The following is a 106,965-nucleotide window of genomic DNA, read 5'->3' as shown; positions in this document are numbered from 1 at the left end:
TTGGCCAAAAAATTTTTACTACCGGTTCTGTGGGCGTGGCTTGGTGGGCGTGATGTGGCTTGGTGGGCATGGCAGGGAAAGGATACTGCAAAATCCCCATTCCCTCTCCACTCCTGGGGGAAGGATACTGCAAAACCTCCATTCCCACCCCACTCCAAGGGAAGGATACTGCAAAACCTCCATTCCCACCCCACTCTGGGGCCAGCCACAGGTGGTATTTCCCGCTGCTACCGGTTCTCCAGAACCTGTCCGAACCTGCTGGATTTCACCCCTGATCTAAACTAAAGTAAAATCCCAGAGGAGGGAAAAACATCCAAGCTTGGCACATTGAGTTAGCGGATCCCGTTGAATTCGTTCAGCAAGCCCTGATCATCGCTGCTTATTCCAAAAACCTTGTTTGTTTGTTTGTTTATTTAAAATAAATTAAATTAAATTAAATAATAAAATAAAATAAAATAAAATAAAATATAATATAAAATAAAATAAAATATAAAATAAAATAAATAAAATAAAATAAAATAAAATAAAATAAAATAAAATAAAATAAAATAAAATAAAATAAAAGCACGCCTTTTCAGGGTTTATCCTTCCAAGCAGGGCTGCCTCCGGGGTGCTTGCAAGCAACGGGCTCGCCTCGAGCATCCACGGCACGCGCCGCCCCCCCCTCCCCTCGGGGGATGCCTGGCTGCCTCCCGACGCTGTCGTCACCCAGGGGGCGGGGCCGGAGTGGGGGCGTCACGCGGCGACCTTCCCCGCGCATGCGCCAGGAGGAGAGCGGGGCGACGTTGAGAAGGTGTGGGGGGGGGAAGGGGTGGCGGGCGGTTGCCGAGGTAAAAGGCAAAACTCGGGACCATCGGGAAGCGGCCTTCGCGGTTGGTGGTTGGCGGGGGGGGGGTCGTCGAGGGCGCTTTCCGCGTCCGGGTCGTCTTCGCTGGGTGGGGGTGGGGCTCCCCACGGCCTGACGGGACCGACCACCGCCTTCACGGGTCGGTGTGGAGCCAGAACCGTGTCGGGGGAAGGGAACGTGTGAAAGGGGGAGGGGGAGGGAGAGGGGGGAGTGGCGACTTTCGGGCAAAGTGGGGGGGAGGGGCACTAACTGGACCTCTCTTACTCCCCCTCTCTTAGTTCATCAACCTCCTAGGCCCAACCTCTGGGAAAAGAGGGCTCCTGAGCTGGTGCAGAGTGCGCCTCCCTTGCTTCCCACCTCCCCAGTTTTGCAGAGACTTTCGGAGGTGGTGGGGGGGAGGATGTCGGCTTCGCTCCCCGCCACAAAATCCAAGCGATCCAAACTGCATCCAAAGACCCGTCTTGGTGGGGATTGGGGGGGGAAGGTGGTGGGACTGCCACTCCCATCCTCCCCATCCATCCAGCGAGTGGGGATTGTGGTGTGTGTGGCCCCGTTAGTCCGAGAAGGCTTATCAATGAATTCCATGTAGCTGAGTGGAGGTTTTGCCACAAAATCTCCTTTGTTGTCTTTATTTTTAAAATCATGTCGCTCATCTCTCTCCTCCCGGTCCCCTCCCGCCACTGAATAATAACAGTAACAAGAGTTGGAAGGGACCTTAGAGGTCATCTAGTCGCAACCCCCTTACACAGGAGATCTACTTTAGATACCTCTGAAGGGCAGAGCTTCTAAATTGGAGAATCACGATTTAGCATCCTTTTTTAAAAGAAAAAAAAAACCTAGGTAGTCCTGGGGAAAATATTTTACTTTCGGTTTTTATTGGTTAAATGTAAGAAGCTGATTTTTCTCCTTGTGAGTGACTTAGTTTGCAGGATGGTGAAGCAAAACTTATTCCCTGATTGACGCCATACCGAATGCATCCTGCTTCTTGACATTAAAAATCCTTATGTAGATATTTTATAACTGCTACCTCAAGCTTTTCAACCATGTTACATTAGGTAGATTAGGTTTGAAAAGGTGTTTAGGGGTTGGTGCTCTAATAATAGGTTTGTCCTTAAAATGGTTTTTGGTTCTCTGATTCATTTTGTTGTTTCAAAGTAGCGTATGAGACCAGAAAGAGGATCGTTTGATGAGGATGTCTAGAGTGATATTTGTTAAAAAGTAGAAAATTGATATTAAGGTATTAGCTTTCTTAAGGACAAAATTGTTCATCTCTTTTTTGGACAGTTCTTAGGTTTCCTATAGAGAGCAAGCTGCTGACTCCACAGTAAATTACTTGGAAGAGTTCAGTGTTTTCTTTTTCCAAGTAACTGTATTATGATGACAAAGTTTTTTCTCTTTCTGGTGATTGAACCAGCTTTTTGCTTTTGTTTGCAGAGCATTTAGACCTGAGAGAATTGGCTTTTTTTCTGGAAAATACCTTCACTGAAAAAGTCTGAATGTCCCCAGACAGTGATGCTTGAAACTTCAATAGGGACAGTTATTCAAGAATTGGTTCTAGTATTGTATCCTAACTTTAGTCTGCTCATTCAGGGGCTCTGGAGTAGGGGTGTGTTAAGGCCTCGCATCTCCAAAGTGCTGCACTGGTGCATACATTCAATGTGGTAGCTTAGATTTTCAAAGTGTATCAGCTTTTTTCTTGGTTTCATTTGCAAATTTGTAATAAGTAGATGTGTGCATGTTAGATTTTTTGTTGTTGTTAGTTGCAAAGTCGTGTCCAACCCATCGTGACCCCATGGACAACATTCCTCCAGGCATTCCTGTCCTCTACCGTCCTCTGGAGTCCATTTAAGCTCATGCATGTTAAGATTATATTATGGTTATATGTTTGTTTTAAATTGTAAATGCCTCACAATGTGTTTTTATGACTATAGCCAGCTAACAACAAATAGGTTGATTCAGTATTGTAAACAGGGGAAGTGTGTTATGTGAACACATCTAGTGGATATTCTTGAGTGAATGGGAGGAAAGAAACATAAACTTTGCTATTTTCTACTATATCCTTTGTCAGTCCACTCCCCAACTGATGCCCCCAAGAATTTTTGGATGTTAATTTCAGCCAAGCAAGTATGCAAGGCATCTGACATAAGATAACTAATCTATCTGGAGGTTATTTGTTATTGATTTTTCCAGTCTTTCCAAGTCTGGAGTGTAATATAAAATGAAGTACAGTGAATGCCATAATTCCATATGGTGGTTAGAATTGATCCTCAGAGTTCCACCCCCAGTTACATGATTGAAATGTGTGTGTTTGGCAACTGGCTCCCATTGAAGACCAGGTGCAGCACCCCACAATCACATCATAATTTGTGAACTTTCCTACTAGCTTCCCCAGAAAGTCACTGTGGAAACCAGCAGGGAAGTTCACAAATTGCTAGTGCAAGTTTCCCTCATCTGCACATCCTACCCTAACCACTCAGCACTTGCACTAGCCAATGCACCCTCCTTAAGCCTTGCCAGGTTTACCCCACCACTCATGCGTCCTCCATGCTTCCCATGTATCCTTCCTGAAGCTCGCTGTGCTTCCCTTGCTAGCCTGGGATTCTTTCCCTTATATGAAATAAAAGTAGAGGTTTTTTTTTAATACAATTAAATTCTATAATCTGAATTCTACCACTAATTATGGTCTGTAGGAGGAGAACAACAGACGTACAGCATAATGCCACCTCCACCCAATCAAAGCGTTTGGGCCTATTTACAGTGGTGGAACTTACTTCATTAAGTGTCTTCCTTTTTTTTTCTTAGCAATGCATTTGTTAATAATGCATTTTGCCCATTTCTGCTCCAGATAATGTGGTTTGCATTAAGCATCATAAATTTCATGTGGGTTTTGAAAAATATTTTTTCCCTTTATTTTTAAGGATGCTGATACAGTATTGTTGGATCAGTATTGATTTCTGTAAAAAGTGATATTGTTCATTCCGTGCTTGGCCTTATATTATCAGGGCAAGCTGGGCAAAACAAATGCCTTATTTTTTCCCCCAACTAAATCAGCTGCTGAGTTATTTTGAGCATTAGCTTTTAATTTCTGGTGTGTATTGTTACTGCTCATCTCTCTTTGATTTTCCTCTTCCTCCAAGCTGGGCAAAACCGACACCAAAGAGCTCCACCTTCAGCATATCTACATTCTGTATGACATGTGAACTGAGGATGGATAAACACTATAACTCTATATATGTCTCTGTCTAAATGACTTGTCAAGAAACTTTTGCTATTGAGAGTAGTTATTCTGGGGTGCTGACGGTGATACCAGGAATGGCACATGTCAAACGCTTGACCCTAATTTTGTATAGATTGGAGAGTTAACTCTCTCTACTGGACATATCAGATAATAACTTTTTTTGGTAAAGTTTGCCATGATTAACTTCTTCTTGTGCCATATCTGTCATCGGACGTTGGCGATCATGTTGGCAATCCTATTTTTGTCAACAGCTGTATGAAAAAATGCTGCTGAGTTTTGTCCAAATCAGACCCTTAGATTTTGAAGCCATGATGTTCTTCTTCTGCCTGGACCTCGTTTGCCTTCAATCTTTCCATAGAGGATTAAATTGAAGGATGCCATATTTTTCTGGGTGTTGTATCACATGTCCAAAATATTCTAACTTTGGCTTTTTAATGGCTTTGATGATTTCCCTCGGCTTTCCCAGGCGGTTTATCACCACCTCATTTGTGATTTTGTTAACCCAGGTTATACGTAACAGTCATCTGTAAATCCACATTTCCTTTGTCTTATTTTGCTTTGGTGGTTGTTTTTTTCATTCTTATGAGCCAAATCAGGGACTGACTGTGTTTTCAAAGCCAGACTAAGTAGTGTACATGACTAGTGAAACTTGGTCAATCTAAAAGCCCATGTCACAAATTTGGGGGTTATCTGTCTTACCTGGTTGGTTTTAGGAACCAGATAATTACATCATAAAATCGGGGCTAAGGAGGGAAATGAAAGTATAACTTGTTTTTATAGAACAGAGTCAACGCTTATGCATTTTAGTTCCTGCAGACAACATTTGTTCATTTTCATATTCTGTAAATAATGTGGTTTATGTTATTATTCAACAGAACAATCATTATTGGAATAATCCCTGATCTGTTCTGTGATACCTTTGGTGAATGGGATGTCACTCCACAGATCTTCCATTATGAGGAAAAGCTGAGCTCCTTCAGATTATTCGGTGAGTTCCATATTTAGGAAGGCAGGGCGGGGGGGAAGGTGATTTATTGCTGTCATTAACTAGCATAACAGAGTGCCTGGATATGTGTTATATTTTTAGAAGCCCCCAATACCTTGTGGGGTGGGGAGGGAAACCTTTAATTTTTGGGGACAAAAAAATGGCCTAGTTGAAGAATGGATTTGTAATTGTCCTCATCCTTGGAAGAAATCCATTAGCCTGTCTGGGGGTTTCTGGGAGTTGAAGTCCACCCAACTTTTTTTTTTTTTTAATTTGATTTATATGCCGCCCTTCTCCGGAGACTCAGGGCGGCTTACAATGCGCTAAGCAATAGCCTTCATCCTTTTTTGTATATTTATACAAAGTCATCTTATTGCCCCCACAACTGGGTCCTCAATTTACCTACCTTAGAAAGGATGGAAGGCTGAGTCAACCTTGAGCCTTGGCGAGATTCGAACCTGCAGTAATTGCAGGCATCTGGTCTTAATAACCAGCTTAATAACAGGGTGCCTTAGACCACTGTACTACCAAGGCTCTTAGCAACTTCCAATTGCTAAGATTAAGAAATGCTGATCTAGACCTAAACAACTGAGAGGTGCTCACCAGGATTGGTGGTTTTTGTCAACATGATGAAAGCATTATATTGCAAGCATAGTGCTTTCACAGAGACAGGCAATGTCACACCACAGAAGGGACAGAATGTAAAGGCATTATGTCATTTGTTCACTGGGTCCCCATCTCTGATAAAGGCCTCTGGGTTGAAACAATGAAGTTGCATCAGATTTTGCCCTGTTGCTATTCTTTTGAGAATGCCGATAGTTGTGTTACTAGTTGCATTTCATCCCATGCTTAGTGGTTGGATTTCAGTGAGAAGAAAATGAAATCTTCAGAACCGGAGAAATAATTTCAGACATGGCCACATGGACCTAAGCTGCACCTTTATAGCAAGGTTGTTCAGATGCCTTGTGTTCATAATTTGAAATAATCTATGTTTTGCAAACTTTTAATTTTTATTTATTTATTTAATTGTATTAGTTTGTCAAACATGTACAAGATAGCAGGTATGAATATGAACATGGTCATGAACATAGGAAATGAGTACAAATAAATGGGGACAGTAGGACAGGGATGGTAGGTACGCTGGTGAGCTTATGCACGCTCCCTTTACGGACCTCTTAGGAATGGGGTGAGGTCCACAATAGACAGTTTAAGGTTGAAGCTGTGAGGGTTTGAGGATGTAACAATGGAGTTGGGTAGAGCATTCCAGGCATTGACCACTCTGTTGCTGGGGTCGTATTTTCTGCAATCGAGTTTGGAGCAGTTTACCTTGAGTTTGTATCAATTGTTTGCCCATGTATTATTGAGGTTGAAGCTGAAGAAGTTGTTGACAGGTAAGACATTGTAGCAGACAATTTTGTGTACTATACTTAGATCAGATCGCAGGCGACGCAGTTCCAGATTGTCCACGCCCAAAATTTCAAGCCTGGTGGCATAAGGGATTCTATTGTGAGTAGAGGAGTGGAGTAGTCTTCTCGTGAAATACCTCTGGACCCGCTCAATCGTGTTAATGTCTGATATACAATGTGGATTCCAGGCAGACGAGTTGAATTCAAGAATTGGTCTGGCAAAGGTTTTGTATGCCCTAGTTAGTAATACAATGTTACCGGAGAAGAAGCTTTGCAAAATTAGGTTAACAACTCTTAATGCCTTTTTGGCAATGCTGTTACAGTGAGCTCTGGGGCTTAGATCGTTTGAGATGAGTACTCCTAGGTCCTTGACAGAATGAGGGTTGTCTACGAGGTCGTTTCCGCCCAACTTATATTTGGTGTTCTGATTTTTATTGCCAATGTGTAGGACAGAGCATTTGTTAGTTGAGATTTGGAGTTGCCAAATGCGCGACCATTCTGACACATGGTCAAGGTCACTTTGTAGGGCAGCAGCATTGTCAGTGGTGTTAAATAATTTTACGTCATCAGCAAAGATGCAGCTGCTTTTAATATGATCGCATAGGTGGTTGATGTAAAGCAGAAAAAGTATGGGTCATAGAATGCTGCCTTGGGGGACACCACTTTTAATTGGTGCCAGATTTGATAGGGCCCTCCCTATTTTGACTACTTGTTGCCTCTTTGACAGGAACACAACTATCCATTTGTGCAGGGATCCGGAAATGCCGTAAGAACTTAGTTTTAACAGTAGTAGTTTGTCGTGCACCACTGAATCAAAGGCTTTGCAGAAGTCTATGTAAATTGCGTCTATTGCTTTACCATGGTCAAGATGTGTGGTCCAAATGTTTCTGCAGTGTAGGAGTTGCAGATTACAGGACAAATTTTTCCTGAAACCAAACTGCTTGTTAGAAAACAGGTTGTTTGTCTCTAAGTGGAGGGTGATGTTTGGTTTATAATTGATTCCATGATTTTACAGGTGACACAACAAAATGAGATTGGTCTGTAATTTTCTACTAGACCAGGGTCTCCCTTTTTAAAGATAGGTATGACTGTGGCTAATGACCTTAGGCCGGGCAAGGAGCTGGTTCTGAAAGATACTGTGCATAGAGGCTCAGCTATGGCTGTGGCAAGCTTTTTTAAGAAGTAGGCACATAATCCATCGGGGCCAAGAGTTAGAGATGGCTTTAGGTTACGTAGTGCCATTTCAACGTTATCTACTGTAAAATCAGTATGTAGTAAATCGTTACAATTAGTTATGGCACGATTAGGAAATGTGGGGCAGCAGCCATTGCTGTTGACAAAGACTGAACTGAAGAACGTATTGAAGAGGTTGGCCTAACAGCTTCATTGTTACATTCTTCCCCGTTAGACCCTTTTAAGGGTGGGATAGTTTTCAAGTTTGGCATTTATGAAATTATAGAAGGCTCGGGTGGATTTTGAGTGTAACAGCTCTTCCTCCTGTTTGATGATTGGTCTGATTTGATGGTAATTGGTACATTCTGCCTTTATCGGGTGGCATAAGGCTTTATAGCGGTTTTTAAAGTTAGCTACATAGCCAGTTTTGTTTTCTCGCCAAAGAGATTTTTTTTCTTGGATTGTAGCTTTCTTATTGTTATGGATAATTTGGTTTTTTTGGCCTTAGGGATTATTATTGGTACGTATAGGTTAATGACTCTATTGACTTTGATCAAAAAAGTGTTATAATAATCTTCTGCAGTATTACAACCTGTGAACAGAAGGTGCCAATCGAGATGTGAGGTTGGCAGCTATGAGATCATAGTTGGCTTTTTTAAAGTTATAATTTGGAGTCCCATCATTATGGCCCTCTTTGCAAGGACATAAATTGAGGCAAAAATCAATCATGCTGTGGTCACTGTTGGAAAAAGGTTCTTTAACTTGTCGGCCATAAATTGAGTTTAGACTATTGCAGAAGATGAGATCTAAGCAGTTGTTGAGCCTAGTGTTGTTTGTTACCAACTGTTCCAGCTTCAGAGTTGTAACAGCATTGTACAGGGTTGCATGTATAGGTTCAGATGTACATTTGTTTAGGGTCCAATTAATAAGAGGCAAATTGAGATCACCAAGAAAGATAAAGATAATTCTCTCATGAGGGACATTTTCCAGATGATACCAAAGAAATGCATGCTGAAACTTTAAGATGAAGATCCAGGGTCTGCAACCTTAAACACTCAAAGAGCCATTTGGACCCGTTTCCCACAGAAAAGAAAACACCGGGAGCAACAAAACCCTTCCCGTGCCTGACTATTTCTTGAGTGGCCACAAAACTAGCATATGTAGTTGAATTAAACATTCTGTTTTCTTCTGAAACTTTTCTTTTCTTGGATTTATCTATGGTTGGCCTACCGGGGGTTGAAAAGTTCAATAAATTGTGTGCTGGCGGTTGTCGCACATTGGCAGTTGTGACACATATTTTGAGTGACAGGGAGCTGCAGCAGAGGAGTGAAAGAGCCACATGCAGCTCCAGAGCCGTAGGTTGCTGACCCCTGACTTAGATTGTAGCATTTTTTTATCACAAAGTAAAGAAATATTAATTGTAATGATGAGGGAATATTCTCTTTCACTTCAATCAGTATGTAATAATGACAGCATGTTTTCTCCAGTCAAAGATGACAGGTAAAAGTGGCAAAAGGCCTGGAGAAACTTCTAATCCAAACCCTACATTTTTGTCTTTTATTTCAGCAATAAAATAGCTTCCCTTCTACCAGGCTTAGCCATTGTCAACCAAAGGACTTGTCTTACTTCTTGAATAGTTGTGTAATTGAATAGTGAAGCAAATTATCAAGGGAATTTGTGTAATTGAGAGGTTACTTAAGTGTCTATGAGGAATATCTTTTTTAGAGTACAAGAAACTGTCATTTCTGTTTGGCAGACTATCAGCTGTTCCAACAGCATCATTAAAGGCCTCTCAAGGCTTTGCTTACCTTCTATAAATTACATGAAACAACTGTGAAATCTGCATTCATCTGTGTTTGTAACAAGTCAATTTTCTTCAGGGATGAAATACTGTGCAGCTTATATATAAATCCTGGGGCTTCAGTTTATTCCTGTGACTTACCTATACTTCTTGTATGGACAGACATGGAAGCTGAATCAGTAAGTACCTGATTTTTTTTATTTTGACAGTATTGCTTATTTTATTTATACTGTTGGAAATGTATAAAACCACCCACTTCTATGACAACTGTGAGTGGTAAAAAGTAAAAACAAATACAATAACATTAAAATGAAAAGAACATCCAAACACTATAAAACAAGCAACCCTTACAAGACAAATTAGCCTGTTCTTCCAGGTTTATTGCTTTAGAGAATGTCGTCCCCTAGTGGGTGAAATTGAATCTCCAAATTGTTATTTTGAAAATTAAAGATACATGGAACCTCATTTTGATGTTCAGTGCATGATTGGCATGATGAAGCTGAGGCTTGAAGCTTCAAGCTTGCCATAGTTTTCAGGGACTAGGCAAAAATATATAGCTACAAGTAAAAGAGAGCCAAAAGTTGTACAATCTGGCATTTAGTCTGAATAGATTATACTGCGTCCCCCATTGTCAAGGCAGCCAGTTCCCTTCTTTATAACTTGATTTGATTTGATTGATTGATTGATTGCATGCCGTCAGGTCAGTATAGACTCATAGTGACTACCTCAGTACATTTTCTCCAGGACAATCTGCCCCTATACTGACCCTTTAGGTCAGGGGTGTCAAACTGGCGGCCCATGGACCAGATGCGTCACATGCAGGCCACGCCCACCCCAGTTCCGCGAATGGGGGAAAACTTCACGAAACGTCACATAATGACAACGAGATACAGCGAGTTTGACACCTGTGTTTTAGGTCTTCCGGTGGCGAGTCCATCACTATGGCAATTGAATTCATCGATTTTGCTGTTGGTCCTTCTCTTTTCTTCCATCTTTCCCAGCATCATAAACTTCTCCAGAGAGCCAGGTCTTCACATTATGCCTCCAAAGTATAATCTCACTTGGACATTTGTGTCTCAAGTGAGAACTCTTGAGATCATTTTATTTGATGATCTGTTTGCTCTGTGCACCTGTTTAATCATAGTGCCATCAATATGCCAGAGCTGGAGAGTTTTGAGCAACATTCACAGGTGAAAGTCTTCTTAGGAAGCTCTCTTGAAGCCTCTCCACCCACCCAAATTTTATTTTGAGTACATCTACCTCCTGTTATCTGGGCTAACTGCTCCCATGCCTTGAATGTTTTAGATTCTGCTCCAAATTGTTCTTTATTCCAGGAATTCTCACTTCTTTAAGGCAATTGGGTAACTGCAGCTAATTTGGGAAAAACAAATTAGATTGCATTTAGGTGCTATCTGTCAATCTGGTATCTGATTACGCTGGCCAAAGTGGGAGCCAGTTTGGAACTGAGACAACATGCTCTGCTCACCAGTCTTCAAATGATTGGACTTCTCCCCTCTTCCCCTTTATGATCAGGGCAAGCCCAAAGGTCCTTGATCCCAGACAGCTGCCTAATGGCTTGAGCCTTTTCTCAACCTGTTGAGATTTAATACCTTGCCTTCAGTGTTGCTAGACAGGAGACCAGGCATCCCAAGTCAAAACCAGAGTGACCTTGAGGTAGCCACCTGTGTTGTTGTCCTGTCCTTTTCACACAGGCTGGCATTCAAGACCTAATCAGCCCGCTGCTGCTAAATTGTTCTTGCAGGTCAGTCAAGGAAATGTGTTGTTTCTTCCAGCTGAAATCTCCGGAAACATAACTAAATTCTGTGCTGTTGCCATTGCCATTTGGAGAAAAAATGTTCAGCCCCCTACCCCCACCCCAAGTTCCATCCAGTTCAGTTTGTTTATTGCTTTGACCATGGATGATGGGAAAAAAACTTCCCCAATACACAGGCCCTCCTCCCACACTGAGACTTTTGGCCCATTTCGCTTTTATCTCTGTCTCTATATCTTTCAGTGTTTTATGTTTTATAGTATACATACATATGCTCATTTGGGAAGTTTATTTCTTTTTATTATGCTGGTTTATGACCATAATAAATGTTAATTATCATTGTCCTCAAGTGAGACTTCCAAAGCACGATTGTCCCATTATAATCATTATGTCGGGGTTCCATGGAATACATCCCATTCAATAAGAACTCTGAAGCAGGCAGATTCCTCAAAGAACATTTTATTGGGACATATCAAATTGGCATATTCCTGATGAAAAACCGGCTCTAGGTGCCAGCTTTACACTCAATTAAAAGTAAAACTTTGTCACTCCCCCCCCCCCGGTTTACTGCGTGCGCACATGCGTGGTGCGTGCCAGATGTGCACTATGCACGCATGCACACTGCAGGCACTACCGTGCAGCACTGAAAAAGCAGGCTTAAGGTAAGTAGAACAGCGGGGGGAAGGGGGATAGCTGTGCCGCACGATTTAGATTCGCTACAACGCGGCACAGCTGACCGTCAGAAATACCGGTTTGAGCAAACCGGTAGCATTTTTTTTACTACCGAACCGATAGCATTTCACCCCTGGATTGTACCCTTGTACAGGATCCCCAATGGCAGACCCAGGCTCAGCATTGAAAAAGGTTGCCAATCTGCCTGTCAGCTTTGGAAGCCGTATTAGGCCGGAAGCTTCCATGCTGCCACCTTCTCATGTGTGGGGAAGTAGGAGGCGGGATTTAGTAGAGGGGTTGTCTGTAGACATAATAGCATTCTTCCTGTCGGTCAAGGTCAGGCCGATGCTGCATCTGGGGAAGGAGTGGTGGGAGTGCTGTCTCAAGATGGGACGGATGGTGATTGGAGCCTGTGATCGTCTGAGGAGTGAGGGGATGGTTTGGGGGGTTTTGATTTACTGAGGGAAAACCCGGACCTCTCAGATTCGGGTTTTCCCAGATGTGCCAGTTTACCTATCCTAGTAAATAGAACTTTGAAAAATGCTTGCTTCAGAGTTTTTACTTGGAGTTGGGGTTTTTTTCTGGAACGCTGACACTGCCAGTTGCAGAAACTATTAATCTTTCTAGAATAGAGGCAGAGTTCACTTGCCATATTAATAATTTTTCACATATTATGACATAGTATCATATGGTATTATTTGTTTTGACAATACTTGTGTTTTTCTCCCTTATCTTGGCAATTTATATCCTAGCAAAGCATTAGGATAGAGAAATATCACTTGTTCCTTTTGCAATTCAAGGTCAGTTTATAGAATTGTGGGGAGGCCTTCCAATTCCCACATTGTCTTTATTCCACCATTAAATTATTCTGTTTGCTGTATATAATCTACATACTAAAATTTCTGAAAATGAAATTTGATGTCCCACTTTTAAAGAAAAGCTCTGCAGCCTTTAGTGACTAATAAACTGCCTGCAGAATAACTTTTTAAAATGACCAGAAACAAAACGATTGGTAGCTAAGCCGCCCCCCCCCGCCCCCCATACACTGGCTGTATTTATAAAGTTGTTTTCAAATTCCTTAGTACAGAATAAAGAAAAATTCCCTTTAAACAGGACTATCCCAGACCAGCAATTAAAGTTAATACTACGGATCAAAATACGTTCTATGATGTTTCTTGATGATAGTAATTAAATTGTATTAAGGCCGCTGTCTTTAAAACATTTTAATTTTGAATTGTTTCCTTCGTATTTTTCTGATTCAAATAATTCACTTTGTGTTTGTAAAACTAGCTGAACTAAAAAGCAGGTGACCAAGTCATCACCTGGTTTGCTGTGTTAAACCTTCACTTGATTTGATAAATGACAATTGAACTAATCAGAATTCTGGTGGCTTGCTGGTGACCTGCAGACAAAAAGAGTCTTCACAGCGTTGTTGTGACTAGGATAGATTACAATGGCAAGCCAGATTTAGGATGCAAATTTTGCCCATTGACCAGTAGTATCCCAGCACATTAACATACAAGCAACAGGAAAGATGCTGCGAGATGTTTGAGCAAATGAGCAGTGAAATGAGTCACTCAAGTTCCACTGAGGGATTTATCTAAAGTTTTGGTTACTTCTCCCATTGTTCTGTGAGTAAAGTTAACTGCAAGTGCCCAGTATATTTAATCTCTTGCATGAAACTGGGAAGACAGGTTTTATTTTTTACAACTACCCTTTATCTACTGATCGAATAATTTCATTTAATATTGTATTGGTCCTCAGACAATACCAATTTGGCAGAACAAACCCCATGGTTCATCTCGCAGTTTTGTGAGAAGAATTGGAACAAGCCTTCCTTTAAAACCATGTCCCAGAGCTTCCTTCCAGGTAAAGTTGTGTATTTGTGATTGTGTATCAATCATCCAAGTCATGGTTGTTCCAAAGGTGTTTTTCTTTTTTCTTTCAAAAAGGCTCCTGGACTTTCTTGGTGTTTTCTTTGAAAACGTTTTGCTTCTCATCCAAAAAATGTTTTCAAGGAAAACACCAAGAAAGTCTAGTTGCCTTTTTTTTTTTTTTTTGGGGGGGGGGGGGGGGCGGAATCCTTTGGGATAGTTAAAACAAATGTTTTTAATTGATAAAAGGCTGTTTAATATTTACTAATATATTTGCAACTTTTTTGGGAAGTCCTAACCAGGGTGGATTTGATTTAAATCACAATTTAAATCATGATTTAAATCACTAGTAAAAAGGCTTGATTTAAATCAACTCGATTTAAATCATAATTTTTAAAGAGCAGCTGTCATCTCTCCTACTTCTTTGACCCACTGTTGACTCACCGATAGTCCCAGTGTTGCAGAATATACAGCCTCATGCTACATAACTAAGCTCCATTTCATGCTAAATAAACTAAATTATTTATGTATCTTAAATAGAAAACTATCTTACGATAGATTTTTACCCCAAAAGTTTTTTATTAAAATAAATTCAATAAAAAGCAAAAAAATCCGATTTAAATCAAAAAAATCTGATTTTTTTGATTTTTTAAAAAAAATCATTGATTTTTATCCACCCTGGTCCTAACGCTGTTTATCATATAGCTTTCAGGTTCTATAGAAAGCCTTTAGAAGAAATGTGGCTACCTGCTAAAAAACACTTTGACTATAGAACAATGTTTGATATTTGATGTAACCATATTTGCACAAGGTAATTCACAACCTAGTCTTACATGCATTCTGGAGAACGTGGTCCCTGATTAATACAAGTAGGATTGTAATACTCTTAATACTGTAATAATAGGATACTGTCTTCAGTATCAAGTGTATTAAGTAATAATAAACATCAGATAGGAAATCTTAAAGGGTTACCTTGATCATAGAATGTAAATTATACAAAAACCAGAAGGCAACCCACCCATCCCAGCATAATGATCATTAGTAATCATAACCAAGGCTTTAATATTGTTGTATATTTTCTAGGTGAAAACCTGCTATCCGTCACACCTTAGATAGCATCAATTGACCTTCCAAATTAAAGGCCGTTTTTAAACCTGGAATCTTCTAAAATTTCCCTACTCTCATATTTCATGAGATCACAGGATTGAGAAAGCAGAGATTGTGTGAGATTTAACCATCTGAATAGAGGTCATGTGATCATTTCATGGGAGTAGGGAACAGTGCCTTAAAAGGTTGCCAGCCTGTGCTTGTGAGGACATGTATATTTGTAGAACATCCCTTGTTATCATTCTGTTGTGGTTCCAGGATTCATTTATGTACACAATACTTGCCTAAGAGTTGCTTCTCCATCTGGAATGAAGCTTTCAGAAAAATAATTGTCTGAACCTCTTTCTCATCATTTGCATTGCTGTAGGCTTCAGTGGCAATGGGTCACCATGGGGTGGCTTTTCTAGCTTCTTGCAAAGCACACATACTGGGAAGTTTTTATGTGCAATGCACAAACACCTCATGCGTAGATTGAATGCTTTGGGCTCAAGTCTACGGATTCCATGATCGTTTCCAATCTCAAAAGAACTGAGCGCATCTTTTCAGCATGTTTTTGCAAAGCAGCTGCTTTCTCTAAATGACCTTCATTTACTCGCCCTCCTACAGAAATTGCCCACTTGTGATTTTCTCTAAGAGCAAAGTCGCTGTAGCATCCTGCTGACAGAAACAGTTGAAACAGGAGAGCTAGTGTGTTCTCTGGGGAAATTTGGGAGTTTGGTAAAAGAACAAGGAATTTATTATATTCGCAAAGACAAATAAAGCCAACAAAGCAAGCCACCCACTTCCCCGCTCCTCAAGAGTCAGTCAAAATATGGGCATTCTCAATCAACATTCGCCAAGATTTGTGATTACCTAGAAAAAGCAGGCAATGAGTGACAGTTGAGCTGCTTCAACCTCTATCACCTTATTACCTGGGTGTGCCTTCTACAGATGTTTTCAGCTACAACTGCTATAAGGTAGCCAGCATGGCCAGTGTCGGGGATTACAAGATCCCCTTGCTCAGGGGTCCCCAACCCCTGGTCCGTGGACTGGCACTGGGTTGCAGCATACTGGTCCGAACAAACAAATGAAGCCCCATCCATGGGATGCAGGCAGCATGTAAAACCATAACCCCTCCGGTCCATGGAAAAACCTCTCAGCACAGAACTGGTCCCTGATGCCCAAAACTTTGGGGGCCGCTGCCCTAGCCTACAATAGCTACGAAAGGCATGACCATCTGGAATCCAGAACGAGAGTGCTTGATAGAGGGATGAGGATATGCTTGTTTCAGATTACGCTGCTTTTCTAGATTCACCAGATGTTGGTTTTCAGTACCCTTCTTTAATTGGGCAGATGTAATTTCTAGAATTCTAATCCAACCTGGACCCCAAGGTGAAGCAGGAATTATTCATTAAACAATGCTTAAAATGTGGTGCTGAGTTTAGCTAATGAGGTTGGTGTCTTCTCTCTTCTAGCCACTACCAGACATTTCTGATTTCTATTTCAATGACATCCCCCCTGTTCCCACTCTGGCAGATGTTGCCTGGATTGCCTCCGATGATGAAGAAACCTATGCCAGAGTCAGGTAGGTAGGGTTCCTTCTCCTTTTTCAACTCTCTTGACTTCTAAAGTAGAACATCCCCAGCGCAGGAATCGTACCCCAGAGAATTAAGATGGGGTCGGTTTAGGTTTCTTCCTAATGTCGTCAACTTGTTCTAGACTTAAATTGTGTTTTTATCGTCGTTGGATAGCTTAATTAGTCAAGCGAGGATCAGAGATGACTGTGTCCTTTCATACAATTCATCAGGACTGTCCAGGGATCCACATTTTGAGGTTAAGTGTTGGTTCTGAGTGACTGGCTGGCTGCATATGAATGAACCGTTGGGAAAATCTTCAGCAAATGTATGTTTTTCCAGAATCACCCAACAGCTGCAGAAGCCAGGAAAAGACATTGCTTTAAGGCAGGGGTCTCCAACCTTGGCAACTTTAAGACTTGTGGACTTGAGGAACTCTGAGAGTTGAAGTCCACAAGTCTTAAAGTTGCCAAGGTTGGAGACCCTTGCTTTAAGGCCATGATGGCGAACCTATGACACGTGTGCCACAGGCGGCATGCGGGGCCATATTAGTGGGCACATGAGCATTGCCCTAGCTCAGCTCGGGCATGCATGCGTGCGCCGGCCAGCTGATGTTCGGGCCTTCCGGACCCACTGGAAGTCAGGAAACAGGTCGTTTCTGGCCTCCAGAGGGCCTTGGGGTGGGGAGGCCCATTTATCGCTCTCCCCAGGCTCCACGAAAGCCTCTGGAGCCTGGGATGGGCGAAAAACAGGCCTACCGGGCCATTGTGTGCCAAAAGTGGGGGAGCGTGTGGGGTCACGCGCGTGTGCGGGGTGCATTGAATTATGGGTGTGAACACGCGCACACATGATACCCCCCCATACTCCCCACGCTTTTGGCATGCGATGGCAAAAAAATTAGCCATCACTGCTTTAAGGCATTCCCAGCAGGTGCTTTGGGTGCCTCTCAAAGCAGCGATGGCAAACATTTAGGGCTTGGCATATCAAATGCCCCCAAGGCCCAGCGCTCCGTGAGATCTGCCACATACCACCTACCTTCAGGCAGTGTCCTCTTTCTGTTGAGAGGCCTTCGTTCTCAAAGCAGCTTTGGAGAAAGCTCTTCGGTAGCCCCCGCAGCCTCTCAAAACTGTGCAAAAGCATGGCCTGTACTCACGCCACTTCCAGAGTCCAGTGGCTATACAAGAGCACACCTTCTTTTCATGTAGTTTCTGCAGCTTCATACAAGAACAGGGTGTGCTTTCAAGAATAGTTGTTGGGAGTTATTTAATGTTGTTGTGTCACCCGTCTCATGGTGTGTCACCTTTGATAAGTGTGTCATAGGTTTGTCATCACTGATTTAGAGTCTCTGTGAAGCAAAGGCCCTTTGCATTGCACAGCCCTTCAATTCAGGATAGCTGTTCCTTGTTGATCAGGGTCAGTTTCACTGAAATGTTGGGTTTTTGACTTCCAGGACAGACACACGTCCATTCAAGCACAGATGGAAACCCACGCCATTCTTTGTTATTCAGCGGAATGCTTCGGTCCCAAATCTGAGGAAGCAAGAAGAAAAATTGTTGGCGCTGAGGAAACCATGTTTACCTGCCTTGAGTCGAACCACAGAACTCCAGGAAGAATTGAGTCACCTGCGGAGTCAGATCGCTAAAATTGTTTCTGGAGATTCAGGTAAATGCCCAGCATCTCATTATTGGAAGCATCATACTAAGAAATAAAACCGAGCCAAAATATCAACACTTTACATATAGTCCTTGATTTACAACCATTCACTTGGTGACTTTGAAGTTGCAACAAAAAGGGGCTTGTGTCCAGTCCAGTGGTGAAATGTAAAATTTGTTACTACCAGTTCTGTGGGAGTGGCTTGGTGGGGGGTAATGTGACTGGGTGGGCATGGCCAACTTTTTTTTTTTTTTAACTTTTAAAAGCATTTTTTCTACAACCTCTTCGGCCGAAAAATGCTTTTAAAAGGCTCTGACAATCCTAGCTGAGTTGCCCAATCGTCAGAGGCTTTTGTTTTCTTTTAAAAGCATTTTGCTTTTAAATCAGGCAACTCAGCTGGGATCGTCAGAGCCTTTTAAAAGCAATTTTTTTACAACCTCTTCGGCCAAAGAGGTTGTAGAAAAAATGCTTTCAAAAGTAAAAAAAAAAAAAAACCTCTGATGATCGCGTGACTCAGCGGGGGGGCAGGGATTTTTGCTACCAGTTCTCCGAAACACCCGCCGCCATCGCTACCAGATCGGGTGATCCGGTCCAAACCGTGAGCATTTCACCCCTGGTCCTTGCACTTATGAGCATTGCAGCATCAGCCAGGGTGACGTTATCAAACTTCAGGCCATTGGCAACCTGCATGTTATTTATAACACATGCAACATCCCAGAATCAAGTGTTTAGCATCTGCGATGTTTCTGTGTTCAACAAGAAACATCTTTTGCCTCTACATCCTCTTGTAACTTAAGAGCCAATTTATTGCCTGCCACTAATTTAGAGGTTGAACTCCGTGGGATCAACCGTTCATAATTTACAAACTATCATGGTGTATTTAAAAGTTTACGCTCTTTGACAGTCTCTCTCCTCTTTGGAGAGTCTGTGGTCTGGGCCTGGAATAATTATAGCAGCCTTGTTATTTAAACACTTATCTGATGGCTGCTGGTGATGAGAGGCCCCATGCAGGCACGTGAGTGGGTTGGCAGAGCTGAAATGATGCCGTGTTCCTCTCTAGCTAGTCTGTTTAGTGTCTATGTCAACTTAGCTGCCTCTGAGGCCAACATCCATACCAAAACTGTTAAACCCTGTTAACTAATCGTGTTACCACCCTCTTAAAGTGGAATTTAACTTGTTTATCTACAGCAGAAAAGATGGAAGAATGGGAAACTAGTATGTTTAATGCAGCTGTAATGCAGTTACTACAAATAGCCTCTCATGGTTGAAGCAAGAGTCTGTGGAACCTTCTGAAAAGAACACAGAGAATGTTGCTCCTACTCCTTTGATGCCCGTTTGAGAATTTGCTCCTGTAGCCCGTGTGGCCTCCAAAATGTTGCCCTTCTAGGCTGAAAGGCAGATTTTTCTGCTTTCTTTTTTTTTTTCATTCTTGTTTTAGAGGCTATTAAAACAACCTATGAGAAGAAGCATGCAAAGCAGGCAGTCTTAGTTCTTCCTGGAAAAAAAAAAATTCTTTGGGTGGTGTTTTGTATGTCTGCCTATCTGGCACTGATAACTGGATTCTTCTGCTGACTCTATGAGAGTGGAACTGTAGATTCTGGATTATTGTTTCTCAGCCTCAACAACTTCAAGACCTATGAACTTCAACTCCCTGAATTCCATATCTGACTTTCTAAACCACTTAGAGAGGACTGTGAAGCAGTATATACGTCTAAGTGCTATTGTTATTTCTCTCCTCCTTTCCTTGGCCTTGTGTCAGCTTTGGAAGCCATATTAGCCCCGGAAACTTCCACGCTGCCACCTTCTCCTGTGTGGGAAAGTAGGAGGGGGGATTCAGTAGAGGGAATGTATTTAGACAAAACAGCATTCTTCCTTTCGGTCAAGGTTAGGACAATCCTGCATCTGGAGGAGGAGTGGTTGGAGTGATGTCTCGAGATGGGACGGATGGTGATTTGGAGCATGTGATGGACTGATGGATGCAGGGGATGGTTTTGGAGGTTTTGATTTACTGAGGGAAAACCCAGAACTCTCAGATTCGGGTTTTCCCAGATGTGCCAATATACCTATTCTAATAAATGGAACTTTGAGAAAATGCTTGCCTTGGAATTTTTCATTGTAGAGTTGGGGTTTTCTGGAACGTTGACACCTTGGTGACGCAGTAGTTAAAATGCAGTATTGCAGGCTGATTCTGCTCACTGCCAGCCGTTCAATTCTCACCAGCTCAAGGTTGACTCAGCCTTCCATCCTTCCGAGATCGGTAAAATGAGGACCCAGATTGTTGGGGGCAATAGGCTAGAGAGGGCTGTAAAGCAGTATATAAGTCTTAAGTGCTATTGCTTTTGCAAGGAGAAAACCCTTGATATGGCAGCCAGTTCATGTCTCCTTATATTATTCTTTTTTTCCCCCCCAGCTTCCTCTTCATTAACGCCAGAGTTATTATCTCCAGGAAGTTCAAATGTGTCTTCTCCCTTGCCCTGCTTTGGACCCTCATTCCAGTCTACAACTTCCTTTGTCATTAGTGACATCACAGAAGAGGAGGCTGACTTAGAAAGTCCCGAACTTCCATCTGTTTCCATGCTTTGTTCTGCAACTTCTGAATTTTGCAAAGGCGACGCGAAGGATTCGGACGACGATGACACGGTGTCTCTCTCAAAGGCCAGTAGTTTTGCGGATATGATGGGCATTCTGAAAGACATTCATAGAATGAAACAGAACAAAGACTCGTAAGTCCTTTTCTCTGAATTTGTACCTAAGATTAAGCCAAACAGTGAATTGCATGTGAATCACTGTGTTTTAATTTCTAAAACAGTAGCTAATCCAGATCATAGTACGGCTGCATTCACACAACACCTGAACCTGGCGCTCAGATTAATCCACAAATGCATCACATAGTAAGTTAACCAAATGGCGTTGCACCAGTAGAGTTAAAATTAGACCAGCGTAGTAAAGGTAGTTCTCAATTTACAACCACAGTTGAGCCCAAAATTAATATTGATAATGAGAAATTTGTTAAGTGAGTTTTGCCGCATTTTACAACTTTTTTTTTTTTTTGCCATATCTGTTAAGTGAATCGCTGCAATTAGTATCATGGTTGTTAAGTGAATCTGGCTTCCCCATTGACTTTGCTTGTCAGAAGGTCGCAAAAGGGGATCACATGACCCCAGGACACTGCAACCGTCATAAATATGAGTCAGCTGCTAAGCATCCGAATGTTGATCATGTGACCATGGGGATGCCATAAAGATCGTGTGAAAAATGGTCATAAGTCACTTTTTTTCAGTGCTGTTGTGATTTTGAAGGGACACTAAACGACCTCCTAAGTATCTCCCAAGGACTAATCAATAAATAAATTCATTCATTCATTCACTAAACGACCTGTTGTAAATTGAGGACTACCTGTACCATACAGTTTCACTTTGGCTTGGCATACTGCTAAGTAGGCACCAACATAGTAACTGGCTGTTAATTTTTCCCTTCCACACAACCTTGATTGTTATGATACCCTTCTATGTGATCCAAGTGAAGAGCAAATTGTTAAAGGGCCAGGTTGATGAATACAGACCACTTAATGAAGGAGTGTAGATGTGTCTCCTGTTGAGGAAGGAGAGGGGGATCTACCAGATTAAAAGGACTGTTTGGTTGACTAACATAGCTCTTGGGTTTAGAGCAGTGGTGAAATTCAATTTTTTTTACTACCGGTTCTGTGGGTGTGGCTTGGTGGGTGTGGCAGAGGAAGGATACTGCAAAATCTCCATTCCCTCCTCACTTCAGGGAAGGATATTGCAAAACCTCCATTCCCACCCCACTCCAGGGGAAGGATACTGCAAAATCCCCATTCCCTCCCCACTCCTGGGGGAAAGATCTTGCAAAATCTCCATTCTCACCCCACTCTGGGGCCAGCCAGAGGTGGTATTTGCCGGTTCTCCGAACTATTCAAAATTTCTGCTACCGGTTCTCCAAAACCTGCTGGATTTCACCCCGGTTTAGAGTGGGTTTCCTTAATCTCAATTTCTAATCCTTCAAAATGGCCCAGGAAGTAACTTGGTACAGATAGTCCTTGATTTACAATGGGTCAGGTAGCATCATTTGAAGTTCTGCTACGTCCCCCCCAAAGTTACTTACAACCTGGTTCCAAAATTCTGATGCACCACCCACACACATATCTGCCCCCGCCCCCCAAGGCCACATGGGCAACTGGCTTACATTTACAGCTGTTTGCAGCATCCCATGATCATGTCACCAGATTTTACAACATTTTTGCTGAAAACCGGCTCCATTATCATTGTACGTCAAGGACTACCTGTAATGTGTGGAGCAGAACAAAACCGAAGGAAGTGTGGAGTTCTCTAAAGGATGCTTTTCCATAATATCAGAGCTTAACATCAATTGTATTTTAAATCCTCCTGGCACCTTTTAATATGCTCATCCATTGGGATTCTTGCTCTTACCTCAAGTTAATTAAACCAGTAAACAGAATTACCTCATTATCAGGGGAAAACTGCATGAAAACTAGAGCTGGAACAGATGTGAGAAACACATTATAAATAAGTGAGCTCACATTTAAATATGTTTAATTCCAAACCCCTGTGCCAGTCTCTTAATAATAAAATTGATTTCCTGGGAGTTAAAGTCCACGGGTCTTAAAATAACCTGAACAACATGGTTGCTTATTGCATAGAGTTTTCATCGTATTGTTTTGAATTTTAGGGCAATGCATCTTTTGTGGTCATTGACCATAAATATTCCGTATGAGCTGCAGTGGCACAGTGGTTAGAGTGCAGTACTGCAGGCTACTTCTGCCTGCCTGCCTGCCGGCTGCCTGCCATCTGGCAGTTCAAATCTCACCAGGCTCAAGGTTGACTCAGCCTTCCATCCTTCCGAGGTGGGTAAAATGAGGAACCAGATTGTTGGGGGCAATAGTCTGACTCTGTAAACCGCTTAGAGCAGTGGTCACCAACTGGTGGTCCGTGAACCACTGGTGGCCGCGAGAAAACTTTGGTGGTCTGCAGAAAAATTATTTGCATTTTTAATATTGCACTAAATCAGGGGTCCTCATTGCATGTATTCTGGGCCGGATACATGCAATGAACATTTGTGTTGTTGCAGAGAGCCTCCTTCGTCGGGGTCTTTTTGTGAGAGTCGGAGGGGGGCAGAAATTCCAACTTGGGGTCTGCTTCAGCCTCCTGGTGCAGGGCTTTGGGCAAAGGCTGGAGGGAAGTGCCGCTGGTGGCAAAGAGCCGGAGGGCCTTGTTCCAGTGGGACTGTATCATGGCCTGGAACTGGCTGACCATCTCAGCCCACTGAACCTCCAGGCGCCGGTACCTGGCAGGTCTTCCCTCTACTTGGAAAGCCTATGCTCGTAGTCCTCAGTGAGGTGCTTCTGCTGAGCCTCCTTCTCGGTCAGATCCAATTTGAACTGAGCTGTTTTGCCAACTCTTTCTCGTGGTGGCTGCTTGGCTCCAACAACTGCTTCTTGTTGGGGATGTGAGTTGGCTGCGCCCACCCAGTGACATGACCACCTTGCCACACCCACCCAGCTGGTCATTAGACAGATCATGTTAGTGGTCCACGGGATTTAAAATTACGAACTTAGTGGTCCCTGAGGTCCGAAAGGTTGGTGAGAGGGCTATAAAAGCACTGTGAAATGGTATATAAGTACTATTGCTATATTGGAAAGACTTGGCTAACCAGTCTACACCATTAGCACCCTAAGATGTCTTGCTCTGAGCACCACCACTCCCCAGGAGCCCCTTCCCACTCTCAAGTTCCACTCCATGGTGGGCCTGATTGTTGGGAGCAAAAGAGGCAGGGCTTCACCTGGGATGATATGGGAAGAAGAGAAGTCTCTGCTAGGCAATGAAAGAAAGACTGTTGCAGGCAAGGAAGTCAAGAAGGGAAAGCTAATGAGAACAAGCCAAAGGAAATAAAAAAATCTAAGCCAGTGATGTCAGCCTTGGCAACTTTAAGACCTGTGGACTTCCAGAATTCCCCAAGCAGCCATGGGGAATTCTGGGATTTGAAGTCCGCAGGTCTTAAAATTGCCAAGACTGACAACACTGATCTAAGCCCTTTATAATAAAATGTTTGTAGATCATATCATCTTAGCTATGATCTTGGAAAAAAAATAAACCACTTGGGTAATAAAATTGATGAAAAGGGCTGCCAGCTTATTTTAGAATGTTGGTAAATATTTTAGAGCATTGGTAAATAATTCAGGAACAGTTGCAGCTTATGAAAATCTTCCCATACTCTTACGTAATATCCTTCATCTGGTATCTTCCTTTTAGGAACAGAAGTTTACTGAAAGAAGAGGATCCTGCAATTCTTATAGCAGAAGTTTTAAGAAGGAAATTTGCTTTGAAAGATGAAGATGTAAATATGAAAAAGAACTGACAGTTACGTTCATTTCTTATGTTAGTATGCTTCTTAAGATTTTTCTCTACAGTGGCTGCCTTCCTTGAACATTAAATATCCTTTAGGGGTTAGGCTTCCTGTGTGCTTTTGTGCAAAAGGAACACACTAAGTGAGAGAAACTGACATTTTGCTGGTTTTTTCCACACAGCCAAACGATAGAACTTTTTTTTAAAAGGTAAAACTTTTCCACATTGACGCAGTCAATACAGAGTCTTTTAAAGTTGGAATTGCCAGACAGTGATGCTTTTCATTTAAAAAAGGAATTCATGTTATATTCTTGCTGCAGATCTGAAGCCTGTGAATGCTTAAACTGTTGAGTCCCACAATTTTGTTTTGTAAAGGTAGATTTCTGAAAAGTTCCTATTTTCTGCAGCCTCTCTCCACAACCAGCATTCAAAACAACTGATGTATAGTTGACTAAAGAGGGAATCAACTGTCTAATCTAAGCATTGAATTTAAAATCTGGTTGTTGATGAGATACACTAAAGCTGTGCAGCACTACAGATTTGAAAGTAGACTTGGAGTCCACCTACGGAGTTGCTGGCACATGTGAGAAGCACACACCTGTGTGTACTCCAAAGTATCTTTACCCCTTTGAATTCAGGCTGCTACCCAGTCTTGTAACTCAGCTCTGTAAAGCTAAAATTCCTCTTTTTCATTTGTTGAGACAGAAAACAAACAACCTGCAGTGCCTCTACTCTTTGCTTTAAGCTCAGGGGCCAGCAGGTTAAATTATCACACAAATGGAAGAATAGCACACGGTCAAGTTTCTAGTGGGAGGGCTGCAAAACAGGGTGGATTTGATTTAAATCGAGTTGATTTAAATCACAATTTAAATCATGATTTAAATCACTAGTAAAAAGGCTTGATTTAAATCATAATTTTTAAAGAGCAACTGTCATCTCTGCTACTCCTTTGACCCACTGTTGACTCACCGATAGTCCCAGTGTTGCAGAATATACAGCCTCATGCTGAATAAACTAAATTATTTATATATCTTAAATAGAAAACTATCTTACGATAGATTTTTACCCCAAGTTTTTTATTAAAATAAATTCGATAAAAATAAAAAAAATCCGATTTAAATTTAAAAAATCTGATTTTTTTGATTTTTTTAAAAAAAATCATTGATTTTTATCCACCCTGCTGCAAAATAACCCGTGAATTTGATAAGATACTTTAGCACTGGTGGGGATGGCTGGCGCAATCCAAGAATGGCTTGGTCTGTTTGTGCTGGCATTGGAGAATAAAACCCTACTATGAAGACCAGCTTTGCAAAGTTTTGGTCCATGCAGAGCACTTTTTTCCCCCTCATAGGGTTTTGGGACAGCTGCTTTAACGATGTTTGCAGTTTATCTTCATGTGCATCTACAAACATCTCTAGCGAAGCATCTGTGACCCAAGAACCCTCAAAGCAGCTCCTCAGTGCCCCCCCCCCCAAGAATTTGCAAAATAACTCCTTGGGCTCCTTGGTGTAGCATCAGGCCATGGCATTTTTAAAGCCATTGGAAGGTTTTTTTTTCTAGGGCTTGTCTGCATGTTTAAAAATATGACCAACTAATAACTTTTCAGAACCTCCTGGCAATTTGTAGAAGGGCAAAAGTGTGGAAAAGTTTTTGCAGTATATTTTAACAGCCTTTTGAGCACTGGCTGGTCCTTTTGTCAGCAGCGATTGTAGCATGATAGTTTGTGATGCTGCCACTGTTATCTAGGGGAACCACGATGGTTTAAATCACTAACTTCAACCCTCAGGGAATTTATAACACTCTTTTCCCATGGCGCACAAGTAAGTTTCCACTTTTTACCCCTTTTTTTGTCACTGTTAATATGAATATTCTATTGGGTTATTTAAAGATACTGTAAAGCCAGATGTAGACAACCTGATGCTTTCCAGTCAGTTTGGGCTACAATTCCCAAAAGCACTTGCCATTAGCCTGAGGTTCAGGCTGATTGGCATTTAAATCCAAAGCCTCTGAAGAGCATCAGGTTCTCATTGCGGCAGAACCAACTGCGAGTCCTGTTCATACTCATTGATTGGGGTTCTTTGTAAATATACAAACTGGTCAGGGGTGGGTTCTACTTACCTTTACTACCGGTTTGCAATGGGATCGCGCGTGTTCGCTTCGCTTGTGCACGGGCCTTGCTTGCGCAGATCACTTCAGATGATGTCAGGGTCAGTGGGCGGAGCCTCCCATCGGTTTTACTACCGGTTCTATAGAACCGGTCCGAACCGGGGGCACCCACCACTGAAACTGGTGTTCTAGTCTTAAAGATAGCCTAAAGGGACACGAGAGAAGTAAACCTATGTTGGCAGGCTGGATCTTGCTGAAGCTGCATTGGGGTCAGGTTCACTAGCTATGCAGCTTGGCAGATCTGCTATTTTTTTAAAAAAAAACAAAAGACACCACCACTCGCCCTCCATTTTGAAGCAGCAAGGACTGGTCAGCAATACCCACTTTTAAGTGGTGCTGTGGCTGATGGGTCTAGCTTGAACCCATCTTAGCCGACCTTTAAGCTACCTGAACAAAAGCTAGTCGAATCTCATCTTGTGGAACAATTCTAGAGCAGCCTGACCGTCTTTCTAGAACACCAGGATTCAGATTGCATTCCTCGGTTTCTTTTATTAGCTCACACGCCGAAGAAAGCATGTTGAACAAAACAGGTTAGGTATGCGACACACAGCCACAGGCAAAATACAAAGGGCCCCTTTAAGCCAAGTTTGTTTTGTAAGGAGGCACCCGAGCCCGGTTATCTCACAGAGCAATTATGATTTTAGTGTTTAATGACTTTATTGCCTTCCGAATCCTCTGTGAATAGCAAGTCGTAACATGACTTTTCACTACGTTCTGTCAGAGGAGAAAGGCGCCTGCCCAGAGACCCAGGGGGGCTTCTGTCTCCAGCCCAACCATCCCTAAAGCAGCTCTTATTATTGAAGGCGCTTCTTACGGGGGTCCTTTTGCTCCACCAGAGCTCCTTTGGCAAGGACGGCTTGCTTCCTTCTCCTCCAAAGCAGTGCAAAATTACTCTGCAGCCCTCGGAGTCCTGTGTGAAGAGCCGCTGAGTTGGAGCTAGGGAGCTGTTCTCATAGCTAGATTCATAACAGAATCCAGTTCGGTTGAAATCCAAATGTGCTGCTTCTGATAGGTTTTCTTCCAGTTCAGGATCCATATTTTCAGAGTCCGAGTCGTCCACAAAAGTTGCGCCCACCCAAGAGGAAGGGAGTCCGCGCCGTTTCCCTGCATCCGCTCTTTGGTTCGGAATTATTTTAAAACTCGGGCTTCTCTGAGAAAACAAAGCGGGGCTCTCTTCTCTTCGCCAGCCATCGTTTTTCTCTTTCAGAGGGGACACCGGAGCCACCTGCTGCTGAAGCCCCCCCTTTTCTTCCAGATGCCGAATGAGATCTGTAGTTAGAAAAGCCTCCCCCCCTTCTGTTACGGGGTCTTCCTCCTGAGCAACAGGGGGGGTGCCGGTGTGGCTCTGGGCCCGAGCGGGGAGAGTATTGCAAAGGAAAGGACCCAAGACCTTCGTTGCCTTGGCAGGTTGTCTTTGGCAGTCTGGCAGGCTTGATGGTTGAAGGACAGAAGCCCAGGCCCTGGTCCTCTTCCCTCTAAGCAATTCAGAGTCTTTTAGATTGACAACGTTGTTTGATGCGGAGGTCATGAACTGCTGGTTTGGATCTGTGGGTTTTTCCCCTGCCAAAAACAATGGAATCCGAATCAGCCAGAGGTCAAATACACAGCCTTTATATAGCCTAGCAGTCTAGGGAAATAGCAGGTGCACCTCTCTTACTTCAAGAGCCAGATACATGAGGGGGGGGGGGGGGAATGCTATCAATCCAAAATCCTATTCTGGATCCTATGCTCCGTCTCTCAAGAGTCTACCTGACTCTAAGAGACCGGATGTTCTCCTTGCAAGACAGATGGAGGAGACCCTGTCTCCCCGTTTGATTTACTATAGTCCTCAGAAGCTTTGCCAGGACAGGGACTTAGGCAGAACCAAAACTTGTCTAGGAGGGAAGATCGTTTAATTCAGGAAAAAAGTGTGCCTTAGCCTCTGTGTTTAAAAGAAAAAGATTGGGGGATGCGTTTGTTGTTGCAAAAAAAACCTGACTGGCTAACCAGCGAAACAAATAATACAAATACCGACCAGGCTCTTGTTGTAACTAGTGCTACGCCTGAATGATCAACATGAAGAGCCTTGATAGCACAGTGGTCTAAGCACCCTGTTATTAACACAGCTGCCTGCAATTACTGCTGGTTCGAATCTCTCCAAGGCTCAAGGTTGACTCAGCCTTCCATCCTTTCTAAGGTAGGTAAATTGAGGACCCAGTTTGTGGGGGCAATAAGTTGACTTTGTATAAATATACAAAAGGATGAAGGCTATTGCTTAGCGCATTGTAAGCCGCCCTGAGTCTCCGGAGAAGGGCGGCATATAAATCAAATTAAAAAAAAAACAACATGTCTTTCTTACTAGGCCTCAATTATTCCCTCTCTTGCTCTTCTGTGGAATTGAAAGAAGCAACCAACCAACCAAGAACTGTTATCTAAAGAAAAGACTTCGGGAAAACAAAATACCTTCAAATGTTGCTGCTTTCCTCAATTACCTTTTCCCCAGTTTTTGAAGTTGTGAAGAATAAGTAGTGGAACAGGAGTCGTTACACAATCCTCCATACCTTTTAGTAGTATTAACGCAGCGGAGAGGCAAAAGTTTTTTGGATGACATTGTATGTTTTGTATGTCTTTGCAGTGAAGAGTGCGATGGAATAGCAAATAATAAATCCTATTATATAGAGCTCGGCATGTGCGTGTTATTTGAACTTACTACTTACTTGCTATCTAGCCTTGAAAAGGTGCAATGACTGTAGCTGCTAAAATATCGGATGAACAAGCTGACCACTAGATGGCACTAAAAAGTTTACATTTGTTTATCTTTTTGCTGCCATCTAGTGGTGGGGCTTTTTGCAATCCTGAGGTGGTAGTTGAAGAGCTTCCATTTTCACAATGGTTATTATCCAAGAAAGTTCATAAGCCTCTCTCCACTTTTCAAAAGCAGACCGCAGCATTTCTCTAATAACGGGGAGATGGAGGAGTGGAGGTGGTGTTTGAGTGAGTGGCTGAAATATAGCTTCTGACTTTGTTTAGGGCCACAGGAAACCATTACATGATAGTAAATGGATAATGGTTGAAATTTTCAGGAGTTAATGATGAGAATATAATTTCCTGCCAGGACAAAGACTCTGGTGGCAGGCAAACCCTTTCAATTGCCACCTTTAAACTCCAAAACATTTCCACATCCCACTGGAAATGTGGCCAATAGCTTCCGAGTGTCAGCAAAGCTACAGCCTGCATCCCCGTCTACCTGCTATTTGGATAACAGACCAAGAACCAGTTCATCCTCCACAACTGGCAACTCTCCTAAATTAAGGTACTGCAGAGGCATTTCTGGCAGGGTTGATGACAGTTCGCCAACTTCCTGCAGCCAACTCGCCACGGGACAAGAGTTACATTAATATCAAAAGAAATTGAATAGGATCATTAAAGAAAGGACAGAATGAAAGGTGAATGACCAAAAAGAAATTAAAGTATTTATTTTAAATAATTGAATTGTTAAATTGTCCGTGTCGAGATGACTGTAGAGTTGGCTAGGGCAGGTGGTCCCATTCAGCTTCTGTCAAGGGAGAGGCCCCAAAGAATAAGCCGCCACCCCCACCCACCCACCCCGGCATTAATGGGGAGATTAAACCTGGGTGGGTGGGAGTACTACATTTCCCAGAGACCTATCACTCCCATTTCTGCCTCATTTTAGCAGGAATCCAGAAGTTGCCTGCTGCATTTGTGACATTGTTGGAGCAGCATGTAAAGAAATGGAATTTCTACCAGCTTAGATAGCATGTACTAAATCCGATTTAGTACAAATTATAACGGAGAGTTTACATTGTGCTAAGCCACTGTTCCTTAGTGGCCTTATGCCAGAATTTGACAGACTAGATGATGGCTTAGCACACCCTGTAACTCAACACTGCAGAGAGAGGATGGCCATGTTCTCCAGTTCCCTTTGGGATGATTGGTGTGTAGCCTTCATTACATTCATACACAAGCATAAACTTGGATGAGAAATATTTATTTCAGTTAAGCCTAAAGTATTTTTGACTCATTCTTTCAAAGCCTAACTCTGAACAATTTCATACGTGTAAGGTCTCGTCTCTTCCCCCAGCAACAAAATAAAGCACATGGTGGATTTCTTTACTGGCGGATTACAGAGGGAGAAATCTTGTGTTTTGAGATCCCTCATTTTACCCAACATAGTTACAAACCTACACGCTGCACTTACACAACATGGTACGCTTGATTTGTCTATTGTGGCTTAGAAAAGGACTGGAGCCATTTGGTCTGTAGATGTTACAGTGCAGTGTGCATAACGAATCAAATTGGTTATTATTTCTGTGAAGACAATTCTCTTCCCGTGTCATGAATAGCTTACAATTGTTCCCACTTTGGGGGGGGGGGGGGGAATCAGACTGTACCTGCTTTCTGAGCAGTGAAGAAAGTAGAAATGGTGGTTTGTTTAGTGCATGGATGAGGCGGTCCAATTATTGCAGCAGGACGGGAGTCCTGGCCCAGGAGAGTTAAGGCTGACTTAGTGGCAACATTCTAGATGGAACAAAACACAGAATTAAGAGCAACTGTCCTCATGCATTACTATTAGCATATTGCATACACTAGTTAATCCCAAACCCTACAGTAGTGGCCAAAATTATGGAAACCTTTTGGGAAAAGTGTATTTTTGAGGTTTGATGGCTAATAACACTATTTCTTTTTTGGAGTTTCAAGATAATCCTATTCCACTGCTGGAATGGCCTGGGAATAGCCCAGACTTTAACCCAATTGAAAATCTATGGAGCCGACTCAAGAAACTGGTTAGTCAGAAGCGACCCAGCAATAAAACCCAGTTAATAGAAACAATTATTCAATCTTGGTTTCACATTATAACAACTGCAGAACTAAAAGACTTGGTTCACTCCATGGGAAGACCTCGTAAGGCCATAATTCATGCTAAAGGTTACCCAACTAAGTATTAACTGACATGGTGATAATTTTTGTATATCTTGTTTTTTAAACGTGTTTCACTTTTCTTCTTTATCCTGTAACTGCTATTCTAATAGCAAATCATAAAAGTTATTGCATTATATCCTTATATTTCCACTGATATATAATTTTATGGTACTACTCCAAAAAAAGTGGTGTTATTAGCTAGTTTTAATAAATACACTTTTCCCAAAAGGTTTCAACAATTTTGGCCACTACTTTAAATGAATAATGATATAAAACCAATTTGAACAGTATCTGCAAGCAGAAACTGCAACAAATAATCATAGCGCACGGGTGTCAAACTTGCCATGTCACATGACATATCGCAATGCCGTGTGACGTGACATACCCTTCATTGAGCCGGGGTGGGCGTGGCCTGCACATGCCACATCTAGTTTGACACCCGTCATAGTGTGATTTCCTCTATTGACAGAAAACCTTCCTGGCAATCATAGCTTCTTTTTGAAAAATGCCATCACACTATGACTAACTTGGGTTTGCACAGCATGTTAAACCAAAGGAACCTTCCTCCCACCATGGTTTTGCAATGTGTGACCAGTAATTAAAATAACCTGATGTTTTTTCAACTGCAGGTAATCCTCGGGTTACGATCGTCATGGAGCCTGCCTACCACGGTGGTGGTCATGACGGTCGTAAACCAAGTCAGTCACGTGACTGATCTAATTTTACCCCCTTGTTTTGCAGCATTTGTTAAACAAATCACCACGGTTGTTAAGGAAACCAGTGGTTTGCTATAAGCATGGTTTTGCTGAAAAGAATTGCCAGATTTCAGCAAAACTGCGATAATATGTAGTCACATGACCATGGAATGCTGCCAAGAGCCATAAGTGCAGCCTGGCCAATGAACATTTGAAGTGCAGTCATGTGACCACAGCCCCCTCCCTCTCTCCCTCCCCCCAACCATCATAACTTCAAATGTGGGTCATAAGTATCCCCCAGGTAGGTCCATCATAATTTCAAATGGTTGCTAAGCAACCAATCTCAAATCAAGGGACTACCTGTATGGCATCATAATACTGGTACTTAATATTATTGTTATATGTGACTTTAAGATATTTTTCCAGAGATTCTAAAAGGTCATTCTCTGCAAAATCAAACTAAGGTAAGATTAATAATATGTCTGCTCTAGAGCTGCTTATGGACTTCCTAGGTGTTTGCCAACCTGTTCATCTCCTCAGACTTCCTGTTCGATACAGTATTCCTGAGTTGATACTGGCTAAGCTCTTACGTCCTAAATCATGATTAGCTTAAATAACCATCATTGACAAAATCACAATGGTCTGGTTTCCTATTCAATGTATGGTAAATATAAATCACAATATGCAAACCCCAATCAGGAAAGTTCATCCAATACATTTAACCCCAAAATAAGCAAGCCATGATGGCTTAGCTTGCTGTAGGAACCAGGCCACAAAGGGCTCCACTATCTGAAAGCCTGGAAGGATGATAAATTTCAGATTACCTGCACAATGAAATAATGTGTGTTCTTTTTGCTGTTCAGCTTTAACAATGCATGAAATAAACTATCTTAGTACATTAGAGCCAGTTTGGCCTAGTTTGGTAGTTAAAACACCAGGCTAAAAACCAGGAGGCTGTGAGTTCTAGTTCCTCCTTAGGCATAAAAGCCAGCTGGGTGATTTGGAGCCAATCATCAAAAAATCAAGAACCTTCTACTCCTGCCTTAGAAATGAAAGCAGGCTTGTTGCCTTTGGCCTCAGTCCAACACACCTCACAGAGTTATTGTAGGGAAAATTGTAGGAGCCTGAGTGGCGCAGCAGACTAATGCTACTGTTAAAGGTAGTATTTAGCTTCCAGTTGTCTGCAATTACTGCGAGTTCAATTCTCACCAGGCTCAAGGTTGACTCAGCCTTCCATCCTTTCTAAGGTAGATAAAATGACGACCCGGTTTCGTGGGGGCAATAAGCTGACTTTGTATAAAATATACAAACGTATGAAGGCTATTGCTTAATGCATTGTAAGCCGCCCTGAGTCTCCGGAGAAGGGCGGCATATAAATAAATAAATAAATAAAAAACAGGAAGAGGGAGAAGTATTGTATATATTCACCACCTGGAATTATTTATAAAAAAATAATAAAGGTGGAATATCAATAAATTACCATCACTTTGCGTCTTTTGAGTGCTGAAGGATCCAGCCAGACGTCACAAGAGTCCTGCTGCTTTCCGACAGCGCTTCTGCCTTTCCCCTTCATTTTCTGCCTTCGGATTACATGAAACATCCTTCAGCATGAAAACAAAGAGAAGATGCAAATCAGGGAACTCCTCAAAATGCATCCTTAAAAGTATCGAAGCTTGGAAGGATGTTTGTGAAACAAAAACCAGAGTGCAAAATCGAAGAACCCCAACTGACTGACATTTGTAATGCTGAAATGTACTAACCAAGAATACTAACCAATTTGTAATTGCAACTTCCTCGTAGGCTTTGAGTGAGACTCCAAGTTAAGGTTACCTTTGCACAACTTTGTTACCAAATCACTTTGCCAACAAATTAACTCACTCCCTTGCACATACTGTAAACCCAACCATAAAGTAATCGAGACTGACTGGATTTGCACACACACACAAAATTAAATATCATAAAACTAAAGGTTTGCTCAACCTTGACAACTTTAAGGTGTGTGGACTTCAATTCCCAGAATTTCCCAACCAGCCATACTGTGATTGTAAAATTGTAATTCTTAATTCTTCTTAAAATAGGATAGAAAGGCTCATGGAAAGAAACTCCAGGCATTCAAACAACTAAAACCTCCCTTATGCTCAGCTCCATTCCAAACAACAATACTGACAATAGTTTTCCTGGCAGCAATATAGCATGTTCTACCTTCCTCATTTTTCAACTCCCATAAATATTCCACAGCCCCGGAATCTCCTGGTGGTCTCCCACCCAAACATCAACCAGGCCCAACACTGCTCAGCTTTGGACTGACTTTGCCCAAAGCAAGCCTGCTCGCACCTGTTTATTATATACTGCTCAAAAAAATAAAGGGAACACAAGCAGAAGACATGCGAGATCTGAATGAATGAAACAGCCTTATTAAATACTTTGTTCGTTACATACAGTAGTTTTGTGTTCCCTTTAGTTGTTTGAGCAGTGTATAAACTACTGTATGTAACGAACAAAGTATTTAATAAGGCTGTTTCATTCATTCAGATCTCGCATGTCTTCTGCTTGTGTTCCCTTTATTTTTTTGAGCAGTGTACATATACCCCACATCAGGAAAGGAGAGGCAGGCTGCATCCCGGTTTTACGAGGAGTCTCCACAACACAAGTCCCAAACTACTAGGTACTAGGTGGCTCAGGGGCTTAAGACACTGAGAGGTTGTCGATCAGAAAGGTCGGCAGTTCGGCGGTTCGAATCCCTAGTCCAGGTCTCCTGCGTGAGCAGGGGGTTGGACTAGATGACCTCCAAGGTCCCTTCCAACTCACTGCTACTGCTCCCAGGAATTTCCCTCCTAATGTGCTATGAACGCGCCTCCCCTTCCAAAGGGACCTACGGGGTTGGATCGGGAACCCGCCGTCGCGTTCTCAGCCCCACCTGGTCCGAAGTGCACCTCCACGCCTACTCCTAGGAGTAGTCCCTTACAACCCTTATTAAGGTAGTAGTGCTCTGCATGAAACGAAGGGCTTGCGGGCTTAGCTGCCTCTTACCAGCCTCCTCTTCCTCCAGGCAGGGTGGAACAGGCTCCGGCTCTCCAGCTGCAGGAACTCTTCCAAGAGGCTTCCGGACTCCAGTTTCGTATTTCCCGCCACTCTGGCCCCGCCCACCCCGGTTAGGAACCGCCCAATGGCAGAAGCAAGCGCCAGTTCACCACGCCCCCCTCCCCGTCGTGCCTTTTGGGGGGCGGAGCCCGGCCTGGAGAAAGAACCAGTTCCCGCTTGCGCCTGCGCAGCTTCCAAAGCTTGCAAAAGGGGCAGTTGCGCTGTTGTTGTGTGTCAGCAACGGATGGATCCTGCGCAGGAGACCGGAGGTTTGGCACCTGGCTGCCTTGCAGCTCCGTTGCAGCTGTCGCGGCGTCCGATGCAAAACAACAACAATCCCGCAGAGCCGTCCGCCCTGCATGAAATCAGACCAAATCATCCCCGAAAGCATTTACACGTGTACGGCGGGTCGTCAGTCTGGGAATGTTCGGAGAACCGGCAAATACCACCGCTGGCTGGCCCCCGAGTGGGGAGGGAATGGGGATTTTGCAATATCCTTTCCCCAGGAGTGGGGAGGGAATGGGGATTTTGCAATATCCTTTCCCCAGGAGTGGGGAGGGAATGGGGATTTTGCAGTATCCTTTCCCCAGGAGTGGGGAGGGAATGGGGATTTTGCAGTATCCTTCCCTCTGGAGTGGGGAGGGAATGGGGATTTTGCAATATTCTTCCCCCAGGAATGGGGATTTTGCAATATCCTTCCCCCAGGAGTGGGGAGGGAATGGGGATTTTGCAGTATCCTTTCCCCAGGAGTGGGAGGGAATGGGGATTTTGCAGTATCCTTTCCCCAGGAGTGGGGAGGGAATGGGGATTTTGCAATATCCTTCCCCCAGGAGTGGGGAGGGAATGGGGATTTTGCAATATCTTTCCCTCTGGAGTAGGGAGGGAATGGGGATTTTGCAATATCCTTCCCCCAGGAGTGGGGAGGGAATGGGGATTTTGCAGTATCCTTTCCCCAGGAGTGGGGAGGGAATGGGGATTTTGCAGTATCCTTTCCCCAGGAGTGGGGAGGGAATGGGGATTTTGCAATATCCTTCCCCCAGGAGTGGGGAGGGAATGGGGATTTTGCAATATCTTTCCCTCTGGAGTAGGGAGGGAATGGGGATTTTGCAATATCCTTCCCTTGGAGTGGGGAGGGAATGGAGAATTTGCAGTATCCTTCCCCTGCCACACCCACTAAGCCATGCCCTCCAAGCCGCGCCCACAGAACCGGTAGTAAAAAAAATTGGATTTCCCCACTGGTTGGCTCCCCCAGTCCCTGTTCTTCACACGGGGTGGCTGGGTTCACACGAGATGCTGAGCTGCAGGTGTAGCGGCTGTCCAAGAGGGTAACTCAGGACCTAGTTCTGACGACAGGGTGTTTTGAGCTGCGGTTCAGATTCGAGGAAATGTCTGAAGAGATTCTCAGTCATCCAGGTTAGGGTTGTTGTCCCAAAGGAGCTTTTTTCAGGAGGCAACTGGACTTCCTTGTTTTTTTTTCTTCTGAAGACGTTTCGCTTCTCATCCCAAGAAGCTTCTTCAGCTCTGATAGGATAGTGGGGAATGGAAGGATTAATATTCCTTGCAGACAGCTGGTCATTGGCCTCCTTTTACTCCAAGTGGCCTCAGTGACTCTCTAAGAGGATGCCAAGAGAGGCAGAGAATAGATGGGGGCGGGGCCAGTCAGAGGTGGTATTGCTGGTTTTCCGAACTACTCAAAATTTCTGCTACTGGTTCTTCAGAACTGGTCAAAACCTGCTGAAACCCACCTCTGGTATGCACCAAGACAAATTCCTTGTGCGTCCAATCACACTTGGCCAATAAAGAATTCTATCTATCTCTTTTTCCTATCTACCGATCTATCTACCTACTTACCTACCTACCTACCTATCTATCATCTATCTATCTCTTCTACCTACCTACCTATCTCTTCTACCTACCGACCTATCTATTTCTTCTACCTACCTACCTACCTACCTACCTACCTATCTATCTATCTATCTATCTATCTCTTCTACCTACCAACCTATCTATCTATCTCTTCTACCTACCTACCTACCTATCTATCTCTTCTACCTATCTATCTATCTATCTATCTATCTATCTATCTATCTATCTCTTCTACCTACCTACCTATCTATCTCTTCTACCTACCTACCTATCTACCTATCTATCTATCTATCTATCTATCTATCTCTTCTACCTACCGACCTACCTACCTATCTATCTATCTATCTATCTCTTCTACCCACCTACCTACCTACCTACCTACCTATCTATCTATCTATCTCTTCTACCTACCGACCTACCTATCTATCTATCTATCTCTTCTACCTACCGACCTATCTATCTCTTCTACCTACCTACCTACCTACCTACCTACCTATCTATCTCTTCTACCTACCTACCTACCTATCTATCTATCTATCTATCTATCTATCTATCTATCTATCTATCTATCTATCTATCTATCTCTTCTACCTACCTACCTACCTATCTATCTCTTCTACCTACCTACCTATCTATCTATCTCTTCTACCTACCAACCTACCTACCTACCTACCTATCTATGTATCTCTTCTACCTACCTACCTACCTATCTCTTCTACCTACCTACCTACCTACCTACCTATCTATCTATCTATCTATCTATCTATCTATCTATCTATCTATCTCTTCTACCTACCTACCTACCTATCTATCTCTTCTACCTACCTATCTATCTATCTATCTATCTCTTCTACCTACCGACCTATCTATCTCTTCTACCTACCTACCTACCTACCTACCTATCTCTTCTACCTACCGACCTGTCTGTCTGTCTGTCTGTCTGTCTGTCTGTCTATCTATCTATCTATCTATCTATCTATCTATCTATCTATCTATCTATCTATCTATCTATCTATCTATCTCTTCTACCTACCTACCTACCTACCGATCTATCTATCTATCTATCTATCTATCTATCTATCTATCTATTTATCTATCTATCTATCTATCTATCTATCTTTGCTTGGGGGTGGATGAAATAAACAGGACTTACTTTTCTTTATCATCCCTAAGATTTATGCAAAAAAAAAAAACCCGACCCCGAATGAATATTGGTCTTCCTTTCATCCTTCAGCCCCTGTCCCCCTCCCCTTCTTGTGCCTTCCATTTTTTTTTCTGAGCAGACGGGCAAATTTCCAGGAAAGGCTGGGTTGCAGCCAAGGTCTGTAAAGAATACTACTATCTAATATGAGGACTGCAATAATTTTGACGATTACACAATGGCAGCGAACAGAGATTTCAAGCTGAGTGAAGCTGTCCAGGGCATCACCCAGATAGAACAGTGTTCCTCAACCTTGGCGACTTGAAGCTGTGTTGAACTTCAACTCCCAGAATTCCCTAGCCACGTGGCTGGGGAATTCTGGGAGTTGAAGTCCAACACAGCTTCAAGTCGCCAAGGTTGAGGAACACTGAGATATAGTGAGCTATCTAAGGGTAGCCCTGTGACCTTGTAAGGCTCAGAAGGACAGTATTCTGGTAAATAAAGCTGAGTCTGGAGTTGGCTTTGAAGTAGATCAGATTCAGTACAGGTCATTGAAATTTGGATTTTAAGAGATAAAGGGGGAGCAGGGAGCCTGGCTGCCATTGAAGGGAATCTGGAAGGACACGTTCAGTCCATGGGGGCCCACTGCTCTGTAAGAAAAAAGGGGAAGATCAAAGCAAAGCAGAACATCCAAGACTCCCTTCCCACCCTTTGACCAGCTGTGGGCGTAGGAGGCATCTGCTCCCTTTCTTCTATGCAAGGGAAGAATGCGTTGAATTTCTGGGGTGTGTCTGTGTGTTTTTGCATTTTCTTCCCACAAACTAAACAACCGTTTGTCCCAAGGGTGCTTTTTTTCAAGAGGCAACTGGACTTTCTGGTTTTTCTTTGAAGACATTTAGCTTCTCATCCAAGAAGCTTCTTTATCTCTCTGAAGAAGAGCTGAGGAAGCTTCTTGGATGAGAAGCGAAATGCCTTCAAAGCAAAATCAGACAGTCCAGTTGCCTTTTGAAAAAAGCACCTTTGGGACAACCATGACTTGGATGACTGAGAATCTCCATAAACATTTAAACAAAGATGTCTCTCTCTCTCTTCCATTCTCTCTCTCTCTCTCTCTCTCTCTCTCTGTGTGTGTGTGTGTGTGTGTGTGTATGTGTCTCTGTCTCTGTTTCTATCTCTCTGTATCTCTCGGTGTCTGTCTCTCTCTCTCTGCCTCTCTCTGTCTCTGTCTCTCTCTCTCTGTCTCGGTGTCTGTCTCTCTCTGTCTCTCTCTCTCTCTCTCTGTCTCTCTTCTCTGTGTCTGTCTCTGTGTTTGTGTGTGTGTGTGTGTGTATGTGTGTGTATGTGTCTCTGTCTCTGTTTCTCTCTATCTCTCTGTATCTCTCGGTGTCTGTCTCTCTCTCTGCCTGTCTCTGTCTCTGTCTCGGTGTCTGTCTCTCTCTGTCTCTCTCTCTCTCTGTCTGTCTCTCTCTGTGTCTGTCTCTCTCTCTCTCTGTGTCTGTCTCTCTCTCTCTCTCTCTCTGTGTATGTGTCTCTGTCTCTGTTTCTCTCTATCTCTCTGTATCTCTCGGTGTCTGTCTCTCTCTCTGCCTGTCTCTGTCTCTCTCTCTCTGTCTCGGTGTCTGTCTCTCTCTGTGTCTGTCTCTCTCTCTGCCTCTGTCTCTCTCTCTCTCTGTCTCTCTCTCTCTCTGTCTGTCTCTCTCTCTCTGTGTGTCTGTCTCTCTCTCTCTGTGTGTGTCTGCCTGTCTGTGTCTGTCTGTCTGTCTCTCTCTCTCTGTGTGTGTGTGTGTGTGTGTGTGTGTGTGTGTGTGAGAAGGTCCAATCAGGAAGGGTGCCAGATGTCTGTGCAGGAGAAGATGAACATAGTCAAGATGAATGCAAGATGCATGCAGAAAGGGCGGGTCTTCAATTGCCTGGGTGTGGCCACCATCTTGACATTTTGGACTCCTTTCAACCACACCTGATGTCTGCATATTTTTGACACCTCAGGTTCCTGTTTTTGTTTTCCTGCCTTGTTGTTTCTGAGTGTCAATTCGTGTCCTGGGAAGCCCGAAAAAGATGGGTCCATTAGGTATGCACGGAGTGACCTAAAATGTTGCTGCCTCACCCTTTGGTGGATTTTTTTTCCTGTATTTTTCCTCTCTGCATCCCCACCCAGAGTTGAGAACAATTAATCAAAGGAACATCTGACCTCCCAGAGTTGTTGCTCCATCGCTGGAAGTTTTTAAGAAATGATTTGTCCAGGATAGAATAACAACTCCTGCCTTAGGCAAGGGGTTGGACTAGAAGACCTTCAAAGCCCCTTCTGGCCCTATGATTCTAAACTTAAGTCTTTCTTTTCCTTTTCAGAAGGAATTATTTTGGAGGATTATTCTACCGACTGGCAGAGTTTCATCATCTTTACATAATTTCTTGAGTTCAAAAGAATTAAGACTCTTACCATTACTGTAGAGATCATTTGGGGGGGGAAACATTTTTAGATATCCCAGAATTTATGCTTACCGCAAACCTAAAATTTGGCTTTAAATCTTTCTTTTCCTTTTTTCCTGCCAGCTCCAAAGAATCAAAGGATCGATCTTTACAAGATCTCCTTTGTACGCTGTAAAATTTTGCAAAGATCAGGAATATTTTCTACTTTCTTGCCGCTTACAACTTTTTCAGGAAGAAAATTTCTTTCCTTGTTGTTTTCTTCTTCTTCTTCGCTTCGCCAAAGTTGCCGAGTGAATCTGAGTGATCTAATTCTGTTGGTATTTCACTAAAGTTTAACTACTGTATACAGTTGTTTGCTACAGAGGACACGCCGTGACCTTTTATTAATGCAGATAATTTGGCTTTGAATCCTCTGCTTGTATTCACTCCCAGGCCAAGATAAACAGAGGTGGCTCAGGGACAGAAGCTTTGCTAAGGGGGCAGCAGGGCAAAATAGACCCCAAAAAGAAAGTTGTTGCTGTGCTGATTGAGTTACATGTATTATAGGCTTCCCAGACTTCAATTATGGCCAAAAAAGAATCTTATTTCCAGTGGGGAGAAAGTACAGGTAGTCCTCGACTTATGACCACAACCGAAACCTAAATTTATGTTGCTAAGTGAGAAATTTGTTCAGTGAGCTGTGCCCCATCTTATGATTTTCTTTCTTACCACTTTTGTTAAGTGAATCACTGCAGTTGTTAAATTAGTAACACCGTTGTTAAATGAATCTGGCTTTCCCATTGCCTTTGCTCGGCAGAAAGTCGCAAAAGGTAGCCTTTTTTACTACGGGTTTCAGTAGCCTACTGAACCGGTAGCCTTTTTTACTACGGGTTTCAGTAGCCTACTGAACCGGTAGCCTTTTTTACTACGGGTTTCAGTAGCCTACTGAACCGGTAGCCTTTTTTACTACCGGTTCGCCTGAACCAGTAGTTTTTATCACTACCAGTTTGCCTGAACCGGAGTGAACCAATAGCATTTCACCCCTGCGTTGCAGTGTCCCCAAGGTCATGTGATCCTCCCCTTTTGCGACCTTCTGATGGGGAAGCCACTTAACAACCCTGTTACTAATTTAACGACCGCAACGATTCACTTAACCATGCTGTGGCAAGACAAGTCATAAAATGGGGGGGGCGCAAAACTCAGTTAACTAATTACTCACTTAGCAACGTAAATGTTGGGCTCAGTTGTGGTCGTAAGCCGAGGACTACCTATATGTGTGAACTAGCTATTGGGAATAAACGATCTGTCCAAGCTCTCCCCTTTCAGGTGGAAGACAGGAGAAGCTCACAGTAATTTATGTGCCCATGATCCCAAAATGCCAGAGGTAAGAGATCACAATAAACCTTCGGTGGCCCAGCATGTGACGCAAACTTTTCTGAACAATGGTGTCGTGTATCCTCCCTGAACAATCCTATTTCTGAAGAAGATGCGAGACCACAAAAAAAAAAAAAAAAAAACACTTCCCCTTATTAACAGAATAAGCCTAACGTGTGAGAAGAGGATCAGACAGGAAAAGAGGACAAAGAAGGGGAGGAGAACTATTTGGCTGTCATTTGATTAGGAACGATTCTGATTTTGCATTTTCCAACCGATCAAACCAATACAAATGCAGCTATTGTTCTCCACTGGTGTTTTTTTCCAGACAATAAAATGTGATCCGTCGACAAAAAAAAAAAAAAAGCAAGCTTGAGAAAAGTCTGTGTGAAAAATTCATAATAGTACAAGTACATTGTTTATGTCTGTCAAATTTAGAGACGGCTCATCTCACAGAGCGAAATGCTGACTTTAACGTATGGAATTGCATTGAATGAGGAGGAGAATGGTTTACGCAGGGGTGGGCTTTAAAAATTTTAGCAAGGGGTTCTCTGCCCGGTTGCTGGGTGGGTGTGGCCATGGTGGGCATGGCCTAGTCGGCCTCCTGTACCATGGTGTGTGTGTGGGGGGTGTTTTTGCCCTCCCCGGGCTCCGGAGGCTTTCCTTGAGCCTCCGGGAGGGCAAAAATGGCCTCCCCAGGCTCCAGAGGCCCTCCTGAACTTCCAGTAGGTCTGTTTTTCGCCCTCCCGGAGCCTCCACGCGCGCCCTGCACTTACCTGTATCCAAAACAGGCTGCATGGGGTCTCCAGGGAGGGGAAGGAAGGGGTGGGCCAGGCCAGCCAGGAGTGGGATTTGGTGGTTCTCCGAAGTGCCCAGAATCTTTGCTAGAGATTCTCACAAACCCCTGTGAACCCCCAACAGCCCACCCCTGGTTTTACCCAGACCGTATGTTAAAGAACGACAATCCATAAGGTCTCTGTCTCGAGACATTGCAGCAAAATAATATATTTTAGTGCAAAGCTACTGGGGAGAGCACAGTTTTTCCAAACAGGTCCAGAGAAATCTGTACAAATGCTCTTGTTTTTTTAATCATCCAGATTGTGGGAAGTTTGCTCCCTCCTTCCATTAATTGTAGTGGCTTGATGCCAAAGTAACCCTCTTCCCTCCTGTTTGTTTTCATTTTAACGGGGAGGCATTTTCAAAAGCTCTGCTGGTGTGGTAGAAGGAAAACGTTCACATCTCATCTTGGTCCTTGGAAAATGTCCGGTTTTTAAATCCTATTATGTGCTCCAGAAGAGGGGTCTCCAAACCTTGGCAACTTTATGACTTGTGGACTTCAACTCCCAGAATTCCTCAGCCAGCGCATGCGGAATTCTGGGAGTTGAAGTCCACAAGTCGTAAAGTTGCCAAGGTTGGAGACCCCTGCTCCAGAACTCTTTGAATTCCCGTTGCTCTTTAATAAGCCAGAACCTCTCTCCTTCCTTCCTTCCTTCCTTCCTTCCTTCCTTCCTTCCTTCCTTCCTTCCTTCCTTCCTTCCTTTCTCTTTCTTCTTTCTTTCTTTCTTTCTTTCTTTCTTTCTTTCTTTCTTTCTTTCTTTCTTTCTTTCTTTCTTTCTTTCTTTCTTTCTTTCTTTCTTTCTTCCCTGAAAAAAGCAGCCATGCAATTTGTATAACTGTCAGGTTTTTTTCCCCTAGTAGAGTTGTTGTGAAACCAGCTTGTTTTGATTTGGTTATGGCTCAATATAACCAGCCAGAAAATGAGTCACTTCAGAAACGAGGGGAAGCTTGGTGAATGATGACAACCAGCATCGGGGAATCTAATGTTTACACAGAAACTTCAGAGCTACTTGCAGCTTTCTAAAACAGCTTGTAAACCAGGCCTTCTGTCAAAGGGATGTCAAATTTTAGTGGAAAGCTTCCTCCGCCCTCAGGAAGAATGTAGTCTGACCTGATTTTTTTTATATTTTTTAAATTTTATGTATTTAAATAATTCATAAGACTGCATTAGCAATTTGGGATTTTCTGCCACATACATCAATAAACATGACAAAAAACTAATTTAAAAAGAAGATATATAACCAATACAGGTAGTCCTTGATTTACAACCATTTAGTTTAGCGACTGGTCCTCATGCGTATGACTGTGGCATCATCCCCACACTTGTGTGATCAAAATTGGGGCGCTTGGCAACTGGCATGTGTCTACCACGCTTGCAGCATCCCTGGGTCGTGTGATGGCCATTTGCAACCTTCCCGAGTCCCTGAATTGTGATCGTGAGGATGCTGTGAAGGTCATAAATAGGAGGACTAGTTGTATATCAGTTTATCGGTGCCATTGTAACTTCAGATGGTCGCTAAATGAAAGGTTATAAGTCTAAGAATACTTGATTGTTTTTGCAGCAATAGATTGGGGGTGGGGCCAAATAAAAGGTAAGAATAACACAGGGAGGGGGGGGCAGAACCGGTTCGGTGACGTCATATCATAACCGCTACCACCTCGGGAGAACCGGGCCGAACCGGGAGGAACCCACCACTGACACACACCCTCTTCTTTGTGGCAGCCCCTCAAATATTGGAAGGCTGCTATCATGTCACCTCCTAGTCCTTCTCTTCATTAGAGTAAACATGTCTAAGTCTAAGGCAGGGGTGTCAAACTTGATTTCATTGAGGGCCTCATCAGGGTTGTGTTTGACCTTGGGGGGCCAGGGGTGGGCATGGCCGGGGGCATGGGCAGCTCAGTGTCACTCATCAAGGATCCATTTTTGGCTGCAACAGCCTCTTGCAGCCTCTGCCAACAAAAAAAAAAAAAAAAGAGCTCCAGGAGGCTGTATGCGGCTGGCCCAGGCTCTGTTTTCGCTGGCAGAGGGCTGCAGGAGGCCGTCGTGGCTGAAAACGGAGCCCGGGAGGGCTGTGTGTGTCCCTACCAAGCTCTGTTTTTGCTGGCAGAACCACCGCAGGCCAGTTCTTCACTGTTTTCAGGGCAAGACCGCAGGCCAGATCTAAGCACCCCGCAGGCCAGATCCAGCCCCTGGGCATTGAGTTTGACACCCCTGGTCTAAGGTCTAAACACAATTTACCCGTCTTGAAGTCAACGCCTAAACAGCCCTCCATCCTGGTGATCTGAGAATCTAGGATAAAAATGTTCTAGTGGCATCTATTAATTTTTAGAGAACTCTTTAACTAATTTCCCTTGAAGTTTGTATATCCATGGATACGATCGTTTTATTTATCTTTCAATCACTGCCAAATAAAACCGTGGCAGAGGCTAATCAAAAACTGTAAAGCAAACAAACTTATCAGAGGAGCCCTGAGCATTTTTCTGGGTAGAGGCAGGTAAAAGGTAAAGGTTCCTCTTGTACATATGTGCTAGTCGTTCCCGACTCTAAGGGGCAGTGCTCATCTCCATTTCAAAGCCGAAGAGCCAGCGCTGTCCGAAGACTTCTCCGTGGTCATGTGACTGCCATGACTAAACGCCAAAGGCGCATGGAAAGCTGTTACCTTCCCACCAAAGGTGGTCCCTATTTTTCTACTTGCATTTTTTACGTACTTTTGAACTGCTAGGTTGGTAGAAACTGGGACAAGTAACGGGAGCTCACCCCATTACGCGGCACTAGGGATTCGAACCGCTGACCTGCCGACCTTTCGATCGACAAGCTCAGCGTCTTAGCCACTGAGCCACTGCGTCCCATTTAGGCAGGTAAGAGCTCCCAATTATTTTCTCACTGCAGTGGGTGAGTTTGCAAGATAACGCTGAGTGAAGACTTTTGTAGTCCAATAAAACTGTCGAGAGAATACCTCCTCGGCTTCTCAAGCAGGGGTTTCGTTCAGCAAGTTCAGCAAGGAAAACAAAGCGTGTTCTTTTTATTAGGAACACCAGCTACAGTTGCACAACGAAAAACGCGTTTTATCATTTGCTGGAAGCTGCTTTAGAAACATTAAAGGAAGCATCTTAGGGCGTGGCCGGCATGTCAAAAGCCATTGCAGAATCAAAAAAAGTGTTTGCATGCTGAGTCACAAGATGGTTTTGCAGGGTACTGAAGAGGGACACGAGAGGGAAGAGATCCGTACGGCAGTTCTCCTCCAGCGGAGACGGCCATAGAGTGAAGTCAGATATTCATTCCTGTTTATCTGATGCAGCCAAAAGGCAGAAATGTTCTTCTCCGTTGTATAACAATGAGGCATCTTTCCTTCATTGTTGTTCTGAAATCTACCAGCTGGAGTCAAAAACAAGAGAACTTCAGGAAGGATATGTGGCAGAGGTGGGTTTCAGCGGGTTCTGACCAGTTCTGGAGAAACGATAGCGGAGGTTTTGAGTAGTTCGGAGAACCGGTAGTAAAAATTCTGACTGCCACCCCGCCCCCCAACCTATTCTCTGCCTCCCAAGTCCCAGCTGATTGGGAGGAAATGAGGATTTTGCAGTAACCTTCCCCTGGAGTGGGGACGGAATGGAGATTTTACAGTATCCTTCCCCTGCCATGCCCACCAAGCCATGCCCACCAAGTCACACCCACAAAACCAGTAGTAAAAATTTTTGAAACCCACCACTGGTATGTGGGTAGCAACATTCTCCTACCCTACATTTAATAACAATAACAACAGTAACAGAGTTGGAAGGGGCCTTGGAGGTCATCTGAGTCCAGTGGGAGAAGGGCGGTATAAAAATCTAATAAAATAAATAAATAAATCTAGTCCAACCCCCTGCTCACGCAGGAGACCTGTACTAGGGATTTGATCCGCTGAACTGCCGACCTTTCTGATCAACAAGCTCAGTGTCTTAGCCACTGAGCCACCTAGCCAGGCTAAATGAAGGAGGTCTGCAGCTCCAGATCTCCCCACACACACCCCCAAATAAACCCCATCCCTTTTTAATCCATCCACTGCAACCCTGAGATCATTGACTAGACACTAGAGAAAGAGCCAGCACTGAAAAGAGAATTTTTGCAGGCAACTTTGCCAAATGGCCCTACAGATGAGAACATTCTGTTTTGTTAATTAGGGGACCTCAGATAAGTGGAGGTTCGTAACCTTATTCACGGCAGAGTACAAAGCTTATAGTTGTGCCTACTTATCTAGCAGAAAATGTGTGTAAATATTCTAAGTGGGTCATCAAGATCAAGAGCTAGAAGAGAGGCCACTCCCTCGGGGCTTTGCCAGGGAAGCTGGAAAACAGTCTGGATTACATCGGGCCCTTCAGCCTTGATCTCGGTCCTTCACCAAATATCTCTGGGGCTGCTCAGTTGAAGAGGCTGGCAAGGACAGCGGACCTAAGCTGATGACCTCTGGCTCCAGGCAGACAGTGGCTGCTGATAAAGCTCATGAGGACCTTTAAAAAGCATCAAAGCAGGCAGCCCTTTTGTGCCTCTAGATTTCCAAGACCTGGGGGCCAGTGGTGAAATCCAAATTTCTTTACTAAAAAATGTGAAATACCTCTGGACTCGCTCAATTGTATTAATGTCCGATATGCAATGTGGGTTTCAGACAGATGAGTGTATTCGAGAATTGGTCTAGCAAAAGTTTTGTATGCTCTAGTTAGTAGTACAATATTACAAGAGAAGAAGCTACGCAAGATTAGGTTAACGACTATGCCTTTTTGGCAATGTTGCTACAGTGGGCTCTGGCACTTAGATCATTAGAGATGAGCACTCCATTCTTATGGGGGAAATAGGAGGAGGGAAGAGTATTGTATATGTTTGTGGCCTTGAGTTACTTGCAAAGTAATAAAGGCAGGATAACATAAAAAATAAATGCAAAAATCTCCACAATTTGAGTATCAATTGCTGCAAACTCCTGCATGTTCAACCTTGCATCATTTGCAAGGAAAACGGATTATTTTCTCATTCAGGGCAAGTCCTAACTTCCCACTTGGATGAAACTAAGTACGAAGGGCCACCACTGAAGAAGGCAGATTCCTTCTCTGTGAGCAATAGACGTATTTTTGCATGAATAAGATTTCCTAGTTCCAGACTCGTCCTTGTCAAAAGGACGAGTTAAACCGCAGAGTTGGGAGAAATTGTCCCTAGCCTTTCTGGGAATTTAATGTTTTGTTATTTCCCTGGCTATTATTATTATTATTATTATTCTTTTAAAAGAAAAACGGAAGCCATACATTGCCTGCCTCTTTGTAGTGCATTTGGTTATTTGCTTTTGCGTGTGGAATGATTTGAAGCTTGTTTTTCTCTCTCTTTCCACATTTGGCATTCTGGAAAACTGAAAGAACATAGAGGAGGACCAGACGGGCGAAACCAGCGTCTTTTAAGATCTTAATCTAGCTGCTTCTCTTAAGGAAGACTAGACAGTGTTTTTGTTTATGTAAACACACATGTCATGCAACGTTGTGTGTGTCGACATTTAGAGTGAGCTACAAAGGACACTCGGCAATGTGGTCACATTGCAGCAATAATTTCCTGAATCTGTCAGCCACAGTGTCGTTTTTGAAATCAGACAATGAAGCAACTTTATCTCCAGAACAGAAAGTTTTGCCCCTGAACAGTTATGTTACCTAGATTTTGCCTGTCTTCATACACAATCCCCAGAATTCTGTAGAGTTAACAAACATGTCCCAATTTCTTTTGGCAAATATCAAAAGAACTTGTGTGCTGCATTTTTCTTACATTAGATTTTCTTTTCTTTTTTTAAATCAGAGAAACTTGGTTCTCTAGAACAGATGTCGCTTCACTACAACTCCCATTATCCCAAAGTAGCTTATTGTGAGTCAGGTTTTAGCCTAGTGAGAGTTCGAAGACCACAACTTGAAAACGGTTGTAGTTGGAACTGCAGGGCGTAGCAGCTCAGATAGACAGCTCTTGTTCATGACTTGCAATGCCTTCTTTTGCTATTACCACCCTCTTTTTTTCTCTGCTCACATTCTGCTGAAGTTGGAGCAAAATAGTTAGGAGGAAGATGTTGAAATCCAACCCCAGTAAGCCCTGAGTGGACTCTTCAGATGTTCACTGTTCACATCCTCTCTAAGAGATGACAAATACCAGTGCTTAGATCTTTCATTTCCTTCCCCTTTCTCCTTTCCTTCCCTCCTTTCTCTCTCTCTCTCTATTTTCCCTTTTCCTTTCCCTCTCCTCTCCTCCTTCTCCTCCCTTCTTCTTCCTCCACTCCACTCCACTCTACTCCATTCCTATCCTTTTGGTCTCTTTTAACTGCATCCCTCCCCACCCCTCCCCTCCCCTGTAGGAAGAGCCAATCCTTTTATGTAGCCAAAATGTTTAACCCCCCAGCTGCCCCCTTATTAAAATAATCCAGCAAAGACTGAAAAAAAACCCCATTCCTCAAATTCTGTCTGTAGCAGTATGGGATATGGGCTTGCAAGTTTGCATAGGAGCCTCCCTCACTGCAACATTTGGCTCCAGACCAGGATCCCCTCCCCTCCCCACTGATGAAGGTGTTGTGGTGTTGTAAGGGATAAATGAAGCAGAAGGTTAGAATATCTGGCTTATAAAATGTTTTTTTTTAATAGAAATAAGTGGTGGCATCAAAGCCCATTAACATGTACAAAATGTACAAGAGACAAGAAAACAAAAAAAAATCAACAGACACATGTATCCAGAAACTCCTTTCTACAAAAATTCTGCAGTGTGATTGAAAAATCATCTTTCAGCATCCAGGAGAATCGGTAGAAAGATTTCAGCCCAAATGTACATATCCATAAATATCATCCAGTTCAGGGGTCTCCAACCTTGTCAACTTTTAAGACTTGTGGATTTCAACTCCCAGAATTCTGGAAGTTGAAGTCCACAAGTCTTAAAGTTGCCATGGTTGGAGACCCCTGATTTCCAGTCCAAAGCGTTTGAGCTAGGAAGCTTTGTAATTCTGATAGGGAGGGGAGGTTGGACAAAAGGAGATTTATAGCCTGGGACAAACTAAATTGACAGCAAAAGCTTCTGGTTTTTCCCTCCTCCCTGCCATACGCTCTTCCATTCCCCCCCCCAAACCTGAATTCATACAGATTGAAACTCGTGCTTTTTCACGATGGTGTCACCAGATCTTTGGACTCGGGGGAAGAGAAGACAGCATAAAGCCCCTTTTTATTGATGTTGAATGCACCAAGCAAAACTTCAACTGGCTTAATGTATCTCCAACAGAGCTGGCTCATTTTTTGGAAGACAGATAAAGGTAAAATACAGAGGAGCGGGTGGAATCTCATAGGTGGATCGGGTATTTGATGGAGAGGTATGACCTAGATATTTTGATTCTTCCCTTTAGGATTTGTAAAATTGGGATTTTTTAAAATCTTATTTTAAGTTTACTTTTGGTCATAGATTATGGGGTGGGGGAGATACACCCCCCCCCCAATTCTGGAAATCTGCACTCTCAATTTTGGACACAAGGCAGGCAGGAAATAAAGGTACGGCCACCTGTGGCTTAAATCAGGGGTCTCCAACCTTGGCAACTTTAAGCCTGGTGGACTTCAACTCCCAGAATTCCCCAGCCAGTTTTGCTGGCTGAGGAATTCTGGGAATTGAAGTCCTCCAGGCTTAAAGTTGCCAAGGTTGGAGACCCCTGGTCTAAATATCGAACCATACTAGCCTTTTGCAAAGGTCGAACCACATCAAATTGCTCCGCTTAGAAACCCCAGGATGAGTCCTGATGTTGCAAAAGTTGTCCGCACCGTGTCTCAGCTGCATATGTCGCTCGGCTAGTATTCCCCAGAGGTGTTGGGACTTCGGCGTCAAATCATTCCCACGAGTTTGGGGAATGCTAATGTAACTAATCGGTGTTTGGATCTCGACCAAGCAAAAAAACAGGGTGAAAGTGAGTTGGGGCAAAGCTAAATCCCACTGCATTCAGGGGAAGCCGGTCATGCGCTCCCATGCTTGTTTACACAGAAGTAGTAGGCCCCAGGGAATTTAGCACGGCTGAGTCCCTATCAGTATGTGTAGGACTGCAGCTGAAATAAACAGACCATCCAGAACCAACCTCGTTATGAAGAGTCCCCAAGTTATTTCTCAACGGACTCCCTTTAGGGATTTTAATTTCGACCCTCCTGCTAAAAATAAGACATGTGTTTGGTAAATGGAAGATGCAACCTCATTCCGCTTAAGATGCGAAGATAGTGACACTCGTGTTAAAACTTATTTGCTTACTTGCCAGTAAGCATGGATTGGGATTTGGAATAGTTCAAAAGATGAGGAAGAACATAGATGGTGTTCTTTGGTATAGGATCCCGGAACAAAAGCCACAAACATAGACGGGGTTTTAAAAGAGGGTTGAAGATATAGAAGAGAAAGGCCCAATAAAACGATGCTTTCACAGAGTGCAATCTGGTTGGGAATTGTAGAGTTGGACGGGATCTCAAAGACCTTCAAATGCAGGGACTGCGGCGTGGTAATATCATAAATGTTTGCCATGGGAGAAGGGCCGGTCTCAACCCTTGGCATTGCCATATTATTGCTGACAATGGAGCCTCATCTGTGTTAAAAAAACTAGAGGAATAGATCCAATGGTGAAATCCAATGCTAATTGCCAGCAGTTTGTTGCCCGCGTATGCACTTCGCATGGAAAAAGAAGACTTCACTAGGTAGTAGAACAGTGAGGGGGGGGGGTAAACAGCTATGCCACGTGATTTAGCTTCTCTAGAAAGCAGGGTTCCCTGATTTCTAGCGAATATAAACCGCGCGGCACAGCTGATCGTTCGAAATACCAGTTCGAATGAACCGGTAGCTTTTTTTTTATCACTACTGGTTCACCCGAATCAGCGCGAACCGGTAGCATTTCACCCCTGAATAGATCTCCAGGCTGTTAGATGAGCAGATAATTAAATTTGATAGAAGGAACCCATAGATAATTGGGGGAAGGGGGTCTCCAGAGCACTGTTTGAAGGTCTGTTAGCTCAACCCATCACAGTTGCATGGACTTCCTTCTGAAAACGCTAGCCATCAAAACCCATCTCTTCCCCTTTTTCAAATCTCACTTCGACCGACAAGAGATGCAGCGTTGGCCCAGGTTCTCCTCTCCAAACCAACTTACCGCTGCATGAAAAACATCACAAGTAATATCATTCCCACATACGAAGTTTTGGATAGACAGATGCTCTTCTGAAGGCACATCCACCTGGCAGGTTTCCGCAAGGCCTGGCTCAGGGTAGACAAGCAGAAGTCCTAGATCAGTGTTTCTCAACCTTGGTAGCTTGAAGATGGGTGGACTTCAACTCCCAGAATCCCTCAGCCAGCAGCGCTGGCTGGGGGATTCTGGGAGTTGAAGTCCACCCATCTTCAAGCTTCCAAGGTTGAGAAACACTGTCCTAGATGGTTTGTTTCCCAAAACAAGGAAGGATGCTTTCGTCTGGATATTGCAGAAGGCAATCTGTGAAGGCACTAGTGCTGCATGACGAGTGCCCCGAAGGAGGGCACAGAATTGTGGGGCTGGGAGTGCAAAGGTGCTGGACAAAACAAAACAAAATAAAACAAAACAAAACAAAACAAAACAAAACTCCCCAAACCAGTGAAACCCAGAGCAAGAGCTATTTTCATTCAAAATATGGAGGCTAGGAAGTCCTCTCCTCCAGGGGAAGTGCTGGTTAAGTGCCATCTCTAATCTCTCTTCCGGAAGCTCTTCCACTACTTATAAAAAAGGAAGAGGCCTAAAGAATATAGTCAGGTATTTCTCTGTGCGGTTCATGGCCGATAGGCTGACACTTGTTTTAATTGGCAGCAGTGAAAGAAACCACTCCACCCATTACTTCCCAAGCACTGCTGAAATGGAGGAAGTTTGGAGAAGCCTAGGGTGAATGTTGGGTTGCTCCATCTAGTTCTGATATTCAGAACCAGTTCCGGGCCTCGGGATCCTAAATCGATCCTTCTGGCCCAGGGTCCCTTTTGTGGATCTGGGAACTCTTATAATAATCAAGTGGATTCCTAAAAGCCCAAAGGCTGCCAGTTCTGATTCAGAAGGATGGAAGTAGCTTCTGAGAGGTATACCAGCAACATGTTCTCCCTTCAATCAGAGACAGCAGAGTTATAGTACCACCCTCCAGGAAACAAAACGCGAATTCCTTTCCACGAAAGAGTTTGGTCACTTCCTTTGTGATGCAACTTCCCACTTATCATCTCAGTTGCCTGGACAGAGCAACCCGCAAGCAAGATCTCCAGTGCAAGAGGAGGGGAAGACCCCAGCAATAGCTACCTATCTTATTCAGTTTCCTAAACGACAGCAGGACAGACATTCCCAGAGCAAGAAGAAGCTGGCGGTAAATCCCCAGCAGCCGGCATCCCCTTAACTCAGTCCCGCTTCGGCCAGACTTTGTGTTTGACTTTGACCGTCATGTAGAGGGCGGTGAGGCCACAGCAAGCCATCACCACAAGGCACATGATGGAAAAAAAGGGAGCGAGGTCACCATGCAGCTTAGCATAAATGTCCCGCCTAGTCCGGTAATCGACAAGCACCGCCTCTAACTGGATGAAGGTACAAAGTATGAGGAACATGTGGAAGAGCTGGTGGCCTTGTCCAACAAAGTGACACTTCCCAGGAAACCACTTCTCGGGGTAGGGGTAGGCGAAAAAAAAGGCTGCAACCAGGAAGCACAAAACGTGGCACTTATGGTAGGTAGCAGCCAAGTCGCTTTTTCCAGAGATAGTGGAGGTGTAGATACGATGAAGCACAGGGCTGATGTCTAAAGCATAGGCTACCGCGGAGGGCATTTCCTGGCAGAGCCTGCCCTGCAGAGGGGAGAGGTGTGGGCATCGGTATTTGGCATAGCAGGAACCAGCACAGGACAACCAAGCCAACCCCACCGCGCCCAGAATGTAGAAACTGGAGATCCAGGCATGCCATTCTGGCTCAATGGCATAGTAATAATGCACCAAAGCGCTACCGTACTGGTAGGTGGCTACCCCTACATAGTCCAAGAAGAAGAACGTGTAGTGGCAGAACTCAGACTTGGCTTGCAAGAGATGAGCCAAGGTGCTGAAGGTTGAGTAGATGATGGAGGACACAGCCACGATGCAGAAGGGCTGTGCGTGTGGGTCGCCCACAAAATCCACTATCTGGGAGAGTTGCCAGAACCGCCCCAGCAGCATGAAAGCCGCCAGCAGATGTGTCCAGACGTTGAGCGCTTCGTTGTGCTGCTGGAAGAGGGACAGGAAGTAGAAGGCCCAGCTCCGGTGGAGGGGTCGGTAGCCGGCGTGAATGTAAGGCTTCCGGAAAAGCTGGGGCACCTCCGAGGCTGCCACTGTGCAGGATGCCTGAGCAGGCAAGGACTTGGACAGAAGTTGAGGGATTTTGCACAAGTGCTGGAGGTTGATGAAGAGGTGGCTGAGTTTTTCGGATACAATCGTTGCCATGACAGGAAAGTGAGAGACCTTGAAGTGGGGAAAAAAAAAGACATTCAGTGGGAGAACCCAGCAAAGCCAGCGGGATTGATCTCGATCAGCATTCTAGGACAACAGAAGTGGCGGGCCAGCAGGCCATCGGGAGGAAGCAGATGTATACACCGACACCCCCCCACCCCCAACACACAAGCACAATTCGACAGGAACTTAAGACTGCGGCCACCTGGTGCCTCTTCATCTGGAAATGAAGCTTTGCTGCTGAATGCAGCAGGACTTGCTTTTTAAGTAAACACACCCACTACTACGCTGTTTGGATACAAGCAAAACAGGAGTGCAAGGAAGAACAAAGTTCGAGGTGGTAAAATGGAACAAATGCTAAATGGTGTTACGGACTTTCGGTTTTACCCCAAACAACCTGGAGCATTTGAAAGCAAGGCTTGAAAAGTCAGAAATTGGAGGCTTAGCGGAGCTGCAGGCCAGGCAGTCCATATAACCTAATTGATCGCAAACCGTTCTTACCTTGATTCAGATTTGACAAAAACACTCCCATCCAGGCAGCCCTGTCTCAGTTTTCTAACTACCTTGTTTTCCCGAAAATAAGACGTCCCCTGATAATAAGCCCAATCGGGCTTTTGAGCGAATGCGCTAAAATAAGCCTCACCCCAAAAATATTTAAACACAGAGCTGGAAATCAGGTAAGACGGCAAGAGGAGCCCCATCTTGCTCTACGCGCCCCAAAATAATAAGACCTCCCCAAAAATAAGGCCAAGCGCTTATTTCGGGGTTCAAAAAAATATAAGACAGGGTCTTATTTTCGGGGAAACATGGTAGTTTTCTAGATAGTCCAAGAAGAATTAATTCTAATTCTAAAGTTTCTAAATTGTCAAATTGCATAACTCCAGATCAACCTAATCCAGGGGTCCCCCACCCTCAGTTTGTGGACCAGGACTGGTCTGTGGCATGCCAGAAACCAGGCCACGCAAACAAGTGAAGCCCCAGCCACAGGATGCCAGCAGCACACAAACCCATGCCTCATGCCACACAAACCCTCCGATCCATGGAAAAACCTCTCTCCATGGAACCGGTTCCTGGTGCCCAAAAGGTTGGGGACCACTGATCTAACCCAGATACGTAAGTAAGGGATGAGTAAATCAGGTGGGTGGATGTGCATGCACCCAATACAGGTAGTCCTCGACTTACGAAGCACAATTGAGCCCAACATTTCTATTGTTGAGTGGGACATTTGTTAAGTGACATTTTGCCCCATTTTCCAACCTTTCTTCCCCCAGTTGTTAAGTGAATCACCGTGGTTGGTAAGTTAGTAACCCAGTTGTTAAGTGAATCTGGCTTTCCCATTGACTTTGCTTGTCAAAAAGTTGCTAAAGCTACTCACGTGACCTTGGGATACAGCAACATTCGTAAGTATGGACCAGGTTATCAAGCATCTGGATTTTGATCATATGATCATGGGGATGCTTACAATGGTCAAAACTGTGAAAAACGTTCATAAGCCCCCCCCCTTTTTTTAGCGCCATTCTAACTTTGAACGGTCACTAAGTGGACTGTTGTTAGGTTGAGGAATACCTGTACAAAATTACTTACAACCTTCCTGGATCACACATGATAAAATTCTGCTTAGGATACTGTTCAGCAGGGATGTCAAACTCAAGGCCCAGAGGTAGGGATCCAGCTCATGGGGTGCTTAGATATGGCCCCAGGGGCTGCCCTGGAAACAGAAAAGGACCGGTCCACGATGCCTCTGCCAGGGAAAACGGAGTGTGGGAGGGCCTCCTGTAGCCCTCCCGAGCTCTGTTTTCCCTGGCAGAGGATTGCAGGAGAACTCGAAAGCCCATTTTTGCAGGTAGAGTCCTCTGGCCACCACAAGTGCCCCCAACACAAGTGACATCAATCTGGCCATGCCCCCTTGCCAAGCCCCCTCCCCCCATGCAGCCCTCCCGAGATCAAACACAACCCTGATGCGGCCCTCAATGAAACCCCTGTTTGAAATTCGTAAAGGTAAAGGTTTGTGCTAGTCGTTCCCGACTCTAGGGGGCGGTGCTCATCTCCATTTCAAAGCCGAAGAGCCAGCGCTGTTCGAAGACGTCTCCGTGGTCATGTGGCCGGCATGACTCAACACCAAAGGCACACAGAACGCTGTTATCTTCCCCCCAAAGGTGGTCCCTATTTTTCTACTTGCATTTTTTTATGTGCTTTCGAAATGCTAGGTTGGCAGAAGCTGGGACAAGTAATGGGAGCTCACCCCGTTACGCAGCACTAGGGATTCGAACCACTGAACTGCCTACCTTTCGATCGACAAGCTCAGTGTCTTAACCACTGAGCCACCGCCTCCCTTGAAACCCCTGCTGTACAGCAATTCAGAGGAATGGAGATAAATAGGTTGGCTTGCCTAAAAAACCTACACGAATGAAAGATCATTCAGCTCTGAAAAAAAACAAAAGGGCTCCTAACTTTATGGAGATGGAGAAAATTACGGGAGAAATGACAGGGGCTCAGCTCAGGGGCTGCGTTTGTGTGTCCACAGGAAAGAGAGAGAGAGAAGGAAGAGCTCATCCTTCTTAAAAAAAAATTGCCTGCTGCAGCACATCTGCACCACCTAACAGCTGGTTTTTTGTTTTTGTTTTGTTTTTTTTCCCCCTCCTCTAGGCTTGTTTTTCTCTCCTCGCCAGAAGACAAATGTGCAGGGCTAGCGGTCTAAGGGAGGCATCAGCGACAATGCACGTGATGGAGTCTTTCACCAGGCAGCAGTGAGACCGAATAAGCTTTTCAGCATCACGAGCGTGTGGCTGTGGGCCGTTTGACAGGCAGAGAATGCGAGGCGCCCGGCGTGCCACTCAGGAGCAGCATGGCTGGGTAGAAGAATTCGTTCCACGAATCTTCTCTTTAATTGCTGTACAAGAAGGATAGGAGCCTGGATAGCTCTGCAGACAAGGCACTGTAATTTAACACCAGCTGCCTGCAATTACTGCAAGTTCAAATCTCGCCAGGCTCAAGGTTGACTCAGCCTTCCATCCTTTCTAAGGTAGGTAAATTGAGGACCCAGTTTGTGGGGGCAATAAGCTGACTTTGTATAAATATACAAAAGTATGAAGGCTATTGCTTAACGCACTGTAAGCCACCCCGAGTCTCCGGAGAAGGGCGGCCATATAAATCAAATTTTGAAAAAAGAAAGAAAAAAAAAAAGAAGCCTGTCTAAACCTCCAGAAGATTTTTTTTTTAAATCCCTCAGTTTATAAATGATTGACAGGCGTCATATTTATTCTGGCAGCTTTGTCCTCTTGCACAACACAAGTAGCAGATTGGTTACTTCCTCAAATGTCTTCTTCAGTCAGGCTGCACTTTCTGGATGGGAAAGGAGCTGGGTCAGGATTACCTCTCACTATCTGTCAGAGCAGTGGTGAAATCCATTTTTTTTTACTACCAGTTCTGTGGGCGTGGCTTGGTGGGCGTGGCAGGAGAAGGATACTGCAAAATCCCCATTCTCACCCCACTCCTGGGGGAAGGATATTGCAAAATCCCTATTCCCACCTCACTCTGGGGCTAGCCAGAGGTGGTATTTGCCGGTTCTCCAAACTACTCAAAATTTTCGCTACCGGTTCTCCAATCTGCTCAAAATTTCCGCTACTGGTTCTCCGAACTGCTCAAAATTTCCGCTACCGGTTCTCCAGAACCTGTCAGAACCTGCTCAATTTCACCCCTGTGTCAGAGGCCAAAATCCGACTTGAAATTTTACTCCCAAGAATCAGATGGGTGTCTTTGATGGCATCAGGCGAATAACAATCGCCTTCTCTGCATCGCTTCTCCCCAATCAGATGTCCTCCAGATGTGTTGGACTCCCAACTCCCACCAACGCTAAGTACAGGTGATGGATTTAGCAGTCAGACACATCTGGAAACACTTGTGGGGGAGAAAAGGCTGCCTGGATTGACCACATGAAGATCTTGTAAGGAAGGGTAAAAAGCACAAGCTGTGTTCACGCAATTATGCTTGACCTCACTCAGGGCCTCAAGAGGACCACTTTAGAGCAAAGATACAGGAGTAAAGTTCTTCACAACTCTAATGGCGGCTTCCACACAATTGGGAGGTGGGTAGGAATAATCCAATGTCATCATCTCCATCTTTTTTCATTCCTTTCTTACAGATAGCAATAGCACTTAAACTTATATACCGCCTCACAGTGCTTTTACAGCCCTCTCTAAGCAGTTTACAGCCTATTCTCCCAGCAATCTGGGTCCTCATTTTACCCACCTCAGAAGGATGGAAGGCTGAGTCAACCTTGAGCCTGGTGAGATTTGATTTGCTAAATTGCAGGCAGCCAGCAGGTAGCAGAAGTAGCCTGCAGTGCAGTGGTGGGTTTCAATTTTTTTTATTACCGGTTCTGTGGGCGTGGCTTGGGGGGCGTGGCATTGCTTGGTTGGGCGTGGCTTGATGGGTGTGGCAGGGGAAGGATACTGTAAAATCTCCATTCCCACCCCACTCCAGGGGAAGTTTACTGCAAAATCCCCATTTCCTCCCGATCAGCTCAGGAGTCAGAGAATAGATGGGGGCGGGGCCAGTCAGCATTTTTACTACCGGTTCTTCGAACTACTCAAAATTCCCGCTACCGGTTCTCCAGAACTGGTCAGAACCTGCTGAATTCCACCTCTGCTGCAGTGCTGCTGCATTCTAACCACTGCACCACCGTGGCTCTTGATTTTATCTGTTTTACTTCTGTAAATAAATGAATAACAATAATAACAATGCTCATCTGTTTTAAGAACGTAGTCTTCGTCTCCCATAAGAAAGCATCCTCATGTAACCTTCAACCTTCCATTAGTTGTGGAGAGGATGATCGAAATTATGGTGCTGCCTTCATTAATAATACTCTTGCTCACTAACCACTTTGGGTGGCCAGAAAGAGAGGAATTCTTTCTTTTGGTGTGCAGAAATATCTAGGCGACTTTGCCATATTTGGTGCAGAGTAACTGCCATAAAAGGCCCTAGGATTTTCAAAGGATATCTTGATTTATTTCCGTGGGACACGGCTTGTTATTTGTTTTATTAGGTGTGTAGGATGTATTCGCTTTCTGTTTGGGTTCTATGCAAGCGTATCTTGTAAGAGGCAAGCAACGAAAGTCAAAATGCCAATTGTGACCTTGTCGCTTTTTAATGCCCGTTGTGCACAGGGGCAGAGCTTAGATTGCAAGGTGTAAAGAGGGCTAGAAGATGGAGATATATGCAGGAACAGTTTCGTGGCACAAAGGTTTGAAGCATATTTTAAGTCCACAAGGAAATAACATTTTAAAGAAGCTCAGGCAGAGCATTCCCTAATTCACTGAAGTAAAAAGCTTCAGCATAATCGGACTTGCAAAATTCTGTTATTATGGCCAATCTCAATAAAAGTAGTTTTGGCCCTCCTGGGGAGCGGGCTTGATTTTCTGCTCTGGTCTACTAGTAGAAGGACAGAGGGGCAGCATCTATATCCTTTTTCATTCCTTTCTTGCAGATGCCTTTGACTGTATCTGCTTTTCTTCCCTAAGTAAACTTAATAAGAGCAACACTGTACAAATCAGGAAAATGAGCTAGGAACAAGATAAAGTGGGCTAGGGAAACAACTGAGTTGGTCAAAAGGATTAGGAAAGCTGGGATTTGGGTTTTTTTAAAAAAAATATATTTTTAAGAACATATGTGTGAATTGCAGCATAATGGCAAGCACGTGGCCACAAATGGGTATGTCTAGTTTAATGAAAAGAAGGACTAGGGGAGACATGATAGCAGTGTTCTAATATCTCAGGGGCTGCCCCAAAGAAGAGGGAGTCAAGCTATTCTCCAAAGCACCTGAGGGCAGGACAAGAAGCAATGGATGGAAACTAATCAAGGAGAGAAGCAACTTAGAACTCAGGAGAAAATTCCTGACAGTGAGAACAATTAATCAGTGGAACAACTTGCCTGCAGAAGTTGTGAATGCTCCAACACTGGAAGTTTTTAAGAAGAGGTTGGATAACCATTTGTCTGAAGTGGTGTAGGATTTCCTGCCTAAGCAGGGGGTTGGACTAGAAGACCTCCAAGGTCCCTTCCAAGTCTTTTATTCTATTTCTATTTTTAAATAGAACTATTGCACTACTACTGCACTACTATTCATCTTCTCACTGTTCCCACCACCCATCTCCTCCCACTTATGACTGTATGACTGTAATTTTGTTGCTGGTATCCTTACGATTTATATTGATATTGTTTCCTGATTGCTTATTTGTACCCTATGACTATCATTAAGTGTTGTACCTTATGATTCTTGATGAACGTATCTTTTCTTTTATGTACACTGAGAGCGTATGCACCAAGACAAATTCCTTGTGTGTCCAATCACACTTGGCCAATAAAAAATTCTATTCTATTATTCTATTTCTATTTCTATTTCTAAATGCACTCTCGACTGGGCCAAGGCTGTCTGATATCCAGTAAGGCCTCTACTAACTTGCATATTTGATGTGGCGTCTTGTAGCTAATGTGGGCTTTTCCCCTAACATTATCAGGCTACGAACAATGTGTGTTGAGAGGGAGGTTCTAAGTGCTGGATAAGTATGATAAGGAGGGTGAAAGCCCATGGAGGGGGGAGGGGGGGTTGGAATCTCTCCACCTAACGCACATTAGCAAAACCCCAAACAGCAGAATCACAACACAGAGCTTTGGAAGCAAGATATCCGTTTCTGGATTCCAAGACCTAAAGATTAGTCCCAGGCTTGGTGAAACACAGGAAAAGAAGGATACGCTGACCGTCTTCATGTAGCACACTCAACCTGGCTACACGTAGTCCTCGACCACAACTGAGCCCAAACTTTCTGTGGCTAAGCAAGACAGGTGTTAAATGAATTTTGCCCCATTTGGTCTTGCCATAGTTGTTAAGTGAATCATAACAACTGTTTTAATAACACCGTTGTTAAGTGAATCAGGCTTCCCCGTGGACTTTGCTTGTCAGAAGGTCGCAACAAAGGGATCATGTGACCTGCAACCGACCTAAATACATGCCAGTTGCCAAGCATTCAAATTTTGATTGTGTAATTATGGGATGCTGCAATGGTGGAAAGCGGGGGTGAAATCCAGCAGGTTCTGACAGGTTCTGGAGAACTGGTAGTGGAAATCGTGAGTAGTTCGGAGAACCGGCAAATACCACCTCTGGCTGGCCCCCGAGTGGGATGGTAATGGAGAGTTTGCAATATCCTTCCCCTGGAATGGGGTGGGAATGGAGATTTTGCAGTATCCTTCCCCTGCCACGCCCACCAAGCCACGCCCACAGAACCGGTAAAAAAATTTGGATTTCACCACTGGTGGAAAGTGTTTAAAAATGGTCATAAGTTGCTTTTTTCAATGCCTTTGTAACTTCCAATGGTTACTAAACAAATGGTTGTAAGGCGAGGACTACCTGTACTTAAGGAACTGTTTTTCAGCTTTATGCACAGCATGGCATTTCCAACCAAACAGGATGGATTCATGGAACACTGCAAACCAATTAAAAAGAAGCCATGATTAAAACTAACCAAGTTTAACATGCTGTGTGAATGCAGCCTCTAGGGTTAACACAGGCCAGGGCAAGAGGGTCCATGAACAGAATAACAGAGCTGAAAGGTCTTCTAATCCAACTCCCTGCACAAACAGGAAACCCTATACCGGGTGTCTGCAACCTGCGGCTCTGGAGCTACATGCGGCTCTTTGGGCCCTCTGCTGTGGCTCCCTGTTGGATGATCCCACCACTGGTTGGCCCCACCCCTCACCCTCCCCTCCCAGTCACTCCTCACCTGGCCTGAGAAGGTAAGGGTGACAGCGGGGGATGGAGAAGCGGCCAGGGCAGAGACAGTGAGATAGAGGGGGGGGGAGAGAGAGAAAGAGACATAGAGAGATACAGAGAGAGAGAGGGAGGAGGGGGGAGGGAGGGAGAGAGAGAGAGATATGTCAAAGGGGCTTTGTGGTTCCTGTTGTTTTTTAGCAACCGGTTCTCTGCACTAATGATCGGCTGGGTAGGCGTGGCTGGGGGAGGTGTCATGTGACTGATGAAAAATGAGTGACGTCAAGTTGGCCATGCCCACCGAGGTTTTATGGCTCCCGGTGTTTTCTTTTCTGTGGGAAATGGGTCCAAATGGCTCTTTGAGTGTTTAAGGTTGCAGACCCCTGCCCTATACCATTTCAGACCAATGGTAGTCCAATCACTTCTTTAAAAACTCCCGTGTTGGAGCACCCAGAACTTCTGGAGGCAAATTGTTCCACTTATTGTTTTTTTTTTTAATTTGATTTATATGCCGCCCTTCTCCGGAGACTCAGGACGGCTTACAATGCGTTAAGCAATAGCCTTCATTCTTTTGTATATTTTATACAAAGTCAGCTTATTGCCCCCACAAACTGGGTCCTCATTTCACCTACCTTAGAAAGGATGGAAGGCTGAGTCGACCTTGAGCCTTGGAGAGATTCGAGCCAGCAGAAATTGCAGGCAGCTGTGTTAATAACAGGGTGCACTAAACCACTGTACTATCAAGGCTCTGTCAGGAAATTTCTCCTTAGTTCTAGGTTGGTACTTTCCTTAATTAGCTTCCATCCATTGCTTTTTTGTTCTTCTTCAGCTCCTTTGGAGAATAGGCTTTCTTTCTTTCTCCCTCTTAGATATTAGAATACTGCTATTATATCACCCATAGTCTTTATTTTCATTAAGCTGGACGTACCCAATTCCTGCAACTGGTCTTCATATGTTTTAGCTTCAGCCCCCTAATCTTTTTTGCTGCTGTTCTCTGCCCTCTTTCCAGAGTCCCAACATTTTTTTTTTACATCATGGTGACCAAAACTGGATGCAATATTCCAAGTGTGGTTTTACCAAGTGATTATAACGTGGTATTAACACTTCATGTGATCTTGAGTCTATCTCTCTGGCATCACCGAACATCCGATCATCACTGAACAATTTTTCAAGATGTTTCGAAAAATGGCAACCAGAGACCTATAAAAACCCCTCGTTTTCTAAAATGAAGGAAAACCCAACCACAAAATCCATCTGGATGGGCTCAGGTGTATGAATCTCTCTTGTAAAGTGCCAGGGAAATCAAAGGGATCCAGGTAGTTCAAAGGGACTCGAGACTGATGATGTGTTTGACCCCTCCCTTGGGCACAGCTTGGTCATCTCCTACCCCTCTTCTCTAGCCTCCTTTTCGAATTCAGTACAGTTGAGTGGTACTTAGAAAGTAGGACGAGAACAAATGGTCAACGGCTAACAAAAATCTCTGCATGCATTTCATTAATTTTAAAACTTTTTTTTTCCTTTTCTGTTCTCCAACACCACTCAATAAGAGTTAGGTAAATAGAAATTGCACTGTTCTGCCCCAGCTACGGACCCCAAAAAACGCAGCACACACAAAGTCTGTACAAACCTTAGTTTGCTAAATTAAATCAGTCTTTTTCAAATAAAAAATATTTGGATTCAAATATAAGAATCCGAAGAATAAATAATTATAATCTTACTATGGTTGGCAGAAAGCCCAGAAGCAATTTGCAGGAAACTGATAAGAGAACTAAGATCTGGAAGCGAAGGAGAGTGAACAAAGTTGTTCCCTGCAAATTGCCTCAGTCATCGTCCTTCCTTAAATAGGCTAATTAGCCAATTAGCCCCAAGCCTTACTCTCGAGGAGACCTCCTCCTGAGGAGCCACTCCTGCCTTCTGGCAGCTCTGTGTGCTTGTGCATCGAGAAGAGGCTCCTCCTCTTCTTCCTCTTCACTTATGGGAGCTTCTGGAGATTCTGAAGGTCCTGGCTGAATCCCCACCTCTGGCACCACATCTTCTCCAGCCTCCTCACTGTCCAACTCAAGTGCCAGCTGCACAGGCTGCTGGCACAGCACCACACCACCCTCCTCGCTGTCAGAATCAGCTACTAGCTGCACAGGCCACTGACGGGCCACAACATGCATTCAGATTTTATCTCAAAGTGATGGTGCTCAAACCTGATTGCCTTCTGTATAGAATCCTACACAGCAACAGAATGTGGGATAAAGGTTTATATGAGCGTATCAGGAATCACTCATGAAAAGGTCCAAGGAAGTATTTTGCATGGTCCCTACTACACAAAAGGTAGCAAGGTTTACTGTTTCAGTTTGGAGGTGTTTATTCATATGGCAGCTGAAAAACAGAACCTCCATCATCAGAAATAGGATATCTGCACCTTGACACCCGAGTGGATGTTGTGGAAAAATCGTGAAATATACTTTGGGTTTCTACTATCTGTCCAACAACCCACACCAACAAACTTTGTGATGATTTAATAGCCAACAGATGGGACAGGATATCTTAAGTGTTTCGAATGTAAAATTAGCTGCAGGAAAGATCTCCGAAGGAAGTCGTAATTTTTGACAAAAAATAAAAATATTTTGCAGATGAAATAATTAGAGCGTTTTTTAAAAATAAAAATAATAAAAAAAAATCCCTGGCTTTGATTTCTCTTTGAACAATACCACACTCAGCCTTAGTCTCCTTGGAAATGTCGCCCCTGCCTTACAGTTTCAAAGGCAGCTTTTCATCTCCTGCCAGAGATGGCTAATTCAGTGCTCAGGCCAATGCTTCATCTGACTGAGATCGCTTCATGAAATAACAGAGACGGTCTTGCAACACTTTAAAGGGGAAAAAAAAAAACACACCCCCAAAGTCTACTCTGAATCCAGCAAGCGCAGCCAAAAGGAAATTCACTGGGTGTTTGGTAAAGCCAGATTAAAATCCATAGCCGGGATCGGGATCTTTTGTGGACGAAGGGTGTGTGTGCTTTATTTTGTTTTGTTTATATACAACCCATCTCGCTATCGAGCGGCTCAGGGTGTGTGAGTGTCCTTTTATTTCATTTTTTTAAAAAATCTGGTTTCCTGGGGACCCACTGGCTGGATCTGGTGTTGCAATGAGATTATTTGAGAGTCGGGAACTCAGTTTTCTGGGTGGGTTTAAACAGGTCCCAACAAATCCATTTTGGGTCCCCCCCCTCAAGCAAGAAAACCTATGCACTGAGAATCAGTGAATGTGCAGTTGTATATTTTCTGCACAGTTAATGGTGCCTTCTGGTTGTTATAAAAACCAGTTAACCAGGTCTGGTCAATTCTCTGGTTTTGCCCTACAGAGCAGTGAGGTGGGGGTGGTGAAATCCTCCCCCCCCTTTTTTTTTAATGAAGAAAGCATGCCCGTTCTTTGCTTCACACACTCAGAAAAAGACACGGCATGTACTGTATTTTGCATAATTCCTCCCTCGGATTCTTCCAAAATTCACCTTCCTTCCTTCTTTCTTGGTACACTGGAAAAAACTGGTCAAAGCCGATCAGCATCAGTTACGCCCATGCAGGTCAGACTTTAACCTGGTTGAGAAGGACTCGGCAGATACAATTGCCGTTCGTGCTAAGACTTTATTAGCGTTACCTCCTGCTTTGACTTTTTGTCTGACCGGACCTGCTTAAGATAACAACCGGAGGGCACTATTAGCAATGCAACAAACGTTCAAGCTTCTTGTAGCTCTGTGAGCCAAGCAAACCAAGCACCTTTCACTACTTTATGACCCCATTTTCCGCACAAAAGCTGAAAATCTAGGGGCCAGGCGTGTCCTGGGAACACAACCAAGGGTTGACTCGGAGAGCCTCACACATCCAGAAGGTGCCTGGGCCATCAATGCTGATATATGGGGCCTGGCCTCTCCCATCATCTGCTATTTGTTCCTTCCTACTTGGGATCTTTCTTGATCTATAGCCAGCATCTCAGCAAGTGACTTCAGGTGGCATACATCGTAAAACATAAAAGCAAATAAAACAGTAGGAAACAAACATACTCTGCGCCAGGGGTGGGCTTCAAAAACTTTAGCAAGGGGTTCTCTGCCTGGTTGCTGGGTGGGTGTGGCCTCGTCAGCCTCCTGGGAGGCCGGGGGGTGGGGGCTGCTTTTTGCCCTCCCCAGGCTCCGGAGGCTTTCCTCGAGCCTCCAGGAGGGCGAAAACAGCCTCCCCAGGCTCCAGAGGCTTTCCTTGAACTTCCGGAAAGGTGAAAATGGCCTCCCCAGGCTCTGGAGGCTTTCTGGACCTCCCGAACTTCCAGAAGGCCCATTTCTCGCCCTCTCCGAGCCTCCATGAACTCCCTGCACTTACCTGCACCCAAAATGGGCCCCGTGGGGAATCCTGGGAGGGGTGAGGCAGGCGGGGCTAGTCAGGAGTGAGATTTGGGGGTTCTCCGAACTGCACAGAATCTTAGCTAGAGGAACCCCTGCGAACCCTCAGCAGCCCACCCCTGCTCTGCACCAAGTAAAACTGTTACTATGGATGGTCATACAGCCAAGAAACGGGGCCCCAGGCCTGGGCACACAAAGAAGAGGCTCCATGATGTTGTGAAAGGTGAACAGGCTTGGGGTCATGCTGATATCTGAAGGGAGAAGGCTCCCCGAGGACAGAACTATGGCACAGAAGGCGCCTCTCCTAGTTCCTGCCAGCCAACATTCCTTGGCTGATGGGGACCTGCAACTGGCCCAACCTGCCTGACCAAACTGGGCAGGTAGAAATGACAAGAAGATTGATCTTCAGGTAATCCAAGCCCAAACCACGAAGGGCTCTAAAGGTGACAGCCTCTCGGTATAAAACAGGGACAGCAATATCTTTTAGACATGAAAAGCCAGATCACCACAGATTTGCCTGCTTGCCTGCCTGTATTTGTTCAATCAGCAACCTCCTAACAAAACAGCTATAATGAAAGAAACTAGCCAGAAGAAGTTTGGGGTGGGGGGGAAAGGAGTTGATTCATAATGTCCCATTCTAAACAAGGCTGCAGGGAGCTAAAAGATCAACAATATAGCCACATGTTTGCACAAGCCTTAATTCGTTCCCATGATCCTAATCACATTTATTTATTTATTTTAATTTGAACACAGCCCGACTCTCAAAGACCTCTCGGGCACTTCCCAAGAAACATGAAACACTACAAAACAAGAAAAGAACCAGCAAAGATCTTCAAAGACTATTACTGTCGGTCTGAATTGAAGTAATGGGGTAAAATAATCAAAGCCAGATTGGCTCAGACCTGCAGCCTTATGAGGGCAGCTGTTTTGGGGTCAAATCTTACATGCTCCAGACAGAATATTCAAAGACCAAGGCCACCGAAAGTTCTGTTAAAGCTCATCTGGGAAAAGCCAACCTTGTTACGTAGACCAGTGGTTGTTAATTAACAGCATGCATCTCACTGAAAGACTCAGAAACAGTTCAGGCGAGCCACAAGGTAAAGAATTGAAACTCAAATCAACTCTCGAAAGTTGCTGTAACGGATAACATAATAACGGGATACTTAAACATACCTTCGAGACCGACTTCTGCCACCAATAGCCTCCCACCGACCAGTCCGTTCCCACAGAGAGGGTCTCCTCAGGGTACCATCAGCCAAGTTATGTCGGCTGGCAACACCCAGGGGGAGGGCCTTCTCTGTGGGAGCCCCTGCCCTGTGGAATGAACTGCCCCCGGAAATACGCAAGATCTCCGACCTCCGGGTGTTTCGCTGCGCATTGAAGACCTTGTTGTTCCACCAGGCAGGGCTGTCAATATAATAATTTTAAATTGGGGTATTTTAATTTTTAGAGTTTTAAATCAGCCAAATTTATTTAATTATTTTAATTTTTAATTATTGTTGTGTCTTGTGTTTTTAAACTGGCTGTACACCGCCCTGAGGGCGGTATAGAAATAAAATTATTATTATTATTATTATTATTAAACATGAATGTATATCGGGAGGAAAATGAACATGTATCTATCTATCTATCTATCTATCTATCTATCTATCTATCTATCTATCTATCTATCTATCTATCTATCTACCTACCTACCTACCTACCTACCTAATCTTGTATCCCAGCAAAGGTGACTCTAGGCAGCTTGCAGACATTGAATAGAATGCAGCATGAAACATTAAAACAATAACTAAAGATCTTAAATTTTAAAAGTTGGTTAAAATAAAACTAAGCAGGAGGGAGAGGGGGGGAGCAAAGTGCACACAGGGAGAAGGTGGGGTGTTTTCTACTCCATCAGCCACCTCCAACGTGCCACATCCCCACTGGGGCCACAGACCAGTTGGTATAGCCATAACTTTAAGGCCTTTCGGAAAGCCAAAAGGATGGGATGGGTCAGATCTACTGCAGAGAGCAGGAGCTATGGCAGCAAAGGCATTTCTGAACCCCATCGGCTGAGATTCCTTGGCTGACCTGGTCTGCACTGCAGCATGCCCCTTCTACCTGCACAGGTGGGGCAGGCTAATCCCACTGAAGAACCAGTTTCTCTGCCAAAATCCAGGTTCTTTGATCGCAGTGATAGGTGGAAGGCAAAGATGCAAGGAGTTGAGAATCAGTGGTACAATCTGTACAAACTTTGTCCGAAGGTGGGAAAATACATTTAAATATAATCCTTTTCTTCATCCTTGAACTTGGTTTGAGCATGCTACATTCTGTCCTACACATGAAGAACCAGTATATAAAGAAGAAAACACACTATATTCTGTCCTACTCATGGAGAAGTAGAATATTAAGAAGAAAGTGTTAGTTTAGTGCTTTGAAAAGTGCAGTGGATAAGATTTTTTTAAAATCTACATCAAGGGTCTCCAACCTTGGCAACTTTAAGACTTGTGGACTTCAACTCTGGGAGTTGAAGTCCACAAGTTTTAAAGTTGCCAAGGTTGGAGACCCCTGATCTACACCGTATTTTCTACGATGTTATGTTATATTCTACCCACAGGTGATTATTCTGTATCACTAATAATCAATTCGTTGGGAGACCAATCTTGAGTTTCCTTTCTGAAATTCTTTGGGATTCTCTAGCCTCTTCTCAACAATGCAGTATAATAACTGGATTCTACACCCGCCTTAGCCATAAAATCTGGTTGGGGGACTTTGGGTGAGTCCCTCTCAGCCCAACCCACCTCACAGAGTTGTTGTTGTGGAAAATGGGAGGGAGGAAAGAAGATTAGGTATGTTTGCTGTTTTGAGTCATTTGTAAAACTAATAAGGGATCAAAAATAAATAATAAAATGAATAATATTAAAGCATATTTTTCTTTTGGTTTCTTGTATGACGTCCTTTCCCAACCAACAAGAGCCTTTCCCAGATAAGCTGAATTTTGACTCCCATTGCTTCCACCCAGGGGTGAAATCCAAAATTTTTCCCTACCGGTTCTGTGGGCATGGCTTGGTGGGCATGGCAGAGGAAGGATATTGCAAAATCTCCATTCCCTCCCCTCCTGCGTGAAGAATATTGCAACATCTCCATTCCCTCCCCACTCTGGGGCCAGCCAGAGGTGGTATTTGCCGGTTCTCTGAACTACTCAAAATTTCCGCTACCGGTTCTCCAGAACCTGTTAGAACCTGCTGGATTTCACCCCTGCTTCCACCCTCAAATGTTGTTTTTCTCTGGGCCAATTTAATATCTTCCTGTCGGCCCCATCAACCCCTCTCTAAAGCTCCACTGGCAAGTTAGAAAGCCGCAGTCCTAGCCCATCTGAGGAGGTGGGTTTAGGTAGAAGATAGATTTAAATCCCAGAAACCGTGGAGCAGAAAAGTCTTGTTTTATAAAACTGAACCCACTGGAGCAAAAAAATGGGGCGATCCCTTTAACTAACTAAAAAGCAAGCACATCCAGAACCCAAGTCAGCAGTTTTGCCCAGTCTCGTGCTATACCATGTCACTGACAATGGAACAGCTTTCTGCTTTTTGAATAATAATCCTCCCTGTGCCATTTCTATTACTATTAGAGGGGGAAAAAAAGAGTATTATTATTATTATGGCTGGTCACCCAATCAGTCAGATGTCTAGATTCGATTTGGCATTTTTACCCACCTTTGGAGGAAGCTCTCCTGGGATAGGCGAGTGCTGTTCTTTGAAGGTGTTCAAGGTATATTATTATTATTATTTATTGGTAGTAGTATCATACGCAGGTGGTGAAGGAGAAGCATCAGCTGCAGCTTCCTTGTTCTTCTTTCATAGTTTCAAGAGCCACCCAAGTTTATATGGCAGCAGGCAGATTTAAGTGCCACTCGATTAATTAAAAAAAATATATCACCACTAACACAGTAGCACCTTTTTCAAAACAGGCAGGCTAGCTCTGAAGAGTACCACACCCAGTTACATAACTCAACGTGGTGGAAAGGAGGGGTGTGTCTGTGTGTGTTTGGATATTTCCTTAGAAGCAATTCAAGATATTTGTGCACAAACTTAAAAAGGCCCTGCCCCTCCCCTTCTGGTTTTAATATACATGCTTTGGGGATTTTCAAGCGGCCTTAACAAGCCACTGACATTTTTCCTAATCGTAGTTTGTTTTTCTTTTCTTTGGTGTCTCCAGCTTAAATCAGCTTTCTCCAAGCCTTCCCAGTATTACAGCTGCCAGAATGTCCAGCCAACAAAGGGTGGAAGAGTTGTCAACCCACACTTTTCCCCACATCCAAAAGTTACCAAGTGAGGAAGGCCAAGAAAGGGATCCTTTTCTCCCCACTCTTTTCATAGTTGAGAAGCCCAGGCTGCTCCCAGAGAGACTTCAAAAGTCATGGAGCCTGGATAGCTCAGCAGACTAATGCATTGTAATTTAACTCCAGCTGTCTGCAATTTTTAAGGTAGGTAAATTGAGGACCCAGTTTGTGGGGGCAATAAGCTGACTTTGTAAAAATATACAAAAGTATGAAGGCTATTGCTTAACGCATTGTAAGCCGCCCTGAGTCTCTGGAGAAGGGTGGCATATAAATCAAATTTTAAAAAAAAATTGTACACAAACAGGCTAAGGCTAAACGGCATAATAGCTTAGACCAGGTTGTCTCCAACTTTGGCAACTTTAAGCCTGGTGGACTTCAACTCCCAGAAATCCCCAGCCAGCTTTGCTGGCTGGGGATTTCTGGGAGTTGAAGTCCACCAGGCTTAAAGTTGCCAAAGTTGGAGACAACCTGGCTTAGACAAGGTGTGAAGCAGGCTGATGGTTTAAGTCCCAGAAAGCCAGGCAGAGCAACCTTCTCCACAAGCTGTTTTCAAGAGTTCAAACCCCCTCACACCCAACGGGCTCGGAGCAAAGAAACAGCAGCACCCACCCAGAATAAACTTGTCCTGGTCTGAGCCAAAACTCCTCTCTTGGAACAAAGGTTAAGGTATCAGCAGGACGCTTAGCTGCCCCCCAGGAATGCTGAACTGTAGCTGTGCCACCCGCATTTATTGACCATGGCAAGGCTGGCGCTGAGGGTAACAGACTTTATAGCCCAGCACCGCCCGGAGGGCAGGAGTTTTGACAAGCTTGCAACAGACGGGCGAAAGTTCCGACGCCCCAAAAGTGGCAAGCAGACAATGCTGCTTTCCTAATTCAGGGTGATTCCCTAGTAAGCCCTGCCGAAGCCCCCCTGGACGGGGAGCTGCAAAGGAAGGGGAAACGGCACTCGTTGCTTTTGTTTGTTTGTACATCCCTCCTTCGAGAGAAGCTGCCCCTTGACTTCTCCCCAGGCGGAATTGGTAAGCAGAAGTTGGTCTCGCCTCGGAGTGGAAAGCAGAACCCCCCCCCAAAACGACACACCCGTCCTCGCCTCGGTTCACCCCGCAAGCTAAACTCCAAGCGGCTCGGCTCTGGACCCGCCCGGCTGGAATCATTCAGAGTTTAGTTTGCACGAGGACGCGGCGCCAAGCCCGACTGCAAACGCGCGTTAGGCGCCCGGGCATCGTCTAAAGATGAGCAAGTCGCTCGCCTCCTTCTCCGCCAAGCCCGGGAGGTTTGCAGCGTCCCAGTTTTCCCCTCCTCCAGATGCGCCCCCTCCCCGTTTTGTTTTGTTCCCCCCCCCCGCTCCTTTTCTTTTGACTGACCTCCTCCTGGCTTCTTCCCGAGGATGCTGGTCGGAAACCCGAAAGGCTGCGAAAAGCACAAAAGCAGCAACGGGAGAAGGGCCCCGGTCTCGCAGGGCAAGGCCGCCTCTCTGCGGCAAGAGAGCCGCCTCTCCCTGGGAGACCCGCCTCGCCTGTTTTTTCCTTTTTCCCACGCAGCTGCGCGGGCACGAACCAAACAGAAGCAGAGCCGTCGCGGACTCCGGCCGGCCCGGCGCTGCGCCCCCTGGAGGTTGCAGGCCGACGGTTCCCCTCCGCCACCCGCCCGGTGAGGAAGCCGGAGGGAAGAGAAAGCGAGAAGGCAGCGCCATCCGCCCGCAATCCGCGTTTCCAGGGCGCGCTGCTTGTTTTATGCCTCCTGGCAAGGAGAGCGCCACTAACGCTGGCCAGGAACTTCCTTTGGGTCCAAATCCTGAAGGAGGAATTGGGGATCGGGCTTTTCGTCTGTCCACCTGGAATTTCTCTTGGGGTGCAAAAGGGAGAAGGAAAGTCATGTTTGTAGTGGAAAAACTTATGGACTATTTGTGGTCTGCCCAGATTTTGAGACGAAGGCACACCTGAGACAACAGCTGAACCATCAAATAGGCAACTGCATGTCCCAAAGGTGCTTTTTTTCAAGAGGCAACTGGACTTTCTGGTTTTTCTTTAAAGACATTTCTCTTCTCATCCTAGAAACTTCAGCTTTTTCTTGGATGAGAAGCAAAATGTCTTCAAAGAAAAACCAGAAAGTCCAGTTGCCTCTTGAAAAAAGCATCTTTGAGACAATCATGACCTGGATGACTGAGAATCTCCATAGAGACGTAGGCAACTGCATATTGCATGGGAAGTTGTGAAGCCATCCATGTGTAGCTTAGACTTAATTTTGTTATGTGAAGCCACACAATTTGGTTGAAGTAAACAAGTTAAATTAACCATTAATTTTGAATGCTGCTTCCAGTTAAGTTGGTGCTACTTGCATATTAAAGGCATCTGTTCAATTATCTCTGTGGCACAAACATTTATTACAAGTCCAATCAAATCCAATTTCAGTCACTCCCAGCCTGGCTCCTAGCAGAAGTATTGGCTGACTAAGAGCATTCTGCATTGTAAACCAACATGCCTGGAGGTAAGCCAGGCTAGAGAAGGCTATTCCAAAATATGGGTGAAGACTGGATCTGTGCTGGTAAACCAAGTTTCTGTGATGCTTTGATAAGTGAATGATCCAAGAGACACATGGTCAGAATCCACATCAAAGTTCCTGTCCCTATCAACATTATTCCTCTGAGCAGGAGGCCTACATGAACCATCGGTGAAGCATGGGTGAAGCAGTGGACTTTGGCAATACATACCATGGACAGGAATAGCAGCAAAATATTGGATGGCAGAGTTGGGATTGCCATGTACCTTTGTTTCCTAAAGTGGCCTGCTGGACTCATCACTGTTGATTCCTGATTCAACTACAAGGTCCAGTTTCTAGGCAGTCAGCTTGTCTTAACAGAAAAAAAATTACATATATACACCCACACACACTAGGAGCCAGCAGTTTGTGGAGTCTTTCTTCTTCATTTCCTCTTTTACCACTTCAGGTGTTGATGCTCATGGAGTAGTGGTGTTATATGGAAAGAACAAGAAACTACCTATATTACTGAATTCTGGACCAGCTTCACAATCCCATGCAGAATGCAATACATAATCCAAATAGGGAACTAAAGCATGAATCACAATGAGCAAAGTCTTGCAGTCCAGGTGTTGATGTAGTTGGTGTACAAGACAACATGTGCTAATATCCATCTAGGCATGACTACTACCTTTCTTCAAGGAATCCAGGACCTCCAAATTATGTACTAGCTCTGACTGGGGAAGCAGATGCCTAGACAAAGTTAAATGTTTTAAAACCCCCGGAACTGGAGTGGGTCTTACAACCCACAGCCAATCATGCTAGGAATGAATATGCAAATTGCCACAGCTTCCTGGGAAACTACTGACAGCAACACCTGTCAAATGAAGAGATATTCCACTGGGTGTCATCAGGATGTTACTAACACTGACTGGAAGTGGGCTCAGAGAAAGGAGAGCCATGTAACACTATGCCTCTTACTTCCCAAAGCCAGCCCAGAGGGATACCAAGACTGATAATACTAAAAGCTACTGAGAGATCAAAGGAAATTGAATGCATTACTCCCAAGATGGGCTGACCAAAGGTCTTTAATTAGTGCAATCATTGCCATCTCAGTCTATGGTCAGACCCAAATCCTGACTCGGTCTAGATAATCTCCTTCTTCAGGACCCACCTGGAGCTGCAGGCTGACCACCTTTTCAACAGAAAGGTGGAGACTGGATGAGTTGTCCAGACCCACTGTGTTTAGTCATGGTTTTTTAAGCAGGGGGCAGCCACCATCTCTTCTAAAGTCAAATGGAACCATTATCTCCTGCAGAAAAAACATTCCCCATTGCATGGACCCATTCACCTGTTACTTCCTGGAAGATTTTAATCAAGCAGGAACAGGGATCTAAAAGATAGTCAAGCTTATAGTTTCAGGGATCCTATAACTTGATTGGTACCAACAGGTTCAAACTCTTCCTAGATAACTGGACAAGACTCTGGAAGCATGGGATCAATAAGAAGTTATATGTCTATGACAAAGGATTGATGTAACACACCCCAACTCCAGATCACACTGCTGCTGCCCCAAGGTCTTCATTATTAGACCAGAAATTGCCTGGGTCCGGTTGCTCCTGAGCTGCCTCTGAGCCCACGAGTAAGGAAGACAAATTGAAGTCACCACACAAAGCCTGGAAAACTCCGCTGCCAACCCAGCCACAGACTCAAGCAGACCAGGTAAAGAGGGAGGTTACTGTGCAGCAGAGAAGCTGGTACACAAGCAACAACCATTTTAGATTCCTACAGCCGTGTTTGACAAGCAAGGCTTCATACCCAGGAGCAGGGGCCTGAAGACCACAAGGGTTTCTCAGATGACTATAGCCACACCTCCACCCCGACCCTGATTTACAACTAATGCCACTCATGAAACTGGCAAACACCTCTCTGAAAGGGACTGGAAGGTGACATTAATACCAAACATCAAGTTCACTTTCCCCAAGTGAAGTCTTATTCCCTTGCCTTATTCCTTGTCCATTACCACCATAACAGCTTTGTCTGTCCTATCCTATTTTACACCCACACACCAACCTAATCTCAACTCTTTGCTGGTCCCCAAGCCAAAGAATCCCAACACATCATTCAACCTTCTGATTCTACCATCCAAAACTTTGGCACTGAACTTAGAGGTACTTCTGCAACACAATCAGCTTCCCCTTATCTACCTACACCTTCCTTTAGAGTCATCAACCAAACAGATCGCCTTCCACACACCTCACCCCATTCTAACCTAAGTGTTTATGAAGAAGCCACCAACCTATAAAGAACAGGTAAACTTGGGATACAATGCTACAGCCATTGTCAGAAGGAAAAACAATGGAAATTACCTTCTTCTGCCACCTGATGTGGTGGGAAGTCTTGGTAGCTTCAGTGATGCTGAAAAGAATGCTGGATGGAGCAGGAGATTCACCTTTGCAGGTAGTCAAAAGGGAAACAGTGCACAGTACAAGAGGAAACAAAGTGGGGCTCAGTAGCTTCAAAATCAAACCCAGAAAAGGCAATGGAAAGCTACAATATTATTGTGAAACAAACACACAGATTTAGAGTTGGAAGGGAACTATGAGGCCATCAAGTCCAATACCGCACATACCGTGAGCATATATGAACACTGTAAACATTGTACGGACGTGGCTAAAACTGTTACAACAAAACACGTCTGCAGATTTTCACCAGTAAATCTGGAGGCAATGACAACGTTAGAACAAAACCAAAAGGAGGAATGGGGGAACCTAGACTTATAGGAAGATTTGGATTGTGTAAACACAGTAATGCAATAGATAGAATGACAGAAATTTTTTGGAGACAATTCCTTGTTTATTCCCAACACCTGTTTCAAGAAATATAAATGCAGACTCTATATATGGATATCTCCTAAGAATACAATATCAAAATTAAATTGATAGGAAACAGATGATGATGATGAAGTACAATCCTATCATCCAGGACATTTCCAGATGCAAACTGTGGAATGAATGTTTATTTTTTTATTTATAACTTTATCCACCTCAATCCAGACAGCTCTAGGCAGCCCAGATACCAATAATAAAATTTATACAATTATAAATAGAAAATGATATCAAAACTAAAGCCACCACCAGTGACTTGACAATCAGTACCAAAGGCACTCCAAAGAACTAGGTTTTTCTCAGCTTCTTCAAGACCACAAGAGTAGAGCCCATCCTTGTCTGTCACAGGAGGGCCCCATACAGAATGCCTGCTGTCTGTCCCCCTCCTCTTGGATTTAAACAGCACTCTGGCCATCTGCACAAAAGGTGGTTTTATAGATATCCAAGCCCCAAGCTGATTGCTCTCTTTCAGAAGTAGCAATCACTACCTTGAATGGCACTTGGAAATGCACCAAAAGCTAGTGCAACTTTGGCAACCACAGTGTAACTTTATCAATAGCATCACCAAGCAGTAGCTATCTGCTTCGCTGAGGGGAGAGGGCGAGTGGGAGGGAAAACCAACTCTGCCACAAGCAAATTAGGAGAAAACTGAGTTTTAAGGTTATTTTTATTGCATGACACCCAGGGTCACCTTTATAAGATGGACATCTTATAAATTAAACCATTCATTTCTTTTCTGAAACAAAACTTCAATTCCCCAATGTAAGAACATTTTAATTCAAATTAAGAATTATTCAAATACATCGAGGTATTCCAAGCTTTCAAAATGAACTTTTCCAATTGATATTTTTCCAATGTTATCCCCAGATGTTTTAAGACTACGTCCAGTAACTGCTGTGGATATTGGCCAAATTAAGCTAAAGTATTTTAGAATTCTGAGTGGCATCAGCTTGTAGAGGCTTCTATTGCTAAATTGATACTTCCTAAGGCTAGGATCCAAAGTTATACAAGCATTATATTACTGTATGAGTGAGATATATGGCAGGGCAATTTCACTTGAATATCTTTCTGTTTTCTAACCTTCCTGGTATAATTTAAGTAAAACCCAAGATACAACAGCATTTAGACAGGAAGCAACTGAGGAAAATAACTGATGTTTCTCCAATTCGGAAGCATGGATTAAAAGTGGAAAAATATCTTCCTTTCCTACTGACAGGAAACCCCATTCACAAATCTTGTATTTGAAAACCAACACTTTTTACTTGAAGCAATGTTGGTGCTTGTATCATGACAGGATGTATTATCCCTAAGTAACATACTTTCATGCAGGAGCACACATGCAGAAAGCAAAACATATAGCCAGTTTTAAAAATGTTAGACTACTTAAGTGTTTATATGTTTTTTGAAGTGTTCTCAATATTCTGACTCCAGCGGCTTTGCATTCCACCCAAAAAACCTGTTAAATATTAATTCACCTATTTCGCATTGCAGAATGCAACAGCACATTAATTCAAGCTCTAACTTCTGCATTGGTTTGCTTGAAATTTCAGTCCACCAGAAAGATGCAAAAATGGGGGGGGGGGGTTTCCAGTCATTAAGCAAAATGTTTCAAATTAAGTTCTGGAGACATATTTTTCAGTAACAGAATATACCGTGTTTCTCCGAAAATAAGCCCTCCCCGAAAATATTTAAATGCATGCGCAGCTGGTCCCCACATTTCCTCTGGCTAGGGTTAGGGAGAGAGCTCGAAATCAGGTAAGATGGCAAGAGGAGCCCCGTCTTGCTCCACGCACTCCCCGAAAATAAGGCCAAGTGCCTATTTCGGGGTTCAAAAAAATATAAGACACGGTCTTATTTTCAGGGAAACACGGTATATTTAAAGCTTAGAAAAGACAAAGGTGCTCTTAAAACATTTTGCAATGTTATTGTGGTTAATATGTTTTGTGTAACATTTTATGTGTTTTTCAATTACCGTATTTTTCAGAGTATAAAACGCAGCTTAGTTTTTGGGGAGGAAAATAGGAAAAAAAAAATCTGCCTACCAGGTATTCATCTGGCTAGCGTCCTTAGTCTGGTCAGCTTCAGCACATTAGTTTGCTGGTTTTGAGTGCAAGCGCACTTTTTATCCCCTGCTTGGGATAAAAAGCTTCTAAACAGCTGAGAGTTGGAGGGAGCAGGCACCGGAAGATCGCTAGCGCCTTGTTAGGGCTGAAAAAAAGCTTCAAAAAAGCTACATTCAGAGTATAAAACACACCAAAATTTTCAGCCTCTTGGGTGGGGTGTGTGTCTTAGACTCAGAAAAATACGTTAAGTGTTGTACACTATTCAGGGTCACTTTTATGTGAGATGGGTAGCTGCATAAATATAATAAAATAGATTTGTGAAACATACTTTCCACTATCTTTGCAACAATGCACATATGGTTTGCAATTACCCTTTTCTGAGATTTTTAACTTCTCAGTCAGCCTAGCAGCCTAAGTCTCTTGACAATCTCAAGTATTAACAAGGTCTGATGTCAATATGCTTTTTAAGGTCAAAGGTCAGGCAGATGTCCCTATCTGCTGAGATTCACACTTACCTGAACACTTACAGTCTCACTGTAATTAACCGAATCATTACCAAGTAGACATACATACCATTTATACATCAAAGCATTTCATTTTTAAATTCTTGGTCTTTAGTACTATATTTATTTTATGTTGTTTTAATAAAATTTACCTGACAGATAGCTATACTTCAAATATGTTTTTGATAGCATTTTCTGAACCCAACAAACATTTTCAATAAATTTCTAAGAAGCTTTTACAGTGGCAAAACATTCGCTATCTAAAGACAGCAGAAAAGTCACCAAATTTGATTAAGTCTATTTATTAATAACTGACTAAATCTAAGATACAGAGATATGGTAATTATAAATTTTATTATTTTGATGAAATGAGCAAGGAGATCAAGCACATATATCTGAACACAGGCATGCACAGCAGTTTTACGTTTAAACTATTAAAAATTACAGCATGAACCACTTGGCACCAATCATATATTTTAATTAAAACATCCAAAGGCCTGGAGATGGAATATCAGATAAATGTTTCTCATATCAAGGTAAGATGGCTACAAACACAATTTTAGTTAACCCAATCAATTCTCTTTACTGCAGCTAATGAAAAACTACTTTTAAAAGCTTAAAGATGTTGAAAAAGTATTTTAACTGCAGTAACCAATTGCCACACTGGGTTCCTGAAGCTTAAATGTATGCTTTTATTTCCAACATAATCCAGTATGCAACATACCATTCTTGACTATATAGTTACCACTACTATTGCCACATGAGGGCGCTTTTAATTCCCATATCCATTCTACAACAATGATACAAGTTAAACAGATACTAAGCCAGGCTTTTGTCATCACCCCAAGATACAAAGATTTTTGACGGCATATGTTAAGCTTAGTCTTACTTTAACAGTATCTCTAGAATCAAATTGTAAAAGCAGTAGAACCAAATGTTACCTAATAAGCTTTGAACCTACAAGTGCAATTATTTTTACTGTTTTTACAAGGTAAGAGTTTCCTTTTTACGGGCTGTTTAAGGAAAGCCACTTTTATTTCTAAACTTAATTTTTGAAGATACCCTAAATTTTAAGAGATACTTCATCCCTTTGAATTCATCCTATGTTAACAAGGAATTATTTGTTTTTGTTGCAAGTACTAGAATAGTCAAGAAGGGAGGTGGTTCTGGGTTGTTTGAATAAATAGCAGCTGACAACTGCTAAGGTAGAAGACAAAGCTCTTATTGTAAACCTAGAACAATAGGCAACTGCACAGAAAACAGTACTGAGGAATATTATGCCACTGTATTTAGTAATAATTTGTAGGTATTTTAATATTGCATTCCAATATTCTAGCTATAAATATGCTTGAACTGCTTATGTAGTAATGCTAGTTTCAAAAACACTCACCTGTGATAACAGCATTGTGCAGCTTTATTAAATCACTTGGTTACAGTAATATCTTAAGACTGACAGATTCTGAAGTGTAACAGATTCAGCATGAACATTACACTACATATTCAGTTCACAAAAATGTCAGAGCTGAACATAGCACTAGCCATCAATCCAGGAACAAATGCACTGGAATAGAAGAAATGCAACAAGATAGCTACACTGGAAAGACAACAGTTTAGAAAAAGAGTGAACATGAAAGGGCTCCCCTCTAATTCCCCAAATCAAGTGTACAGTCAGATCTAACTATACAGCTCTACATCAGTTTCTAGAAACTTAACAAAAAAACACTGGCCAATACAGTCTTTGGATATTTAGACAAAGGGGAGAAGTTAATTTCCAGAATGAAGTCAGTCGCTTTCATTCTCACCAGGTTCTTTGCCTCCTTCTTTGTTCTTTCGTACTTCCTCAATATGCTTTTCCTAGGAAAGCAAAATTAAGAAAATGAGAAAACAATAAGTTCTTCAGATATTTTAATTCTACCCAAATTGTGAGTTTAATTCAAAGTACTTTTCCTTAAATTAACACTGTCCAAATAAATTGGATTACAACTAACCTTTGGCTATGCTGTGGGGAATTCAGTGAGCAATTTCCTGATGGTAAATGGAATATAGGAATATACTAGACTGAGAACATTATCGATGTAACAAAGGACTAGGGTTTAAATAATCTACAGATAAAGTCTGTACAGATTATATTCTATTTTTTTCAGATTGTAGTAGTGATGGGCTCAATAATATATTGAGAATTTTCATTCCAGCTGGCTAGCTTTAAGATACATATGTATATTAAATTGCATATATAATTTTTAATCCTGTCTTTTAAGAATTAGCTCCAGAGGACTATAATTCTCATTTGTAAATTATCCTATGTTTAAGAAAGCTACTGCCTTAAACAGTATGCTTTTGATGGGAGTAAAATCTGCCACAGCAGTTTAAAGTATAAAATCAAGCATAAGTATATCGTGTTACAGCATTTTTACAGTTGCAAAACTGGTGTTTTTATTGAGGAAAGACTGGGTTTGATCCTACTCCTCTATAAACATAAGTTATTTGGACACAGCCATGTCTGGATGAGCCTACTGTGTTGGAAACTTCCTAATCTCAATTCACAATGCCATGTCTACTGCTGCTGTACATGGCTCTTGTTAAATCCATTTTTAAAAACAAGATTTTTTAAAAGAAGTTTCTCATCAAATTTTATCATTAGTTACCTATCATCCTTACTTTTTCTGGGATCCATACAATCCCCCCAAATACAAACCAATTTTTTTAAAGCTCCCACCCAAATCCTAGGAGTCACCCATAGTTGGTTATAAGATGGATGGCTATATAGGTGTTCTAAATGAATAAGAGGAGCAACAAAGATGATTAGGGGACTGGAGGCTAAAACATATAAAGAATGGTTGCTGGAATTGGGTATGTCTAGTTTAATGAAAAAAAGGACTAGGAGAGACATGATAGCAGTGTTCCAATATCTCATGGGCTGCCACAAAGAAGAGGGGGGTTAAGATCTTCTCCAAAGCACCTGAGGGCAGGACAAGAAGCAATGGGTGGAAACTGATCAAGGAGAAGCAACCCAGAACTAAGAAGAAATTTCCAGACACAACAATTAATCAGTGGAACAACTTGCCTCCAGAAGTTGTGAATGCTTCAACACTGCAAGTTTTTAAGAAGAGATTGGATAACCATTTGTCTGAAGTGGTGTAGGGTTTCCTGCCTGAGCAGGGGGTTGGACTAGAAGAGCTCCAAGGTCCTTTCCAAGTATTCTATTCTATTCTAATTCTATTCTATTCCTAAATAAAAATAAAACAAATTAAGATCGCTACCTATCACTGCTTTAATTTCATATTGAAGATATGTAATTTTTCTTGTCTTTGGGAAAAGAGGTGTTTTCCTAGTTTTCCTTTTGGGGGGAAAATAGCTACATAAAGTCTGATTTAACCAAAAGTTAACATTCCGTTGCCATACCAAGTTGTCTAACAAACTTGTCTCAGGTAAGCTTTTCTATTTTTCTGAAAATTTGGTAATTATTTAACATTAAACTTACTGTATTAGATATTGTGCTATTTTGTTGATTAAACACACCTCATGTGGCAGCCAATTCATAGTCATGCTCAATGATTTCCCAAGTTCTACAGTCCAAAGAGGCCAAAGGGCCAGTAACTATTTGTCATTTTTACTTCTTGTAAAGTTCAGTGCCTTTCTTTGTAGCATTCAAATTGAACAGCCACTTCTTAACCAGATTATTAGTTTTTATTATTATATGTATGATTTCTGGATTTAGCCATTGAATGTTTTAAAAAACAAAACTCTTATGTGAAATCTGGAGAACTAATTATTGCCAGTTATTCTGTGTGTAACTGCCAACCTAAGTTTACAATTTACTAAATGAAGTAAATTGAACAGCACTTACTTTCTCTCTCAAGCGTTCCAGTTTAGCAGCCATTTGTGCTTCTCTGTTCTCTTTGTTGGCTTCCATTTTATGAGTCAACTTTTCCTCTGCCATTTTGCTGAAGTTATTATTTTCTTCAATTGCCTTCTGCAGCACCTCTTTTTCATGCTCTCGCTTTTCAGCTAGTTGTTTCAAAACTTCAGCTTCATGGGACTAGAATATAGATCCATTTTGTATTTAGCTAAGAGCAATCTATATACAATTACAGTTCTTGCTTAGGTTAATATTACCCTTATATCGTTCATATGATCCAATAAATGGTTTGTCAAATTAATTTAAGTCAAGCAGTCCCACTCTCTGCAATCATATTACAATTTTCATCTAATTTCTGAAATTCTTAAAAATAACTTAGGATCCATGTTCAAAATACTTAAGTTTTGTTAGAATTATCGTACTTGCACCACAACTGCAACTATTAATTCCCATTCAGTTAAATAGTAAGTACTGAAATGGCTACAGCATGAGGAATTTCTAAATTGTAGTTTTCAATACTCCTTTCTGGTCAGCTATTAGTTGCTACAGTTTAAACAATCAACTTTTCACATATGAAAATAGAACAGTATATATTTACCTTGCGTCTTTCTTCTGCAGCTTCTAATTTCCTCTGAATTTCTTCCAATGAGAGATCTTTTTTCTTTGGAGGAGAGAGAGGAAATTCTGGAACAGCTTCTTTTGGAGGGGGACCCAGTATCAATTCAAATGCCTGACCTGAAGCACGCTTTTCTAGTTCTTTCACCTGAATGTCTAGATGAGATATTGTTTAGTTAATATTCTGAGCCACATTTTGAGTCTTGTCAGACTTTAAAATATGTTATATTGGTTAATTGTGGCTACTTTGCCCAGGACCTTTCACTTTATGGAATCAACAGAATTCCATATACTTGTGCAAAGAAAAAATTGCTATATTCCTTACAGAAAACTAGATGTTTATAACTTTATTGTATACCTAACTATATAGTACTGCAGCATATTCAGGAAAAATAGTCCTACATAATTTTAAAACAGAACACTGCAACACTTTTAAGGATTACATTAACCATTTCAGTATAATTAATTACAATTGCTTTAGAACTATTACTTTTAACCTTAGATGCTAAATTAACCTCCAGAGAATAAAAAAAAAACTTTTAAATTAGGCATCACTCACTATTTTTCAGTTATGTATTTATACATATCTCCATTACTTGCAAATACAATTTTTCTTTAGAAATAGCTGTAATCAAAGGATGACTCATAACATCCACTAAAAATAATTTATGACTTTTTTTTCTAAATGCTGAGAAAACATTTCTCTTATTCAATTATGATGCATTATAATACAATGAAGCTAATACTTACCAGAAGAAGCCATGGCTAAACAGAATATATCCAAAGAGTATTACAGCTACTCCAGTAAATGAGCCCTAAGAAAGCAGACACATCCTTAAATAAATTGAAATATGCAGTACCGTTAACATGACTGATCTCAGTATTTAACAATTTAAAATAATTCTAAATAATAAGCATTATTGATAAGTTATATCTTCTACCAGAGTCTAGCCCTTGTTTTTCAAATTTAGAAGATACATGTGAGGTAATGCATATAAAAATGTCAAGCAGTATGGAATGTAGTAATCAAACTAGAATACTCAGGCTTAGGTCATATCTGCTATATCCTACTTTTCACCTTAAGACCCATTCATGATCCACTAACATGTAGTGGTAACATGTCTATGTGGAATGAACAAAGACATGGTACCACGTGGTTGTTCTTCCTGAGACACTATCATCACCATATTCTCACCAATGACAGTATGGGTATTTTATTGTTTAACATAAAGCACAGCACTTATGCCGGTTAAACAATTAGCTAAAATGATATCTATTTCCTCATTAATTTCACATGAAATTAGAAGATTAGAGTTAAATATATTCAGTTTTTTAAATAGCTTGATTTTTCTTAAATTAGAAGTAATTCCTTTGTAGCAGTAACAAAGAATGCAGCACAGTACAATTCACAATTAGACAATAAAATATTGACACACAGTTGCTCTTAAAGGCAGACATACTAGCTTTCTCTTTAAATATACCTAAGATTGAAGAGACCCCTTGAATGGCTTGTTGCTTGGGGCCCCAGACATGATGCTGGCATTGGGGGTTATTTTATTTAACACTCAGGGGAAAGCACCTAAAAATAAGGTAAAGTACTTAAGGAAATGTATTTCTAACACAAACACTTATCAACTAAGAGGGTCTATACTTTCTAGGGCACTGATCAAGGATGATCAAACCTGCTTTGCATATCAAATTAGAACTCCTGAAGATCTCCCTCAAGAAAATGCATATTTCTAATGACCTGCCAGCCAGAGATCAGCAATGCCATTGTTCTTGCTTTTTGGAAAAAAAAGCACAAAGGGTGCCTCAGTAGGACAGTGTTTGTTCTATGTTAGCATCAATAAAGCAACCACATTGCTCTTGGGTCTCTTTTAAGCACATGCACACAAAGGACTTGAGATAAAGCAGGAATTCAGCAAAAAACATGAAATAAAAGGACCCCTATGGTTTAAGGCTCCTAGGTGTGCGATGATACAATAAACGGGGGGAGGGGGGGGAAGCAGCACTGGTGGGGGACTATCCCGTTTTGGCAGAAACAATTAAAAAAAAAAAACACCGTTTAAAGAAAAGCCAGATAAACAACGCCCAAGATTGAAGAGGAAGGAACAGGGTGGAGAAAAGCACCCCACCGCTGCCCCCTCAGTGGGGCGGGGCCATCGAGAGACAGCAGTCCCCATAACTAGAGATTTTGTTAAAAAAAAGGAAAAAGAAAAAAAAGGGAGGGGGAATGGGAGGAGAAAGGAAGCCCCGCCCTCCCCACGCGCCGCTCTCGAACGCACCGAATTCAAACCGCCTGAAAAAGAGCCAGGAGCGCGCGCGCGCGCACTAATCCCCTTCGGAGGGGAGGGGGCGGGATGACTTTGCAACGGTAACATCCGGGCACCCGCCGCTCGGGCTCCCCTCCCTGTTTCTAACCCCCCCACACACTCGCTCCCCTGGGGAGCCCCCCCCCTCCTTTGACCCGCCAGAAGAAATCGAGCGGGACGAACTCTTTTTGGTTTTTGCCTTCTGGATGCTCAGCCTGCTGGAGAGGAGGGGAGGGGGGGCTCTTTTCAGTTCTCGCAACCCCCCTCCCAACACACCCTTTTTCTCTCAAGCGTTTTTCTTTCCCCCCACCCTCCCCACCCTCGGGCGGAGGGAGACGGCGCGCGCCAGGCGGGTGTTGTCTCTGGCGCCCCCTCCCTTCCGAAGCTCGCCAGCGCGCGCGGCAAGGCGGCGGCGTCGCGCCCCCCCCCCACTTTCCCGCCGCCGCCGCCCCTTCCCCTCGAACAATGGATCAAAGCGCTCCACTTCTGTCAAACCGAGGAAGGGCCGGGAGAGCGACCTGAGGGAACGGCGCCGGGGCAGCCACCTGTTCCGTGCGGAGCTGGAGGCAGAAGGAGCCGAGCGTCCAAGTCTCGCAGCGGCTGGTCCTTCGTTGACGTCGCGTCCCGTTTTTTTTGTTGTTTTTTTTCTCCCGCAACCCCCGAGCCTCCGCTAAGCCCGCCGAGGTGAACGGAGCCGCCCAAGACAGAACGGCTTTTTTGCTGAGACTTCGGCCCCAGTCGCCCACATGCCCCACGAGGACCGGCTTTCCTTCGCTCGCTCGCTCGTCCGCCGGAGCCACGCCACGCCACCCCGGCCCGGCCCGGCCCTACCTCGCTTCCCCACCCAGCTTTCGCCTCGACCCACCTGCTCCCGTCACCACAGACGGACTCCGCGCCTAACTGCTCTGCCTGCTCCACAAAAGCGCCAAACAAAAGCACGTGACCCGCCCCCCGACACGCCCTCTATTGGTTGAGGAGGGCGGCACGTGCCGCTCGGCGGGAGGGGGAGAGAAGGGAGGGGGGTGGGGGTTGGGGGGGAGGAACCGTCCGCTACCCCGCTCTCTTTTCATCAAGGTTTGATGGGAAATGTAGTCCTGCTGGGTACTGTAGTTGGCGGGCTCCCCGGGCTTTTACCTCCGCTCGGTGGTCTCTGGTTGCTCCTCGTAACCTTACCCTGAGGGAATCAAATCGGGGTTAATGGCTTAGTTAGCAAGCTTTGCGCGTGGTGGGGCCGTTGCAATTGTTACGTTGGGAAGCGTGTGAGGGGTCATCTCACACTGCCTTTGCGGCAGTGGTGAAATCCAAATTACTACCGGTTCTGTAGGGGTGTTGTGGCTTGGTGGGCGTGGCAGGGGAAGGATACTGCAAAATCTCCATTCCCTCTCCACTCCAGTGGGATAGATATTGCAAATTCTCCATTCCCTCTCCACTCCAGGAGGAAGGATATTGCAAAATCCCCATTCCCACCCCACTCCTGGGGGAAGGATACTGCAAAATCTCCATTCCCACCCCACTCCTGGGGGAAGGATACTGCAAAATCTCCATTCCCACCCCACTCCTGGGGGAAGGATATTGCAAAATCTCCATTCCCTCTCCACTCCAGGGGAAGGATATTGCAAAATCTCCATTCCCACCCCACTCCTGGGGGAAGGATACTGCAAAATCTCCATTCCCACCCCACTCCTGGGGAAGGATACTCCAAAATCTCCCTTTCCACCCCACTCTGGGGCCAGCCAGAAATGGTATTTGCCGGTTCTCTGAACTACTCAAAATTTCCACTCCTGGTTCTCCAGAACTTGTTGGATTTCACCCCTGCTTTGTGGGTAGGTAATTGATCCAGGGCAGAGCAGGCTTTACTAGGGCTTTTAGGTGCAGCCCAGCTTTGCCGGTCCTCTGTGCCTTCTGCGGGGCATACATTGCCTCTTTGTTCCGTCTCGCTGCGTCTACCTGGGTCTCGTTGGGCAAGCTGGCGGTGGCTCAACCAGACTCTTGTATGCCTCACAGGGATGAATTGGTAGTCCGAACTGGGGGTTCACTTCACTTCCTCCAAGTTTTGGCGCTTCCTCAGGGGTGCTATTCAGCAGGTTCGGACAGGTTCTGGAGAACCGGTAGTGGAAATTTTGAGTAGTTTGGGGAACCGGCAAATACCACCTCTGGCTGGCCCCAGAGTGGGGTGGGAATGGGGATTGTGCAGTATATTTCCCCTGGAGTGGGGAGGGAATGGAGATTTTGCAGCATCCTTCCCCTGGAGTGGGGTGGGAATGGAGATTTGCAATATGCTTTCCCAGCCAAGCCCACTAAGCCACACCCACAGAACCGGTAGTAAAAAAAATTGAATTCCACCACTGGCTTCCATATAGGACTGAACAAGCAGATTTCTTGGGAAGCGGGGACCACGCCCTCCACAGCCTATAGAGGCAGGTGTTGACTGTTTATTTCAGCGTTTCTCAATCGGGGCATGGACTTCACTTCCCAGAGTTTGCCAAGATTGAGAAATTCTGTCTTATTTGTTCAGTTTCAGCTCTTTACAATCAGTCTGCCGCTCTATGGGTTGCAGCAGCCAGTAATACAAGTAGACCTCAACTTACAGCAGTTCATTTAGTGACCATTTTAAGTTACAAGAGCGCTAAAAGAAAAGTGCTTTATGACAGTGGTGAAATCCAAATTTTTTTACCACCGGTTCTGTAGGCGTGGCTTGGTGGGTTTGGCAGAGGAAGGATGCTGCAAAATCTCCATTCTCACCCCACTCCAGGGGAAGGATACTGGAAAATCCCCATTCCCTCCCCACTCCTGGGGGAAGGATATTGCAAAATCTCCATTCCTACCCCACTCTGGGGCCAGCCAGAAGTGGTATTTGCTGGTTCTCCGAACTGCTAAAAATTTCCGCTACTGGTTCTCCAGAACCTGCTGGATTTCACCCCTGCTTTATGACCACATTTTAGAATTTAGAATAGAATAGAGCTGGAAGGGACCTTGGAGGTCTTCTAGTCCAGCCCCCTGCTCAAGCAGGGGAACCTATACCATCTCAGACAAGTGGCTGTTCAGTCTCTTCTTAAAAGCCTCCAGTGATGGAGCGCCCACGATTTCTGAAGGCAAGCTGTTCCACTGGTTAATTTTCCTCACTGTTATGAAGTTTCTCCTTAATTCCAGGTTCCACTGATGACCATTACAGCAACATTGCAGTCATGTGATCACCAGATTATTAAAAAAAAAGGTTGGCCATACCCACTGAGTCACATTACCCTCACCAAGCCACGCCCACAGAACCGGTAGTAATAAATTTTACATTTCACCACTGGGTCACCTTTTGCAAACTTCTGACAAGCAAATTCAATGGGGAAGCCAGATTCACTTAACAACTGGTCTTAACAAATGCAGTGATTTACTTAACAACTGTGGCAAGAAAAGTCGTAAAATGGGACAAAACTCACTAAAAAAACGATTCGCTGAGCAACAGAAATGTTGGGTTTAATTGTGGTTGTAAGTCAAGAACTACCTGTATACAATAAACCATCATCCACAATATGAGAGTAGCTTTTCACAGTGAGAGAGGTGGCATATAAATTTAATAAATGATAAAATGGAAATGGAGTTCAAAAGATAAAAGATATTAAGTTCCTGCAGGGAAAGTGCACAAATAAATTACCATATAGTTGCATTCACACTTCAAAAGCATAATTTTGTTTAGGTTCTTCAAATCTGTGTGAATGTTCATTGGCTACACAGAAGAATTCATCTCTTACCTGATTAAGTTCACACTTTAGGGAAAGCTGCAATGTGTGAACTCAGTCATTATATGCTGAAACATATTTGGAAAGGAAAATTAAGAACCAAGAATCCTCATATATACAAGTCCAATTTGTTAGCAGTTTCAGTGCATGCTAAACACACTTTGTATCATATGAAATCTGTCAGTCATTTTGTCTTGGGCATTATGTATTAAATTGGTTTAATAGCAACAGAAACAAAAAGCAATAAAGGATTATGTGACACTTAAATATTTAAGAAATTATTGTGTAATTTTTCCACTTTTTCCATTAGAACTAGATGGAATCACAATACGTTTGCAGCACAATAAATATCTTAGATTTAAGATGCCCTAGGTTCCTCCATATTTGTTCTACAAAAGATTGATGGGACAGCCACTTGACTTAAATCTCCCCTGTTTCGTTCAACCTATGGTTCTATGTTCTTAAATCAAGCATGTTTAGAAATTGTTTTGGTTCATTCTTAGAGCTTTCAAACAGAGAATATCAGAGAATTCAACTTCTGCCACAATGCTGACACTAGAAATTCCTTTACTGAATGAATTATTTTTGGAGTTCTTTGGATACAAGGCAAAATACATTTGAAAAGTGATTTAAATTTTTCAATAAGACAAGGTTTTAAACTCTTTTTCATCACCTTAGCCATATAGGGTAAGAATCATAGGACTTGAAATACAAGACATCTGGAGGAGATCCAATCAGGGTAAATAGTTCTAGACACATTTTTTTTTTACAAATCACTTTACTCTGCTTTTCATCCCACAATCTTTTTGAATACTTCCCTGATTCATAGAATAATAGAGTTGGAAGACACCACTGAGGTGATGAGACCCAGATCACACAGCATCCTCAACAACTGGCTGCCTAGCCTGTGCTCAGACAAGATCCAGCTAAAGGCTCTAATAATTGATCCCATTCAAAACTGCTTGTTTTACAAAGTTTTTCCTGACCTTCAACCAAAATTTGCTTTCCTATAATTCACACAGGGTTAAGGATACTTGGGGGGGAAAAATTAGGGTGATTTTTGCACAAAAACGTAATGAAGATCTGAAAACCCTGACCTTCCAACATTTTTAGTAAGGACTTGGGGGAATCTGAAGATAAATTTGACTGAAAAATGAAAAGCTTTCCCTTGTGTTACTTGTTTGCATGTTTAAATGTGTTTGACTCCAGGGAGCTTCTGCCTCATTGCGTTTCAGCAGGTGCTGACAGAACGTTTGTTGATTTGAAATATAGGAAGGAAGTGACACCCTGGAGGTGCTCTGCAACTTGGCATCAGGCCCTTCCATGTGTTCTGATCGAAGTTCATAAATCTCAACTAATTGACGTGAAAGTTGTTAGGCTTCATTTTTTAACATTTATAAAATATTGCCGTGTGCTTCCAGGAGAAATTGCTTTTAAAAAGACCCACTTTTTGTATCGAAAGGTCCTGACAATTGTCAGCACAAATTGTTCACTACAAGTATAAAGAGAATAAAGTACAAATGTCAGGCTTCAAAGGGCAAAACACACTGGCTGTCACTACAAAAAGTGCAACATACAGTTTCAACTCTATTGTGGCACATCCATTAACTGTGGGGGTTTTTTCATCTTTTCTTTTTTCAGCACTCTCACACAAAACTTTTAAACTGAAAATATTTAGTCCTAATGATTTCATGCATGTTACTTTAGAATTAAGAGTCTGATTGGATTCAACCCCACAAAAATCTGAATTGGAGAACACTGAAACATGTGTTTAAGCAATTCTACACACCCTGCTCATTAAACTCACTGGTTGTTAAGATCAGTTGCATCTTTCCTTAAAAATAAAATGTCCTTCTCTAGTCACATGTGAACATTCAAAAAATTCTAACGTTGATAATGTATCAAAATCAATAAATAAAAAGATTACTAATTTTCTTCCAATACCGTACAGATTTATTAGAAATCCTATGTGTTTACCTGTATATTTATATATTTCTTTCCAAAGTTTATTATAATATCTTAAAACAAGCTCAAAGCAATCCATTAGGGAAAAAACAAACAAACAGATATTCAGAGGGAGCTAGTAGTTAGGAAAGGGCACTATAACAGTGAAATTCTAATATAGGTAGTCCTTGACTTGCAACCCACAGTTGGGACCAGAATTTCTGTTGCTAAGCAAGCTAGTTGTTAAGTAAGTCATGCCCAATTTTACAACATTTTTTTGCCATAGTTGTTAAGTGAATCATTGCAGTTGTTAAGTGAATCAGGATCCCCCATTGACTTTGCTTGTTGGAAGCCAGTTGGGAAGGTCGCAAATGGTAATCAGGTGATTCCCCCAGAACAACATGCTGGTTGCCAAGTGCCCAAATTCTGATCATGTGACCTTGGGGATGCAGCAGTGGTTATAAGTGGAAGGACCACTGTTTGTTCAGTGCCACTTGGTTGCTAAACGAGTACCTTCCATCCTTCCAAGGTGGGTAAAATGAGGACCCAGATTGTTGGGGGCAACATGCTGACTCTGTAAATGGCTTGAAGAGTGCTGTAAAGCACTATAAAGTGGTATATAAGTCTAAGAGCTATTGCCATTGTAAGTAAAGGAAAACCTTCAAGATGTCTGAAACTCATCAGTTCCATGGTGTGGCATCATCAAAGCTAATATCTCATGCATCTATTGTGTCAACCAGGAGGAGTCCACAACTCACATATTCCAAGTGTTTGGACCGAAGCAAGTTGTGCCAAGCTGATGGCATTTTAAGACAGCTGTCAATAATCTGTAAATTGTTGGCTCTTAAACTTAGATTGCATTGAATGAAACTGAGATTTCTTCCTCCTGACACATCCATAACATACCTCCAAAAGTTGCCTTTTTCTCTGATAATGAGTTGTTTATTTTTATCCTATATCAAATACATGGATTTCTCATGGACTAATAACGACACACAAAAAAGCACAACTGATCCATTATATAAGATCTTTTTTTAAAAGATCCATCCATTGAGCTTTATCAAGATGATTTTTATCTAGAACCAAAAAAAAAAACCCCACGCTAAATATTTTCAGCAAACCCATTCTTTCATTAGGGGAGGTTAATATTGTGACAAACCAGGATAAACCATTCAAAACACATATTACTTTAAAACCGGGGCATTTTTCCTTTCCCTTCCCAATTGGATGTCTGTTTCCATGGAAACAGCACCCAGCCAGCCAAACATTTTTTTTTTCAGATGAATACCCTGAAATAGAAATTTTTTACAAGCAGCTATTTACAGCCAAATACTACCGGTATGTAGTATTTCTGATATGTTTCAGCTGTTTCACCATCAATGTGACCTCCTATGGCAGAATTCATTGCATTTACTTATTTTACTTAGATTTATATTCTGCCTTTCCTTGAGGAGGTCAGAAAGCTACTAGGGACCCCAAAACAAGAATCTTGTAAACTAGGTTGGGCTAAGAGAGAAAGACTGCCCAAAGTCACCCTGTAGGTTTATTTATTATTTATTATTTATTAATTATATTTCTATACCGCCTTTCTCCCGTAGGACTCAAGGCGGTGTACAGCCAAGAAAAAACATAGACACACAAACATCATAAAATTGCTAATTAAAATTATTACTTAGTTTGGCCAATTAAATAAAACCCAGAATTAGATAACATTTTAAAAAATCATTCACATGTTCATATGTTTAGCCCCGCCTGTTGGAACATCAGGGTCTTGAGGGCACGGCGGAAAGCACAGAGATCAGGGATATTCCGTATCTCCAGGGGCAGTTCATTCCAAAGGGTTGGAGCCCTCACAGAGAAGGCCCTCCCCCTGGGAGTCGCCAGTCGGCATAATTTGACTGACGGTACCCTGAGTAGTCTCTCCCTGTGAGAACGAACTGGTCGGTGGGAGGCTATTGGTGGCAAAAGACGGTCTCGTAGGTACCCAGGTCCTAAGCCATGGAGCGCTTTAAAGGTGATGACTAACACCTTGAATCGCACCCGGAAGACCACCGGGAGCCAGTGCAGCTCGCACAGGAGAGGTTGAAGGGGGACTTAAATTTAGATCAAACCTGCAATCACCATACTGTGTTGGCTATCCATAAGTACCTTGGGTGGTTTGTACTATGAACTGGCTAACTTATTATTTTTGTACCATGCTTTGTTAACTAACTCACAGTGGCAATGTGTAGATAATGCACTAAACTACAAATAAATCACATTAGCATGCTGGTTGAACCAAACCAATGCTTATAGGACTAAGCATCTAGGTCCCCTAACTCAGCTAGAGCCCAAAGCAATCTATTATTTTCTATAAAATTATTTCCATCCATATTGAGGGTCAAACAATTCTGCTATTAGATAAAATAAGGCATTGTCCTTAGGTACCACTTCCAACTCCGTCATTCCATTATCTGTTATCAAATGCTGGAGAACAGTGAGTAAGGGTGAAGTGAGGGAGCTCAGATCAGAGTTTTAGTACATCTAAAATTAGTTCTACTTCTTAAATTAACTTTATATTAATATTATTTTCAATAATAAGTGATTTTCCACAGCTATGAGGTTGCTACTATTGAAAAATTCACTTGGTTTCTCTATATTAGGGACTTTCTTTCTTTCTTTCTTCCTTTCTTCCTTTCTTTCTTCTTTATTGGCCAAGTGTGATTGGAAACACAAGAAATTTGCCTTGGTGGCGCAGCAGACTAAAGTGCTGTTAAGTAGCACCAGCTGCCTGCAATTACTGCAAGTTCAAATCTCACCAGGCTCAAGGTTGACTCAGCCTTCCATCCTTTCGAGGTAGGTAAAATGAGGACCCGGATTGTGGAGGCAATAAGCTGAATTTGTATAAAAAAGAACACCACTTAAGGGAGGCCGAAAGCCCTACTAAGCAGGTATATACAAAAGTATGAAGGCTATTGCTTAACGCATTGTAAGCCGCCCTGAGTCTCTGGAAAAGGGCAGCATATAAATCGAACCAATAAATAAATAAATAAATAAATAAATAAATAAATAAATAAATAAATAAATAAATAAATAAATAAATAAATAAATAAATAAATAAGCAAGCTCTCAGTGTACATAAGGAAAATAAAATACATTCTTCAAGAATAAAAAGATACAACACTTGATGATAGTCAAGGTTACTAATAAGCTATCAAATTGTACTAAGAAACAATAAAAACAATATAAATAGAAAGATACAAGCAACATGGTTATAGTAATAAGTGGGAAGAGATAGATACTAGTAAGGAAGAGAAAAAGAAGAAGATGAATATTAGGGACTTCAATTTTAAAAAAATTTCTTGGGTTTTGAACAGTGCACTGGAGCAATATTCAGCAAATAAGGATGGGCCAGCAGAATTTGATTTAATGTTAATATGAACGCGCTTCATATTTTAAAGCATTTTTCCTATTGCATTACAAATTATAATTGGATATTAACTTCCAGAAGGCATCTGGAGAAGCCATAATGAGACATTGCTGTGTCCTCTGACTTGGGCAACAGATTGTCTTGATGGGGCATTGCTAGACAGTTATGACCTGATGTGTGGGATGCAACTCCTAGAAACATAAATGATATGTACAATAAATAGTGGCATTTTTTTCAAAATCTAAGAAATGCAGTATCTTCAGCAAAGGGTAAAGCTAAACTAGTTTCTTTAGCTAATGTTGTAGGAGATGCATGATAAGTGGCCTGCTAGATTATTCCTTTTAAGCTTCTGGCACTCTTTTATTCCATTATTTTATTTATTATCCTTTTAAGACTTCTGAAATCAGCCCATAAAACAGTTAAATTGAACTTACAATGAAAGACGAAATACAATCAGTTAAATACAACGCTGCTCCTTTTAACTAGTAGAAGTGGAATTTATTTGTAATGGAAATTTCCAACGCCACCCAACTCAGCAGCAACTCTCGAGATACCAGTTAAAAATGAAACCATTGAACTAAAAAAAAAAGTGATTATAACAGGGAGATACCACAAACTAACACAACTAAGGGTCTGGAGGAAAATCCAGATCTCCAAGACTAGTTTAAGGGAAGTGGGATGAGGGCTGTGTGACCTTTTGTAGGATAGTGTTCCAAAGGGCAGGCACTTCTTCTCACCATGGCCAAGCCCACCCAGCAACTGGGCAGAGAACCCCTTGCTAAAATTTTTGAAGCCCACCCCTGGATTCTTCTTCTCTCCTACTTTTGGTGATACCATTTGCCTTCACCATTACCCAGTCTAGGAAAGCATAAAAAATGTCACATGTGGTCTACCATACCACAGTCTTCCTGCTGTTCTCTGATAGGCAAACAGCTGTTGTGAAAGTGGGTTTCTACCCACCGCCCTCCACACTACCTTCATCAATGACACGAAGCACATTGATTAGTTGTTGCAAAGTGTTGAGCGTTGGTTTCTTCACCTTGGATCCAGAGTCTAGACTAGAGACCAGTGGTGGGTTTCAAAATTTTTTACTACCAGTTCTGTGGGTGTGGCTTAGTGGGTGTGGCATGGCTTGGTGGGCGTGGCTTGGTGGGCGTGGTAGGGAAAGTTACTGCAAAATCCCCATTCCGTCCCCACTCCAGGGGATGGTTACTGCAAAATCCACATTTCCTCTAGATCAGCTGGGACTCCAGAGGCAGAGAATAGATGTGGGCAGGGCCAGTCAGAATTTTTACTACCGGTTCTCCGAACTACTCAAAATTTCTGCTACCGGTTCTCCAGAACTGGTCAGAACCTGCTGAAACCCACTTCTGCTAGAGACCTGTCGTTTCCAACAACCCACTGCATAGCCATGCAAAGCAGACCAGCTATGAAATATTCAACACCGGAGGAAAAAATGTGTTCCGACAAGGCATTTGCTGTGAAACTAAAATAGAAGAGTCTAAAGAGATTAGGTGAAGTGCTAAAAAAAAAAAATCCCTCGTCCCCAATTAGACAGCAAGGAACAAAAAAGTAAGCTCAGGCCTCAGAAAGTCTTTTGTATTATTAATACCTCCTTCTGATGAGATGGCTAAATGTTTATTTCTCGACCAAGCCTGCCTCGTCTCAAAGGGATGAACTGTCTTCACAAGGACTCCCTCTTAGGTAGCATGCCTTGTAACGAAGATCATTTGCAATATTGATCTGTGGTTGTAGGAATTAATGGGTCAATCCTGGGGCTCCAGTTAAAGGGAAGCTTAGACCTTCCTTCACTTCCGAATAACAGAATGCTTTTGAGGAGTCAATCCTACAATTTGTGTGTGATGCTTTCTATGATCTTGGTAGGGGAGGGCTACAAACATCATAGAAAGCCAGCCAACAGGGGAAGGGCTCAACCTTAGCAATTTCAAAACAGGTGGACTTCAACTCCCAGAATTTTTCAGCCAGCCAGCCATGCTGGCTGGATAATTCTGCAAGTTGAAGTTTACCTGTCTTAAAATTCCCAAGGTTGAGAAACACTGGGTGGGAATGTAATACAGGGTAGGTGCTTTTTCTCCCTAATGCCTTGTTTGGCTATTAATAGCTAAAGACGGGGCTGTCAAACTCGATTTCATTGAGGGCTGCATCAGGGTTGTGTTTGACCTCGGGGGGGGGGGTATGCGTGGCCAGAGTGAGTGTGGCCAGCTCAAAGTCACTCGTGTCAGGGGTGCCTGTGATGGCCTAAATGCTCTGCTAGCAAAAATGGACTCCCGAGTTCTGTTTTTGGCTGCGACGGCCTCCTGCAATCTTCTGCCAGCAAAAATGGAGCTTGTAAGGCTGCACGTGCAGCCTCCCGAGGTCCATTTTCACTGGCAGAGGCACCACGGGCCGGTCCTTCGCTGTTTCCAGATCTAAGCCCCCCCCCCCCCCCCCGATGGCCAGATCTAAGCACCCTGCGGGCTGGATCCGGCCCCTGGGCCTTGAGTTTGACACCCCTGGCTAAAGAGGTGTATTTTAAAAATGGATGCCAGGGCCTAAGGCCTTATTGAATGATCTTTGGCAGCTAATGGTTACCAGCAGGTTTCAGGTCATGTCTTTCAAAGGGATCAAAGGGAATGTCTCTATTAGCATCTAAACATTACAGAAAAATACAGTAGATGTTTGGAACAGGGAGGCATGGACCTTGTAGTTCACTGTCCTTGTGCTAAAAAAGCCAAAAGAACTGGCAGGTTTGATTTTGAGCTGAAGAGTTTTTTCCCCCCCTGAACTATGCATAAATTTATCTTCATTCTTTATACAGTACTGATGTGTGTTTTTTTATGAGAAGCCGCAGCAGAAAAGCAACCCATATTTTCATCTGCAGTAACCTTTTAAGAGGAGTGGAGTATGGAGGCCTCTGTTCTCCTTTATAGACTATTTGCCAGCCAATGTCTGCAGGACAGGTCAAAAAGTCAAAATAATGCCTGTGGCTGCACAATCAAAGCCTTGCTCCAGTATAACCTGTGTCAAGTGCACAACACAAGTAAGAAAGAGTGAGGTTTTGGTTGTGCAGTTGCAGCAACCATCTTGATTATTTAATTTAATTATTTAATAATAAATACAAATTTGAGCCACGGTGGCGCAGTGGTTAGAGTGCAGTACTGCAGGCTACTTCTGCTGACTGCCGGCTGACTGCAAATTGGCAGATTGGATCTTACCAGGCTCAAGGTTGACACAGCCTTCCATCCTTCTGAGGGGGTAAAATTAGTGGTGAGTTGCTCCCGGTTCGCACCGGTTCATAAGAACCGGTAGTAAAAATTTGTAGTAGTTCGGAGAACCAGTAATAACATTGGCTGGCCACATCCCCGAACCGGTCCCCGGCCTGGTCGCCGCTTGCTTACCCTGCCCACCTCATCAGAGACCTTTTTTTTTTTTACTTTTAAAAGCATTTTTTGTATAACCTCTTCGGCTGAAAAAATGCTTTTTAAAGTAAAAAAAAAAGCCTCTGATGATCGCGCGGCTCAGCTGGGATCATCAGAGGCTTTTAAAAGCATTTTTTTCTGCAACCTCTTAAGGTTGTAGAAAAAATGCTTTTAAAAGTAAAAAAAAAAATTGCCCACACCCACCGTCATTACCCCCACCAAACCACGTCCACTAAATAAGCCACGCCCACAGAACCGGTAGTAAAAAATTTTAGAACCCACCCCTGGGTAAAATGAGGACCCAGATTGTTGGGGGCAAATATGCTGACTCTGGAAACTGCTTAGAGAGGGCTGTAAAAAGCACTGTGAAGCGGTATATAAGTCTAAGTGCTTTTGCTAATGGTGAATATCACAATTTCCTGGGCTACCTTTCATAAAAGTGTATCTCTTCTTTTTTTGCTGCCGCATTGTTCCATGTTATTTCTTTTACGTCTTTATTATGATTTGATTTCTTTATTTTTATTTTATCAAATCTCGATGGCCATCTAGCCCCTAACATGGAATCTGAGTAGCAAATAGAGTGAAAACTCAATTTAAAGTAAACCATTACTCCCACCGACCAATACGTGCCCACAGAGAGGGCCTCCTCAGGGTGCCGTCAGCCAAACAGTGTAAGCTGGCGACCCCCAGGGGGAGAGCCCTTCTTTGTGGGGGCCCCGGCCCTATGGAATGAACTGCCCCCGGACATACGAAGGATCCCCGTCCTCCGTGCCTTCCGGCGCCTTCTGAAGACCCTATTATTCCAGCAAGCTGGTCTGACAGGTTAAAGGTTTTTTAAATTGGGTTTTGATAGGGGTTTTAAAATGATTTTAGTTGGATATTTTAAATTTGGCCGAATGATTGAATTATTTTAATAAGCTTTTAACTTTTGTTGTATATTGTTTTTACCATGGCTGTTCACCGCCCTGAGTCCCTCGGGAGAAGGGCGGTATATAAATATAATAAACTAACTAACTAACTAATTAGTTCCATTTTCTGTTAAAAACAGACAAACTGAAGATTGTCTTATAAGACACGGGAACATGGTTGGATTTGTAAAAGTCATCTCCTTATCAAATTCTTCATTACTACTTTAACAATGCATTTAGCGCAGAATGCACGCAAAATATTTTAAATAAAGACAAAGTATGTGTGCAGTGCGCAGCCCTGGAAAAAAAGGTAATTACATTCCATGCATAGGAACATGAAAAATAAGACAAGCTGTAGTATATCTGTAGTTCTTTCAGCAGCAGCTAAAAATTTCCATGTCCTTCAAGCATTAATTTTTGGATGCATAAAGTACATTCTAAAAAAAAATGCAATTATTTTCCATGAGTCTACCTAGCATTAAATCAATGCAAGGAATCCGGATAAATACAAAGCAGACACCTTTTCTCCACTATCCAAGTATTTATAAACACTATCAAAGCCTTCAGAACAATCCCTTGGGTTTTGAGCTTTGTCAGGCATATGCCATTGGCTGTTACTCCGTTTTTGAAACACGCATTTACATTTCCTATAGAGCATCTTACTCTTTGAACCTAATTTTGACTTCCGTCTTAGTTCTGTGGCTGGGGATATATTTTGTTTTTCATTCATCAAAGGCTACATCTAAGAATGAGTGACTTCACATAAAGGCAGTTAGAATAGTCTGCCTTTTACATGTTTAGCAAGCTGATTTTTTTAAAGCAGAAATGAAATAGGTGTATTAAGGTTATTTGAGGCTACTGTTGCTGCCCTACTTACTTTCACAAAAAAAAAAAAGAAGACGAAGTAGAAAACCACGTTAGCATCTGGGGTTGTTTTGCCAACACATTTTGGAAAGGAGCTGCAAAGATCTGGGGGGGCTTGAGGTGACCTGCTCCCACCCTAAATTTATAATATGCAATTATTTTTGTCTTTTCCACAGGAAATATTTTATGCATCATAGTTTTCCAGCATATCTTGTACCTTTATTTCCTAACACTAAGTGATAAAGTATTCAGATGTGATTCTGTTGTATAAGGATAGCTTTCAGCATTATTGCAGGAGAGATGGTTCAAAACATTTATCAGCAGAATGCTTTCTTATTATACAAATCAGAAATGCTTTTCTTTTCTTCTTGCTATTTAAAACGGCTTAGCTGATTTTTTTAAAAGATAATTTTGCAATTGGACAAGAGATAACATTCTAAATGAATAGAATTTACTGAATGGCTAGCCAGGTCAATATCATAAATTTCATAGTGATGTTGGCTAAATATGTGCTTATTTTAATAATGGTATTGAATCTATGAATGTGTAAGTGTGTATCCTCTCAAACATAATACTGTATTTTTCTTCTTCTCATTATGCCTTAAATTTATTACTTTTATAAAAAGCTGGAAATAACAATGGTATGATATGGACTTATAGAATTGTACAAGTTCTCTCTATCATATTTCATCTGTCTCTATCTCTATCAATGCATGTGACATCATATATGCTTCTATCAGTGGTAAAATCCAATTTTTTTTACTACCAGTTCTGTGGGTGTGGCTTGGTGGGCGTGGTGTGGCTTAGTGGGCATGGCTTGGTGGGTGTGGCAGGGGAAGGATACTGCAAAATCTCCATTCCCATCCCACTCCAGGGGAAAGATACTGCAAAATCCCCATTCCCTCCTCACTCCTGAGGGAACGATATTGCAAAATCTCCATTCCCACCCCACTCTGGGGCCAGCCAGAGGTGGTTTTTGCTGGTTCTCCGAACTACTCAAAATTTCCGCTACCGGTTCTCCAGAACCTGTCAAAACCTGCTGGATTTCACCCCCTGGCTTCTATAGGAACAAGGTTGTTCAAGAAACAAGAGATTGTTTCAACAGGGCATATAAGGCCAACAAAAACAGCCTACTAAACAGGTCAAGAAATCAGGCACAATCAAGAGGCAACCCAAGGCGGTGTGTGCACAATAAGTTGGAAAAAAAAACTAATCACCCCTATTTTAATCTAGCACCATGTTTCCCAAGCTTTGTAATTTCCATCTACGTACATTTCGGCCTATAAAATTCTTCACAATAGCCATACTGGCTAGGGAATTGGTCTTGGGATTTGGGAGTTGGTTTTGAGAGTTGGTCCACCCATTTAAAATATGTTAAGGTTGTGAAACCTTGCCTAAAGGCAAAGTTGTTCACAGTCGAAGTCTTATGTAAAGTTTAAGAACTGTACACATATATATTATACTGAGTCAGAATATGAAAGTTTGGTTTCAACTGAGTACAGCTTTCCCCAAATTGGAGACCCTCCAGTTGTATGGAATTCCAGTTCCAGAATTCTCCACAATGGCCATGTTGGCTAGGGCGTTTGAAGTCCACATGCCCAGTTGGCCCTCAGGTTGGAGAAAACTAACTGCTTGTGACACCCACTTGTGGATTAATTAAAAATGACAGGAGTTACCTTATAACCCAATAAAAACGTACAAGGAGAAAAAATGACAGGTGTTACTATGATGTATAAATCTACTGCCAAAAAAATCTATTCCATCTATTCATATAAATTAAGATATGCAAAGATTATGCAAATCCATGCTAAGGTTTATAACTGTTTGGAGATGCCCTTGATTTCTTGGGAAATGACCTATTTATGGACCCTAAGATTTACAAGTTGGTCGTTTGGCTTGTAAGTTGCATCAGGAAATCTGATGTCTGACATTGTCCATCTGAGGCAGATCCATGCCATCTAATCCATCTGTGGGTACAGTCTGTCATGGCCATCTTGCAGCCTCCCCTTACAGCTGCTCTCTGTCTCCATGGCAACAAGGGCAAGGGCCTTTCTAATGGGATTTGTAGATAGGCCTCAGACTCTAGTAGCCTTTTTTCCCGGATCAGCTTTTGCTGGTTTTTGTCAACAGATGCTAGGAGTCAGGTCATTGAATGTTTAATTTCTATTAAAAAGAGCAAAAGTGTAAACTAAGGGATGTTCTGTTCTTTGTTGTATTTTGCTACCTTGGGCAAAATCAATATGCTAAGCTAAACAAACTACAGATGCAGTTGACTCAAATTAAGAGCTGGCTTCTTCATCCTGCTTCAGTTGTGGTACTTTGCTAAGAAATAGAGACTGGATAGTTATGATAAAAGAAAAAGACAGAGGAGTCGTTTGGCAAAAACAAGTTTTTTTAAAAAAAATGGTACTATCCCAAGGCAACAGAGCTGCCTTCTTATTTAATAGTGTAACAGAAACTGAATGTAGCTGTGAAATAAAGCCAGAAGATCTCATGACAAGCTCAAGGACCTTCAACAACTCAACAGTTCAACTCTGAGCTAAATTATATTCACTACTCTTTGATCTAGCAATCGTCAAATTAGGACTTCCATATTTGTTTTGAATTACAAATCCCAAATATACAATTTTAGAGTGATAGTAATTATGACTGGACTCACATCTATCTATCTATCTATCTATCTATCTATCTATCTATCTATCTATCTATCATCTACCTACCTACCTACTTACCTACCTACTTACCCACCCACCCACCCATCCATCCATCCATCCATTCATCCATCCATCCATCCATCCACCTACCTACCTACCTACCTACCTACCTACCTACCTACCTACCTACCTACCTATCTATCTATCTATCTATCTATCTATCTATCTATCTATCGGTATCTGTTATCTATCTATCCTATTTCCAAACTGCCCATCTCCCTCAGATTGTGAGTTCCCTTGGTTTGTTAGGTGAGTTCCAAAGCACTGTACGATGCTGTTCAGTGATATTTGAAGATATTTGCAAGTTCTCCACCACTGTAGTGAGTAAGGTGATGATTCTTCTAGAATCATCAAGGTGATTCTAGAAGTATTGGAAGCTGGCTACGGCTCAGTTGATGCTTGTGCAATTGGGATAAGTAGATTCAGATCTCAAGGCAAGTTTGAGCCTGTATATCACTCTCTGGATTTCTGCAACACCCCACAGTGAAAACATTGTCCTCCCTTTTGCCCAAGGGACTATATCAAGTTTATCTCACCAAGACAGATGGCTTTCGGTGATCATACTAATGGTGTGTATAGTCTCCAGTGTATGACAAAAGGAGCCCCTTTCTAGACTGGGAAGATAGGGCTTGCTTGATTTTAATCTTTCAAATGGCAATTGTATAAATTATTTCTGATCCCTCTTTTAATGGACTGACTCCAGCTATTCGCGGGGAAAGTTGGTGGTGTGTGAAGACGGTAGAGAAGGCAGCCAGCTGCCCTCTCTGGAATTCATGTCACAGTTCTGTTCAAGATATCAATTAGCAGAGAAGCAAAGACATTAAAAGCTTTTTCGTATTGTTGTAGAACACTTCCCCCGCCAAAGCCACTAACTTCAAAGGCTTCAGCAGGATCCCGACATAACTTCCTTTTTCAAGTGAAAATATCAACATGCACATTTCATTATAAACTAGATCTAGGTGTTTTAAAATGGCTCTCACATGTAACACCTAAAAAGAGGGCAGGTTTTTTGATTGCAAAGCTATTTAACACCCCCACTGGACATCTGCTTTTGAGTAGACACATAAAGGATTCTTCTGTCCCTTCTCAAATCCGAAGCCCTCAAGAAGATTCCTTATGTAGAGCGGGAGATACCCAGCCCCTTGTATTTTCAGGAATAAATTGGAGCAGCTGTTGGATTTGGTCCAAATTTGTCATGTCTCTTATTTTCAAAGAATGCTGTCCCATTTCGGAATTTCTTATTGTGCTTCACCAACACACCAGGGGTGAAATCCAGCAGGTTCTGACAGGTCCTGGAGAACCGGTAGCGGAAATTTTGAGTAGTTCGGAAAACCGGCAAATACCACTTCTGGCTGACCCGAGTGGGGTGGGAATGGAGATTTTGCAATATCCTTCTCCCAGGATTGGGGAGGGAATGGGGATTTTGTAATATCCTTCCCCCAGGAGTGGGGAGGGAATGGGGATTTTGCAGTATCCTTCCCCCAGGAGTGGGGAGGGAATGGGGATTTTGCAGTATCCTTCCCCCTGGAGTGTGGTGGGAATGGAGATTTTGCAGTATCCTTCCCCTGCCACGCCTACCAAGCCACACCACGCCCACCAAGCCACCCCCACAGAACCGGTAGTAAAAAAAAATTGGGTTTCACCACTGCAACACACTATTACTGAGCTAAATTAGCGCTAAGAAGACCCACGGAAATTAAAATCACAGAACTGGGAGGGATAAATTTGGGTCACTGAGGTCCATCCTTCTCTTCGATACAGGAGAAATCCAGATGCAAGTATCCCAGATCAAGAGCCGTCTAGCTTTCATGTCGATCCATCCAGTGAAGGGACCCTGTTCTCTATGCAGCTAATTGGTTTCCCTGTTGAGCTGTTCTGCTAAGAATTGAATTTCCATTGAATCCACTTAATGGGGCTGAAATTAATTGTTATACCTAGTGGTTTTATCATTTGCTATGATGCTTTTAATTAGTTGCTTTGTCTGCTTCCTCCGTCTCATTCCCAAAGCGGTAAGTTAAATATAGGTGTATTACACAACACAGTACATGTTTTAGGCCTACTGCTACTAATAAAAAATAAATAACCCAAGCCTGGAACCATACCAGTGGCGAAATGTAAAATTTGTTACTACTGGTTCTGTGGGCGTGGCTTGGTGGTGGGGGTAATATGACTGAGTGGGCGTGGCCAACTTCTTTTTTAAAAAAACTTTTAAAAGCATTTTTTCTACAACCTCTTCGGCCAGAGGTTTTAGAAAAAATGCTTTTAAAAGTAAAAAAAAACCAAACCTCTGATGGTGCGGCTCAGCTGGGCATGGGGGGGGGGCAGAGATTTTTGCTACCAGTTCTCGGGATCACCCGCCACCATCGTGATCTGGTCCGAACTGGAAGCATTTCACCCCTGAACGATACCGCTTATTCAACAATCTGAAGATCTCTACTTCCAGAAGCATTTTACAGTAGGGAGTCCCTACTATAGACCTATTTATTTGGATTACCATATACTAATGCATATGTTTAATTTCTTATGTTTTCCTATTATTAAGAAAACTGCAATAAATGTTAATAATTTAATTCTGTCATTCGGCAGGATATAAGAATACTATAGAGATTGGCATTTGTGTGCTATTTTTGTTTTTTTTTAAATAAATAAATAATGTAAAATGCTTCATTTATGATGCATTTCCTCCAATACTCATTAAAAAAACAATCTGTGTTTCTCATCAACTTCATAGGAAAACTGTATCTAAATCCTACATATGGAGAAATTGGTTCAAATAAAGGACAGGTGACATGAGCAGAAAACATGATGTCCACCAGGTGTTTTGGACCCAATTCTTAATATGGTACTAGCAATGTTGGATGGGGCTGACTGAAGTTGGTTTACCTTGGCAGGTTAAATAAGCAATGGGGTAGGTAGTCAGAAAGAGGTGAGCTAATTCAAGGAGAGAAACTGCATGGTGGCGCAGTGGTTAGAATGCAGTACTGCAGGCTACTTCTGCTGCCTGCAATTTGGCAGTTCAAATCTCACTAGGCTCAAGGTTGACTCAGCCTTCCATCCTTCCGAAGTGGGTAAAATGAGGATCCAGATTGTTGGGGAGCAATATGCTGACTCTGTAAATCATTTAGAGAGGGCTATAAAGCACTGTGAAGCGGTGTAGAAGTCTAAATTCGATTGCTATAGGGGGCATCTGGCCCAAACATACTCCAAAATCTGGCAATGAAATCAGTTAGACTCCTCATTTGTCCTCATCTGATCCTCTAAGAACCCACAAGAGTAGTGTTTCTCAAACTTGGCAACGTCAAGACATGTGGACTTCAACTCCCAGAATTCTCCACTCAGCCATTTGGCTGGGGATTTCTAGGAGTTGGAAAGAATCCATGTTTCTTAAACTTGCCAAGTTTGAAAAACACTGCTGTAGAGTTTTGCAGAAAACAAATGCCAATTTTAAGGAGTTTCAAGGTGCCTTTTTAACGTTGCTGTCCAAATACAATATTGCATTTGATGACTTTATCAGTAGTCTTTGGACAACACTAAGGGAGCTTAACTAAATATCAATATAAGTAGAAATTAGCCCAAAGATCAAAAATAACCTGATCATATTCATCAAGATGACCTATGGAGGGAGGTCAAAAACAGAAGATGGCAACCACAATGAAGTGATGGAAGCGCTGCCCCTTCTTAACCTCTGCTGCTTGCATAAATTCTATGCCCCGACCATATGCATACATTTCATTTCTTTTGTGCTTGAGGCTACAGAACGAAAAGGCAGTCTGCTAAATGTTCATGAGTTTTAGTAGGTCATCTTTGTATGAGTAATCTGACACTCTCACCAGGGCCGTTTTGTCATTCGAGACAGCAAAGAAATTGCAGAGGCAAAGAATAAAGCAGCTGGAGATGGATGGATGGATGGATGAATGGATAGATGATAAGACAGACAGATGATAGCAAAAAATAAAATTGGGGAGCAGAAGCAGAAGCAGACACTGGCGTCTCTATTTGTGAAATGACAGATGGTACCATTAATGGAATATAAAGCTTATACATGTAGCCGCAGAATACACACTGAGCATTCCTAATTCATCTTCCAGCTTTGAAACAGGACTAGGATTCTATGGTTCTATAATTCTTCTCTACTTAGAAATTCTCCCCCACCTGAATGATTTCATATAAGCCAATGCAATCAATGAATATCAGTGTTCCTGCTATTTAAATCCAACCATTGCCGTACCGTGATAGATTAACATACACTGGACAGCTATTTAAATTTATATCATAATTATATAAGCCATCCACCGAATAGAATAGAATAGAATAGAATAGAATAGAATAGAATAGAATAGAATAGAATTCTTTATTCAACCAAGTCAATGAGGAAAGTCAGATTTGTTCAATGACCG

General features: G+C 43.0%; 4 protein-coding genes across 13 annotated transcripts; 1 reads left to right on the top strand and 3 right to left on the bottom strand.

The window, feature by feature from the left end:
• Positions 1-700: 700 nt before the first annotated feature.
• On the top strand, positions 701-29,285 carry MTFR1L (mitochondrial fission regulator 1 like). Of its 2 annotated transcripts, XM_034413510.2 has the most exons (9): positions 701-793; positions 4,961-5,073; positions 9,530-9,629; positions 13,658-13,762; positions 16,329-16,438; positions 17,878-18,089; positions 20,491-20,803; positions 24,368-24,493; positions 28,968-29,285. In XM_034413510.2, exons 3-8 carry the CDS (start codon positions 9,615-9,617, stop codon positions 24,471-24,473), a joined length of 861 nt encoding a protein of 286 aa, XP_034269401.1. In that variant the 5' UTR covers positions 701-793; positions 4,961-5,073; positions 9,530-9,614; the 3' UTR covers positions 24,474-24,493; positions 28,968-29,285. The 2 variants fall into 2 exon arrangements, with proteins under 2 accessions (XP_034269401.1, XP_034269400.1); XM_034413509.3 differs by having other exon boundaries at positions 24,368-29,285.
• AUNIP (aurora kinase A and ninein interacting protein) lies at positions 27,096-35,373 on the bottom strand. Of its 2 annotated transcripts, none has more exons than XM_060691455.2 (4): positions 35,272-35,373; positions 33,722-33,842; positions 31,018-31,144; positions 27,096-28,186 (listed from the first exon to the last, which is right to left on the bottom strand). In XM_060691455.2, exons 2-4 carry the CDS (start codon positions 33,839-33,841, stop codon positions 27,267-27,269), a joined length of 1,167 nt encoding a protein of 388 aa, XP_060547438.1. In that variant the 5' UTR covers position 33,842; positions 35,272-35,373; the 3' UTR covers positions 27,096-27,266. The 2 variants fall into 2 exon arrangements, with proteins under 2 accessions (XP_060547438.1, XP_087732426.1); XM_087876300.1 differs by having other exon boundaries at positions 35,159-35,304.
• Positions 35,374-49,548: 14,175 nt separating this feature from the next.
• PAQR7 (progestin and adipoQ receptor family member 7) lies at positions 49,549-72,414 on the bottom strand. Of its 2 annotated transcripts, none has more exons than XM_034413514.3 (2): positions 72,226-72,414; positions 49,549-54,416 (listed from the first exon to the last, which is right to left on the bottom strand). In XM_034413514.3, exon 2 carries the CDS (start codon positions 54,396-54,398, stop codon positions 53,337-53,339), a length of 1,062 nt encoding a protein of 353 aa, XP_034269405.1. In that variant the 5' UTR covers positions 54,399-54,416; positions 72,226-72,414; the 3' UTR covers positions 49,549-53,336. The 2 variants fall into 2 exon arrangements, with proteins under 2 accessions (XP_034269405.1, XP_034269404.1); XM_034413513.3 differs by lacking the exon at positions 72,226-72,414 and adding an exon at positions 70,234-70,500.
• A 6,714-nt stretch (positions 72,415-79,128) lies between these two features.
• Positions 79,129-86,840, bottom strand: STMN1 (stathmin 1). 7 transcript variants are annotated; one of them, XM_087876294.1, is made up of 6 exons: positions 85,015-85,569; positions 84,749-84,846; positions 84,018-84,082; positions 83,251-83,423; positions 82,641-82,832; positions 79,129-80,647 (listed from the first exon to the last, which is right to left on the bottom strand). In XM_087876294.1, exons 3-6 carry the CDS (start codon positions 84,028-84,030, stop codon positions 80,576-80,578), a joined length of 450 nt encoding a protein of 149 aa, XP_087732420.1. In that variant the 5' UTR covers positions 84,031-84,082; positions 84,749-84,846; positions 85,015-85,569; the 3' UTR covers positions 79,129-80,575. The 7 variants fall into 7 exon arrangements, with proteins under 7 accessions (XP_087732420.1, XP_087732421.1, XP_087732425.1 ...); XM_087876295.1 differs by having other exon boundaries at positions 85,330-85,563; XM_087876299.1 differs by lacking the exons at positions 84,749-84,846; positions 85,015-85,569 and adding an exon at positions 86,714-86,840.
• Positions 86,841-106,965: the final 20,125 nt, after the last annotated feature.

This window comes from Pantherophis guttatus, chromosome 10 (assembly GCF_059756535.1).
Source record: "Pantherophis guttatus breed Tessera chromosome 10, ASM5975653v1, whole genome shotgun sequence".
NCBI classification, from domain to species: Eukaryota; Metazoa; Chordata; class Lepidosauria; order Squamata; family Colubridae; genus Pantherophis; species Pantherophis guttatus.
The sequence above is the reverse complement of the archived record's forward strand: the minus strand, read 5'-3'. Positions and strand labels throughout refer to the sequence as shown.

Bases quoted from the DNA above. Each gene is read 5' to 3' on its own strand.
- STMN1 (XM_087876299.1), bottom strand. The intron at 82,833-83,250 runs GTAAATATATAC...TCTATATTCTAG, and splicing joins CTGCAGAAGAAAGACGCAAG to TCCCATGAAGCTGAAGTTTT. The intron at 80,648-82,640 runs GTAAGTGCTGTT...TTGCTTTCCTAG, and splicing joins TGGAACGCTTGAGAGAGAAA to GAAAAGCATATTGAGGAAGT.
- PAQR7 (XM_034413514.3), bottom strand. From the start codon at position 54,398: ATGGCAACGATTGTATCCGAAAAACTCAGCCACCTCTTCATCAACCTC.
- AUNIP (XM_060691455.2), bottom strand. From the start codon at position 33,841: ATGTTTCATGTAATCCGAAGGCAGAAAATGAAGGGGAAAGGCAGAAGC. The intron at 31,145-33,721 runs GTAATTTATTGA...TGTTCCATCTAG, and splicing joins TCAAAAGACGCAAAGTGATG to AATGTTGCCACTAAGTCAGC. The intron at 28,187-31,017 runs GTACAGTCTGAT...TGTTTTTGGCAG, and splicing joins CTTCACTGCTCAGAAAGCAG to GGGAAAAACCCACAGATCCA.
- MTFR1L (XM_034413510.2), top strand. The intron at 13,763-16,328 runs GTAAAGTTGTGT...TCTCTCTTCTAG, and splicing joins GTCCCAGAGCTTCCTTCCAG to CCACTACCAGACATTTCTGA. The intron at 18,090-20,490 runs GTAAATGCCCAG...TTTCCCCCCCAG, and splicing joins AATTGTTTCTGGAGATTCAG to CTTCCTCTTCATTAACGCCA.